Below are 122,418 nucleotides of genomic sequence, written 5' to 3'. Positions count from 1 at the left end.
CAACAGTGGTTCAAATCCCAGCATCCCATATGGTCCTCCATGCCAGCCAGGAGCGATTTCTGAGCAGAGAGCCAGGAGTAACCCCTGAGCGCTGCCGGGTGTGGCCTAAAAACCAAAAAAAAAAAAAAAAAAAAAGAACACTCCACCAGAGCTGGAGAGATAGCATAGCGGTAATGGAGGTGGGGAGAACATAGGTATTAGCCTGGAAAATATTCCACTTGAAATAATGCTAAAATGGAGCTATGTTACCACTATATAAATCAAGCCCATAGTTCTCAGGCTAGGGCTTCATACCTTGCACACTCCCTCCTGATCAGGGTTTGATCCATAGCACCACCAGGTTTCCTGAATATTACCAGATGTAGCCCTGGGTGCCCTTGAGTAGCAACAGTGCAGCCTTAGAAGTGCCTAAGCACCAGGGGGACCTGGGTAATCCTCAGTACTCAGATCCCTAGTAGCACCACATTGAATTGTCAACTTGGTCAGCTAAGAGGGCCAAGGGTCCCAAGTAGCATTTGGAGCTTCTTACCTCATCTCACCTTACCAGTTAAAAGATGTTCACGAACTCAGCAATGCAACACAGTGACCACTTTCACCCTCTTAAGATCTATTTCTGTTCCTAGGTTGGTATTGCCGCCAGTGGCTCCCACGCATTATTCTCCTAGGTGGTCACTACACAGCCTGGTGGCCCAGTAATCGATGACTGAAAAATTCCCATTGTCCTAAGGTGATTGTGACACCCCCCCCCAAAAAAAAAAAAGGTATTCCAGAAACAAGGGTTTTTACAATATGTTTGTCTTTTTACTTTTTCAATTGGATTTAGTGTCACACTTGGCAGTGGTCAGGGCTTGCTTGGCTTTGTGAGCAGGGGTCACTCCTGGCAATGCTTGGGACAGTGCCAGAGAACTGGAGTCAGCATATACAAGTCAAGTGCCTTAATCCTTGTACCACGGGGCCCAATCAAGTGCCCTTTCTTTTTTTTTTGGTTTTTGGGTCACACCCGGCAATGCTCAGGGGTTACTCCTGGCTGTCTGCTCAGAAATAGCTCCTGGCAGGCACGGAGGACCATATGGGACACCGGGATTCGAACCAACCACCTTTGGTCCTGGATCGGCTGCTTGCAAGGCAAACGCCGCTGTGCTATCTCTCCGGGCCCTCAAGTGCCCTTTCTAGCCCCCAAACTATATCATGAAGGGAAGACTGCAAAGGAAAGCTGTCAGTGGAGTAGATTTTTATGTCATTGTTGAGTTGTGAGTTCTAGGGTATTCTTAGAGAAGGAAGCTTTATTCAAAACAAGTGGCTATGTCAGTGAGAAAGCTGTAACCAGGGAACCAGCCAGCTTTCATGAGGGGGCCGACCATAGGAAGGGGCAGAATTCAGCCATCAGAAGGGTGATAGTGCTCAGTCACATCTTAGCTGCCAAATGAAGGTTCTTTGATAGAAGGAAAATGGGAATAGACCTAAAGTATAGGTAACAGAAATGTTCGTGACCACACCTGGAAGTGCTCAAGGCTTATTTCTGTCTCTGCTCAGGAATTACTCCTGGCAGGAGATCAAACCTGAGTGAGCTAGTTACATGCAAGGCAAATGCTCTATCTGCTGTGCTTTTTGCTCTGGCCCCAAGACTAACCTTAAAGCCCACCCTTTTCTCTGAATCTGGTCGAGAAGCACCCTAGAGTCTGGATTTTATTTCTATCTTTTTTTGGGGGGGGGGGGTCACACCCGGCAGTGCTCAGGGATTACTCCTGGCTGTCTGCTCAGAAATAGCACCTGGCAGGCACGGGGGACCATATGGGACACCGGGATTCGAACCAACCATCTTTGGTCCTGGATCGGCTGCTTGCAAGGCAAACACCGCTGTGCTATCTCTCCGGGCCCTGGATTTGATTTCTAGCCAAGTTTATGGTTCTTGGGTAGGAATCCTCTCCAGAGAGCAGTGCCATTGCTCTGCCAGAGGTGGGGTATATACAAGGTGCCTCACTGCTTTTGGATTACAGAATAACCACACATGTAAGCACTTGGCTAAACACACTCCCTGTCCCCAAGAGGATGACACTGAAGCCCCAAGGCCTATGGTTGGTACCAAAGGAGGGTATGTGAGTTTACTGATCAGTAAATTTGGAGGATGAAGTTTTTTTGTTTTGTTTTGTTTGTCTTTTGGGTCACACTCGGCAGGGCTCAGGGGTTACTCCTGGCTCTATGCTCAGAAATCGCCCCTGGCAGGCACAGGGGGACTATATGGGATGCCGGGATTCGAACCACTGTCCTTCTGCATGCAAGGCAAACGCCTTTCCTCCGTGCTATCTCTCCGGCCCCGAGGATGAAGTTCTAATGAGCATTGGTCTCACCCAAGTGTTAATACAAGTTCTGTCTTCACCCTTCATGTATAGGTCATTTTCTTCTGTCCTATTGCTGAGTATAGCTGTGTGGTTTTTCCAGTCTGCAGGGCTCTTTATAGTGTTTGATTAAGAAGTACTTGGAAGGGCCAGAGAGATAGCACAGCAGTAGGATGTTTGCCTTGCACACAGCCAACCCTTAAGCACTGCTCCTGTGACCCAAAAACCAAAAAAAAAAAAAAAACTACATTTGCTGGAGGCCCAGGTTTCTCCCCTGTCAGGATCAGCCCTGAGGGCCAGCCAGGTGTTAAGCCCTAAGGACAGCCTTCCGAATACTGACAGAATAGCTCAGACAGACAAGGTCTGTCTAGCAAGTTTGAACGTTTTCTGTTCAATCCCCAGTGCCTCTGCATGCACCAAGTGCATTCCTGGTAGGTCTGAGTGCCTAGAGCATTCCCTATTTGCACTGCCCCAGGCAAGGGTTCAACCTTCTGTGCCCAACTAAAAACACTTGAGCATAAGGCCAAGAAGTTCAACCTCGGGGCCGGAGAGATAGCATGGAGGTAAGGCATTTGCCTCTCATGCAGAAGGTCATCGGTTTGAATCCCGGCGTCCCATATGGTCCCCTGTGCTTGCTAAGAGCAACTTCTGAGCATGGAGCCAGGAGTAACTCCTGAGCAACTGCCGGGTGAGACCCAAAAACCAAAAAAAAAAAAAAAAAAAAGAAGTTCAACCTCTAGTAAGCATGTGTGTTAAGTACCTCATGGTCCCTTGAGCACATCAAAACAATTCCTGAGTGCAGAGCCAGGAGGAATAAGTCCTGAGCACCACCAGTTGTAGCCAAAAAACAAAAAGGCTGAGGCAGTACAAGGGATTAGGGCTCGTGCCTTGCACAACTCCAGTTGATTCCTGGAATCACTGTCAGCATCACATGGCCTCCTGAGACTCCAGGAATCGCCCCGAATGCCCCCAAGCATCATCACTTGGTATATAGCCTGGAGGCCATAATATCTGCTAGGATGGCCCTGTTGGTCCCCCAAATCTCAGGGCTGAAGAAGCACGGCAGCATCCTCAAGCTGTAACTTTTTGGGGGGAACATCAAAGTGATGCTCAGGGGTCACTTCTGGCTATGCGCTCACACCAGGGATCAAATTGGTCGTCCTAGGTTAGTGTGTGCAAGGCAAACGCTCTACTGCTTGTGCCACCGATCCGGCCCCTCAGGCTGTAACATTAAGCCATCCAGCCCCGATAGGGTGAGATTTGCCAGGAAAAGCCCCTGAGCTCTGCTGAGTACTGTTTGGAAGGCCTCTCTAAAAATGATAGCACGTGTAAACACCATAGCCAGGAAAGTGCTCAATCCCTATCATCAGAAGGAAAAAGAAGCCCAGAACAGTGGATTGGGTGATTGCCTTGCTTGCGGCTGCCCTGGGTTCGATTCCCAGTATCCCAGATGGTCCCCCAAAGCACCACCAGGAGTGGAGTGATTCATCTGTGCAGAGTCTGAAGTAAGTTATAAGCACTTCCAGGAGTGGCTCCCCTCCAAAGCAACAACAAAAAGCATAGTACATACACCAACGGTCCGTAGAATAATTTCTTTCTTTTTTTTTTTTTTTTTGGTTTTTGGTTTTTGGGCCACACCCAGCGGTGCTCAGGGGTTACTCCTGGCTGTCTGCTCAGAAATAGCTCCTGGCAGGCACGGGGGTCCCTATGGGACACCGGGATTCGAACCAACCACCTTAGGTCCTGGATTGGCTGCTTGCAAGGCAAACGCCGCTGTGCTAGCTCTCCGGGCCCCCGTAGAGTAATTTCTGAGCACAGAGCTAGGAGTAACCCATGAACACTTCACCTCGGTTGTGGCTCCAAAACAAAAAGTAATCAACAGTGCTGACCTTGTCTTTTTTTTTTTTTTTTTTTTTTTGGTTTTTGGGGCAACATCCGTTTGATGCTCAGGGGTTACTCCTGGCTATGTGCTCAGAAATCACCCCTGGCTTGGGGGGACCATATGAAACGCCGGGGGGATCAAACCACGGTCTGTCCTACGCTAGCGTTTGCAAGGCAGACACCTTACCTCTAGCGCCACCTTCCCAGCCCCTGACCTTGTCCTTTTCACTTTTTTTTCTTTTTTGTTTTTTGGGCCACACTGTGTGGCACTCGGGTTACTACCAGCTGTGCTATTGCTTTTATTTTGTCTTGTTTTGTTTTTTGTTGTTTTTTTGGCCACACCCGTTTGATGCTCAGGGGTTACTCCTGGCTAAGCGCTCAGAAATTGCCCCTGGGGGATCGAACCGCAGTCCTTCCTTGGCTAGCGCTTGCAAGGCAGACATCTTATCTCTAGTGCCACCTCTCTGGCCCCTGTGTTATTGCTTTGACTTTCTTTTTTTTTTTTTTTTTTTTTTTGGTTTTTGGTTTTTGGGCCACACCCAGCGGTGCTCAGTGGTTCCTCCTGGCTGTCTGCTCAGAAATAGCTCCTGGCAGGCACGGGGGACCATATGGGACACCGGGATTCGAACCAACCACCTTTGGTCCTGGATCGGCTGCTTGCAAGGCAAACGCCGCTGTGCTATCTCTCCGGGCCCTTGCTTTGACTTTCTATCCTACCTATGGACACCCACTCCATTCCCTCCAGCAATTACAAAACTACTCAGGGAACCAGATGAAATATTGAAGATGAAATCTGGGTGGGTTGGGTACACCAGGACTCTTAGTTAAGGAGTGGAAGTGGAGACGAATCAGGGTGCAAATGTGTATGAAGTTATTGTTGAGAGCTTTTCCCTCTAGAAGTCTCTGCTTCCTCTCCTAGGACCACTGTAGGGACCCCACTTCTCTGCACACTTCATGCAGCTTCTGGCTGTTGGAAAGGCACCCAGCTGGTAGTGCAAGGAGACCAGAACTCTCCCCTTTCAGAGCACAAAGAGTGAAAAGGAAGAATGCTGGACCTTATTTTCTACAAGATGGGCAAAGATTTCTCGGCTATCTCTTAGGCACAGTCAGATCTTACCGGAGATGAGAAAAGCACCCCTGAGCTCATAATCAAATAGAATTTATTCCCCGTCTCTTATTTGAGCTCTTTGTGGCCCTTCCATAAGAAGGAAAATTATTTGATGTCCTGGTGTCCTGAAGAAGGGCCCAAACACAGTAAACAGGCAGGCAGCTTTGGGTGAGCAGATTATTGTCCTTTTCTACCTGGCCAAGCACAGCACACAGAGCTGTTTACACCACAGTCTGACCCTTCTGTGCAGGTGCAGTTGGCATGTGTCCCTCAAAGATGGCTGCAGGTAAAGATGTCAAAGATTCTAGGGGCTCTGCTGGGGGTGTGGCAAAGTGACAGAGGGCATGCATCTCTCTGGGGGAGAGAAGCAAGAGAGTGAGAACGTTAGGACTTTGAGGCTGTTCTCTCCACCCAGACTGCATGAAAATCAGGAGACATGGCATGTCCAAAGTTGGGGGCTCTGAGGAGCAGAGAATAAGTACATCATGTTTCATACTCTCTTTCTGCTGACAGATGAGTTAGATAAGTCTTGTTGGGGGTCACTGGGGCTGTCCTCTGCACTGTAGGTGTTTAGCTGCATCGTCTCACCACTGGATGTTGGGGCACACAGCTCTCACTCCCAAACACAACAATCAGTTATCTGCAAACAATGCCACACAGCCTAGAGGAGACAAAGCCATCTCCTTGAGCTCCACTGGCCTGAAGGTGAAGTGGCTGTTCTTCCTCAATGTGGCCACCATTCTTCGCCTTCCAACATTGCCACAGCTGCAAAAGACTTCAGCTCCACACTATGTTGATAGAAGGGAATGGCCCAGATCCTCCTGGAAGCTGGACCACAGGCCCTCCAGAAAGGTACTTTGGTGGGTGTTGCCTCAGCAGTGGGATGGTGAGATGAGACAGAAATCACTAAGTTCACCCCTGTCTAACTGCCCAATGAGTCAATCCTTATCCAAGTTTGACCCAGAAAGATGGGGGCTGTGAACAGTCTTCTTTAAGGAACTAAGTCAATTCTCAGCTTCTCATAGTTAGGGTCCAGTCTTTTCTCCCAGATGCAGCAGGAGGAGGAAAGGACCATTGCCTGCTTAGTATTTAGACTTTTTCCTTGCCCAACCTTCCCAAATTTTCATACAATATTTCATTCAAAAAGGAAATCCAGGAGTCAGGAAGATAGTACAGGCGTTAAGAGTGAATGCAAGACAGGTACCCAGCCTGGGTTTGATCGCAGCACATGACCTCCCAAGCATGGCTGAGTTTGAACCTGAAGACCTTGAGCACTGCTAAGTGTACTGTTGAATGTGGCCCTGGTGGTTTCTGGTAGGCTGTGCTCATAGACCTTAGCACTGGACCACTGGCAAGGTAGCCACGCATTTCCAGGAGCACATGAGTACCACCTAAGAGGTCCATCAGCATTTAGTTAAAACGTTAACAGATTAGAAATAGGTAGGTGTGGGACCGGAGAGATAGCATGAAGATAAGGCATTTGCCTTGCATGCAGAAGGTTGGTGGTTCGAATTCCAGCATCCCATATGGTCCCCCGGGCCTGCCAGGAGCGATTCTGAGCATAGAGCCAGGAGTAACCCCTGAGCGCTGCCAGGATGTGACCCCCCAAAAAACAAAACAAAAACAGAAATAGGTAGATGTTACTGCATCGATGAATAGAGGCATAAAATGTTAGACTACACACCCAAAAAGCTCATATCTAAACTAAGAAGGTTCCATAGCAGGCTTGTCAATATTTCAGTGCCCCACATCTTTTTGTTTCTCTTTAAAGTAAAGAAATAGGCCGGAGTGATACCACATTGGCAAGGCTTTTATTTGCATGCAGCCGACACAGGAAGGGCCTCCGTTCGAATCCCCGCATCCCATATGGTCCCCCGACCCTGTCAGGAGTGACTTTTGAGCACAGAGCCAGGAGTAACTCCTGAGTGCTGCTGGGTGTGACTCCCTCCCCCCAAAAAAAGTAAAGAAATAATTTTAAATTCCCAAATCATTCCAAAGTGTCCAAAATTTTTGTGCATAAAGATGAGAAGCATAAGGCACCATGTTTGGGATAGGAAAGAAAATATTGTGATTTAAAAAAAAAGCATAAGAAGGATCCAGAGTGATGGTGCAACGGTAGGGCGTTTGCCTTGCATGCTGGCTGACCTAGGATGGACCACAATTTGATCCCCGGAGTCCCAAATGGTCCCCAAACCAGGAGTGATTTCTGGTGGCATAGCCAGGAGTAACCCCTGGGTGTCACCGGGTATGTCCCCCCCCAAAAAAAAGCATGAAAATGTCTGCATAAGAAAGAGAAAAGTGGGGGCCGGAGAGATAGCATGGAGGTAAGGCGTTTGCCTTTCATGCAGTAGGTCATTGGTTCGAATCCTGGCATCCCATATGGTCCCCTGAGCCTGCCAGGACCTGTTTCTGAGCTGGAGCCAGGAGTAACCCCTGAGCGCTGCCGGGTGTGACCCAAAAACCAAAAAAAAAAAAAAAGAGAGAGAGAGAGAAGTGGGGCTGGAGTGATACAGCACAGCGGTAAGATGTTTACCTTTCAGGCGGCTGGCCCAGGACGATTCGATCCCCAGCATCCCATATGGTTCTCGAAAGCCAGGGGTGATTTCTGAATGCATAGCCAGGAGTAACCCGAGTGTCACCGGGTGTGGCCAAAAAAAGAAAGAAAAGTAGGGCCAGACCGTAGTACAGTGGGCAGGGTGCTTGCCTTGCATGCTGCTGATTGGGTTTGATTCCTGGCATCCCAAACGGTCTGTCCCCCCAAGCACTGCCAAGAGTGATCCCTGAGTATAGAGCCAGGAGAAAGCAATGAGCACCATCATGATTGGCCAAAAAAATTTTTTTTTATCTTCTTGATTCCAGGATAGCAGAGTGTGCTGCTCCCAGGCTCCGAGGCAGAGGGCCAGAGCCAAGATTTCTTTTCCTGGATTTAGGCCTGAGAAGCGTCAGTCCTTAGCAGAGTCCACAGATGGTTTAGTTCTGAGTCAGCTCTCTGGAATCAGAGCATCCACATTGGTAAAGGTCCTTTTCTGTCCACAGAGGCTGGAGGGGTGTCCAAAAGGGCCATAAATCAGAAGTAAGAGTGTAGCCAGAATAACTCGGCTGACTGCAGCTGCTCACCACACTCTGCACCTCAGGATGGGGTTCTCACCACTGTTACTTGTTGAACTGGAAAGAATAGAGGCCAAGGTCTGTGGGGCCATCCAGAATGACTTGATGTTGCTGGGCACTGTGCTCCTGTAGCATAGCCAAGGGAGGACAGTCACCTGGTGCTTGCCTTTCCACACCTTTCACCAAAGCAGCCACCAAAACCCACCCAGAGAGAGTATAGCGCCTCCCAGCACACCCTCATGCTGGTGCTGCAAACCAGTGCACTTCCATGGTACACTTGCCAACACTGAGTGGCCTCTCTGCCTCCAGAGACACACTATCAGCACCAGCCAGCATCCTGGCACTAGCAGCAGGCGAGCCAATGTGAGAAAGGAACTCATTCAACAACACGGACTGTCACTCTGGCTTCATTTCTCACACACCTACCAGCTATTGTGAATACAGACTCAACAACATTGTGAGAGAAAGATGTTGATCAGGAAACTGGTCTCTGTTCATTCTCCTATTCTCACTCCAAAGAGACAATAAAGCTCTTACCTCAGCTGAAACACCAGAAAGCGGCACGGGGGTGTACTGGGAGAGGTAAGCTCCATGCACAGATGCAGCTGTTGGCATATACTAGAATGGAAAACATCAGTAGATTTAAAACAGTGGTTTGGGGACATTTAACGCAAATTTATATCTACATTTAAACATTAAATCTACATTTAAAGCTACACCCAGGGAGCTTTCATAAAAAGTGCTCATTCCTGGGGTCTATTCCTAGAGATTCTAATCTAACTGTGTTGAAAAAGAAACACTTCAGGGGCCGGAGGATAGCACAGCGGTGGCCCGGTTCGAGGCATCCCATGTGGGCCCCTGGCCTGCCAGGGGCAATTTCTGAGTGCAGATCAAGGAGTAAACCCTGAGTGCCACTGTCGGGTGTGGCCCATAAGTAAAATCAATAAGTAAATTAATAAAAAAAAAAAAGGGCCTGAGAGCACAGTGGTAGGTAGGGCATTTGCCTTTTACGCAGCTGATCCAGGACAGATGATGGCTCAATTCTCGGCATCCCATATAGTCCCCCGTGCCTGCCAGGAGCAGATTTCTGAGTGCAGAGCCAGGAGTAACCCTTGAGTGCTGCCGGGTATGACCCCACCCCACCCCCCCAAAAAAAAAGAAAAGAAAAAAGGAAAAAAAGAAACACTTTAAAGGCTAGAGAGAGATAGATAACACAGCGGTAGGAATTTGCCTTGCATGGCACCGAACCGGGACAAACCCAGGTTTGACCCTCAGCATCCCATCTGGTCCCCTGAATCTGCCAGGAGCTATTTTTGAGTGCAGAGCCATAAATAATCCCTGAGCACTGCCAGGTGTGGCCCCCAAACAAACAAAAACAAACACTTCAGGGGATAGAGATATAATGGAGGGTTAAGTCACTCGCATGTAGTCTACCTAGATTCAATCCCTGGTACCACATATTCCCTGAGAACTTACAGCAGTAACCCTTGAGCACAACCACCTGTGTCCTGCCTCCCCCCCCAAAAAAAATCTCCAAATAAATAAAAATAAAATAAAAGCATTTCAGATAGTTCTATTTGTGTGTGTGTGTGTGTGTGTGTGTGTGTGTGTGTGTGTGTGTGTGTGTGTGTGTGTGTGTGGTTTTTGGTCAGTCCTGGCAGTGCTCAGGTTTTTTTCCTGGCTCCGTGCTCAGAAATCGCTCCTGGCAGGCACGGGGGACCATATGGAACGCCGGGATTCGAACCGATGACCTTCTGCATGAAAGGTAAACGCCTTACCTCCATGCTACCTCTCCGGTCCCCAGATAGTTCTATTTTTAGGCCACACTAGAGGTATTCAGAGCTTACTCCTGGCTCTGTGCTAAGGGATAACTCCTGGCAGGGCTCAGAGGACCAAAAGTGATGTTGGTGAATGAACCTGGGGCAGTCACATGCAAGGCAAGAGCTTTTTCCACTGTACTATTGCTCCAGTCTGCTTGTTACTATGTCTGATAAAAAAAAAAAAAAAAAAAAACATATGGGGCCGGAGAGATAGCATGGAGGTAGGGTGTTTGCCTTGCATGCAGAAGGATGGAGGTTCAAATCCTGGCATCCCATATGGTCCCCCGAGCCTGCCAGGGCCGATTTCTGAGCTTAGAGCCAGGAGTAACCCCTGAGCATTGCCAGATGTGATTCAAAAACAAAAGCAAAACAAAAAAAATATCATAAAATGTAATTGCCTCGTAATCGCCTACTTGCATGTAGGCAGAAATACTGGCACATCATTAATTACTAGGAAGATCATTCAGAAGTGAGTTTCTTGAGGAAAAATCAGAGGAAAGAGCTAACGGGCAGAATGCTATATTCCTGACTTATGAATTAATGCTTTTTTATTCCAAGTCTGTCCACAATGATCCATTGAATCCGGAAGTGAGTCCCATCCTCCTAAGTATTAATACCAAAGGGTATTGTGCAGGGATTCCCTGTCAGTGGGAGCTTGTGAGCAACTATATCCTCCTTTACCATGGCGGAGCCGCTGAGGGACAGGTGACTCAGCTGCTGGGTGAGAGGTGCCATCACGGAGGCAGGCTGGAGAGGAATCGGGTGATCCATTCCTGGTGTCAGAATTGAACCCTAGAGGAGCAGCAAAGGACAGGATTAGCTGGTGCATCCTGTGAGGCCGCAGGAAGCAGTGATTCATGGCTATCAGGAAGCAGAGCTGAAGACAGATCATTTCAATCCTGGAAATGACAGATGAGTATCCAACCAACCAACCAATCCAACCAACATGACAGGGATAAGTGTCTGCATAAGCGTTTGGAAAATGCTTTGATCAAGAAAAACGAACTCACAAAATTTATGTTCATAAAACTAGGTTATACAGGCGACTGAGCCAGAATTCACACTTATATTTCCTATCAAGCGCTTGATTTAGGCCCAGTTCTCAACTCACTGAAGGCTGCATGAGGTGTGAATGGTGGTACATTCAAAATGAGTTAGAAGATATATCAGAAAAACTTTCTGAAGCCAGCAAAAATGAGCAACACTGGGGGCTGGAGAGATAGCATGGAGGTAAGGTGTTTACCTTTCATGCAGAAGGTCGGTGGTTCAATCTCATCATCTCATATGGTCCCCTGAGCCTGCCAGGAGCAATTTCTGAGCAGAGAGCCAGGAGTAACCCCTGAGTGCTGCCAGGTGTGACCCCCCCCAAAAAAAAAAGCAGCTATTGGGGTCAGAGAGATAGCACAGCATTTGGGTGTTTGCCTTGCATGCAGTGGATCCAGAATAGTTTGAAATCCTGGCATCCCATATGGTCTCCTGTGCCTGCCAAGAGCAATTTCTGAGTGCAGAGCCTGAGTAATCCCTGAGCACCGCCAGGTGAGACCCAAAAATAACAACAACAAAGAAGCAGCTGTTTAAAAAGTATTAGTAAGTCTTACACCTCAACAAACCAATCTAAAAAAGTGTATGCCAGAATCCAGAATCTTTAAATATAGGAACCTGATACCAACAACAGCTAAAGTGTGAAAAAGTTTCACCTGAACCATGGAGAATGACTTGGGTTGGACAGATTGCTATGCCTGCAGCCCAGAGTCAGTCTTATGCCAATAAACCTCGGGGGTGAAGCCTTCTTTAATCAGGCCAAGCATTTTTTTCTGTTTTCCCCATATTTTGGGGCCTATGCAAACAACGGTGATTGCCACTGTCACACCTTTACTATTTTTTCTTTAACCCTTATCCTTTAAGAAAAAAACAAGGGCCCGGAGAGATAGCACAGTGGCGTTTGCCTTGCAAGCAGCCAATCCAGGACCTAAGGTGGTTGGTTCGAATCCCGGTGTCCCGTATGGTCCCCCGTGCCTGCCAGGAGCTATTTCTGAGCAGACAGCCAGGAGTAACCCCTGAGCACCGCCGGGTGTGGCCCAAAAAACAAAACCAAAACCAAAAAAAACCAAAAAACAATTTACTGAACTTAAAAACAAATAACTCTTGAATGGGCCCAGAGAGATAGCACAGCGGTGTTTGCCTTGCAAGCAGCCGATCCAGAACCAAAGGTGGTTGGTTCGAATCCTGGTGTCCCATATGGTCCCCTGTGCCTGCCAGGAGCTATTTCTGAGCAAACAGCCAGGAGTAACCCCTGAGCACTGCCGGGTGTGACCCCAAAAAAACAAACAAACAAAAAAAAAAAACAAATAACTGTAGTAGAATGCCTGTCTTGAATACAGGCAGAGATTGGGAGGGGGGAATGTTACACTGGTGAAGGAGGTGATCTGTTTGTGACTGTAACCCAACTGTAATCATGTTACTTAAATAAAAAAATATTAATTTAAAAAAAGAGTGCATGCCGAGGGGTCAAGTGATAGCATAGTGGTAGGGTGTTTGCCTTGCATGCAGCCAACTCAAGACAGACCCGGGTTCGATCCCCAGCATCCCATATGGTCCCCTCAGTCTGCCAGGAATGATTTCTTAGCACAGAGCCTGAGCACCACTGGGTGTGGTCCAAAACAAACAAACAACCCAAATAATAATAATAATGAACAACAGTAATAAACTATAAATGTATGATAATAAACAAGTAAATCTGGTATGATGGGCAGGGGACTTCCAGGTGCCCAAGGTCACAACCAGCTGGTAGGTCAGTGTGAAGGCCTGATGATATAGTATTGGGTATTATCTTTGGGAACCCTGAGAGTCACATTTGGCAATACTAAAGGACAATGTGGTGCTAGGGGCCAAACTAGGGTCAGCTGCATGCAAAGCATGCCCCTCTTGCTCAGGCTTTTTTTTTTTTTTTTTGGCTTTTGGGTCACACCGGCAGCGCTCAAGGATTACTCCTGGCTCTACGGTCAGAAATCGCTCCTGGCAGGCTTGGGCAGACCATATGCCATGCTGGGATTCGAACCACTGTCCTTCTGCATGCAAGGCAAATGCCCTACCTCCATGCTATCTCTCCGGCCCTTGGCGACTTTTAAAATATTTCTCTTTGGTATATATTCCCCTGCCTGCTTTCCCACCTATGACCTTTCAGGTAGGGGGCACTGTTTAGATCTGAATAAATAGGAGTTAACCTGGGAGGATGGGGTCCTTTATGCTGCTGGCTAGAGAGCTCTAGAATCTTGGAGCAGCTGACGGGTTGGTAAAAGATTTTATGTCCGACCTTCTTGCCTCTTTTTACCTTCTTGTCTGTATGAATTATTTACTGCGGATCTGATCTATACAACCGGAATTGCTTCCCCTGTCTTGATTGCACAGGGTAATGGGAGTTGATTTCTCTTCCTGGGAGCTCTGTGGGAATCGAATCTCAACCAATCTCTGAGAACACGTGACACTACACTATCTCATAGTCTCTAAACAAGTAAAACTTATCCCAAGGGGCTGAAGAAATAGGTAGGGCATTTGCCTTGCATGTTGCCAACTCAGGTTCAATCCCTTGCATTCCATCTGGTCTCCAGAGCACTGCCAGAAATAATTCTTGAATGAGAGCCAGGACTAACCCTGGAGCATCGTTGGGTATAGTAAAAAAAAAAAAAAAAAAAAGAGGGGGCAGAATGTGGATCAAAAGACAGTACAGGAAGTAAGGTACTTTGCTTGCATGTAGCTGACTTCATGAATTCCCAGCACAGGCTCTTGAGCACAGAATCAGGAGTAAGGACTGAGCACTACCCAGTGTGACAGCCTTCCCCCCAAAAAGGGAGTGGGCAGTATGTAACAAAAGGTTATTATAGAAAGAACTCAGAGGACTGAGTATGTTCTCAAAGAACATACTTTGAACATACTAGAACAACTCTGGAGTTGTTCTGGAGTACAGGGCTGGGGTAGCTTCTAGCAACTCTGGCTGTGTCTTCTATCTTTTTGTTTGTTTGGTTTTTGGGTCACACCCGGCAGCGCTCAGGGCTTCCTCCTGTCTCTATGCTCAGAAATCGCTCCTAGCAGGCTCAGGGGACCATATAGGATGCCAGGATTCGAACCACCATTCTTCTGCATGTAAGGCAAATGCCCTACTTCCATACTATCTCTCTGATCCCTGGCTGTGTCTTCTAAACAAAAATCTTTAACAGGGGGCCGGAGAGATAGCATGGAGGTAAGGCATTTGCCTTGCATGCAGAGGGACAGTGGTTCAAATACCGGCATCCCATATGGTCCCCCAAGCCTGCCAGGAGTGATTTCTGAGCATAGAGCCAGGAGTAACTTCTGCTGGGTGTGACCAAAAAAATAAAACAAAATAATAATAATAATAATATTAATAATCTATAACAAAGATAACCTACAATGGATTAATACTTGTAGTTTTTAGAAGTTGATGGGAAAATACAAAATTTGTTAACTAAGCATGTGAAGAGCAATCAGAGAAAAACAAATCAAACTATGACCAACAAGAGGCCAGAGAGATAGCACAGCGGCGTTTGCCTTGCAAGCAGCAGATCCAGGACCTAAGGTGGTTGGTTCAAATCCAGGCCTCCCATATGGTCCCCTGTACCTTCCAGGAGCTATTTCTGAGCAGATAGCCAGGAGTAACCCCTGAGCACCTCCAGGTGTGGCCCCAAAACAAAAACAAAACAAAAAAAAATATGACCAACAAAACAAAACTTAAACTTAGCTGAAACCCTCTACCAAAAAAAATTTTGTTTTTGTTTTGTTTTTGTTTTTGGGTCACACCCAGCGACCCTCAGGGGTTACTCAGAAATGGCTCTGCACTCAGAAATAGCTCCTGGAAAGCTAGAGTGACCATATGGCATGACGGGATTTGAAGCACCATCCTTCCTGGGTTGGCTGTGTGCAAGGCAAATGCCCTATCACTGTGCTATCTCTCTGCCACCCCCCCCCCCCAATTGAGCCAGAAGTATGATCTGTTGAAAAAAAGTATATATGCTCAGAGGCCTAGGGCGTACACCCCCAAAAAACTGCATTTTGAATCAGTGAGTAGATTCTGGCTGTGGGGGTCGCCGTCCAATAGGCTGGGCTCTCTGGCCTGTGGAGGCTCCGCCCTGCTGTGCCTTTGTTCACTCTGAGGACTTCAAGGGAAACTTCTGCGCCTGTCTGCCTGTGTTTCTGAATCCCTGAAGGTCTCCTCAGAGGCCTAGGGAGCGCACCCCCAAGAAACTGTCAACTAGAGGCAGCAGAAGAGCAGCTTTGCTTCTTGGCTGCGCACTCTTTCTAACCAATGAACCCCACAACAACACGCAGGAAGAACCACACTACAAGCGTGACAATGGGGAAACCTCTCAGGCAAACACCATGCACAGAGAATGAAGATGAAAGCTCGGATGACATAATAAATTCCAACCACCTGATTAACCTCTCGGATAAGGAACTTAAAATAGCAATATGGAAGATGTTTGAAGAACTCAAAGAAAGCATAGATCGATCTGAACAGAACACAAAGACAGAAATCAGAAAACTCCAAACTGAAATAACAGATCTGAAAAACACGGTAGCTCAACTGAAAACCTCAATGGATGGCCTCGCCAGCAGGGTATCAGCAGTTGAGGAGAGAATCGGAGTACTGGAAGATGTGATGCAGAAAAACTCAACCAACAGAAGAAATTGGAAAAGAACCTTAAGACAAACGAACAGGCAATGGAAAAAGTACTCAAGGAATGCGAACAGATGAAAATAGAAGTCTTTGGGCCCGGAGAGATAGCATAGTGGCAAACGCCTTGCAAGCAGCCGATCCAGGACCAAAGGTGGTTGGTTCGAATCCCGGTGTCCCATATGGTCCCCCGTGCCTGCCAGGAGCTATTTCTGAGCAGACAGCCAGGAGTAACCCCTGAGCACCGCTGGGTGTGGCTCAAAAACCAAAAAAAAAAAAAAAAGTCTTTGATAAACTCAACAGAAACAACATAAGAATCATTGGAGTCCCAGAGACCCAGGTAGGAGATCTCCAGGAAGAATCAACTGTCAAAGACATCATCAAAGAGATACTCCCAGAGTTAAAGATTACATGCAATCAAATCCTGCATGCCCAAGAGTACCAGCTAAAAGAGACCCAAAGAAAAATACCCCAAGACACATCCTCGTTACAATGACAAATCCCTGGGGCCGATGAGGTGGCGCTAGAGGTAAGGTGTCTGCCTTGCAAGCGCTAGCCAAGGAAGGACCGCTGTTCGATCCCCCGGCATCCCATATGGTTCCCCCAAGCCAGGGGTAATTTCTGAGTGCTTAGCCAGGAGTAACCCCTGAGCATCAAATGGGTGTGGCCAAAAAACAAACAAACAAACAATGACAAATCCCACAGATAGAGATAGAATACTGAAAGCAGCAAGATCAAAAAGGGAAATTACATTCAAAGGAGCATCCCTAAGACTTACAGCAGACATGTCACAAGAAACTCTCAAGGCCAGAAGACAGTGGTGGAATATTGTGACAAGACTGAATAAAATGAATGCCTCACCAAGAATACTGCACTCAGCCCGACTCACGTTCAGGTTTGAAGGAAGAATACATAGCTTCATGGATAAACAACAGCTCAGAAACTTCACAGATGATAAACCAGCCTTAAAGGAAAACCTGACAGGTCTACTCTAAGACAAGAGAGACCAACACACACAGCAAACTTATCTACAAAGATGACATTAAATCCTATGACAATCATCTCCCTCAATGTCAATAGACTAAATTCATCAATTAAAAGACACAGAGTGGGGCCGGAGAGATAGCATGGAGGTAAGGCGTTTGCCTCTCATGCAGGAGGTCATCGGTTCGAATCCCGGCGTCCCATATATGGTCCTCCCGTGCCTGCCAGGAGCAATTTCTGAGCCTGGAGCCAGGAATAACCCCTGAGCACTGCCGGGTGTGACCCAAAAACCACAAAAAAAAAAAAAAAAAAAAAAAAAAAAAAGACACAGAGTGGCAAAATGAGTCAAAAAGATGAATCCAACTTTCTGCTGCCTACAAGAAACACATCTGAATAGTCAGAACAAACATAGACTCAAAATCAAAGGCTGGAGGAAAATCATCCAATCAAACAACACCCTCAAAAAAGCTGAGGTGGCCATATTAATATCTGATGACACCAACTTTATACTCAGAAAAGTGGTAAGGGACAAAGATGGACACTATGTACTTAATCAAGGGATATGTGCAACAGAAAGAAATAAGACTATTAAACATATATGCACCGAATGAGAAACCAGAAAATTATCTAATACAATTACTGACAAATCTGAAAGAAGACATCAATAATAACACAATAATTGTGGGAGACCTCAACACAGCCCTATCAACACTTGATAGGTCAACCAGACTGAAACTCAACAAAAAAAATACTAGCCTTGAAAAGAGTAATGGAAGAAAGAGGACTAGTAGGGCCGGGTAGGTGGCGCTGGAGGTAAGGTGTCTGCCTTGCAAGCGCTAGCCAAGGAAGGACCGCGGTTCAATCCCCTGGCGTCCCATATGGTCCCCCCAAGCCAGGGGCGATTTCTGAGCACATAGCCAGGAGTAACCCTTGAGCGTCAAATGGGTGTGGCCCAAAAACAAAAAAAAAAAAAAAAAAAAAAAGAGGACTAGTAGATATATATAGGACACTCCATCCTAAAAAACCTGGACACACATTCTTCTCCAATGTACATGGGTCATTCTCCAGGATAGACTACATACTGACACATAAAACATACCTCCATAAAATGAAGAGGATAGAAATCTTGCAGGCTAACTTTGCTGACCACAAGGCTCTGAAATTAGATGTGAACTACAAAGGCACACAGAAGAAAAACTTTAACAATTGGAAATTAAACACCCTGCTACTGAACAACCAGTGGGTCCGAGATGAAATCAAAAAGGAAATCAAAACTTTCCTGGAAACAAATGATAATGAAGACACAAACTGCCAGAATCTATGGGACACAGCAAAAGTGGTCCTGAGAGGAAAATGTATAGCTCTACAAGCACACATCAGGAAGGAAGAAGGGGCATACCTGAATAACTTAATGACGCAGCTCAAAAAATTAGAAAATGACCAACAAAAGGAACCAAAAGTAGGGAGACAGAAGGAAATAACAAAGTTGAAAGCAGAACTCAATGAAGTGGAAAACCAAAAAACAATCCGAAAGATCAACGAAAGCAGAAGTTGGTTCTTTGAAAAAATAAACAAGATTGATAGACCATTGGCAAAACTCACAAAGAAAGAGAGAGAGAGAAATCTGATAACCGGTATTAGAAATGAAAAGGGGGAGATCACGACAGATATTGCAGAGATCCAAAGGGTAGTCAGAGACTACTTTGAGAAACTTTATGCTACTAAACATGAGAACCTAGAAGAAATGGAAACATTTTTGGACACTTATAACCTTCCACATTTAAGTAAGGAGGATGTAGCATATCTAAACACCCCCATCACTACTGAGGAAATTGAAACTGTAATCAAACATCTGCCCAAAAAGAAAAGCCCAGGCCCAGATGGATTTCCTAATGAATTTTTTCAAATCTTTCAAGAGGAGCTACTACCAATCCTAGCCAGGCTCTTCCATGAAATTGAAAAAACGGGAACACTCCCAAACAGCTTTTATGAAGCAAACATCACCTTGATACCAAAACCAGACAGAGATGCTACCAAAAAAGAAAATTACAGACCAATATCCCTGATGAATGCTGATGCAAAGATCTTCAACAAAATCCTGGCAAATAGGATCCAATGCATCATCAAGAAGATCATACACTACGACCAAGTAGGTTTCATCCCAGGTATGCAAGGATGGTTTAACATCTGTAAATCTATCAACATCATACACAACATCAACAAGAAGAAAAATAAAAATCACATGATCATATCAATAGATGCAGAGAAAGCATTTGATAAGGTCAAATGTTCCATTAAATAATTAACGATGGGGGCTGGGCGGTGGCGCTAGAGGTAAGGTGCCTGCCTTGCCAGCGCTAGCCTAGGATGGACCGCGGTTCGATCCCCCGGTGTCCCATATGGTCCCCCAAGCCAGGAGCGACTTCTGAGCACATAGCCAGGAGTAACCCCTGAGCATCACCGGGTGTGGCCCAAAAACCAAAAAAAAAAAAAAAAATTAACGATGGGACCTGCCAGCTGAATGGGGGTTGCGGAGCCACGTGGTCTGGGATGGCAGAGAAAAATCCCTCCATCCATCCACCTCTATCCAGAACCATCGCTAATTATTTAATTCTACAGTCCAACACCCATTCTTGATCAAAACTCTCAGCAAGATGGGAATGGAAGGAACATTTCTCAATCTAGTTGAAGCCATCTACCACAAACCAATGGTTTTCTCAATGGAGAAAAACTAAAAGCTTTTCCTCTAAATTCTGGTACAATACAAGGCTGTCTGCTCTCACCACTCCTCTTCAACATAGTACTGGAAGTTCTTGCTTTAGCGATCAGGCAAGAAAAAGATATCAGGGGCCGGGTAGGTGGCGCTGGAGGTAAGGTGTCTGCCTTGCAAGCGCTAGCCAAGGAAGGACCGCGGTTCGATCCCCCGGCGTCCCATATGGTCCCCCCAAGCCAGGGGCGATTTCTGAGCACATAGCCAGGAGTAACCCCTGAGCGTCAAACGGGTGTGGCCCAAAAACCAAAAAAAAAAAAAAAAGAAAAAGATATCAAAGGAATTCATATAGGAAAGGAAGAAGTCAAGCTCTCATTGTTTGCAGACGACATGATACTCTACTTAGAAAACCCTAAAGACTCTACCAAAAAGCTTTTAGAAACAATAGACTCATATAGCAAGATGGCAGGCTACAAAATTAATACACAGAAATCAATGGCCTTTTTATACAACAATAATGATAGGGAAGAGAAGGAATTCAAGAAGGCAATCCCATTCACAATAACGCCACACAAACTCAAATATCTTGGAGTCAACTTGACCAAAGACGTGAAGGACCTATACAAAAAAAAACTATAAAGCCCTGCTCCAAGAAATAAGAGAGGACACACAGAAATGGAAACACATACCCTGCTCATGGATTGGCAGGATTAACATCATTAAAATGGCAATACTCCCCAAAGCATTATACAGATTTAATGCAATCCCCTTAAAAATACGCATGACATTCTTCAAAGAAGTGGATCAAACACTTATGAAGTTCATCTGGAACAATAAACACCCTCGAATAGCTAAAGCACTCCTAGGGAAAAGGACAATGGGAGGCATTACTTTCCCCAACTTTAAACTGTACTACAAAGCAATAGTTATCAAAACAGCATGGTATTGGAATAAAGACAGACCCTCAGATCAGTGGAATAGGCTTGAGTTCTCAGACATTGTCCCCCAGACATACAATTACCTAATTTTTGACAAAGGAGAAAGAAATCCTAAGTGGAGCAGGGAAAACCTTTTCAACAAGTGGTGCTGGCAGAACTGGTTAGCTACTTGCAAAAAAGTGAACATAGACCCCCAGTTAACATCATGTACAAAGGTAAAATCCAAATGGATTAAAGACCTTGATATCAGACCTGATACCATAAGGTATATAGAACAACACATTGGTAAAACACTCCATGACATTGAGACTAAAGGCATCTTCAAGAAGGAAACTGCACTTTCCAAACAAGTGGAAGCAGAGATCAACAGATGGGAATACATTAAACTGAGAAGCTTCTGCACCTCAAAAGAAATAGTGCCCAAGATACAAGAGCCACCCACTGAGTGGGAGAAACTATTTACCCAACACCCATAGGATAAGGGGCTAATATCCAAAATATACAGGGCACTGACAGAACTTTACAAGAAAAAAAATCTAATCCCATCAAAAAATGGGAAGAAGAAATGAACAGATGCTTCGATCAAAAAAAAAAAAATACAAATGGCCAAAAGGCACATGAAAAAATGTTCCTCATCACTAATCATCAGGGAGATGCAAATCAAAACAATGATGAGATACCACCTCACACCACAGAGATTGGCACACATCACAAAGAATGAGAACAATCAGTGCTGGCGGGGATGTGGAGAGAAAGGAACTCTTATCCACTGCTGGTGGGAATGCTGTCTAGTCCAACCTCTATAAAAAGTGATATGGAGATTCCTCCAAAATCTGGAAATTGAGCTCCCATTCGACCCAGCAATTCCACTCCTAGGGATATACCCTAAGAACACAAGAACACAATACAAAAACCCCTTCCTCACACCTATATTTATTGCATCACTATTCACAATAGCCAGGCTCTGGAAACAACCAAGATGCCCTTCAACAGACGAATGGCTAAAGAAACTGTGGTACATATACACAATGGAATATTATGCAGCTTTTAGGAGAGATGAAGTCATGAAATTTTCCTATACATGGATGTACATGGAATCTATCATGCTGAGTGAAATAAGTCAGAGGGAGAGAGAGACACACAGAATAGTCTCACTCATCTATGGGTTTTAAGAAAAATAAAAGTCATTTTTGCAACAATCCTCAGAGACAATGAGAGGAGGGCTGGAACTTCCAGCTCACTTCATGAAGCTCACCACAAAGAGTGATGAGTGCAGTTATAGAAATAACTACACAGAGAACTACCATAATCATGTGAATGAATAAGGGAACTGGAAAGCCTGTCTAGAGTACAGGTGGGGGTGGGGTGGGATGGAGGGAGATTTGGAACATTGGTGGTGGGAATGTTGCACTGGTGAAGGGGTGTTCTTTACATGACTGAAACCTAATCACAATCATATATGTAATCAAGATGTTTAAATAAAAAAAGTTTCAAATAAAATAAATAAATAAATAAAGTATATATATAGTTTTGTTTTGTATTTTTGGGGGCCATACCCAGTGGCACTCAGGGGTTACTCCTGGCTCTGTGCTCAGAAATCATCCCAGTAGGCTTGGGATGCTGGGAATTGAACCCAGGTTGGCTGCATGCAAGGCAAATGCCCTACTGCTATGCTATCTCTCCGGTCCCATCCAGGGACCATTCTTTGAGAATCTCTTATTAAGATAGTACTGAATGTGACTAAAATGCAAAAATTATATTTAATATAGTTAATTTGGGGGGGTTGGGTCATACCTGGTTACCTCTCAGGGGCTCAGGGGTTACTCCTGGCTCTGTGCCCAGAAATCACTCCTGGCAGTCTTGGGGGAACCATATGGGATGCCAGGAATGGAACCGGGGTCTGTCCTTTGTTGCCCACATGCAAGGCAAATGCCCTACCACTGTGCTATCTCTCCAGCCCCTAAATTCTCTTTTTTAAAGTAGTTGATTGATTGATTGATTGGTTTTTGGGGAACACTTGGTAATGCTCAGGGGTTTCTCCTGGCTCTGTACTCAGAAATTACTCCTGGCAAGCTTGTGGGACCATATGGAATGCCAGGAATCAAACCAGGTCCATTCCAGGTCAGCCACATGCAAGGCAAATGCCTTATCGCTGTGCTATCTCTTCAGCCCCAAATATGATCAAATTCTTGTAAAATAATCAATAATTTTAAAAGCCTTATTCATCTAAATTAGAGAAAAATAGAAAAAAGTACAATTTTAAAAGGCTGGAGAGATGGTACAGCTGGTAAGGCACTTGCTTTGCACATGGCCCAGCAGGTTTGGTTCATGGCATCCTACATGTTCCCTAAGCATTGCCAGGAGTGATTCCTGAGTTTCTGAGTGATTCCAGAGCCAAAAGTCACCTCTGAACATTGCCAGGTTTGTAGGCCCCACTCCCCACAAAAAGAAAGAAATTATATCAGTTTAGTTGTGTGAGTGGTAGAACAAAAGAATGCTACTAGGGCCGGAGAGATAGCACGGAGGTAAGGCGTTTGCCTTGCATGCAGAAGGTCAGTTGTTTAAATCCCAGCCTCCCCTATGGTCCCCTGAGCCTGCCAGGAGCGATTTTTGAGCATAGAGCCAGGAGTAACCCCTGAGTGCTGCCTGGTGTGACCCCCCCAAAAAAAAATGCTACTAGAACAGTCTATACATATGTAATATGATCACTTGCTTTTTTTCCTTTAATTTTCAGACAAAATCTGGAGGTACTAAGGGTTTACTCCTGGTTCTGCATTCATGGATCACTCCTGGTGGGGATTGGAAGACCATAGGTGGTGTTGGGAATTGAACCAGGATTGGTCAGGCACAAGACAATTTTTTTTTTTATTTTTGGGGTCACACCCGTTTGATGCTCAGGGGTTACTCCTGGCTAAGTACTCAGAAATTGCCCCTGGCTTGGGGGACCATATGAGCCGGGGGATCACCACGGTCCTTCCTTGGCTAGCGCTTGCAAGGCAGACTCCTTACCTCTAGCGCCACTTCACCAGCCCCAGGCACAAGACAATTCTACCCACTATAGTATTACTCTAGTCCCAGATCACATGTTATTTTATGTAAAATTATTTGTGTGTTATATCTATAAAGGAAAAACAACAATGAAACAAGTGGTTTTTGAGTTTATGTTCCTATACCTAAAACACCAATAGAGGGAAGACACCACAGCCTTTAGGGGCATGAACATACCTGATACGAAGGCACAGGAGATGGGAGATACGGGGAGAGTGCAGACTGAGCAAGCATCCTGTCGGCAGTGATGTTATAACGAGCTGGGTAAAACCTATAGGAAGGAATCTAATCAGTAAAAAGTCATAGGAAACCACAAGGTAAGGGTTCCACAGGTACACATTGCAATTTCCACTCTAAAAATCCTGCTGAAACATCCCAGTGCCAGATACATGTTATTTTATTGTTTGTTTTGGGTCACACCCAGTGCTGCACAGGGGTTACTCCTGTCTCTGTGTTCAGGAATGACTCCTGGCAGGCTTTAGGGACCATATGGGATGCCAGGGATCGAACCTGGATCAGCTAAGTGCAAGGCAAATGCCCTCTCCACTGCGCTATCGTTTCAGTCCAAGATGCATAGATTGGTGTAATTTTCTTGTGACAAGATTGTTTAAGCATTCTTACCCATTCTGAAGAGCAGCGGCAGGATCATAAGTAAAGGCCATACTACCCTATTAAGAACAAACAAACAAAAATAAAAGGGTTCATTTTGTGAGCCCTTTCATGAGAGTAAAAGCTTAAAAGGTCAAGAATGATGATATATTTGACCTAAATGACTAAAATGATGTGTGAACAAGTCCCACTATTTCAGAGATTTTTCTGGTTGTGCAAGCTACAAAATCCCACCCAAAATTCTCAGTGAAGTATATTATGTGTTCAGCATCTCCCAGTTACATTGGATAGTTCTCACGCGTTCATCTCAGTGCACAAGAAATTATACCATCTTGGGCCGGGCGGTGGCGCTGGAGGTAAGGTGCCTGCCTTACCTGCGCTAGCCTAGGAGACGGACCGCGGTTCGATCCCCCGGGGTCCCATATGGTCCCCCAAGCCAGGAGCGACTTCTGAGCGCATAGCCAGGAGTAACCCCTGAGCGTTACCGGGTGTGGCCCAAAAACCAAAAAAAAAAAAAAAAAAAAAAAAGAAATTATACCATCACATTTTTTTATCCTAGTTTAATATTAGTGTTGCTTTCTTTAGCTTTGGGGGGAGGATTGGGGCCATACCCAGTGGTGTTCAGGGCTTATTCCTGTCTCTGTAATCAGGGCTCACTCCTGGAGGGCTGTATACAATATGCCAGGGGTCAAAGTCAAGTCAGCCATGTACAAAGCAAACCTTATCTGCTGTATTATCACTCTAGATCCTATCTTTGTATTTCTGTTTTTTTTTTGGGGGGGGGGGCACATTAGGCAGTGCTCAGGGCTTACTCCTAGCTCTGTCATCAGGAATCACTGCTGGCAGGCTCAGAGAACCATATGGGTGCTGGGGATCAAACCCAGGTCAGCCACATGCAGGCAAACTCCCCTACCTGCTGTCCTATCACTCTGGCCCCAGTACTGGTATCTTCTCAGGGGTTCTTTTACCATGTCTCCACTCCTTGGCCAGGCTCGTCCATTTTGCACAAATTTTCCTTGATTCTGTCGCTTCTTTGGACCACCGTCAGCAAATTTGCAAAGCAAGGGATCCGATGGGGCTACCAAGAGAGACAGTAGATAGACAGCTGAGTCTTCTTCATTTGACTCACTCATACTTATGTAAAATTCTTTCAGAATCTTCACTGGAAGCAACAACCTGTGGCCTTTTCAGCCTGATCCCCAAATACCTTACCTGGTATTCCAGGGGGTGTCTTAATAAATTTTCCATTGAAGTGGGTGATGACAGCTTCACACTTTTCTGTGGACTCCATCCTATGGAGCACAAGAGAGGTTAGGCTCCAGTATCTGTTCTTTCATTCAAAGAGAAAGCCCTCAGTTCCAGTCCCATAAATGTTCCAAATATAACAATAGGAACCCCAAGTTTCCTTTGTACAAATTCAAGATTTGTTGATCAGGAGAGGCAATACCAGTTTTATTTATTTGTTAATTTATTGGTTTTTGAACCATCTTGTGATGCTTGATGGCTCGGTGCTCAGAAATTACACTTTATGGTGTTCAGAGAAAAACGTTGGATGCCAGAGATCATACCCAGGTTGATTGCATGCAAGGCAAGTGCTTTATCCATTGTCCAGCCCCAACAACACCAGTTTTAAATTAAGGTCATTTCAACTGACTCCTATTTTTTTTTTTTTTTGGGTTTTTGGGCCACACCCTGTGACGCTCAGGGGTTACTCCTGGCTATGCGCTCAGAAGTCGCTCCTGGCTTCTTGGGGGACCATATGGGGCGCCGGGGGATCGAACCGCGGTCCGTCCTAGGCTAGCGCAGGCAAGGCAGGCACCTTACCTCCAGCGCCACTGCCCGGCCCCCTCAACTGACTCCTATAGAAGTCCTCAACTTAATAATGGAGGCCTTCAAGCTATTAATATTCCCCCCCAAAATACTGAATAATGGATACAGTATTGTACCTGGTTCATAAATGATACAATAAAGTAGTCATTATAATTTGTCTGTTTTTTGGGGGGGTTCACATCTAGTGGTGCTTAGGGCTTACTCCTGGCTCTATGTTCAGGAATCACCCCTAGTATTGAGGCTGGGGGGACCATAGGCAGTGCCAGGGATCAAACGCAGGTCAGTCGTGTGCAAGGCAAGTAATTCCTGTACCATTATTTTTGTCATTATTTTAATTACAGAATCCTAATGAAATTTGTTCCTTCTCTCTAATAAAACAAAAAAAAAGTTGTGAATTTATCAATGTTTACTTTTTCTTTTGGTTATAATGATCAAAAACTATCTATTGACAACACTATTAAAATCATACAAATTTGGAGAAATGAAAAGTAATAAGAGGGGCCGGAGAGATAGCATGGAGGTAGGGCATTTTCCTTGCATGCAGAAGGACAGTGGTTTGAATCCTGGCATCCCAGATAGTCCCCCGTGCCTACCAGGAGCGATTTCTGGGCGTAAAGCTAGGAGTAACCCCTGAGCGTTGCTGGGTGTGACCCAAAAAACAAACAAACAAAAAAAGTAATAAGATAGGTGTATGTTCCAAGTGATAGAAGAGATAATGTGAGGAACTACTGGGTTAATTGCTTCTCGGCCTTTTGGCTAAGATCAAGTGTGAGGAACTACTGGGTTAAAGTATCTCACTGCAGAAAGAGAACTAAGTAGGAAACAGATCTAGATGCCAGTGCCAGTTCACCATCCAAAGCTCCATGAGTTAAGATATACACAAAAGTTCTTTGCATCAATTCTTCATGTATGCTTTAGAGATAAAATACATCTTCCTATCATACTATCTGCATAGATCAAACGAGAGAATGCATATGAAGATATTAAAAAAGATGTTAAAAAGGGGGCAGAGAGCATAGAGGTAGGGCATTTGCCTTGCATTCGGCTGACCCAGAATGGACCCGAGTTCGATCCCTGGCATTCCATATGGTCTCCCAAGCTGCCAGGAGTGATTTCTGAGTACAGGTCGGTGGTTCGAATCCTGGCACCCCATATGGTCCCCTGAACCTGCCAGGAGCGATTTTTGAGCATAGAGCCAGGAGTAACCCCTGAGTGCTGCCAGGTGTGACCCAAAAACCAAAATAAATAAATAAATAAATAAAACTGAAAAAGTTAAGGGTCTGAGGGTTAGATCAATAGCACAGTGGGGAGGGCATTTGTTGCACAAGGTCAACCCGTGTTTAATCCCTGGCATCCCATATGGTTCCCCAAGCTACCAGGAGTAATTTCTGAGAACAGAGCCAGGATTAACCCATGAGTGGTGCTGGATGTGGCTGCCCCAAAACAAATCAAATCAAAACAAACAAACAAAAGTATAAGAGTCTAGGAGGGACTTGTGCAATAGCACATCAGGGAAGGCATTTGCTGACCTGGGTTCAATACCTGGCATCCCATATGGTCCCAGGGGTAACCCCTGAGTACTGCTGGGTGTAGCCCCAAAACAAACAATAAATGTATATGGGTGTATGGGGCCAGAGAGGTAGTACAGGAGAAGCACTTGCCTTGCATGCAGCTGTGTTGGCTACACACCTAGTTTGAAATCTAAATATCGGGGCCGGAGAGATAGCATGGAGGTAAGGCGTTTGCCTTTCATGCAGGAGGTCATTGGTTTGAATCCCGGCGCCCCATATGGTCCCCTGTGCCTGCCAGGAGCAATTTCTGAGCCTGGAGCCAGGAATAACCCCTGAGCACTGCCGGGTGTGACCCAAAAACCAAAAAAAAAAAAAAAAAAAGAAATTTAAATATCTAGTTCCCTGAGCATAGCCAGGAATTTCTCCTGAGCACAAAACAAGAATTAGTTTTTGAGTACTGTCAAGTTTGACCTTCAAATGCCCAGCACCACGTATAGTACCATAAACATCATAAGTGACCCCTTAGCACAGAGTCAAGTCAGGAACTGCCCTTGAGCACTGAGGAGTGTAGCCCAATGCCCTAAATAATAAGAATCTGGGATCGGAGAGATAGCATGAAGATAAGGCGTTTGCCTTGCATGCAGAAGGTCAGTGTTCAAATCCTGGCATCCCATATGGTCCCCCGAGCCTGCCAGGAGCAATTTCTGAGCATTGAGCCAGGTGTAATCCCTGAGTGCTGCCAGGTGTAACTCAAAAACTAAAAAAAAAAAAAATTAAGGGGCCCGGAGAGATAGCATAGCGGCGTTTGCCTTGCAAGCAGCCGATCCAGGACCTAAGGTGGTTGGTTCAAATCCCGGTGTCCCATATGGTCCCCCGTGCTATCTCTCCGGGCCCTATAGCCCGTTTTTAAAATTTTTTTTTAAATTATTGGGGCTGGGGCCCGGAGAGATAGCACAGCGGCGTTTGCCTTGCAAACAGCCGATCCAGGACCAAAGGTGGTTGGTTCGAATCCCGGTGTCTCATATGGTCCCCTGTGCCTGCCAGGAGCTATTTCTGAGCAGACAGCCAGGAGTAACCCCTGAGCACCGCCGGGTGTGGCCCAAAAACCAAAAAAAAAAAAAATATTGGGGCTGGAGGGATAGCATGGAGGCAAGGCATTTGCCTTGCATGCAGAAAGACGGTGATTTGAATCCCGGCATCCCAATGGTCCCCCAAGCCTGCCAGGAGCGATTTTTGAGCATAGAGCCAGGAGTAAGCCCTGAGCGGTGCCGTATGTGACCCAAAAACAAAAAAACAAAAAGAAAAAAAAATTTTTTGATGTTTTGTTTTTGTTTTTATTTTTTGGGCCACACCTGTTTGATGTTCAGGAGTTACTCCTGGCTAAGCACTCAGAAATTGCCCCTGGCTTGGGAGGACCATATGGGACGCCAGGGGATCAAACAGCGGCTCTTCCTTGGCTAGCGCCAGCCCCCAAATTTTTTTAATTATAACACAATGATTGACAAAGTTGTTCATAATACATTCTTTATTTTTTGTTTTGTTTTGTTTTGTTTTTTGTTTGTTTTTGGGTCACGCCCGGCAGCGCTCAGGGGTTACTCCTGGCTCTATGCTCAGAAGTCACCCCTGGAAGGCACAGGGAACCATATGGGATGCCAGGATTTGAACCACCATCCTTCTGCATGAAAGGCAAAAGCCTTACCTCCATGCTATCTCTCAGGCCCCAATAATACATTCTTTTTTTTTTCTTTTTTTTTTTTTTTGTGGTTTTTGGGTCACACCTGGCAGTGCTCAGGGGTTATTCCTGGCTCCATGCTCAGAAATTGCTCCTGGCAGGCACGGGGGACCATATGGGACGCTGGGATTCGAACGGATGACCTCCTGCATGAAAGGCAAACGCCTTACCTCCATGCTATCTCTCCAGCCCCAATAATACATTCTTATATACAGTTCATAATACAGTTCAGGCATCCACTGTTCCAACAGACCTTCCCACTTAGCAGGCACATAATAATTTTATTTCATACCACTTGCTACAACAAAATAGGCAAATAAAATTACCCAAAATAGATAAATAAAAGTATGTGATGGTTGCTATATCTCACAATGGTGTACCTAAAGTTACTGAGAATTTAGTGAGCTGTTTGGTCCTGGTTGAACCTTCTGTATTGTTGTTTTCACTCACTGAGCTTGGTAGGTTACTATACAGCTTTTCTATCAAATTTGCTATGCTCCTACTGGGCTGTCAGTGCTATGAAATTTGGAGGAGGTGTCAGCTGCAGGCTTCGGAAGCTGGTTCTATTAAATGGCGGAGGAAGTAAGGTATGGTAGCTGTGAGGGGGGAGGGGAATCTGCCTGCTTTCATATCAAAAAGGCCCAAGTTTTCAACTTGGAGGTCAATCTACCTATCTACCTGGTGTCACTCTCAGGGGTTACTCTTTGCTCTGCACTCAGAAATTGTTTCTGGTAGGCTTGGGGGATCATATGGAATTCCGGGGATCAAACCCGGGTCTGTCCTGGGTTGGCTGCATGCACGGCAAATGATCAACGCTGTGCTATCTCTCCGGCCCCCATCCTTATTTTGTCTGTTTGTTTTTGGGTCACACCGATGGCGCTCAGGGGTTACTCCTGGCTATGCACTTAGAAATCGCTCCTGGCTCAGGGACCATATGGGACGCTGGGCGATTGAGTCCAGGTCTGTCTTGGGTCAGCTGCGTGCAAGGCAAACACCCTATTACTGTGCTATCCCTCCAACCTCTGGGTATATTTTTAAAAAGTAATGATGAGCTGGAGATGTGATTCAGTGATAGAGCATGCACCCATCACCTGTGTCATGTACCCATAACTAAATTATGTACCTATAACTAAATTATGTTACTGATATGTGCCCATAACTAAATATATAAATTTAGTCTCCAGGACCATAGAAAAGAAATAATGGGGCCGGAGAGATAGCATGGAGGGCATTTGCCTTGCATGCTGAAGGATGGTGGTTCGAATCCCGGCATCCAATATGGTCCCCCAAGCCTGCCAGGAGCTATTTCTGAGCATGGAGCCAGGAGTAACCCCTGAGCGCTGCCCGGTTTGACCACCCCCAAAAAAATTATAAAGAAAAACTAACTTGGGGCCAGGTTGGGTGCTTGTCTTGCATGCAGCTGACCTAGGTTCAATCCCCAACAGCCCAAATGGTTCCCCCAATACCCACCAAGAGTGATTTATGAGCACAGAGCCAGGGTAAGCCCTGAACAATGCTGAATATGTTCTCTTCAAACCCCATAACTAAAAATCATTAAAATCTATCTAGCTTCACTAAAAGAAAGAAAAAAGGGAGAAAAAAAGCCATATGTAACAGGAAATTAAGCTGAATGTATCTGATCTGATCCCAAAAAAGCAATGTCTAATAGATGAATATCCCATTAGTAAGAAATCATTTAAGAATAAATGAAACAGGGCCCAGAGAGATAGCACAGCAGCGTTTGCCTTGCAAGCAGCCGATCCAGCACCAAAGGTGGTTGGTTCAAATCCTGGTGTCCCATATGGTCCCCCGTGCCTGCCAGGAGCTATTCTGAGCAGACAGCCAGGAGTAACCCCTGAGCACCGCCGGGTGTGGCCCAAAAACCAAAATAAAATAAAATAAAATAAAAGAATAAATGAAACTATTTTCTCTAAAAGTATTTTTCAAATGGCTATAAAAATTTAAGATAAAATTAATTTTTGCCATGCTCAATGATGTTCTGGAGTTACTCCTGGTTCTGCACTCAGGAATTATTCCTGGCAGTGCTTGGGGGAGCATATGGGATACCAGGATGGAACTGTCGCTCCAGCTCTAATAAAATATTTTTTAGTTGTTCAGACTATTTACTTATTATTTTTGGGCCACATTTGGAGGTGCTCAGTACTTGCTCCTAGCTCCATGCTCAGGAACTGCTTCTGGAGGTGCATGGAGGACAATATAGGATGCCAAGAATCAAACCTGGGTTGGCCATGTGCAAGATAAGTGCCCTACCCGCTGTACTATTGCTCTGGCCCTATTTATACTATTGAATTACTTAAACTAGTTAATTATTTTGGATCAAGTATTTGGACAAAAATAAAACAATCTTGCATACCACAATGCTCAGTAATTCTTGTGATTGCCAGCAGGTGGGGCTACAAAGATTGACTAGACTTCGGACCTAGTTTTTATTCCCAAAGTAAGACGCATTCTGGATTACTTTAGAAGTATTCACAAATCAGACAAGATCTTATAGAAAAAACAGGGATCCTTCATTCATTCACTAAATCACTCATTTGCAACTTTCTAAAATAAAATCAGTAGGATCTTGTGCTACAGAGCCTGCACAAAGAGCTAGAGCACACGTCATGACCCAGGCTTGATCCCTGGCACTACATGGCTTCCTGAGTACTCCTGGGTATGACACTGGTGACCACCAGAACTGGTGGAAAGAACTTCTCTTCTCCCCCAAGAAAGTGGTTCGTAGAAGACCATGTTGTGTCAGGTTACTGGCATGCACTCTACAGGACGATTCACTGTCTTTCTCAGACCATTGTAGGGCTGGACTATAGTTAAAAAACAAACAAAAAAAAAAAAACTATGAGCAGGGCCGGAGAGATAGCACAGTGGTGGGGCGTTTGCCTTGCATGCAGAAGGATGGTGGTTGGAATCCTGACATCTCATATGGTCTCCCCAAGCCTGCTGAGGGTGATTCCTGAGTGTAGAGCCAGGAGTAGCTTCTGAGCCTGAACGCTTCTGGGTGTGATCCAAAAACCAAAAACCAAAAAACAAACAAACAAAAAAAAAATGAAAAAACAAAAAAACTATGAACAGGCTGCAGTTTGAGGACATCTGCCTGAGGCTAAGAAGAGGAGTCAAGAGACAGAGAAGAAGGGGAGTCAGAGAGTATGGTGCATATCCCGTATTGGCCCAGGATGAGTTGGCTGCTCAGGAAACAGCAGCAAAAATACCTAGCAGGCTGGATAAATGTCCTTGGTGGGCCACGTGTGGACTGCAGGTCATAGTTTGATAGCCCTGCCTTAGGGCCATCTCTTCAACTTTCAAAATATCGCTGATGCCCAAATTGTTACTTTTTTAGGCTACCCCCAGTGGTGCTCAGGAACTACTCTGGACTGAGGTCTCTCCAACTGGAACCTGGGCCTCCAGCAAGGAAAGCATGTACACTAGCCCTTGGAGTTATCTCCTAGGCCTCCCCACTAAATACTTTTCTTTGAGTAGAGGGTGGGCAGAGCTTAGGGTTTACTTCTTCTGTCTTTGTGCCCAGGGACCAAATGCAATGTTGGGGATCAAAGCAGAATCTGCCACCGACAAGGCAAGTGTCTAATCCCCTGAATTATGTCTCCAAACCCAGAACATCTTTGAAAAATCACTCGTTTTTCCCAGAGAGATAGCACAGCGGCGTTCGCCTTGCAAGCAGCCGATCTAGGACCTAAGGTGGTTGGTTCAAATCCCGATGTCCCATATGGTCCCCCATGCCTGGCAGGAGCTATTTCTGAGCAGACAGCCAGGAGTAACTCCTGAGCACTGGCGGGTGTGGCCCAAAAACCAAAAAAAAAAAAAAAGAAAGAAAAATCACTCGTTTAAATGAATCTCCACTTAATTGAATAAAGGTAGTTGGTGGCACAATTGGTTTAGAAAGTAAGTTTCTCAACAGATCTGAAAAGTCAGACCAAATAAATCTTCTATTTCTTTCTACTAATCTTGAAACCAAAATATCAAGACTTTGCCACCTGCTCCTGGGAAACCTTAGGTAAATCAGTTCATATTGGGGACTTAGGTTTCCTTATCTATAAAATGGAGAATGAATATTTGTTCTGTAAGCTAGTTGTAAAGATTAAGTAAAATAAAAGAATGAGAAAATGCTCAGTACACTATAAGAAGATATGAAATTTTTTTTTTTTTTTTGGTTTTTCGGCCACACCCGGCGGTGCTCAGGGGTTACTCCTGGCTGTCTGCTCAGAAATAGCTCCTGGCAGGCACAGGGGACCATATGGGACTCCGGGATTCGAACCAATCACCTTTGGTCCTGAATCGGCTGCTTGCAAGGCAAATGCCGCTGTGCTATCTCTCCAGCCCCAGAAGCTAAGAAATTATTTTATTCTTGTAGAGCCTGGATCAAAGGAACAAAGCTGAATATAATAGGAAGTAGTAGGGAATAAATTATTTAAAAAAATTTTTGCGGGGGCGGAGAGATAGCACAGCAGTAGGGCATTTGCCTTGCATGCAGCCAGTCCAGGTTGGACAGTGTGGTTCAAATCCCAGCATCCGATATGGTCTCCCAAGTCTACCAAGAGTGATTTCCGAGTGCAAAGCCAGGAGTAACCCCTGAGCACCACTGGATGTGACCCAAACCCCCCCAAAATTGGGGGGGGGCTATACCTAGCAGTGCTCAGGGTTTACTCCTGCCTCTGAGCTCAGAAATCACTCCAGGAGGGCTTGGGTCCACATGTTGTGCTGGAGATTGAACCCAAGATAGTTGTTTATTTGAAGGCAAATGCCCTACTCACAATACTATCACTCTGGCCCTTAAAGTGACTTTTTTTTTTTAGTCATTTCTGGCGGCACTCAGGAGTTACTCCTGGCTCTGTGCTCAGAGGTCGCTCCAGGTAGGCTCGGGGGACCATCTGGGATGCTGGGATACAAAATGGGGTCTTGTGTTAGCCACATGCAAGGCAAACACCCTACCGCTGTGCTATTGCTCCAGCCTCCTTTAAGTGACTTTTTAACTTCATCTCCCTCATTTTTTTTTATTGGAGGGGGGTTTTTTGTGTCACACCTGGCAGCATTCAGGGGTTACTCCTGGCTCTATGCTCAGAAATAGCTCCTAGCAGGCTCGGGGGACCATGTGAGATGCCAGGCAAATGTCCTATTTCCATGCTATCTCTCTGCCCCACCCCATCTCCCTCTTTTAACATTCAACATTTCTTCACCTTGCAAAGCCAACTCCTCTGCTGGTTCCACTGGTATCACGAAGGATTCTAGTAGAGATCACCTGGCCAAAAGGCTTCAATATCTCCTCCAATTCTTGCTCATCCATTGACAGTGGAAGGTTTGATATATATAAGTTTGTGAGGTCCTGCTCTTGTTGCTAAGGAAATAAAAGTGAGAGAATAAAATTTACATTCCTTATTCCTCAACAACAAAATGACATCTCAGAAAAGAGTTCATAGAAAGGTCCTACAAAACAAAGAAAACCTTAACTACTGTTTTTTAAACACCTAACCTCACTATTGTGGGCTATGTGCTGCTGTAGGTGAAAAGAAAAGAAAAAAAAGATTTGCTATTTATTTTTGGGTCACACCCGGCAGCACTCAGGGTTTACTCCTGGTTCTATGCTCAGAAATCGCTCCTGGCTCGGGGGACCATATGGGATGCCGGGATTCGAACCACCGTTCTTCTGTGTCTAAGGCAAAAGCCTTACCGTTGTGCTCTCTCTCCAGCCCCAAGATTTACTATTTTTAATACTATATGTCCCATAAAATACATTCTTTTGGTGTTTCAGATGTTTTAGTTATCTCTTTATTGTTTTGTTTTGTTTTATTTTGTTCTTAGGCCACACCTGGTGGTGCTCAGAGGTTATACCTGGCTCTGGGCTCAGAAATTGCCCCTGGCAGGCTTGGGGGATCATATGAGCTGCTGGGGATAGAACTGGTATCAGTCCTTGGTTGGCCGTGTGCAAGACAAACACCCTGCCGCTGTGCTATCACTCTGGTCCCTTATTATCTCTTTAATATCTGTCCCAGAAACTGAATTTTTTAGGACTGTCTTGCTCCCCTGAATTGTTTTGAATAATACCCACTTCTAGCTAGAGCAGACTCTTCTGAGTAGAAGGCCTGTAGAAGGCCTGATGGCGGAAAATCAGGAAAAGACAGGGGAACGAAAAGTAATGTGCTAGGGGCAAGAGTAAGGACTGGCCCAATGGAAGCCACAATGGGACTCACCAGGTAGTCCTGAACCCACTAATCTCAAGAACTTACCTTTGCCATCTGTGCCTGTATACCACTGGCTTTCAGTGCTGACACAGCTTTCTGTGCTGCTGATGGACTGTCGAAGTCCACAAAGCCATAGCCTGGAACAGAGAAACAGTATCACTGAGAGTGGGGGAAGGTGGTAGGAGACTCAAGCTTTTCAGGAGTCATAAGAAAAGAAATGATCCATGTACAAATGAGTTGTAGGGAAGAAGAAATAAAGAGGACTTGGGTGGTTATCTATGTATTCCCTAAACCTATGAGACTTTATCTACTTTGTAGCTAAAACATCAAAGACAGGCCAGAGAGATAGCATGGAGGTAAGGCTTTCATGCAGAAGGTCATCGATTCAAATTCTGGCGTCCCATATGGTCCCTCGTGCCTGCCAGGAGCAATTTCTGAGCATGGAGCCAGGAGTAACCCCTGAGCACTGCCGGGTGTGACCCAAAACCCACAAAAAACAAACAAACAAACAAAAAACATCAGAGACACTGAAGCCCTTCTTTGTATCACTGCCTTGAAGAAATCTGAGTTTTTTTCCCCCCAATAATCCAAACCCCCTCATCTACATTTTTAACAAGACTCCTTTTCTTGCAGCACCCCAGAAATGCTAGGCATGTGGTGAATACAGGTTCCCCCACTCTTCAAAAGTAGAACGGTCCTTTGTTTTACTGCTTGACTGCATTTTTGTGAGTTGCAATGGCATAAAGTGAAAAAGCAATTACCATTACATGGAAAAAATTCTGAGATGATCGGACCAAAAGATAACCTACCAAGTCATACCGAAGAACGTGTAAAACACATATGCTAAAATAACTCTAATGCAGAGCAAAAGTGGGAGTGATATGATAACTACATTCACTCTATAAAGAAGTGCCTGGGGGCAGGAACTTGGCAGTAACATTCTTCCTGCTGGAGGAACATACTGACTTTCTGATGGCTGGGGCAGAATAAATGCGAAATGCTGAAAATATTTAGTCCTTTATTTTTATTTATTTATTTATTTATTGTCACACTAAATAGGCTTTTATTTATTTTGGGGGAGGGGTCACACTGGCAGCACTCAGTGTTTCTCACCTTTGCATTTGTTTGTGGTCTTGTCCAATATAGCCTTAGTGGAGACAATCTTGCCATATCTATGGGAGAGGAAAAGGCAAAATGACAAAATGATAATATGGGGGCCAGAATCTTAGAATCAAAGAGAGAAATCTCTGGACACATCCATATCCTTTCTCTACCCCTGCAAAGAAAATCATTCCTGGGGCTGGAGAGATAGCATGGAGGTAAAGTGTTTGCCTTGCATGCTTAAGGTCAGTGGCTCGAATCCGGGTATCCCATATGGTCCCCTTGGTCCCCTGAGCCTGCCAGGAGCAATTTCTGAGCATAGAGCCAGGAGTAACCCCTGAGTGTTGCCAGGTATGACCCAAAAACAAAACAAAAAAAAAATCCTCTTCAATTGTGTGTGTGTGTTTGTGTTGAGGCCACACCCAACAATGCTCAGGGACTTACTCCTGGTTCTGGTTTCAGGGATCAGTTCTGGCAAGGATCAGGCGACCATTTGTGGTGGTGTCAGGGATCAATCAGGTAAGCTATGTGCAAAGCAAGCATCCTACCTGCTGTACTATTTTTCTGTCCCCACTACTCAATCTTAACAATAACAAAGAACTCAATGTAAAATGTCATTTTAATCATTATAAACATAAATCCCAAATATGTCTACAAGAAATAATGTTCCTGTAGACCTTACTATATCAATAAATTTCTCTCTCTTCTGCACCAACTAAAACATCTTTTTGTTGTTGTTGTTTTGTTTTTGGGTCACATTCGGCAGGGCTCAGGGGTTCATGCTCAGAAATCACTTCTGGCAGGCTCGGTGGACCATATGGGATGCCGGGATTCAAACCAATGACCTTCTACATGAAAGGCAAACGCCTTACCTCCATGCTATCTCTCTGGCCCCCCTAAAACATCTTTTTTGTTTTATTTTGAAGGGGTCATACCCAGTGGTACTCAGGACTTACTCCTGGATCTGGGCTCAGGGATGGGGTCTGGGAGACCATATGATATGCTTAGGATCAAACCCTGGTTGGCTTCATTCAAGGCAAGTATCCTACCCACTGTCCTCCCCCCCCCCAACTTCAATTAAAACCTAAATGCTACGTGGGAAAGATGAACAATGAGGGGCCGGGCGGTGGCGCTAAAGGTAAGGTGCCTGCCTTGCCAGCACTAGCCTAGGACGGACCGCGGTTCGATCCCCCGGTGTCCCATATGGTCCCCCAAGCCAGGAGCAACTTCTGAGCGCATAGCCAGGAGTAACCCCTGAGCGTCAAACGGGTGTGACCCAAAAACCAAAAAAAAAAAAAAAAAAAAAAAAAAAAAAAGAAAGATGAACAATGAGGACTGGCTATGTGGCTCTGCACACACACGCACATGCGCACACACACAGAGCCACATAACAGACTGGCAAAAATTCCTTGGGGATTAAAGATTATTCTTTTTGTTTGTTTGTTTTGTTTTTGTTTTGGGGTCACACCCCGAGGTGCTCAGGGGTTACTCCTGGCTCTGTGCTCAGAAATCGCTCCTGGCAGGCTCAAGAGACCATATGAGATGCCAGGACTTGAACCACCATCTATCCTGAATAGGCTGCATGCAAGGCAAACACCCTACTGCTGTGCTATCGCTCCAGCCCCATTATTTTTTTCTTTTAACAGACAATTTCTCCTGTGAAAAACTAAGGACATTCCTCTTCTTCGACATCTCGTAACCCACTTTCTTTTTTTTTGGGGGGGGGGGGTCATACCCGGCGGCGCTCAGGGGTTACTCTTGGCTCTGCACTCAGATGTCACTCCTGGCAGGATCGGGGGACCATATGGGATGCTGGGATTCGAACCAGGGTCTGTCCTGTATTGGCTGCATGCAAGGCAAATGCCTTACCGCTATGCTATCGCTCCAGCCCTCATTACCCACTCTTCTACTGACACCTGATTGAAAGTCAATCTGAGCTGAACATTTTTTGTTTTTGTTTTTGTTTTTGAGCCACAACCAGTGCACTCAGGTTACTCCTGGCTCTGTGCTCAGAAATTACTCCTGGCAGGCTCAGGGAACCATATGGGGTACTGGGTATCAAACGTGGGCTGGTCACATGCAAGGCAAAGGATTTACCTGATGTACTATCATTCAGGCCCAGAACAGCTTATATTTAAATCCTGTTTTGTCATTTTATAGCTTCATGTGGTTTTAGGTAACCATTTCACCTTTAATTTTTCTTGGTGCTTTTTATTTATTTTATTTTGGCTTTTGGGCCACACCCGGTGATGCTCAGGGAATACTCCTGACTCTGCACTCAGAAATTGCTCCTGGCTCAGGGGACCATATGGGATGCCGGAGGATCAAACCATGGTCCGTCCTGGGTCAGCTGCGTGCAACGCAAATACCCTACTGTTGCACCATTGCTCCGGCCCCTCTTGGTGCTTTTTAGTCTACAACAATAAAATAGAAACAGGATAACTGAGAATATAAAATGAGTTCATTAATATAAAGCAGTAACACCACAGGTACATACTGATTTTTGTTTGTTATTGGTCACATTCAAAGGTGCTCACGGATCAATCACTCCTGGTGAGGCTCAAGAGTGCTATGTATTGAACCTGGGTTGGTCACATGCAAAGTAATGTGACCAATTTTGACTCTTATTTGAAACAAATACTTTAAAAATATTGATACTGGCCTGGAGAGATAGCACAGTGGCGTTTGCCTTGCAAGCAGCCGATCCAGGACCAAAGGTGGTTGGTTCGAATCCCGGTGTCCCATCTGGTCCCCTGTGCCTGTCAGGAGCTATTTCTGAACAGACAGCCAGGAGTGACCCCTGAGCACCGCTGGGTGTGACCCAAAAACCAAATATATATATATATATATATTGATGTATATAAATGTATACATATACATATATACACAGGTTTAGTTTAGGACACACCTAGTGATGCACAGGAATTACTCCTGGCTCTGCACTTAGGGCTCACTCCTGGCAGATTCAGAGGAACATATGCTTGAAGATAGAAGCTGAGTTGGCCACATTCAAGGAAAGACAAATGCCTACTACTATTCCAGCTCACTTAAATTTTTTGTTTGCTTATTTTTGGGTCACATCTGGCAGTTCTCAGGGATTTCTCTTGGTTCTGCACTCAGAAATCACACTTGGTGGGCCTGGAGAACCATATAGGATGCTGGGATTGAATCTGGGTCAGCCACATCCAAGACAAATTTCTTACCTGCTATACTAACACTTTGGGTCCCTCATTTAAAATTTTTCAACTGCTATTATAATTGTCTTTTTTGTTTGTTTGTTTCGGGGCCACACCCAGCAGTGCTCAGGGGTCACTCCTGGCTGTCTGCTCAGAAATAGCTCCTGGCAGGCACAGGGGACCATGTGGGACACCGGGATTCGAACCAACCACCTTTGGTCCTGGATCGGCTGCTTGCAAGGCAAACGCTGCTGTGCTATCTCTCTGGGCCCTGGTTTTTTGTTTGTTTTTGGTTTTTGGTATTGCCACACCAAATGATGCTCAGGGATTACTCGTAGCTATGCACTCAGAAATGGCTCCTGGCTTGGGGGACCATGTATGGGACACTGGGGGATAGAACCACGGTCTGTCCTAGGCTAGTGCGGGCAAGGCAAGACGCCTTATGCCCTACACCACTGCTCCAACCCCTATTATAATTGTTATTTTATTCAAGGGACCTTTCAACTTTAATATACTGAAAATTGTTCTATTTGACTATATTCTAAAACATATATATATTTTTTTTTTTTGGTTTTTGGGCCACACCCGGTAACGCTCAGGGGTTACTCCTGGCTATGCGCTCAGAAGTTGCTCCTGGCTTGGGGGACCATATGGGACACCGGGGGATCGAACCGTGGTCCGTCCAAGGCTAGCGCAGGCAAGGCAGGCACCTTACCTCTAGCGCCACCGCCTGGCCCCAACTTATATTTTTTTATTCTCAAGATTTGAGTATATTCAGAGGTGAGTAGTCATGAGCAACAATAAAAAGTTATTCAAGGGGGCCGAGAGATAGCATGGAGGTAAGGTGTTTGCCTTTCATGCAGAAGGTCATAAGTTCGAATCCCGGGGTCCCATATGCTGAGGCTTTGGACTTCAGTCTTATCCACCGAATAAAGCTAATATTTCCACAAGCCTGACTTTCAGAGATGTTTACCCGCCACTTCACCTCAGAACCACCGGCTGAACAGAGTGGCAGACGAGTGCTCCAAGCTGGAGGGGAAAGACCTCATCCTCATCCTCCATCCCTCCATCAGTCATCCTCTTCAGAGGCTGACTTGCAACACCCCTGTGCCTGCCAGGAGCAATTTCTGAGCATGGAGCCAGGAGTAACCCCTGAGCATTGCCAAATGTGACTCCCCCCCCAAAAAAAAACACCAAAAAAAAAAAAAGTTATTCGGGCTCGGAGAGATAGCACAGCGGCGTTTGCCTTGCGATCAGCCGATCCAGGACCTAAGGTGGTTGGTTCGAATCCCGGTGTCCCATATGGTCCCCCATGCCTGCCAGGAGCTATTTCTGAGCAGACAGCCAGGAGTAACCCCTGAGCACCGCCGGGTGTGGCCCAAAAACCAAAAAAAAAAAGTTATTCAAAGGGGCCGGAGAGATAGCACAGTGGTGTTTGCCTTGCAAGCAGTCCATCCAAGACCTAAGGTGGTTGGTTCGAATCCCGGCATCCCATATGGTCCCCTGTGCCTGCCAGGAGCTATTTCTGAGCAGATAGCCAGGAGTAACCTCTGAGTACTGTCGGGTGTGGCCCAAAAACCAAAAAGAAAAGAAAGAAAAAAGTTATTCAAAATTCTTGGAATCCTATAACCTCCCAAGACTGATTCAGGAGGAAGCAAAACACCTGAATAGACTGATTCCTCAGGTAGAAATCAAAACATTAATTTACAAGTGAGTTCTTCCAAACCTTTAAACAAGACCTACTTCCTATTCTTCTCAAGGTTCTCCCAGAAAGTTGAAGACATACAAATTCTCCCAGTTTCTAGGTTAATATTATTCTGAGGGCCCAGAGAGATAGCACAGCGGTGTTTGCCCTGCAAGCAGCCGATTCAGGACCAAAGGTAGTTGGTTTGAATCCCAGTGTCCCATATGGTCTCCCGTGCCTGCCAGGAGCTATTTCTGAGCAGACAGCCAGGAGTAACTCCTGAGCACCGCCGGGTATGGCCCAAAAAACAAAAACAAAAAAATGTATTATTCTGATACCAGAAGTAGAACTGACATCATTAAAATACAAAATTATATAATATAATCCCTGATGAAATAGATGCAAAGATCCTCAACAAGGGGCCTGAGTGACAGTATTAGAGGTAAGGCACTTACCATGCACACAGAAGACCTGGATTTTATCCCAGACATCCAATATGGTTCCCAGAGCCTGCAAGGAATGATTCCTAAGCACAGAGTCAGGAGTAATCCCTGAGTACCACTAGATGTGCATAGCCCCCCCACACACACACACAAAAAAAAAACCTCACCTCAACAAAATGGGGGTTAAAAGAACTTTGCTCAATTTAGTAAAATTTATCACAAAATCACAGCTAACAGCATATTTGGTGGAGAAAAACAAAAGTGTTTCCTCTAAGCTCAACTTAAGAAAAGTTATCCACTTTCATCATTATTTTTCAACATAAAAGTATGTCAAGCAATTGGGCAAGAGAGAGTAAAGGGATTCAAATTTCAAAAGAAGTCAAACAGTCAAACTATTTCTATTGACAGACAGATATTATATACAGAAACCCTACACACTCCATTAAAAGAAACAACTAGAAATAGTAAAACTATCTAGTAAGGTTGTAGGCTGAAAAACTAATATATAGAAATATTTAGTAAAATAATATTGTTACTCATTAAAAATTGTGTTCATCCTCTATTAGTCTGAGAGTCATATTTGCAAAATATACTTAAGCAGCAAAGTCATGTGTTGTTCTCTAAACCTCAGCAGTGAAGTATCACAAGACAGGAATTATATTAGAGGTGTTCCACTAGAAAGAGGCTCCTGCAACCCATAGGAGAAGAGTGAAAATATTAAGGAAACAGACAGAGCTCATGAACAAAGACAGAGTATAAGATTCAACTGAAAACAATGGGCAGGGGTTGAATTTGAGAGATTGGGTGTGTTCAGGGTGGTATGGCCGTATACAGGGATTGAATTTGAGACAAAACCTCCAAACAAACCTTTTCTTATCTCTCCTCTCATCCCTAAAGAACATGAGATTTAGGAGTTGGAGTGCTAGCACAGTGATAGTGTTTTTGTCTTGCATGTGGCTGCCCAGGAGGAACTTCAGTTTGATCTCGGCCATTCCCTATGGTCCTGAGAGCCAGGAGCAATTCTGAGCACATAGTCAGGAGTAAGCTCTGAGCATCATTGGGTGTGACCCCCCCCCCCCAAAAAAAAATAAGAACATAAGATTTGTCTGTGTGTGTGTGTGTGTGTGTGTGTGTGAGAGAGAGAGAGAGAGAGAGAGAGAGAGAGAGAGAGAGAGAGAGAGAGAGAGAGAGAGAGAGAGAGAGAGAGACTTCTGTGATCCAATGGATTAGGCATAACAAACTAATAGTCTGGGAGAAAACAAAAAAAAGCACATTGATGGAGCAGCAGCATTTGCCTTACATGGGCTCACATAGATTTAAACCCCGACATCCCAGATGTTTCCCCAAAGACATCCAGGAGTGATTTCTGAGCACAAAGCCATGAATAACCCCTGAGCACTGCCAGGTGTGGCTCAAAAGCAAATAAACAAAAAACAAACACTAAAATGGCCATGGGGTGGATGTGAATCTAGTCCTGTAGGACTATATATCTGGACTCTTCCCCAAACACAAGCAGAAGAAAATGCAAGAGGCCAAAGGACATTCATGCTGCTTTCCCTTTCAAGGTCCCAGGCTGGGGCTGCCCCAGGCTGGAGCTTGCAGTGATCTGAGCTGCCTGAGAAGTTTCAACTCAGGATTTCCACTGCAGCTTGCAATAGCTGAGTTGCAGTTGCTTTCTCCTAGGAAAAGCCCTTGGGAGGAGTTCCAGTTCCAGGGTTTGGGATCAAGCTACATTTATTCCTTCTACAACCCAGAGGTAACAGGAACAAAAGCAGGAAGTATGGGGGTTGGTATTGTTGGTGGTCAACTTTGCAATGTTCAGAGGCTACTCCCAGTTCTGTGGCAGGAATTCATGTCAATCAATACTCAAAGACATAGTGTCCAGGATGGAATCTGAACTTCCCACATCTAAAGTATAGGCTCAATCCTTTGAACTATTTCTCCAGGCTAGGAAGCCCTATATATGGGCACATCATAGAAAAGGATGGGAAAAGAATAGTGGGAAAAGGACTTCCTTTGCATGAAGTTGATCAGGGTTTTATCCCCGGTACTACATATAGCCCCTCAAGCACAGCCAGGAGTAAATCATGAGCACCACTGGAAGTTTACAACGTATGTGAAGACTATCACTTGTTTTCCTAATTATTCATTTAGCACTATTTTTTCCCTTCTTCATTCCTGCCTCTTTCAAGTCCCCCTTGGCTGAGTTTGAAAGGATGAGGACAATTGGAATCAATGAGTGTTTGTGCAGTGTGGTGCCAGCAAAAAATTGATATGATCTTCATGGACCAAATCACTACTTCTAAGAGTGGGGGCTTTTTAAGATTACCTCTGATGGGGCCGGAGAGACAGCATGGAGTTGGGGTGTTTGACTTGCACACAGAAGGACTGAGGTTCGAATCCCGGTACCCCATATGGTCCCCCGAGCCTGCCAAGAGCGATTTCTAAGCATAGAGCCAGGAGTAACCCCTGAACACTGCCGGGTGTGACTCAAAAACCACCACCACAACAAAAAATTACCTCTTATACCTTATATAACTATACTTTGGGTCCTCTCTAGGATTTAGTGCAGCTGAAAATTATATATCCTCTTATGAGAGTTTGAATTAGTTTAACCACCTCAGAAAATTTTATTGTACCTAGCAAAACTAAACAAATATATATCATATGAATCAGCAATTTTACACCTATATATAAATCAAAATAATGCACACATATATGTATCATATACTATGTAAGTCTATAGAAGCACTATTCTTGTTCATAATAATCGCAAACTAGAAACAACCCAGATTTTTTTTGGGGGGGGGCCACACCCGGCGGTGCTCAGGGCTTACTCCTGGCTGTCTGCTCAGAAATAGCTCCTGGCAGGCACGGGGGACCATATGGGACACCTGGATTCAAACCAACCACCTTTGGAACTGGATCGGCTGTTTGCAAGGCAAACGCCGCTGCGCTATCTCTCCGACAACCCAGATTTTTAATAGAATTGGTAAATATTTGGGGCTGGAGTGATAGGAATTTTTCTACAAAGACCATCTCAGTAGATGCTAAAAACAAGTTCAGGTACTCTTTCATTTTTGGGAGGAGGGGTCACACCTGGCAGCTCTCAGGGGTTACTCCTGGCTCTATGCTCAGAAATCACTCCTGGCAGGCTCAGGGGACCATATGGAATGCTGGGATTCGAACCACTGACCTTCTGCATGAAAGGCAAATGCCTTACCTCCATGCTATCTCTCCGGCCCCCTATTCTTTCATTTCTGAAAATAGATTTTTTTTTTTTTTTTTTTTTGGTTTTTGGGTCACACCTGGCAGTGCTCCAGGGTTACTCCTGGCTCTGTGCTCAGAAATCGCTACTAGCAGGCTCAGGGACCATATGGAATGCCAGGAATCAAACCATAGTCCATCCTGTGTTGGCCATGTGCAAGGCAAACGCCCTACCACAGTGCTATTTCTCTGGCCCCAGAATTTTTCTATTTGATATGATTTGGAGGTTATTTTGGAGATTTAGAATGTTATAATCATTAACTTATATAGAAAAATATTTTTTTTGTTATTTTTTGGGTCATACCTAGCAGTGCTCTGGGGTTACTCTTGGCTCTGCACTTAGAAATCACTCCTGGCTGGCTTGGGGACCCATATGGATGCCGGGATTCGAATCACCGTCCATTCTGGGCCAGCTGCTTGCCAGGCAAACACCCTACCCCCTATGCTATTTCTCCAGTCCCTAGTAAAAAATTTTTGCATCCTCAGACACCAACAATAACCTACAGGATGAACTGGAGATGGAGCTCAGTGATAAGATATATGCTTCCCATATATGAGGCTCTGGGTTAGATTTCTGATAACAGAAAAAGTAGCCTACATATCTTACCAAATAGAAATGTTGTACTTTCCGATAGTAAAGATAACCTGTATATTACTTCAATGTCATAGCTTCAAAGATTGGTCCTATCCTGGCTTTTCTCAGAGAAACACATGAATGTATTATATAGCAGTATCAGGTATGATTTCTTTAAGAACTTTTCTGGAAAACCTTGTCACTATGTAGTAGAAGCACAATAATATATTTCTTGATCAGAGAGAAGGTAGCATGCACATGACTTATTTACCTTGCACACTCTGACCCAGGTCTGGTTCCCTGCATCACATACATTATGTATCCCAAGCCCCATCAGGAGAGATCCCTGAGCACAGAGCCATTAGTAAGCCCTGAGCCTCACCAGGTGTGGTCCAAAACCAAAACATTAAAAAAGTTCATAAGGGGCCGGGCGGTGGCGCTGGAGGTAAGGTGCCTGCCTTGCCTGCGCTAGCCTAGGACGGACCGCGGTTCGATCCCCCGGCGTCCCATATGGTCCCCCAAGAAGCCAGGAGCAACTTCTGAGCGCATAGCCAGGAGTAACCCCTGAGCGTCACAGGGTGTGGCCCAAAAACCAAAAAAAAAAAAAAAAAAAAAAAAAAAAAAAAAAAAAAAGTTCATAAAAGGGGCCGGGCGGTGGCGCTAGAAGTAAGGTGCCTGCCTTACCTGCGCTAGCCTTGGACGAACCGCGGTTCGATCCCCCGGCGACCCATATGGTCCCCCCAAGCCAGGAGCAACTTCTGAGCGCATAGCCAGGAGTAACCCCTGAGCATCACCGGGTGTGGCCCAAAAACCAAAAAAAAAAAAAAAAAAAAGTTCATAAAAATACATTTAGGGGCCGGGTAGGTGGCGCTGGAGGTAAGGTGTCTGCCTTGCAAGCGCTAGCCAAGGAAGGACCACGGTTCAATCCCCCGGCGTCCCATATGGTCCCCCCAAGCCAGGGGTGATTTCTGAGCACATAGCCAGGAGTAACCCCTGAGCGTCAAATTGGTGTGGCCCAAAAACCAAAAAAAAAAAAAAAAAATACATTTAGGGGTAAAAGCATTTGGCAATAAGCTAGTATCATTTAATTTGTACTGTTCCCCAAAGTCTTCCTACACGCACCCCAACTTACGACTGACACAGCTTGACAAGGTCCTGGTCAGTAGTATCTGGCTGCAATCCTCGTATGTAGAGGTTGGTTTTGCTCAGCTGGTCATTTCCTTTGCTCCCACTGCTGTTAGGAGTGCTGCTGCTGCTGGGACTAGGCGGTGCCATCTGCTGTGCCAGTGACACATGTGGCTGTAGGAAAACCTGAGGAACAGAGGTTCAGGAGGATTACACATATAGACACTGAAGAATGAAAAAGTTCCTGACCTCTTGGAAAGTATGATTCCAAACTTTAACAATAATAAACACAAAAAAAGAGAGTCTAAGGGCCGTTGTGATAGTACAACGGAAAAGGTGTTTATTTTGCATGCAACTGATCCCTAGCAGCCCATATGGCCCCCAAACCACCACCAGGATGACCCCTGAGGACCACTGAGTATTACATGAAAAAAAAAAAGTGTTTAAAAAGTCACCCAAAGGGCCCAGAGAGATAGCACAGCGGTGTTTGCCTTGCAAGCAGCCGATCTAGGACCTAAGGTGGTTGGTTCGAATCCCGGTGTCCCATATGGTCCCCCGTGCCTGCCAGGAGCTATTTCTGATTCTGAGCAGACAGCCAGGAGTAACCCCTGAGCATTGCCGGGTGTGACCCAACCCCCCCAAAAAAAAAGTCACCCAAAACTAAAGGAATTACACTCTGCTATAAAACAAAAAATTACTTAGGTGTTCTACCTATCTTTCAGGGATAACATGGGATCAATAAGCCTTGTAAGTCTCTTTTCTGCAAGGAGGCACACCAGGCAGTGCTCAGGGGTTACTCCTGGCTCTGCACTCAGAAATCTCTCCTGGCAGGACATATGGGATGCTGGAGATTGAACCTGGGTTTGCTGTGTGCAAGGCAAACGCCCTACCACTGTGCTATCTCTCTGGCCCCTTATTGCTCTAAATTTTGATTATTCCATTTGCCTTTGTGTTGCAATAAATGATTTGAAGTAAATTTGTAAACCTGGTAAATCAGGGTGTTATAAGTTTAAAATATTAGTTTAGGGGGTCAGAACAATAGCACAATGGTAGGGTGTTTGCCTTGCACACAGCCAACCCCAGTCAAACCCTAAATCGATACCTGGCATCCCATAAGGTCTCCAAGCCTGCCAGAAGCAATTTCTGAACACAGAGCCAGGAGTTACCTCTGCGGGCAGCTGGGTGTGGCCCCCCAAAAAAAGTTTAAAGGGACAAAGCAATAGTATAGCAGTAGTACAATAGTGTAGTCGTACAGTACAGTAGTACTTTAACCTTGTAAAAGATCAACCTGGGGTTGATCCAAGTTATCCCATATAGCCCAAGAAACCTCCAGGAGTGATTCCTTAGTGCAGAGCCAGGAGTAAACTCTGAGCATAGCCAGGTGTGAGTGGCTTGATTCTCTCCCCCATCAAAAAAAAAATGTTTGAATAACAGACACATGGTTAAAGATATTCAAGATTTGGGGTAGAATTTATTCATCTTTCACTACTTACACAAAACAGTCAGCCAGACTTTACTACTTGCTACTTTTGGTGGAGTGTAGAGTAGGCCAATACCCAGTGTTATTCCAGGGCAAATCCTGGCTCTATGTTCAGGGGTCACTCCTAGGTTGGTACTGAAGGGACCATGCAGTGCTAGGGATTGAGCTGGTATCCAGTCATATTCAAGACAAATACTAGACTGTCTGAAATATAAATTAATTCCTTATGGCATATATTTTTAAATTTTTTATTACATTTTATTTTAATCCCCCTCCCTTCCTTTTGCTGTTATTGTAATAATTGGGGGTCATATGCATGCTTGGTTGTAGTATTTGCATACTTTGGCTAGGGTGCTTGCTGGAGATCACATATGGTATCATGGTACTTGCACTCCTTGCCCTAGTACTTGCCAGGGTTGAACATTTGTACTTATGCTCACCTGGGGTCTCACTCTAGATGTGGCACTAAAGTACAGTCTGGCTGTCATATTTACTGGGGACTACGCATTTCAGCTGTGGTGATCACATCTGTGTGCTCCATAGTTATATACCTGGCCTGGTGCTCATGCAGTTTCAGTTACAATTCCTGCTGGAGATCAGACATTTTAGCTATGGCGCTCAAACTGGAAGCAGCATGTCGGAGACTACCCACTGTATGTGTATCCCAATCCCACAGTGAGCATATGTGTAAGCACCACAATGAAAGAATCGCTACACTTGTAAGCACCAAGGTGGAGTGTTGGCCTTGACATGCAATCCCCAGTGAGCACTGCAGATAAAAAAATGTTCAAGTACTGGGGCCGGCGTGGTGGCACTAGAGGTAAGGTGTCTGCTTTGCCAGCGCTAACCTAGTATGGACCGCGGTTCGATCCTCAGGCGTCCCTTATGGTCCCCCAAGACAGGAGTGACCCCTGAGTGTCACCGGGTGTGGCCCAAAAAACAAACAAACAAACAAAAAGTTCAAGTACCAATAGATAGGTATGTGTGTTATCCCTGGTCAATGCAGCAACAACAAAGAAAAGGGAACTGGCATGCACAGGTTGATCCTATCAGCCCCCAGCAGCACTGCAGCTCTGGGTCCAAGCACTGACACGACCACAATGTTGGCTAAGTATTGCTGGGAGTGGCCCCCAGGCTCCCTAAGAAATGCTTAGGAAACTCCTCTCCTAGAGAAAAGGAGTAAGGTGCTGATATATGCTACCACATAGATAAGTCTTGAAGACATTCGGCTAAACAAAAATAAAGTCCATCACAGAGAGCCATTTATTAGGTTATTCCATTTATATGAAATGTCCAGAATAGGCAGGTTTATAGACACGCAAGGTACAGATTAGTGATTGTCTATGGCTTGGGAAGGGAGCTATTGAGTAAACTGAGGTGATGCTAAATGAATAGGGTTACTTTTGAAGAACAATTAAAGGGTGCTAAAAGTGATTCTGAATGCCAATTCTATAAATACACTGTGCAAAGTAAATTTTAAATGGGTGAATTAGATGATATGTGAATTAAGAAGGCTGTTAACTAAAAGTTGATGGAGTGGCCAGAGTACAACAGAATAGAGTGCACGCCTTGCATGTGGCCAACCTGGATTCGATTTGATCTCTTATATCCTATACAGTCCCCAGATCCCACCAGAAATAAGTCTGGATTGCAGAGCCAGAATTAAAACCTGAGCACCACAGAGTGTGGCCCCAAAACCAAAACATAAAACAAATAAATATAATGATAGAAATATGCAAAAAAAGAGAATATTAGTCATTGAAACCATGCTAGAAAGGTAGGCTAACATGTGTCAGCATGAATAAATACAAACTTAAGTCTATTATTTTTTTTATTTATTTGTTTGTTTTGGACCACACTCAGCTCAGGGGTTACTCCCATATTGGATGCCGGGGATTGAACGAGGACGGCTACATGTAAGGCAAACACCCTACCCACTGTGCTATTACTCCAGTAGACTGATTTGAGAAAAAGTCTTTATTGAACAATATGAGCTATGGTGCAAATGGTGTTTTGTTTTGTTTTGTTGTTTTGGGGTCAGTGCTCAGGGGCTACTCCTGGTTCTTTGCTTGTGGCTTATTCTTGTCCTTAAGAGATTATGTGGTGCCAGGATCTACCCAAACCTCTAGTATGCATGTGTTCAGCCCATTAAACCATCTCTCTGGTCCCAAGCACAATATGTTTAGATAATACATGTCCATGCCTGCAATCTAAAGAATAATCAATTATGCTATCAGTTGTGGTACACATTAGGACTATAAGACTACATATAGACCAGAAATGTAATATTCAGCAAATTGTTTCCAGCAGTACCATGTCCTTGGGCCCAAGCACTGAAACTGTTTAAGAACAGTGGGAGTGGCTCCTGGGTCTTCTGACTTGGAACATTTCCACCCCAAAATAGACAAATAACTACATTAGGGATCTGTCATTATCAAGGCTCAAAGTCTCAGAGTCATAAAGGGATTCTATTACTTTGATGATTACAGAAATATTTTTTTTGTTTTTTTTTTTCTTTGTTTTTTGGGCCACACCCAAACAAATGCTCAGGGGTTACTTCTGGCTAAGCACTCAGAAATTGCCCCTGGCTTGGGGAAACCATATGGGACGCCAGGGATCGAACCGCGGTCCTTCCTTGGCTAGCGCTTGCAAGGCAGACACCTTACCTTTAGCGCCACCTCGCCGGCCCCGATTACAGAAATATTTTTTAGCTTTTTTTTTTTTTTTTTTTTTTGCAGAAAACCAACCCAAGAGGTGATCAGGAATTTGGGAAGCCCCACCAATTCTCAGCCAGTTGGTCATTAGTTCAGTGTAAGGGCTTGAAAAAAAAATTTTTTTTTTTTGGTATTTGGGTCACACCCAGCAGTACTCAGGGATTACTCCTGACTCCACGCTCAGAAATCGCCCCTGGCAGGCTCGGGGGACCATATGGGATGCCAGGATTCGAACCACAGTCCTTCTCCATGCAAGGCAAATGCCTTACCGCTGTGCTATCTCTCCGGCCCCTGAAAATATTTCTTTCACTTAGCTTTATAATAATGCTAACACTAATGTCTCAGGATACGATCCTGCTGCTCACACCAGCTAACGGATTATCCGCATTCTCCACCACTGTGTCTAGGTCCCCGCCCTCTAGCCCTCAACTTCGCATATTCATTTTTTTAGGTTCTGTTGTCATTGGCTAATCTTTCCTTCCACCTTTATATTTCACATATGAGAGACAACTTGGTATCTGTCCTTCTCCCACTGACTCAACTTTGTTCAGCATGATATTCTTTTTTTTTTTTTTGGTTTTTGGGCCACACCCGGCATTGCTCAGGGGTTACTCCTGGCTGTCTGTTCAGAAATAGCTCCTGGCACGGGGGACCTTATGGGACACCGGGATTCGAACCAACCACCTTTGGTCCTGGATCGGCTGCTTGCAAGGCACACGCCGCTGTGCTATCTCTCTGGGCCCCAGCATGATATTCTTCAGTTCCATTCAAGTTGAAGCAAACTACAGAATATCAAATTTTCTTTTTGGTTTGTTTTGGGGTCATACCTGGAGTCTGCAGGGCTTACTCCTGGCTCTGTACTCAGGGATCTCTTCTGGTGGTGCTTAAGGTATCATATATGGTAACAGAATTGAACCAGGGTCAGTTACATGCAATGCAAGTGCCTTAAGCCTTGAAATCACTCCACAACCCATCTTTCCTTATAGCTGAGTAGTATTCTATTTTTCATATATATATATATATATATATATATATATCAATTTCTTTTCTAATTTTCTAGTCTTTTTGTTATACCAAGTAGTGTTTAGCCTCTTGGCAGGCTTGGGGACCTTATGTAGTGCCAGGGATCAAACCTGGGTCAGCTATGATCAAGGTAAGCACCTTACCCAGTATACACATGGAACCTGAGTCCTGCCAGGCATAAGCCCCGAGTAAAGCTGGGTGTAGTTCCAAAATAAAACAAAAAATGTGTGAATATATGTATGCATATACATATTGCCCATCTGGGATAAAGTAAGTATCTAAGAAAGAAAAACAAAAAAATTTTTTTGCAAGATGAAGCAATAAAGATGTAGCTCAGCAACAAAACACTCATTTTGCATGTGCAAGCATTAGGTTCAATTTGCAGTACAGCAACAAAAAAATTACAGAGATAGTGTTTAAAACAATGTAAATGTATTTCACACTATCACATATTACTAATGTGCATAGTTAAAATAGATACAAATAAATTTTATTTAATACACATGACCAGCTTGGGTTTGATCTCTTGCACAGAAAATGGTCCTGAGTACCACCAGGGTGGCCCTTGACACAGCCAGAAGTTAAGTCCTGAACTCCACCAGGTGTGGCAAAAATAAATAAATAAATAAAAATAAAATAATCATCTACAAAAAAAAATAAGAATGGGAGGAAAGAAAATGAAGACTATAAAAGTTGCTCTTTTTTTTTTTTTTTTGGTTTATTGTTTGTTTTTGAAAATTGCTTGGGGCCGGAGATATAGCATGGAGGTAAGGTGTTTGCCTTTCATGCAAAAGGTCATTGGTTTGAATTCCGGAATCCTATATGGTCCCCAGAGCAATTTCTGAGCATAGAGCCAGAAGTAACCCCTGAGTGTTGCCAGGTGTGACCCAAAAACCAAAAAAAAAAAAAAAAAAAAAAAAAAAAGAAAAGAAAAGAAAAGAAAAGAAAAACACTTGATTGCTTCCTCCTCCAGTCACCTCTGATGCTCCACACTGAGCCCTCCTGACCCTCTCAGTGAACAATCTTCCTTCCTTTTCTCCTCCTTGTTCTGCAGAAAGATTCTCAACATTGGAGTAGGCCATTCTACATTACTTTCGTCAGCCCTCAGATCCATTTGGTCTAAGGTCTAGCAGAGGTCAGTTGTTGTTTTTTTTGTTATTTTTTTGGAGGGGGGGTCACACCTGGCAGCGCTCAGGGGTTCTTCCTGGCTCTACGCTCAGAAATCGCTCCTGGCAGGCTCGGGGGACCATATGGGATGCCGGGATTCGAACCACTGACCTTCTGCATGCAAGGCAAATGCTTTATCTCCATGTTATCTCTCTGAACCCCAGTTTATTTTATTTTTTTTTTCAGGTCACACCTGGCAGTGCTCAGAGGTGACTCCTGGTTCTCAGAAATCGCTCCTTGCAGGCATGGAGAACCATATGGGATGCCAGGATTCGAACCACTATTGATCCTGGGTTGGCTGTGTGCAAGGCAAACACCCTATCACTGTGCTATCTCTTTGTCCCCAGAAGTTGCATTTGTTGTTGCTGTTGTTTTTGGGTCACACCCAGCAGCGCTCAGGGGTTGCTCCTAGTTCTATGCTCCAAAATCACTCCTGGCAGGCTTGGGAGACCATATGGGATGCTGAGATTTGAACCACCATTAGTCCTGGGTTGGCTATGTGCAAGGCAAATGCCCTACCACTGTGTTATCTCTTCTTTCCCAGAAGTTGCTCTTTGTTGTTGTTGTTGTTGTTGTTGTTGGGCCACACCAGGCAGTGCTCAGGGGTTACTCCTGGCTCTACGGTCAGAAATCGCTCCTGGCAGGCTCGGGGGACCATATGGGATGTAGGGATTTGAACCACTGTCCTTCTGCATGCAAGGCAAACGCCCTACCTCATGCTATCTTTCAGCCCCAGAAGTTGCTCTTTTTTTAAGTGACAGAAGATAGTTTTTATTTTTTTGGGGGGGGGGGCTCACATATGGCAGTGCTCAGGGGTTACTCCTGGCTCTATGCTCAGAAATCGCTCCTGGCAGGTCGGGGGACCATATGGGATGCTGGGATTCAAACCACCGTCCTTCTGCATGCAAGGCAAAACCTCCATGCTATCTCTCCGGCCCCGATAGTTTTTATTGAATAAAACTGACTTAGAAAAAATTGGGAGTGATAGGTAGGGTAATAGCACAGTCAGTAGGACATTTTTGTCTTGCATGTAACCAGCCAGGGTTTAATCCCCCACAGGCGATATGGTTCCCAGAACACTACCAGGAGTAATTATTCAGTGCAGAGCAAGGAGCAACCATTGAGTGTCACTGGTGTGGCCCAAGAACAGAACAAAAAATGTGAAGGTGGGCCCGGAGAGATAGCACAGCGGCATTTGTCTGGCAGCAGCCAATCCAGGACCAAAGGTGGTTGGTTCGAGTCCCGGTGTCCCATATGGTCCCCCGTGCCTGCCAGGAGCTGTTTCTGAGCAGACAGCCAGGAGTAACCCCTGAGCAACGCTGGGTGTGGCCCAAAAACCAAAAAAAAAAAAAAAAAAGTGAAGGTGAGGGTTTAGGAAAGGAATATATATGTGTTCAAGAGGGGCCGGGCGGTGGCGCTGGAGGTAAGGTGCCTGCCTTACCTGCGCTAGCCTAGGAGACGGACCATGGTTCGATCCCCCGGCGTCCCATATGGTCCCCCAAGCCAGGAGCGACTTCTGAGCGCATAGCCAGGAGTAACCCCTGAGCGTTACCGGGTGTGGCCCAAAAACCAAAAAAAAAAAAAAAAATATATATATATATATGTGTTCAAGAGAAAACATAAACTAGAGAGAAAACATAAAATAATAAGCAAGCAAGTACAGAAAGGCATAGAAACAAACAAATAAAATACATATTCAAGGGAGAACATTGGCTGGAAGAACAAGTTGAAATCTTTTCTTTTAAGAAATTTGATTAGGGGCCCGGAGAGATAGCACAGCAGTGTTTGCCTTGCAAGCAGCCTATCCAGGACCAAAGGTGGTTGGTTCGAATCCCGGTGTCCCATATGGTTCTCCGTGCCTACCAGGAGCTATTTCTGAGCAGCCAGCCAGAAGTAGCCCCTGAGCACCGCTGGGTGTAGCCCCCCAAAAAAAAAAAAAAAAAAAAAAAAAAACAAAAAAAAGAAATTTGATTTTTGATTTGATAGTGGCCCGGAGAGATAGCACAGCGGGCGTTTGCCTTGCAAGCAGCCGACCCAGGACCAAAGGTGGTTGGTTCGAATCCCGGTGTCCCATATGGTCCCCAGTGCCTGCCAGGAGCTATTTCTGAGCAGACAGCCAGGAGTAACTCCTGAGCATCGCCGGGTGTGGCCCAAAAACCAAAAAAAAAAAAAAAAAAGAAAGAAATTTGATCAGGGGCCGGAGAGATAGCAGAGCAGTAAAGCATTTGCCTTGCATGCAGAAGGATGGTGGTTCGAATTCTGGCATCCCATATGGTCTCCCGAGCCTGCTGGGCCAATTTCTGAGTGTAGAGCCAGGAGGAATCCCTGAGCGCTGCTGGGTGAGACCCAAAAACCAAAAACCAAAAAAAAAAAAAAAAAAAAAAGAAATTTGATTAGGGGGGTGGAGCGGTGGTGCATCAGTAGAGTGTTTGCCTTGCATGCAGTTCAATTCCCCCAGCATCCCATACAGTCCCTCAAGCCAGAAGCGATTTCTGAGCACAGAACCAGGAGTAACCCCTGAGTGTCACTGGGTGTGGCCCAAAAAACAAAAAAAGAAAAAGAAAAAAGAAAAGAAAGTTGATTAGGGGGCCCGGAGAGATAGCACAGCAGCATTTGCCTTGCAAGCAGCCAATCCAGAACCTAAGATGGTTGGTTCGAATCCCGATGTCCCATATGGTACCCCGTGCCTGCCAGGAGCGATTTCTGAGCAGATAGTCAGGAGTAACCCCTGAGCACCTCCGGGAGTGGCCCAAAAACCAAAAAAAAAAAAAAAAAAAAAAGTTGATTAGGGATTAGAGATAGTACAGGGATTAAGGTCCATGCCTATCCACAGTTGACCATTGTTTGATCCCTGGTACCATAGGTCTCTGAACATCACTATGCCCTGCAGGTCCCTGAATATTGTCAGGCTTGATCCCATAGGGCTCCATCAGCCTGGTGGGATAAAATTGCTAGGAGAAATAAAGGAACACCTGAGAACTGCTTAAGAGTGTTTCCTCCACCAAAAAAAAAAAAAAAAAAAAAAAAAAAAAAAAAAACCTCCTGGCTATGCACTCAGAAATCATTCCTGGCTTGGAGAACCATATGAGATGCCAGGGGATCGAACCAAGGTCCATCCTAGGCTAGCGCAGGCAAGGCAGACACCTTGCCTTACTCCCTGCGCCATGGTTCTGGCCCCTCCACCAAAATATTTTATTATAAAAAGAACCAGTAAGGGGCCGGAGAGATAGCATGGAGGTAAGGCATTTGCCTTTCATGCAGGAGGTCATCAGTTCGAATCCCGGTGTCCCATATGGTCCCCCGTGCCTGCCAGGAGCAATTTCTGAGCATGGAGCCAGGAATAACCTCTGAGCAGTGCCGTGTGTGACCCAAAAGCCAAAAAAAAAAAAAAAAAAAAAAAAAAAGAACCAGTAAAATAGGGCAGTGACTGGTAGGTGACAGAAGCTCTTATAACAGGCAGAAAACTTAGCTGAAATGCAGGGCCTTGTGACAGGCACAGAACTTTGCTAAAAGCAGGCAGCATTGAGAAATAAATGTAAACATTTAAGATTTAAGGCTTGTAAGGCACAGAAGAGCAACAAGCAGAGAACTATGCTAAAAGCAGGCAGCCCTGAGAAATAAATATAAACATTTAAGATTTAAGACTTGTACAGAAACAAAGAAGGCACAGAATTTTGGTCCTGGGAAACTGAGTCTAAATTATGAGGTCCCTGTTATCTGTACATTCCGACCTGCCTGAGATGGATTCCATTATCAGTGCACCCAGGCCTGATGGAGATGGATCCCATTATCTGTACATTCCATTCCACTTGCTGATGGGTCCTGTTATCTGGACAATCTGGCCTGTTCAATGTATCTATTCCCTATCGACATATTTATGAACAGAACTGTGCCCACAAAAAGTATATAAGCTGGGCTTTAAGTTTCAATAAACGGAATTGGAATTGGATTTGGATCTGAAATCCTTTTCCCACCTTAATCTGTCTCCGTGTTTGTCTTCGTGTCTTTGTGTTTGCTCAATCTTCCTCCAAGAAAGAATAACCACATCTTAATTGGAATCCAATGTGGCAAGGAGCACCACCCACACTTTGGAAACATGGGATCAACACAGGTTTCTTTAGGGATTATTCCTGGTTCTGCATTCAAGACTAATTCCTGGTGGTACTTGAGGGTCAATATGGGATGCTGGTACTTAGGCAACTATATACAGTGCTAGGATATAAAAGAGTCACAGCTGCATGCTCTACTTACTTTGTACTATCTCCCTGGTCCTCTAATTTTTTTTGTTTTTTTGGGGGGGGCACACCCATTGATGCTCAGGGGTTACTACTGGCTAAGCACTCAGAAATTGCCCCTGGCTTGGGGGATGCCATATGGGATGCCAGGGGGTCAAACCGCAGTCCTTCCTTGGCTAGCGCTTGCAAGGCAGACACCTTACCTCTAGCACCACCTCACCGGCCCCTAATTTTTTTTTGTTTTTTGGGTCACACCCGGCAGCGCTCAGGGGTTCTTCCTGGCTCTATGCTCAGAAATAGCTCCTGGCAGGCTCGGGGACCATATGGGATGCCGGGATTCAAACCACTGCCCTTCTGCATGCAGGGCAAATGCCTTGCCTCCATGCTATCTCTCCGGCCCCTGGTCCTTTAATTTTTTTAATTTTTAAAATATTTTGGGTTTGGGTCATATCCAGCAATGGTGAGGGGATAACTCCAGGCTCTGCACTCAGGAATCACTCTTAGAGATACTCTGAGGACCATATGGGATGCCAGGGATTGAACCAAATTGGCCACATGCAAGGCAAGTGCATTACCTCTCCAGACCCCTGGCCTTTATTTTTCATTTTAGGTCACAGCTCAGGACAGTGCTCAGACTCTATTCCCAGAGTGTTGCTCAGGAACTGGATTCAGGATGCTAGGGATCAAACCTAGGACTACTATATGCACACTAAACCTTTGAGTTATCTCACCCAACCTTATTTATTTATTTATTTATTTATTTATTTATTTATTTATTTATTTTGGTTTTTGGGCCACACCCGGCAGTGCTCAGGGGTTACTCCTGGCTGTCTGCTCAGAAATAGCTCCTGGCAGGCACGGGGGACCATATGGGACACCGGGATTCGAACCAACCACCTTTGGTCCTGGATTGGCTGCTTGCAAAGCAAACGCCGCTGTGCTATCTCTCCGGGCCCCAACCTTATTTTTTATCACACTTTCACCTACTGCCAACCAATTTCTTGTATTTGTTGTTTGTTGTTTTTTTTTGTTTGTTTGTTTTGTATGGGCCACACCCAGAGGTGCTTAGCAGTTACTCCTGGTTTTGCATTTAGGAATTACTCCTGGCAGTCTTGGAGAACTATATGGTATGCCAGCGATTGAACTCAGGTCAGTCGCAGCAATACAAATGCCTTACCCGCTGTACTATCTCTCTGGCCCCTGCTATCTAATTTTAACTGAGTACTCTTCATAAAGTTCTTTTTAGTTTTGATTTTTGGATCACACCCAGCTGTGCTCAGGGCTTACTCCTGGTGGAGTTCAGGAAACTAATCAGATGCTAGAGATCAAACCTGGGCAGTCTGTGTTCAAGGCAAGCACCCTACCTGCTGTATTATTGCTTTAGCTCCAACACATAAAAATTCAATCTCCTGGATTATAGCATTGCTTCCCCTCTCTTAAATTCTCAAAATGTTCATAATGCAAGCTTTCCAAAGAATAAAATTCTGGCAATACCCATCTGTCACTTCGACTCTCATCACTGCCTTCTACCCCTCTTCGCTCTTCAATATGCTGACATCAAGAGGAAATAGAAATTTATGCAAACTAGACAGAAAATCATCCCTAGTTAAATGCAATCACTTTTCTGTTTTTCAAGAGGAAGTAGCTGTAGATACCCTGAGGAGTTAAATTATAAAAACACATGCCAGGAAGATGTTGTCACAGGAGGCGTGGTTACACTCTTTATAAGTCTGAAATTTCCCAAACTTTTCCTCTTTCATCTATATTCAGATCAATCTCTCCACTGAGACAACTCAAACAAACACTGACCAGTGTTGAAATCAAAAAACAATGCTTGCTTGGTGGGCCCAGAGCCCAGAGCAATAGCACAGCAGATAGGGTGTTTGACTTGCATGTGGTTGACCCAGGTTAGATTCTTGGTTCACTTCTCAGCATCCCATATGGTACCCTGAGCATGCCAGAAATGATCTCTTGAGGGCAGAGCCAAGGAGTAATCCCTGAGGGTCACAGGGTGTGGCCCTCCCAGAAAAACAAAACATCTTGTTTGAATTTTTGCCACATCTTTTAGTGATGATGTGATGGGGGAAAGAGGACCAAGGGCTATGGCTAGAGGTGCTCAGGCCCAGCAAGGCTCCAGGTTAAGGGATAAGGTAATGGGGTGGGGATGGGGCTAAGGGGTTATAGTGATGGAAACCAGGGCTATGCGTATGCAAATCATACTAAAGCCATAGTACAGTGAGTAGTATGCTAGCCTTGCACGAAGTCTATCTGGGTTTAATATCTGGCATCCCATATGGTTCCCAGAGCACAGCCTGGAGTGATCCCTGAGTTCAAAGCCAGGAGTAAGCCCTGAGCACTGCTCGTTATAGATGCCCCCCAAAAGGTATATGTACCCTACCACTTGATCCACATCTTCATCCCAAGAATTATGATCTCTGTGTTTTTTATTTTCTTGTCTTCCTTTTTTACTTTTTCTCTCTTTCATAAACCAAGAGTAATTGAAACTCATAAAATGTTTTCTTTTAGTGTACTTCATTATTTTGTGAACTCTCTGAAATATACATTTCCCCCCTCCTGTGACTATTTTTAGCCTGAAGGAAGAAATATTCAACACTATAACTTAAGACAGAATCTGCCTGGGCCGATTACTTACTTCGCACTTACTTTCACATAACTAACCTGGATTCAATCGCAAGCACCATATATGGTCTCCTGAGTCTGGCAGGAGTGATCCCTACTACAGAGCCAGGAGTAAGTCCTGAGCACCACTGGGTGTGGCTCAGAGAGGGAAATCTGTGTTATAAGACATTATATATTTATTGATTGTAGTTCTACACTTGCCACAATATAGAACTACCACCTATATAGGATTGAAAAAAGGATAAAAACATGAAAGTCATGAACTCCTCAAGAAATAAAATATAAAGATACTTATACAAAGTACCAAGTTCTTAATAGAGATAACCAATAAAATAATGCCCCAGAAGCTGGAGCAATAATACAGTGAGCAGTGCATTCACCTTGTACATGGCTGACCCTAGAAACCCATTTGGTCCCCTAAGTCTTACCATCCCTGAGCAAAGAACCAGGAGTAAGCCCCTAACACCACCCGATGTGGCACACACACACATGTCCAAATTAAAATATTACACTGTGAGCAGGAGAAAGTCTAGTAAAATATACATCAAATAGCTATAAAAAAAAAAAAAAAGACAACATGGGGCCGGAGAGATAGCACAGCGGTGTTTGCCTTGCAAGCAGCCGATCCAGGACCTAATTTGATTGGTTCAAATCCCTTCGTCCCATATGGTCCCCCGTGCCTGCCAGGAGCTATTTCTGAGCAGATAGTCAGGAGTAACCCCTGAGCACCGCCATGTGTGGACCAAAAACCAAAAGAAAAAAAAAGAGAGAACAGTTCTTTTTTTTTTTCTTTCTTTTTTTGTTTTTTTGGGCCACACCCAGCGTTGCTCAGGGGTTACTCCTGGCTGTCTGTTCAGAAATAGCTCCTGGCAGGCACGGGGGACCATACGGGACATCGGGATTCGAACCAACCACCTTTGGTCCTGGATCGGCTGCTTGCAAGGCAAACGCCGCTGTGCTATCTCTCCGGGCCCCAGTTCTTTTTCTTGATAAATGATATAATTTGGGTAGGAAAGTTCAGACAAAAAGGCAAGAACCACTGATGATTCAGTGGCCAATATGACTGAGCTTCAATTGCATGAATCATATTTCTAGTGACATGTACATGCACTGAAAACCACCCCTAGCACCATCGCCCATGACACTGTGTGAAATCTCTAGATGCAAGTAAAATGTGTGACCCCCTAGCAAAGACTATAATCAACACGTGTACAAAGCAACCAAAAAGGAAACAAGCCTTGAAGAATAAGTACAACTGAAGTATGTGACTGTTAGTGACATCAAATATAAGTGTTTATGCATGCTCATACAACAGCAAAAAAGAATGTGAGGGGTTGGAGTGATAGAATAGCAGTAGGACATTTGCCTTGCACGTGGCCAACCCAGGATAGACCTGATCTCCAACACCCCAAATGGTCCCCGAGCCTGTCAGGGGTGATTTCTTAGCGTAGAGCCAGAAGTAACTCCTGAGTGCTGTCGGATATGGCCACACCTCCCCCCCCCCAAAAAAAAAAAAAGAATATGAGGGGAGAAGACAAGACCTCTGTTGTTCTGTTTTGTTGGAGGAGGGCCATACCTTGCAGTGCTAAGGGCTAACTTCTGGCTCTGCACTCAGAGATCACTTCTGGTAGTGTTCAGGAGACTATATGAGATGCTAGGGATAGAATCTGGATTGGTCACATGCAAGGCAAGTGCCTTACCCACTCTCCATACACACAAGGATTCATAGTGACAAAATGGTGTAATCATAATATTGACCTGTAGGAACCCAAAGAATTTAGTTTTGTTTTGAATTTGGGTCACCACTGGTTGGTGCTCATGGGTCACTTCCTACATGGGACTTGGGAGACTATTTAGCGCCAGGGATTAGACCCAGGCCTCATGTGCAAAACATACACTCCAGGCCTCTGAGCTACCTTCCCAGTCCAGTATTCATTTTTATTTTGTTGTTTTTGTGCCACACCAAGTGGTCTTAAGGGTTGACTCCTGGCTATGTGCTCAGAGATCATTCCTAGAAAGTTTGGAGGACCATATAGGATGTCAGGGATCAAACCTGGGTTGGCCACATGCACCCTACTATCGCCTTGGTCCCTCAGCTCAGTGTTCTTGACAAATATATTCAAAATTACTTCCTAACTACTCTCAACACGTTCCATATTCCCAACTTCATCCTCCACAAATATTTCCTTAATTATTTCTCAAAGCTTACAAGTTAGCTAGTAAAATGGGCCTGGGAGATATTTCAAAGGTCTAAAGGAGCCCCACCTTTAAACCTAGCATCAATCCCTGGCACCGCTGAGGGTGAGCCCTTTTCAAACTGCTAGATGCACAAAGCTGATCCAGGACAGTTGGTGGTTCCAATCCCGGCATCCCATATGGTCCCCTGTGCCTGCCAGGAGCGATTTCTGAGCACAGAGCCAGGAGTAACCCCTGAGCACCAAAACAAACAAACAAACAAAAAACTCAAAACAGGGGCCGGAGAGATAGCATGGAGGTAAGGTGTTTGCCTTTCATGCAGAAGGTCCGTGGTTCAAATCCCGGCGTCCCATATGGTCCCCCGTGCCTGCCAGGAACGATTTCTGAGCATAGAGCCAGGAGTAACCCCTGAGCACTGCCGGGTGTGACCCAAAAACCAAAAAAAAAAAAAAATAAATAAAAATAAAAACTCAAAACAATAATGGGTCTTTTTTTTGGGGGGGGCCACACCAAGCAGTATTCAGGGGTTACTCCTGGCTCTGCACTCAGAGGTCATTCCTGACAGTGCTTGGGGGATAATATGAGATGCCAGCATTTGAAGCCAGGTCAGCATATACAAGGCACCAACCCACTGTACTATCACTCTGGCCCCTCAAGATACATTCATATGTCTTATCTCCTACAATATTCTCAATTTAGGAGATGGCTAAATATTTTCTAAACTACAGGGATGAAAGAAAGACCTAAGAAGAGTAGTTGAGTTTGTGTTTTTTTGCTATTGATTTTATTTTGGGTAGTACTCAGGGCTTATTCTTGATTCTGAATTCAGGGATCAATCCTGGAGGGCTTGGGATCATACGAGGTGCAGGAGAGCAAACCTGAGTCAGCTGTATGCAAGGCAAGAGCCTGCCTGTTTTACTATTGCTACAGCTGCAGAAGAGTAAATTTTAGATGGCTTCAAATATCTAAAATCCCTGATCCAGAAAATAATATGGGGTTAAGATGCCTTTTTGTTTTCATACCTGGCAGCGCTCAGGGGTTACTCCTAGCTCTATGCTCAGAAATCGCTCCTGGTAGGCATTGGAGGACCATATGGGATGCCAGGATTCGAACCACTGTCCTTCTGCATGCAAGGCAAATGCCCTACCTCCATGTTATCTCTCCAGCCCAAGATGCCTTTTTTTATTATTAATTAAATAATTTTTATTTTGACCAAAGTGGATTACAAATCTTTCACAGTAATATTTTAGGTATATAGTGACATTGAATCAGGGGTCTTTTTTTTATATGCAGGTGACCTTAATTCAATATCCAGGATCAGATATGGTCCCCATGAGCACCATCAGAGCATAACCCATGAGGATAGAGCAGTGTTACCTAAAACTCCCCTCCCTCAAGACCTGAAAAATAATTTCTAGAGGGGTCGAAGAGATAGCATAGTGGTATGGCTTTTGCCTTGCAAGCGGCCAACCCAGAACCAATGGTGGTTCGAATCCTGGCATCCCATATGGTCCCCCGTGCCTGCCAGGAGCAGTGAGCCAAGAGTAACCCCTTTGGGTGTGGCCCAAAAACCAAAAACCAAAAAAAAATTTCTAGAATTGTACTTTTGTTTTTGTTTTGTTTTTTTTTTTTGGGGGGGGGGGCCACACCTGGTGATGCTCAGGGGTTACTCCTGGCTATGTGCTCAGAAATCCTTCCTGACTTAGGGGACCATATGGAACGCCGGGGAATGGAACCGCGGTCTGTCTTAGGCTAGCATCAGCAAGACAGATGCCTTACTGCTCCGCACCACCACTCCAGCCCTAGAATTATACTTTTTTTTATTGGGGGGGGCACACCCGGTGATGCTCAGGGGCTATTCCTGGCTATGTACTCAGAAATCACTCCTGACTTGGGGAACCATATGGGAAATCGGGGGATTGAATCATGGTCCGTCCTAGGTTAGCGTGTACAAGACAAATGGCTTGTGCCACTGTTCCAGCCCCATAGAATTGTACTTTTTTGTTTGTTTGTTTGTTTTTTGGGTCACACTCGGCAATGCTCAGGGGTTACTCCTAATTCTATGCTCAGAAATCGCTCCTGGCAGGCTTGGGGGACCATATGGGATGCTGGGATTCGAACCACCGACCTTCTGCATGCAAGGCAAATGCCTTGCCTCTATGCTATTTCTCCAGCCCCAGAATTGTACTTTTTTTGACAGAGGGATCCAAGCAATCATTTGAGGACCCTGGGCCACTCCTGCTGATGCCCAGTAGAGCAAGCCAGTATGATGACAGGATGGCTTTGGGGAGCCATGTGGTGCTGGGAATCAAACAAGGGTCAGAAGCAAACCCATGTACTATTCTCTTGTCCCAACGTACTTTATAATTTATGTTTGCTTTTATTTTTGGGCCAATCCAGCAATACTCAGTGCTTACTTCTGGCTCTGCACTCAGGAATCACTCCTACTGGTTCTCAGGGGACCATATATGGATACTGGGGATTGAATCTGGATTGGTCACATTCAAGACAAGTACCATACCCATTATACTATCTCTTCAGCCCCAACACTTTATAATTTTTATCTCTTTTAATTAATTAATTAATTGTTTCTATTAGTGCTTAGAGGTCCATGAGGTACTGGGGACTGACCTTAGATTCCCATATGCAAAGCATGCACTCAATCCTTTGTACTATCTCTCCAGTCCTAACTTTATTTATTTTTTTTTTTTTTGGTTTTTGGGCCACACCCAGCGGTGCTCAGGGGTCACTCCTGGCTGTCTGCTCAGAAATAGCTCCTGGCAGGCACGGGGGACCATATGGGACACCGGGATTCGAACCAACCACCTTTGGTCCTGGATCGGCTGCTTGCAAGGCAAACGCCGCTGTGCTATCTCTCCGGGCCCCTAACTTTATTTTTATAAGTTTGAGTAACCTGAGAGATGGAAAGAGAAATATAACAAATAAAACCTTCATAAAAGAGGGGCCTGGAGAGATAGCACTGCGGCATTAGCCTTGCAAGCAGCCGATCCAGGACCAAAGGTGGTTGGTTCGAATCCCGGTGTCCCATATGGTCCCCCTTGCCTGCCAGGAGCTATTTCTGAGCAGCCAGCCAGGAGTAACCCCTGAGCACTGCAGGGTGTGACCCAAAAAAAAAAACTTTCATAAAAGAGGGTCAGAGTCATAACACAACAGGTAAGACATTATTTGCCTTGTAAGTAGCCAATTCGAGTTTGATCCCCAGCATCCCATATGGTCCCCCATATGGTAATCTCTGAGCACAGTCAGGTATGATCCAAAACCAAAACAACAACAAAAAAGTTTTATAAAAGAATAAAGAGGTGGGCCGGGCGGTGGCGCTGGAGGTAAGGTGCCTGCCTTGCCTGCGCTAGCCTAGGACGGACTGCGGTTCGATCCCCCGGTGTCCCATATGGTCCCCCAAGAAGCCAGGAGCAACTTCTGAGCGCATAGCCAGGAGTAACCCCTGAGCGGCACAGGGTGTGGCCCAAAAACCAAAAAAAAAAAAAAAAAAAAAAAAAAAAAAAAAAAAGAATAAAGAGGTATAAAAATCCCACTATAAAAACTTTACATTCATACAATATATGCATGTATTACTAATAACCAACAAACATGTCTCATATTTCTTGGACTCATATTTCATGGACTCACATTTCTTAAGGATATGAACAGAGTGAGTGCCATATAAACTAATACCCATAAGCTAAGTATTTTGGTTCTAAATATATACCCATTGCCTTGATCACTGTTTAAATCTATTTATAATAGTCTCTAGGCATATAATAATACAATAGAGAAAAAAAAAGAATGCAATAGGAATCCTTTCCCACTGTCTAATACTATATCAGATTAGTGAAAAATCCCTATATTGTCTTTGACACCTTTATTTACTAAAAAGCATCTACAATACTCAAAAAATTAAAATGTTATAATAAGAGTGAGTGATTCTTCTACTACAGTATGAAGTTTCTCATAATCAGTACTATCTGCCATGGAATGCAAGGAAAATGCCAAAGTGAATGTACAACACTCTCTAAGAAGATCCACATGCCCAACCAAAGCACAGCTCTCTGGTAGGTAAGGGTTAATCAGGACTTCCAGGATCCCTGCAGAGACTGGCTATCTACAGAGCTCAGAATTCCAGCTGGACCACAGAATCCAGAGTCACAGAATTTTTGGCCTTAATAAGGTATATCTTCTTCAGATTCTTTCTCTGTGGACTGGGAAATATAAGGTTTCCATAGTGTAGAAATACACACCCAGTTCTCAATGAAGCTGTTCCTATTTCACTGACCACATTCCAGTTACTGATAATGCTGGAGGAATGGGTCTGAAGGAGAGTGGGGTGGGGAGAATAAGAACAAGTGATCAAAAAGATCAAATAACACTGGAGTAGGTGGGGTGAGTGCCAGGGTCTGAGATGACACATTATCCCTGTGGAGATTGTATATATCAGCAGGAAGTTAAACTAACTTTCATTTCACAAAGATAAAACATGCGAGCTTGACTTGTTTTTAATTCCCCAGTTTTCTCGGCCTCACATACAGGTTTTTTAAGTTCCTGGAAATTCGGACCCAAGTGAAAGAAGGTGCTTAAAGGAGTGGTGAAAAAGTCAAAAGAGAAATCAAGAAGAGTCCAAAGAGGAATCTACCCTCTTAAGTAGAAGGTTCTAATCAAGGGTACTCCTAGAGTCTCCAGAAAAGGAAGTATCCAGATTCCACAAGAACTCCTTTCCCTACCTTCTTGTTGTTCTTGTTATAGCCAAAAGATGAAATTCCAGGCCTGGAAGTCACTGATAGCAGCATTTTTTTTTTTTTTTTTTTTTTTTTTTTTGTCTTTAATGTAGAGTTCAGAGAGGGAAAAGGCGTTGGGTAGGGGAGAGGAGCATGAGACAGAGTGTATGTGAGAGAAAAGAGCGTGAGTGAGTGAGAGAGGAGTGGTAAAGGAGAAGAGGAATGGGGAAGGAAGAAGGGGGGAAGAGAAAGGAGTAAGGGGGGGGGGGCGTGTTAGAGAATGAGCTGGGCTGCCAGTTTCGTCACGGAGAGAAGTTAACCCAGAGTCTGCCTGAGGAACTTCCACTGGGTCCTAATGCCCAAGAAGTTACCCCACATCTCCCTTTCCTACAACCCTGCCCCACCCCATCCGAAGTTTAGTAGTTAAAGCTAGGTGGGGAAAGCTCCTTACGTCTACTCTACCCCTTTTAAACCCCATGCACCTATCATCTGCTGACAAGTTCTGGTTCTCATGAAAAGATAAAGACAGTTTTCCTCTTTTGTATCTCAGGATACAACAAGGCTTGATTTTTTTGGGTTGGTTTGTTTTGGGGTCCCACCTGGCTGTGCTCTGTGCTCTTTCTCCTGGGTTTATGCTCAGGGATCATTCCTGGTGGGTAAGTTTGATTTTAAAGAAAGCACTGAAACACTGCCTGGGAGAACATATGGTAAAAAGGAGAAAACAACATACTGAAAAAGATGATGTGAGATGAGCTTGAGACACCCCCGTTTATTACAGTGATCAGAATGCACACAGAAAGAACAGACAAACTTACCAAAGAAGAAGACAAGCAAAGCAGAGTGTGGGAAATGACTAGTTTCAGATTCTTGCATAGCTCTGTTTCTCTTGGGAACAGCAGCTGATGTCTCACTTCTTTCCGATTCCCCCAGGTATGACTTCATTCTTCAGGAATTATTGAACTGAACCATGTGCTAAAACTTGAGGTTTCTTCTACACCCTCTTCCACCAGCTTTACTGAGCTGTATTCGTCTAATGGTTTCTTCAACAAGTATAAACTTTTACATTATTTTTTAACAACCTACCTGCCATACTCTCTTCAGCCCCTTCTTTGTTTTTTTTTTTTTTGGGGGGGGGGTCACACCCGGCGGTGCTCAGGGGTTACTCCTGGCTGTCTGCTCAGAAATAGCTCCTGGCAGCCACGGGGGACCATATGGGACACCGGGATTCGAACCAACCACCTTTGGTCCTGGATCGGCTGTTTGCAAGGCAAACGCCGCTGTGCTATCTCTCCGGGCCCTCTTCAGCCCCTTCTTAATGATTCTTTATTGTATGCTTTTCTTATCTCCAAAGCTCATGAAGGTGAAACCATTATTTACTCACCAAACTTGAAGTTTATCCCCAAACTGAAGCTCACTTAGTTGAGATTTGGTTTCAAGTTCTTGCTAAGCTATAGGGGGAAAGGAAGAGTTCACTAAGAAGAAAATTCAATATTCTTGGGGGAAAATATTATAAATGTTGAGTCAAATGTCTAACATAACAATAATCAGTTTTAATAGCAGAATACATACTCTAGATTGAGCCTAGACTCACGTTCACAGATGTGTATGTGTGCGCGCACGCATGCACACACACACACACACACACACACACACACATCACACTCTACACAAAAGAAATTTGTAGAGAAACATTTCAAGAATGATACCCACTAACTCCTATGAATCCAAGCAGAACAGGGATGTAGAATCCTTCAAATTCCTTCTTCAGGCCGCCTTGATGACATCACGGATATTTCCTTCAGGCATAAATTAACTCTGTGCTTTCCCAACATCAAACATGAAGCCCAAAACCTCCCATAAAAGAAGTCCTGATCGAGTTATCCTGCCAACTTTTTTGGTATGATCCTGGGACAGACAGTATTAATATTCTGCGAGTAAAAACACATACATACCACACCCCCGATATCTAACTTTCATTTCCAATAAAACAGGAAGTGCCTGTTCGGCTCAAGGGACACAGGAAGGGTGGGAACAGCCTCAATGTGGGAATTGCAACTGAGATTGCAAGTACAGCAGCCAAACAAAGTAAATTAATAAAAGGATTGCTCACTAATACACACATTTGTTTACAGTTCTAGGGATTTAATCCAGGGTCTCTCTCACACATGCAAAGCAAGTATCCTACTGCTGAGCAAAATCCATGGTTTGATATATAAAAAAATTAAGTTCCTTTTCTGCCCTCAAAAATTCTCATTCGGGGCCAGAGAGATAGCACAGCGGTGTTTGCCTTGCAAGCAGCCGATCAGGGACCTAAGGTGCTAAGGTGGTTGATTCGAATCCCAGTGTCCCATATGGTCCCCCCCCCCCCACTCCCCAGCGGGTGTGGCCCAAAAACCAAAAAAAAAAAAAATCTCATTCATTGAATGCTGAATATTCCTGTCACTTAGACCCTTATTGGATGTCATCTTTCTCAGCCAAGCAACATGGCACAGACATCTTAATCTTTGTTTTCTGTTTCCAAATGTTTATTTTGTCAGATTTTAATTTATTAAAAAAATATTTTTTGCTTTGTGCCATATACTTGGGGATGCTCAGAACTCTCTCTTGGCTCTGCACTCAAGCATTACTCCTGTAGGGGTGAGGTGAGGAGAGGGGAACAAGACCATATGTGGTGCCAGGAATATAACCCAGGTCAGCATATGTAAGACAAACACTGTACCCTCTGTACTATCACTCTGATCCTGATTTTGTCATATCTTAAAATAAAGTTTATCTTTACTTATAATTCAAAAGTCACCTCAGTATGTATGTATATGTGTGTACCAGGAGAGAACTTGTTTTGTTTTGTTCCGATATGAGGGTAGTTTGGACCACACCTGGTGGTGCTCTGGGGAACCATATGCTATATCAGAGATCAAACCAGGGTTGGCCACTTGCAAGACAAGCATCTTATCCCCATACTGTCTTTCCAGTTCAGATAACATGTCTTATGTTCTGCAATTCTGAGCATTTTTGAGTATCTGAGTTTCACTGAGTTGAGGCTTTTCTTTTTTGTTTTAAAGGTTGCATTCCTATCATTGGCCTTTCCTTTCTTCTTCTTGTAATGATCAGCAGCCAAATATACACAGCTGTGGTGGCTTGTGTTGTGTATGTAAATATTTTGGGGGATTACTATGTTACCCTAAACTGATTGGTGATTGTGCCCTACCCTAGGGTGTGACCTGGCATTCTGCCCCCACCGTAGGGTAGGACCTGATTCTGCTTTCACCATTGGTTGGTATCTGATCCCACCATTGGGTGGGACCTGACTCTGGAGTATAAGAGCAAGGGTCTGTGGAAGGCGGGGGTTTTTGGCTGGCTGGAACTGAATCTGAGTCTTTGGACTTCAGTTTTGTCCATCCGAATAAAGCAAATATTTCCACGAGCCTGATTGTCTGCGAGCTGTTTACCCGCCGTTTCACCTCAGAACCGGGGGCTAGACAGGGTGGCAGACGCGTGCTCCGAGCTGGAAGAAAAGGGCCTCATTCTCCATCCCACCATCAGTCAACCTCTTCAGGGGCTGACTTGCTACAGCTTGCATATTTAGTTTTGGTACTCTCCAGGAGTTGTACATCAGGTTTCAGTGTATATATACTCGGTCACAGTGCTTCAGTTGTGGTGCTCATGCTCATTCTTACTGTAGTACTTGCTGAAGCTCACTGTGGTACAGTAATTACACTCCTGCCGCAGTACTTGTAGTTATTTTTTTCACAGCAGTATCACTAGGAGTTGAGCCCTTTAGATATGATGTGCGCACACATCTATCTATGTATGGTATGGCTGAAAGTCATCTGTGGTCCTGGGGAAACACAGATAACAGAGTTGCCAGCAGATGTAGTGACCCTTGAGATCAGACTCAGTAACTTAGGTTTGTAGAGCAATATTTTAGCCAGTGAGCTATCTCAGTGTCTTAAGTTTTTACTTGTAATAACTGTATGAAAAACCTTAATATTTTGTTTTTGTTTTGGCCCATTCCTGGTAGTACTCAGGGGTTACTCCTAGATCTGCATCCAGGAATTACTCTTGATGGGACTTAGGGGATCAAATAGGATACTGGGATCCAACCTGGGTTAGCCGCATGCAAGGCAAAATATCTACTCACTAGATATGTACTACTGCTCTGGCCTCAAAACCCTTACTTTGTAATTGGTGAGGGGGTATGACCTAGTGGTGCTCAAGGGTTACTCCTGGCTCTGTGCTCAGGAATCACTCCTGACAACGATCAGAGAACCATGCCAGGGATCAAACCTGGGTTGGCCACTTGCTTGCAAGGCAAGTTCCCTCCCTACCTGATGTATTATATCTCTGGCCACACATACACAAACCAAAAACAAAAAAGAAAGAAAGAAAAGAAAAACAAATATGCCTTAATCTTGGGCCAAGGAGATAGCTCAAAGGGTTGGAGTACATGCCTTGAGTGATGAAACCCTGGTTTCCATTTCCAGCAGCATATGGTTTTCTGAGCACCATGGGAAACACTATCCAAACACCAAACCAAGAGTACTCCCATATACCATTCGATGTGGAAAGAAAAGAAACAAAAAGAAAAAAAGAAAAAAGAAAAGAAGAGGCCCATTGGAGTGATAGTATAGTGAGTAAGGCACATATTTTGCATGTGGCCAACCTGAGTTTGAATACCTGCTCCCATACGGTCCTCCAAGCCCACAAAGAGGAATTTCTAAGTGTAGAGAGCCAAGAGAAATCTCTGAGTATTTCCAGGTGTGACCCAAAAAACAAAATAAAAGAAATAAAATAAAATAAGAGGGGTGTACAAGTGCCCAAGAACAGATGAATGGGTAAAGAGACTATGATACATCTATATAGTAGAATACTATACAGCCATAAGGAAAAAAAATTAAGTCATAAAATTTACTTATTATGGGGCCGGGCGGTGGCGCTGGAGGTAAGGTGCCTGCCTTACCTGCGCTAGCCTAGGGCGGACCGCGGTTCGATCCCCCGGCGTCCCATATGGTCCCCCAAGAAGCCAGGAGCAACTTCTGAGCGCATAGCCAGGAGTAACCCCTGAGCTTCACAGGGTGTGGCCCAAAAAACCAAAAAAAAAAAAAAAAAAATTTACTTATTATGGAATGTCATGATGAGTAAAATAGGTCAGAAGTGAGAGGGACAAACATTGATTGACTACACTAATTTGTGGGACATAAAAACATAGTCTGAGAATAATACCAAAGACAATAGAAACAAGGACCAAGAGGACTGGTCCACGGGCTTGTCACAAAGTGGGTGAGGCAAGTTCAGTTAAGATAGAGAAGGGACCACTATGACAATGACAGTTGGAAATGATCACTCTAGACAAGACCTTGGTGCTGAAAGGAGGTAAAATACTATGCATGTGTAGCTGAAGTGATAGTACAGTGAGTAGGATGTTTGCCTTACATGAAGCTGACCCTTATTGGATGTCCAGCATCACAGCATCCCATATGGCCCCCTGAGCACCACCAGTAGTAATTCTTGAGTGCAGAGTCAGGAGTAATCACTGAGTATTGCCAAGTGTGGCCCCAAAATAAACAAAAAAAGTGATATGCATGATACTCTTTCAGTAACAGTATTGCAAATTACAGTACCTAAAAGGAAAACATGTTAAAAAGAGAGCAGAGGGCCGGGAGAGATAGCACAGTGGCATTTGCCTTGCAAGCAGCTGATCCAGGACCAAAGGTGGTTGGTTCGAATCCCGGTGTCCCATATAGTCCCCCGTGCCTGCCAGGAGCTATTTCTGAGCAGACAGCCAGGAGTAACCCCTGAGCACTGCCTGGTGTGGCCCAAAAACCAAAAAAAAAAAAAAAAGAGAGAGAGAGAGAGAGAGAGAGAGAGAGCAGAGAGGGGCTGGAGAGTTAGTACAGCAGTAGGGCATTTGCCTTGCATGCAGAAGTACGGTGGTTCAAATCCCGGCATCCTATATGGTTCTCCGAGCCTGCCAGGAGTGATTTCTGAGCAGAGAGCCAGGAGTAGCCCCTCAGTGCTGCCGGATGTGACCCCCCAAAAATAAAACAAAAAAAATTAAAAAGAGAGCAGAGAGAAAAGAAAAGAGTCTGCCATAGAGGCAGCCAGGCGAGGGGATGTGAGGAGAGAGGGTTGGGGCTGGAGAGATAGCATGGAGGTAGGGTGTTTGCCTTGCATGCAGGATAGTGGTTTGAATCCCAGCATCCCATATGGTCCCCGGAGCCTGCCAGGAGAGCCAGGAGTAACCCTTGAGTGTTGCTGGGTGAGACCCAAAACCCCCTCTCCCCCCAAAAAGAGGGGAGGGTTGGAAACTGGGGACAGGTTGGTGGGAAATCTGACTGGGTGAAGAACAGGTGGTAGAACATTGTATGACTGAAACTCAGCCATGAATAACTTTGTAGCTGTGTATTTCCTGGTGATTGAATTTTAAAAAGAAGGGAGGAGACTGGAGAGATAGCACAGCAGTAGGGCATTTGCCTTGCACACAGCAGGCCCAGAACGAATGGTGGTTCAAATCATGGCATCCCATATGGTCCCCTGATCCTGCCAGGAGCGATTTCTGAGCACAGAGTCAGGAGAAATTCCTGAGCGCCACCGGATGTGATGCACCCCCCAAAAAAAAGAAGTGGGGGACTAGTACAGTCAGCAAGATACTTGGATAACACACTGCTGATCTAGGTTCTATAACTAGCACCACATATGGTTGTCTCAGCTTTGCCAAGAGTGATAGGAGTAAACTCTGAGCACTCCTCCCAGAAAACAAACAAACAAAGAAGGAAGAAAGGAAGGTGGAATGATGGAAGAAGGGATAGAAGGAGGGAGAAAAGAAAGAAGAAAAAAAGAGAAGAGAAAAGAAAAAGGGGGCTTGGGCAGGAGGACCACACCTGGCAATGCTCAGTTAAGAGCTTACTCAACTCTGCACTCAAACCCTGGCAGGTTCCAGGGACCACATGGGTTGCCGAAGATCAAACCCAGCTTGGCTGCTTGCAAAACAAATGTCCTCCTCACTGAACTATTTATCTGGCCTCCATATATGCTAAGTTTTAATTATAATTCCTTCCATCAAAATAGTATCAAATAGAAGGGAGATAAAAAAAAATCCAATTAGGGCCGGGAGAGGTGGCGCTAGAGATAAGGAGTCCGCCTTGCAAGCACTAGCCAAGGAAAGGACCACAGTTCGATCCCCCGGTGTCCCATATGGTCCCCCCAAGCCAGGGGCAATTTCTGAGCGTGTAGCCAGGAATAACCCCTGAGCATCAAACGGGTGTGGCCTGAAAAACCAAAAAAAAAAAAATCCAATTAGGGCCAGAGTGGTGGCGCAAGTGGTAGGGCATTTTCCTTGCACGCGCTAACCTTAGACAGACCATAATTCGATTCCCAGCATCCCATACAGTCCCCCAAGCCTGGAGAGATTTCTGAGTGCATAGCCAGGAGTAACCCCTGAGTGTCACCAGGTGTGGCCCAAAAACTAAAAACAAAAAAATTTCAATTAAATATATTGGGCGGATATTTGAACCACATCCAGTAGTGCTCAGGATTTATTCCTGATTCTGTGCTTAAAAATCATGCCTGGGGCCCAGAGAGATAGCACAGCGGCTTTGCCTTGCAAGCAGCCAATCCAGGACCAAAGGTGCTTGGTTCGAATCCCGGTGTCCCATGAATCCCGGTGTCCCATATGGTCCTCCGTGCCTGCCAGGAGCTATTTCTGAGCAGACAGCCAGAAGTAATCCCTGAGCACCGCCGGGTGCGGCCCAAAAAAAAAAAAGAATCATGCCATGCCTGGGGCCCGGAGAGATAGCACAGCGGCATTTGCCTTGCAAGCAGCCGATCCAGGACCAAAGGTGTCCCATATGGTCCCCCGTGCCTGGATAGCACAGCGGCATTTGCCTTGCAAGCAGCTGATCCAGGACCAAAGGTGTCCTATATGGTCCCCCGTGCCTGGCAGGAGCTATTTCTGAGCAGACAGCCAGGAGTAATCCCTGAGCACCGCCGGGTGTGGCCCAAAAAAAAAAAAAAAAGAATCATGCCTGATGGGTCTGAGGGACTATATTTGTGCTGGGAATTGAATCTGGGTAAGTTGTGTGCAAAGCAAGCAATCTGACTGCTATACTATTTCTCCAGCCCCAATAATTTTTTTTGGTTTTTGAGCTACACCAAGTGACACTCAGGGATTACTCCTGGCTCTGTGCTCAGAAATAGCTCCTGGCTTGGGAGACCATATGGGATGCTGGGGGATCAAAATGTGGTCCTTCCTAGGTCAGCCGCGTGCAAGGCAAATGCCCTACTGCTGCACCACTGTTCCAGCCCCAATAAATTTTATTTTTAATGACAACAACCCTAGATTTTTCAGTCTACCTAATAAGTTTAGGGCATTAGAAGTAAAATGACCCAGATTTATAAACTGATTCCAAAAGTGAATTACATTAAAGAACACCCAAATAGAAACTATATGACATATAGTATATATTGATCATTATGCATATATTAGTACACATTAGTATACAGTATATACATTATACTGTACATGTATATGCATTATACTATATATGTATATGTTTTATATATAGTGTATGTTCATTGCTAGGAATGATAGTCTCACATATTTGTGTAACCCTGAGTTTTCATTTTGTTTTGTTATTTTGGTTTTTGGGTCACACCCGGCAGGCTCAGGGGCCACTCCTGGCTCTATGTTCAGAAATCCCTCCTGGCAGGCTTGGGGGACCACATGGGATGCTGGGATTCGAACCACCGTCCTTCTGCATGCAAGGCAAATGCCATCTCTCCAGCCCCAAAACCCTGAGTTTTTTACTAGTGGTATTCAGGGGACCATATGCAGTGCCAAGGAATAAATTAGGATTGGCTGAAAACAAGTACGTACCTTAATCTCTGTACTATCGCTTTGGTCTTGAGGTTATAAAATTTGTTTTGTTTTGTTTTGGGCCACACACAGAGGCACTCCTGCCTCTTTGCTCAGAAATCACTCTTGGCAGTCTCAGGGGGCCCATATGGGTTGCCGGGGATTGAACCCAGGTTAACAGCATACAAGGCAAATGCTCTACCACTGTGCTATTACTTCGGCCCCATTAAGGCTATCAAATTTTACAGAAGAAATGAAGAAGGTAACAGAGCTCTGTGGTTAGATTCAGAAAATATATTAGAAGGAGAAGGATTCAATTTTTTCCACGGTGTCCTATTTTTCACAAATGATTTAGACTTAGACAATCCCTTCAAAATTCTATTTTTTATTGGGGGTGGAGGGCTTGGGATACACCTTGTGATACTTAGAGCTTATTTCTGGCACTGTGATTAGGTGTTAAGTCTTGGCAAAGTACTCAGGAGACTATATGTAGTACAAGGATCTAACTGGGGTCAGTCATTTGCCAGGCAAGTTCCTTAATTCCTGTACTATCTCTCCAGCCTCAAATTCTTGGATCTTATGGGCCTAGTACCCAAATTACTATGTGCTCCGATTCTATATACCTTGAATTGTGATTTCTTTTTTTTGGGGGGTGGTGTTGGGTCACACCAGTGACGCTCAGGTGTTACTCTGGCTCTGAGCTCAGAAATCACTCCTGGCAGATTCAGGGGACCATATGGGATGCCAGGAATTGAATCTGGGTCTCTCCCAGGTTTGGCTGCATGCAAGGCAAATGCCCTACAGCTGTGCTATTGCTCTGGTCCCCAGTGAATTGTGATTTCTTCTAAAAGACAAGTCTCAGTGTCTTTTTTTTGTTTGTTTTTGGGCAACCCCCAGCGGTGGTCAGGGATTGCTCCTGGCTCTGAGCTCAGAAATCGCTCCTGGTAGGCTTGGGGAACCATGGGATGCTGGGAATTGAATCCAGGTGTGTCCAGGGTTGGCCGTGTGCAAGGTAAACATCCTACCACTATGCTATCTCTCTGGGCCCCTCAATTTTATTTTATTTTATTTTTATTTTATTTTATTTTATTTTTGGTTTTTGGGCCACACCTGGCAGTGCTCAGGGGTTACTCCTGGCTGTCTGCTCAGAAATAGCTCCTGGCAGGCCCAGGGGACCATATGGGACACCGGGGTTCGAACCAACCACCTTTGGTCCTGGATCGGCTGCTTACAAGGCAAACGCTGCTGTGCTATCTCTCCGGACCCCCCTCAATATTTTTTAATGGTTCTAGTTCAACCGTGATATTATAAGTTTGCATACTACTATTGGCCCCTCACACTAGGGTGGAGAACTAAAAAAATTATTTCCTGCATATGTACTAGATTCTAGCTAGAAATTTAGTTGGAACCAGGTTACACATCACAGAGGTTTGAAAGAAAGATTGGTCAGTTTGCTAATGGAATTCTCAAGTCAAATATCTGTACAAGGTGTATATTAGGGCCACATATACTTTACTTTCACCAGCTATTAATATTCTTTATGGATTATATTTCATGCTGCTGAAGAATTTTTGTGTCCAAAGGACTAGATAATGTAAGTATATACTTTAAAATGTATAGTAAAGGGTCGAAGTGGTAGTACAATGGGGTAGGTTGCTTGCCTTGCACACCACTGACCTGAGTTCAATCCTGGGACCTCATATGCCTCCACCCCAAGTCCTGCCAGGAGTGATCCCTGAATTTAGAATCAGGAGTAAGCCCTAAGCACCGCCGGCTATGGAACCCCCCAAAGTCAAATTTTTTTTTCTTTCTTGGTTTCTGGGTCATACCTGGTGATGCTCAAGGGTTACTCCTTGCTCTGACTCAGAAACTAGTTCTGGCAGTGCTCAGGAATGTGGGAGCTCGAATCTGGATTGGCCACGTGCAAGGCAAGTGTCTTACCTACTGTACTATTGCTCCAACCCCAAAATTCAATTTATTAAACAGTAAAGAGATAGAAAATATCATAGGGAGAAGTTCTTTTTGTTTACTAAATAATTTAACTGAATTACCATGAGATACATGAGTTACAAAGTTGTTCATGATTTTTATTCATACAATGTACAACACCCTTGACCAGTGTACATTTCCCATCACCAATGTTCCAAGTTTCCCTCTCATTATCCCTTCTGCCTTTCCCCTAGCCTGCCTCTCTGGCAGATATATTCTCTCTCTCTTTTCTCTCTCTTTCTCTCTCTCACTCTCTCTCTCTCTCTCTCACTCTCTCTCACTCATTCACTCATGGGCATAAACATGCACTTGCTCTTGGTTTTTTTGTTTTGTTTTGTTTTTTGGGCCACAACCCGGCAGTGCTCAGGGGTTACTCCTGGCTGTCTGCTCAGAAATAGCTCCTGGCAGCCACGGGGGACCATATGGGACACAGGGATTCAAACCAACCACCTTTGGTCCTGGATCGGCTGCTTGCAAGGCAAACGCCGCTGTGCTATCTCTCTGGGCCCACACTTGCTCTTTAGGAGAAAGTCTGGACCACAGCTGGTGACATTCAAGGGTTACTCCTGGCTATGCGCTCAAAAATCGCTACTGGCTTGGGGGACCATATGAGATACCAGGGAGCTTCGTGCAAAGCAAACGCCTTACTGCTGGGCCATCGCTCCAGCCCCTAGGAGGAAGTTTTTCAAAGTAAATTTAGGATATCAGCTTCCTCAGGCAAGACAATTTAAGATAATGCATCAGAGAGTGGAGGGGTTAAGGCTCTTGCCTGGTATGAAGCTGACCCTGAGTCAATCCACAGCCACACATTGGTCCTTCCTAATTCCAGAAGTGACTCCTGAGCACAGCTAGGTATATCTCAAAACAAAATAAAAAAGGATGCATCAGGACTAGAGAGATAGCACAGCAATAGGGTGTTTGCCTTGCAAGCGGCTGACCCAGGACCAACAGTGGTTCAAGTCCTGGCATCCCATATGGTCCCCTGTGCCTGCCAGAAGCAATTTCTGAGCAGAGAACCAGGAGTAATCCCTGAGAGCTGTCGGGTGTGGCCCAAAAAACAAAAGCAAACAAAAAAAGAATGCATAGATTAGATGGTCCATCTAAAATAAAGAAAAACTTAAAACTGCCCTCTTTTGCTATAGGATAGAATAAACAAATTGGTCTAAAAATAATTGAAAAAGTTTGGCCTCTAAAGTCTTTATTTTAACTCACTGGAAAGCTGAGAGTAAAAACAGATAGTGCCCTGAAGATATATCCCACTCCTTGGATAATTGCACGTTCTTCCCGACTCCAACAACAGATACTTCAGGCCAAATAGGAAATATCCAAACAAAAGTGTCAGTAGACTTTTTCTTTGCCAAACACTAAAGAGAGGAATTGAATCATCTAGATATATGAGATATAAAAATTCATAACATAAAAAGAAAGATTAGGGCCGGGCGGTGGCGCAAGAGGTAAGGTGCCTGCCTTGCCTGCGCTAGCCTTGGACGGACCGCGGTTCGATCCCCCGGCGTCCCATATGGTCCCCCAAGCCAGGAGCGACTTCTGAGCGCATAGCCAGGAGTAACCCCTGAGCGTTACCGGGTGTGGCCCAAAAACCAAAAAAAAAAAAAAAAAAAAAAAAAAAAAGAAAGAAAGATTAGACTAATTTCTATGTATGTAGCTGTATTGGTTATATATTTTTTGTTATATATTTTCTAAATTCATATTTCCTTCACATCTCAGACATCAATTTTTTTGTCTAAGTTCTCCCTAAAATAACTAACTCAGACTATCCAAACAGGGTCCACAACTAAATTAAACAATCAAGTGAATCAAATAAAATTGCTGTTTCTGAGATTTGAGATATAGTACAGCATGCTTTGTTGTATACATCTAAAGGTCTTAGGTTATATGTCTGGCACTCCTCTGAAAAAATAATTGCTGGTCAGGGAGACAGCTCAATGGGTTGGAAATATGCTGTGCCTGTAGGAAACCCAGATTCTATTCCTAGCACCCAACACCATATGTTCCTTTAAGCACGGAGCCAGTAGTAGCCTAAGAGAACTGCTGGAGTGACAAAACAAAAACAAATATGCTGCTTATATTGGTCAAATAGGGGCCGGAGAGATAGCATGGAGGTAAGGCATTTGCCTTACATGCAGAAGGTTGGTGGTTCGAATCCCGACATCCCTATGGTCCCAGAGCCAGGAGTAACCCCTGAGCAATGCAGGGTGTGACCCAAAAACAAAAAACAAACAAAAAAATATTGGTCAAATAGTAACTTTTTCAAATAGCTAAATATTGAAAAATTGTATAGTAAAATCTAACATTGCAAAAAGTGTGATATTTGGGGATGATAAGTCAGAATACTGACTAATAACCATTGTTTTCTAATTTTCTTCTTGGGAAATAAAACAAGTGCCCTGGGTCCCTGCACCTATCCTCCTCTGAGGATGAAAGTGATGAGAGCTACTCATGAACTAACCTCTTTGCGGGAGGAGTTGGAATAGGAGTCCTCTAGATCTTCTACTGTCTCTTGCAGGACCAGCTGAGAATATCTCTGGGCCAGAAATAGTGCCCAGCCGGACTATATTCTGCAGGTCATGTGTAAGGGTTTGCTGCAATGAATAAAGTGCATCAGAGGTGCTGGAGCATTCATACAGCATGTAGGACATTTTCCTTGCACCTTGCATGTGTGTACATGACTGATTCAAGCTCGATCCCTGGCATACCATATGTCCCCTGAGCATTACCTGGAGTAATTCTTCGAGCCAGAAGTAACTCTTCAGCATCCCTGGATGTGACCCAAAAACAAACAAAAGGAATGCAACAGAAAAATTGAAGACATGTTGGAGCAGCACATAAAGAACTTTAGAAGCTGCAGGAGCAGAGAGATTATCTCCTGGCTGACAGTCTAGCCACTTTCTCAACCATTCCAGTCAAAAAGTACCAGAAGGGGTCGGAACTTTTGCCTTTCACATGGCAAACCCAGGTTTGATTCCCTGCATCCCATCCCATCCCATCCTGATCGCCCGAACCCACCAGAAGTAATTTCTGAGTGCAGAGCTAAGGTAACCCCTAGGTGCTGCCAGTTATGCCCCCCCCCCCAAAGAGAGAGAGAGTAGTAGAAGAAAAACAACAACAATAACAACAACCAGGAGGAGATGGAGCCAATGATGGTGCCAATGGTCCCACGTAAGCAGCTTCAACTCAAATACCAAAGCCCTGAGGTGATGGTGATAGTACTTACGAAGGATCTGCACGGGATGCAAGGGGAGCTAGAAGTGCTATCAGTGCAGTGCTCACAGAAGTGCCTGGAGGAGAAGCAGCAATGTTAGTGACTCTGTGCCCACAGCCAGAAGTTGAACAGCCACCTGTCTGCAAAGATTACAGTTACAGACACTCCAATTAGCAAATTGGAGACACCACTGGGGAGGTTGCTGACTCTCTTCACAAAGGACAAATATATCCATGAATTAGAGGTATGACTATGTGTCAAAGAATCAAAGAATCAGAAATTCAGTACTTAAAGTAGCTAGTCTGCTCTCTCAAGGTGAGTTATGGATAGGAATGTAGAATAGGGGGCCGGAAAGATAGCATGAAGGTAAGGTGTTTGCCTTGCATGCAGAAGGACGGTGGTTCGAATCCCAGCATCCCATATGGTCCCCCAAGCCTTCCAGGAGCGATATCTGAGCATAGAGCCAGGAGTGGTCCCTGAGCGCTGCAGGGAGTGACCCAAAAACAAAAACAAAAACAAACAAACAAAGAAAAGAATGTAGAACATTGTTCTACTGGGGGCCTTGGGAAGGTGGCTCATTGGTAGAGTCCCTATCACTACCTTATGCAAGCATGAAGTCATAGGTGCAATTTCTGTGGCATTGCAACTAAGTGTACAAAGACCACAACCAATATGAAACCCTCAAAAATTTAGCAACGAAATGGGTAGAAAAAAACTCTGGATAAATATAAATACAATAATTGTGACAAATACAAAGGTATACATTTGCAAATCAACATCATAAATATAAAAAAACATGAATCTAGGGGCCGGAGAGATAACAGAGAGGTAAGGCGTTTGCCTTGAATGCAGCAGGATGGTGGTTCGAATCCTGACATCCCATATGGTCCCCTGAGCCTGCCAGGGGCGATTCCTGAGCATAGAGCCAGGAGTAATCCCTGAGCACTGCCGGGTGTGGCCCCAAAACAAACAAACAAAAAAAACTAAACAAAAAACATGGGACTGGTGAGGTGGCGCTAGAGGTAAGGTGTCTGCCTTGCAAGCGCTAGCCAAGGAAGAACTGTGGTTTGATCCCCCGGGGTCCCATATGGTACCCCCAAGCCAGGGGCAATTTCTGAGCGCTTAGCCAGGAGTAACCCCTGAGTATCAAACGGGTGTGGCCGAAAACACAAAAAACATGAATCTAAAAAACAAAATCACTGCAATATCTTTTTTTTTTTTTTTTTTTTTTTTTGGTTTTTGGGCCACACCCAGCGTTGCTCAGGGGTTACTCCTGGCTGTCTGCTCAGAAATAGCTCCTGGCAGGCACGGGGGACCATATGGGACACCGGGATTCGAACCAACCACCTTTAGTCCTGGATCAGCTGCTTGCAAGGCAAACACCGCTGTGCTATCTCTCCGGACCCACTGCAATATCTTAAAAGAGCTACTGAAAGAAGACATAGAATCATAGGTAAACCTCACCTGAAAATACTTTGTATTAGAAATGATATAATAAGTGGTAAGGCGTTTGCCTTGCATGAGGCCAACCCAGGAAGACCCTGTTTTGATTCCCAGCATCCCATACGGTCCCTCGAGCCTGCCAGGAGTGAATTCTGAGTGCTGCCAGGTGTGACCAAAAAAACAAACCAAAACAAAAAAAGATATAATAAGTGCTCACTTCAGCAGCACATAAACTAAAATTGGAACCATACAGAGAAGATTATCATGGCTCCTGTGCAAGAAAGAAAATGATAAAATAAAATCTAAAATAAATACTAACTTCCTGAAGAAAGATTCTGTATCAGTTGGCAACAGGCCCAAGAACCTGAAGGAAGATTGATGTAGGAATTCTGCTCTTTGAATTCATGTATCTGAAGAAAGACTAGCAATATAGCAAATGCTATATCTTTATTTATTTATTTATTTATTTATTTATTTGGTTTTTGGGTCACACCCGGCGGTGCTCAGGGGTTACTCCTGGCTGTCTGCTCAAAAATAGCTCCTGGCAGGCACGGGGGACCATATGGGACACCGGGATTCGAACCAACCACCTTAGGTTCTGGATAGGCTGCTTGCAAGGCAAGCACCGCTGTGCTATCTCTCCGGGCCCTATATCTTTATTTTTATTGTTGTTATTATTGTCATCATTAACTGTTTCCCTGCCCCTCTCCCCCTCCCCCTTCCATTCTTTCATTTTTCATTTCCTTTTAAGCATTTCCAATAGGAAAGTGAATACCCAATGTACATTAGGCCACTGCCACCTTCTGGGTAAAATGTGTAATGTCTCCTTTAGTCAATACAAAAAAAATTTAATGAACAACAGCAAAGCATGTATACATAAGATCTGAAGATTAAAAAAAAAAAGACCTGAAGGTTTTGTTTGAAGGGCAGTGCTAAGAGTTATTAGAGGCTACTTCTTAGCTTGTGCTGGGAGTTGGGAAGTAGAGGTTGCTTCAGGTGGTGCTGAGGAATAAATCTGAGTGTACTGTATTCAAAGCATTTAGCCTGTCGAGTTATTCCATCACCCACTAAAATTTACTTTTAGTTGTGGGTGGGCAGGGATTGCACCCAGCAGACTCAGGGCTTACTCCTTTGAGAGCTTAGGAGACCATCTGGGGAGCCAGTGATCAAACTTGGATTAGATGCATTCAAGGCAAACACTCAACCTGACGTACTCTTTCCAAGCCCAGGTTGTCATTTCTTTTGTGACAAATTTAAGTTTCTTAATTTTTTTGTTTGTTTGTTTTGTTTTGTGTTTTGTTTTTGGGTCACACTAGGCAGCGCTCAGTAGTTACTCTGGCTCTGTGCTCAGAAGTCACTCCTGGCATGCTCGGAAGACCATATGGGATGCTGGGATTCAAACCGGGGTCAGTCCAGGGTTGATCGTGTGCAAGGCAAATGCCTTACCACTGTGCTTTTTGCTCAGCCCCCAAGGTTTTTTTTGTTTTTTGTTTTTTTTTTTTTTTTGGTTTTTGGGCCACACCCGGCATTGCTCAGGGGTTACTCCTGGCTGTCTGCTCAGAAATAACTCCTGGCAGGCACGGGGGACCATATGGGACACTGGGATTCGAACCAACCACCTTTGGTCCTGGATCGGCTGCTTGCAAGGCAAACGCCATTGTGCTATCTCTCTGGGCCCAGCCCCCAAGTTTCTTAATTTGATGTAGTCCCAGTTGTTAAACTTAGCTTGGTTAATGGTATTGAATCATTGAAGATGCTTCCAATGTCTGGATTTAATATTCAATATAATTTATTAATTCAGATCTGATAGAGATCTTTAATCCATTTTGTTTTGTTTTCGGGCCACACCCAGCAATGCTCAGGGTTACTCCCGGCTGTACCTAAGCAATCATCCTGGGGAGGACTGGCTGGGATCAAACCCAGGTTGGCCACAAAGCAAGGTAATAGCCATACCCACCATACTATCCCTCCAGCCCATCTTTAATCTACTTTTGACCTTTTTTTTTTTTTTTTTTTTTTGGTTTTTGGGCCACACCCGGGTACGCTCAGGGGTTACTCCTGGCTATGCGCTCAGAAATCGCCCCTGGTTTGGGGGGACCATATGGGACACCGGGGAATCGAACCAACAGTCTGTCCTAGGCTAGCGCTGGCAAGGTAGGCACCTTACCTCTAGTGCCAACGCACTGGCCCCTTTGTTTGACTTTTGTGCATGGTGAAAGGGGTATGAATTTTTTTTTATTTAAGTAACCTTATTCTACTTCTATTTTTTTGCATTTTTGCATTTATTTTACTGACCATATATACCTAAAGATCTGTATCTAAACTCTTGATTATTTTCTATTGGTCTGAGTCTGTCCTTATTCCAGTACCATGCTAATTTGATTATTACAGTTTTGTAGTATAGTTTGAAATTGGGTAAAGAGAACCTTCCCCTCTTTTTTCTAGAATTCCTTTGGCTACTCAGGAGGTTTTAGTACTACACATTAATTTCAATAATGTTTTATCTATCTTTAAAAATATAAATAAAATAAAAATATAAATATAAATTTATATATGAATTGCATTGAATATGTATAATGTTTTGGGCCAGACTCATTGAGCTGTGAGCTTATGGTAAATGGCTTTAATTATGTTTGAGGACAATTCCTTCAAACACTATCTTTGCCTTTTTTTTTGGTTTTGTTTTTGGGCCACACTGGCGGTGCTCAGGGGTTGCTCCTGGCTCTAAGTTCAGAAATCACTCCTGGCAGGCTTGGAAGACCATATGGGATGCCGGGATTCAAACTACCATCCTTCCTGGATCGGCTGCTATATTTGCCATTCTTTTTTTGTTTGTTTTTGTTTTTGTTTTTGAATCACATCCAGCAGCGCTCAGGGGTTCCTCCTGACTCTGCACTCAGAAGTCACCCCTGGCAGGCGCAGGGGACCATATGGAATGCCAGGATTCGAACCACCATCCTTCTGCATGCAAGGCAAATGCCTTACCTCCATGGTATCTCTCCGGCCCCTATTTTGCCATTCTTTTTTTTGGGGGGGACACACCCATTTGACGCTCAGGGGTTACTCCTGGCTATGCGCTCAGAAATCGCCCCTGGCTTGGGGGGACCATATGGGACACCGGGGAATCAAACTGCAGTCCATCCTACGCTAGCGCTTGCAAGGCAGACACCTTACCTCTAGTGCCACCTTCCCAGTCCCTATTTTGCCATTCTTTTTTTTTTTTTTTTTTTTTTTTTTTTTGGTTTTTGGGCCACACCCGGTAACGCTCAGGGGTTACTCCTGGCTATGCGCTCAGAAGTCGCTCCTGGCTTGGGGGACCATATGGGACGCCGGGGGATCGAACCGCGGTCCGTCTCCTAGGCTAGCGCAGGTAAGGCAGGCACCTTACCTCCAGCGCCACCGCCCGGCCCCTATTTTGCCATTCTTAAGCTTTCTACTTCACCATTTCCCCTTGTATATTTAGCTTATAATATGAATATTTTGGAGTTTGGGAGGCTACACCCGGCAGTGCTCAAGGACTACTCCTGGCTCTGTACCAGGAGTAACCCCTGAGGATCAAATGGTGTGGCCCAAAAAATTAAAAACTGGGCCCGGAGAGATAGCACAGCGGTGCTTGCCTTGCAAGCAGCCGATCCAGGACCAAAGATGGTTGGTTCGAATCCCGGTGTCCCATATGGTCCCCCGTGCCTGCCAGGAGCTATTTCTGAGCAGACAGCCAGGAGTAGCCCCTGAGCACCGCCGGGTGTGCCCAAAAACAAAACAAAACAAAACAAATCAAAAACTGGGGCTGGTAAGATAGTATGGAGGTAAGGCGTTTGCCTTGCATACAGAAGGTCGGTGGTTCAAACCCCGGCATCCCATATGGTCCCTTGTGCCTGCCAGGGGTGATTTCTGAGCACAGAGCCAAAAGTAACCCCTGAGCGCGGCCGGGTGTGACCCAAAAACCAAAAAAAAATACCAACAAAACAAAACAAAATCCACGAAAAACCACTGGATGTTGCTCAAAAACTATAAAACATGCACAAAATTATTTAAATATCTAAATATGTAAATAGACGTTTGCCACCATTCATAATTCTTTTTGTTTTTTGTTTTTGTGTCACACCTGGTGGTGCTCAGGGATTACTCCTAGCTCTGTGCTCAGAAATCGCTCCTGGCTGGTTCAGCAAACCATATGGGATGCCGGGATTTGAATCACCGTCAGTCCTGCGTTGGCTGCGTGCAAGGCAAATGCCCTACTGCTGTGCTATCTCTCTGGCCCCCATAATTAAATTTTTTTTTTTTTTTTGGTTTTTGGGTCACACCTGGCGGTGCTCAGGGGTTACTCCTGGCTGTCTGCTCAGAAATAGCTCCTGGCAGGCACAGGGGACCATATGGGACACCGGGATTCGAACCAACCATCTTTGGTCCTGGATCGGCTGCTTGCAAGGCAAACGCCACTGTGCTATCTCTCCGGGCCCATAATTAAATTTTTTAATTAATTAATTTTTGTTTTTTGGGTCACACTCGGCAGCGCTCAGGGGTTACTCCTAGCTCTACACTCAGAAATCGCTCCTGGCAGGCTTGGGGGACCATATGGGATGCCTGGATTCAAACCACCATCCTTCTGTATGCAAGACAAATGCCCTCCATGCTATCTCTCTGGCCCCAAGGATCACTTCTGAACAGAGCCAGGAATAGCCTCTGAGCACTGGATATAGGTCCCCCCAAAGAAACTGGGTCCTCAAATTTCAGTTGGCCTACTGCCCTCCCTTTTCAATAAGAACAAAGTGTCACCTCACCCCCGCTCCTACATTGTACCCTAAGATATTACCATCCACTTGGATCATTTTCAGCAGTTCCTGGTAGCCTGTATTATCTACTTTGGCAAACATTGGTCTAGATCAATGTTTCTCTACATTTTTCTTGCAGTCTGGCCTTGTCTCCTTCCTGTGTTCCCCACACCACTCTCCTGTCCTTTGGATTCAAAGGACTGTGATTTTTATCATCCTAAAGCCAATAGGAGGCCAGATAGTTCCCAGTTGAGAAATACTGGTCTAGACAGTAAAACAAATGAGCATTTAGATCAGTATTCACTGAACATAAATATCAAGTTTCAAAATTTGTACCACTGAGGATTCAGCTTTTCTGATTTAAAAAACTTCTTTTTGTTTGTTTTTGTTTTTGTGTTACACCAGTTAGCGCTCAGGGGTTCCTCCTGGCTCTACGCTCAGAAATTACTCCTGGCAGGCTCGGGGGACCATATGGGAGGCCGGGATTCGAACCACCTTCTTTCTGCATGCAAGGCAAATGCCCTACCTCCATGCTATATCTCCGGCCCCCTGACTTAAAAATTTTAAATTAGTGGGGCCAGAGAGATAGCACAGCTGCGTTTGCCTTGCAAGCAGCCGACCCAGGACCTAAGGTGGTTGGTTCGAATCCCGGCGTCTCATATGGGCCCCCATGCCTGTCAGGAGCTATTTCTGAGCAGATAGCCAGGAGTAACCCCTGAGCACCACCAAGTATGGCCCAAAAACAAACAAACAAAAGAAACCACACACACACACAAAATTTTTTTTAAATTAGTAAGATCTCACTCTACAAAACTTTAGTACAGGGATTGACCTAAAACTCCACCATAAGAGACAAAGAGTTTTCTTTCATTTAGGAAAAGTCTCTTTTTCTTTTTTTTTTCTTTTTTTTTGTGGTTTTTGGGTCACACCCGGCAGTGCTCAGGGGTTATTCCTGGCTCCAAGCTCAGAAATTGCTCCTGGCAGGCACGGGGGATCATATGGGACGCCGGGATTCGAACTGATGACCTCCTGCATGAAAGGCAAACACCTTACCTCCATGCTATCTCTCTGGCCCCTTCTTTTTTTTTTTTTAAGTCTCTTTTTTTACTGGTTACACCACCATTGGCTTATAGTTTTAAACCAATTTAATTAGATTTAACTTTTAAAATCAGAAATCAAAAACATACTCAACCCTGTCAAGTTTTAACTATACCAGACAAGTTCATTCTTCTTGAATAATTTATACTTTACTTAATGTGTAAGGCCTCCCAAATGACTGATTCATGCTCCACTGTCTTGCATAGGCAGCAGTATTGAAGTGAAAGAATTGATTCACAGTTCAAAGTGCATCTGGGGGTTAGTTCTTTTTGCCAAGAATTTTTCTTCTACATGTAATTTTCTTCATTACTCATCTGTTCCTGAATCAAAAAGTACAGAAATAGTATGAGAAAAGAATTACTGATTATAATCAAAGTTAATTTAATAAAACAAGGATAGAAAGGTTTAGGAATGGCTCAGTGGCTAAAAAAAAAATAAGAAGGAAAAAAGAGAAAATCTGCCTAACAAGTGTAAGGTTCTGAGTTGAGTCCTAGTGCCTTCCATTATGTACCTAGCAGTATCTCAGTAGTTGTTTGGGACCCCAAGTACAACAAAATATGACATCTCCAATCAACAGCATCTATATCCCACTTATACAAGGATCCTAAACTAAAGGATACAAATCCCCTAAGACCTTATCATTCCATGCAAATGTGTGTAATTCCTGGTATCATATCATCAATAGAGAAAAAGAAAGAAAGTGCGTATATGGAGGAGCTTAATGAAAAAAGTAATTATTTTATAATGGAATCTGCCTCCAGACAACTCAGTGTTTTATTATATTGTTTCCACACAAAATATGCCCTTTTAGGGATGAGTCATTTCTTTCTTTTGTTTTGTTTTTGGTTTTTTGTTTGTTTGTTTTTTGGGTCACACCCGGCAGCACTCAGGGGTTACTCCTGGCTCTATGCTCAGAAATCGCTCCTGGCAGGCTCAGGGGACCATATGGGATGCCGGGATTCGAACTACCAACCTCCATGCTACCTCTCCGGCCCCCTAGGCATGAGTCATTTCTTGCAATTATTTAATTCAATGGTTAACCGAGAAAGAAAAGGATGATGGACAGAGCCTGTGGTATAGGGCTTGATTCCTGACTGTGGTACTTATTATTAGTCTGGTTATTCAAAGAATTTGTAGTTTCCTCCTCTTCAAAACGGAAATTAAGGATTAAGGACATAGCACAGCAGCAAAACACTTGCATATGTGAGGCCCTAGATTTGATCCTGGCACTGGAAAATAAAATATAATAATAACCAATTTATAAGTTTTTAGAAAGACAAAGTAATATATATGTACATGTATATATATGTTTATGGTTTACACACCATATACACTAGGTAATTACTACTATCTACAGAATTTCTCACTAAAGATGCTATTTAGGAATTGTGAAGATATAGGTGACTGTGCTAGTTACAGTGTTAGTAACAGTTTTGGAACGTGCTAACTCTTCAAATTACTTTCTGTATTTCTTTCCTTTCATCTTAAAACCTTTTTAAAAAATATTTGGGCTGCTCCCGAGAATGCTCAGGGAACCATACAGAGCTGTAAATCCAACCAAGGCCTTCTGCATATAAACAATGTGCCCCAACCCTTTTGTATATAACTTTTGTCCATGAGAAATTGGGGGCAAGCAATTAAGATAGCATAACATTTGAGAGCACTTAATGATTTATACGATGCTAAAAAAAAAAAGAAAAACAAAAAACAAAAAAAAACCTGGGGGCCCGAGAGATAGCATGAAGGTAAGGTGTTTGCCTTTCGTGTAGAAGGATGATGGTTCGAATCCCAGCATCCCATATGGCCCCCCGAGAATGCCAGGGGCAATTTCTGAGCATAGAGCTAGGAGTGATCCCTGAGCACTGCCGGGTGTGACCCAAAAACCAAAAAATAACTAAATAAATAAATAAAAATAAAAACCTGGGGCTGGAGCAGTACAGCAGGGAGGGTGTTTGCCTTGCACATGGTCAACTCTAATTCAATCCCCTGTATACTACATGGATCCCAGGAGTGATTTCCACCTCCAGCAGTGATTCCTGAGTGCAGAGCCATGGGGTCACCCCTGGGCGGGGTCAGATGAGGCCATAAACAAAACAAAAAAATTAAAATGGGAAGGGGCGAGGAGTGAAGGAATGACAAGTTAAATTGGAGGTAATTTAAGGACCTTGATGGAGAATTTTAAGGCACTGTGGTGGTGATGGTGAGAACATGATTTGAGCCATAAATGTTAACACTAGTGTAAACATGTTACCTGAATTACAATTTAAAACTAAAAAGATAGATGGTATACCTGATTGCCATACCCAACTCCCAATACCAAAAAATTATATAAATATATGTGTGTGTATATATAAAAAACATATTATATAATATATGTTAAATTCCTGTGGTGAAGGGATAGTAAAGCGGGTAGGGCGCTTGCTTTCCTTTGCAAACAGCTGACAGAGGTTTGATCCCTAGCATCACATAGGGTTCCCCACCAGGAGAAATCTTAAGGAGTGAGTTCCCCATCTTTCTCCACCACCCCCCAAAAAAATCCCCGTATTAAAAAGAAATATCATCTAAGTCCTACAACCACCAAATAAATATAAAACAAGAATCAAAGCACTGTAAAGGCGCTGCCTCAAGATTCTAAACTAAAGCATCCAGGGGCTCTTTGAGGAATGTGGGCTTCAAGGATTTTTGGGGTGTTTAGGGTCACTCAGCCCCCCAGGCCAGGCTCTGACATGCTTTGGGCCGCCATGGTGTCAGGCAAGGTTCCTCTGGTCACCAAGCGGCCTCCTGAACAGGGTTCACCCTGATCAGAGTGTGGAGAGGTTCCGCTCTCCTCTCTCCTCGGGGTTCCATCGTTACGAAGCTGCCGCGTGCTGCACTTCCACGAGGTCCGTGGTCTTCGAGTTCCACCGCCATGCCTCAGCTTTCCCGCCTTCAGCACTGGCCAGCCGCTGGGGAGGCGGGGTCAGCGCGCAAAGGAGACTCCGCAGGGCCGGGAGATGACCCGCCCCCTTGCTCTCTCATTGGTTAATCTCATTATTTGCTCCGCTCATTTTGTTGGTTTTCCCTCGTGATTGGACGCGAGCATTGTCCATCTTAATATCTAGTCACTGCCCCGTCTCCAGAGCCTCTCGCCACGCCCCCTCAGCCTCTGGACCGTTCCCTCAACTAAATTCTGAGGAAACGGGGTTAACCCAGCCGGCGACTCGCCCCTTTGCTCTCTCATTGGTTAATCTTATTCTTTGCTCCGCCCCTTTTCGTTGGCTTCCCCTCATGATTGGAAGCGAGCGTTGTCCATCTTGATGAATAGTCACACGCCCCCCACTCAGCCTCTGTGCCGTTCCGTCCCCCGAGTTCTAAGAGAACTAACCTAGCCGGAGACCCGCCCCCTTGCCCTCTCATTGGCTAATCTCATTATTTGCTCCGCCCCTTTTGTTGGCTTCCCCTCATGATTGGACGCGAGCGTTGTCATCTTGATATCTACTCACCGCCCTCTTCTCTACCGCCTCTAGCTACGCCCCCCACTTAGCCTCTGGGCCGTGCCCTCACCCGGGTTCTAGGAGAATGAACCCAGCCGGCGACCCGCCCCCTTGCTCTCTCATTGGGCAATCTCATTCTTCGCTCCGCCCCTTTTAGTTGGCTCCCAATGCGATTGGACGCGAGACTTGTCCATCCTGATGCCCAGTCACCGCTCCTCCCCCGCAGCCTCTAGCCACGCCCCCACTCAACCTCTGGGCCATTCCCTCACCTGAGTTCTGAGGGCGAGGGGCTCAAGCAGCCCGACCCCCGAGCACCGCCGGCCCCGCCTCCCGCCCCGCCGCCCCGCCGCCCCGCTCCTCCTTCCCGGCGGCCGGCTCAGTCGGTCCGCGCTTTCCCCGTCCTCGCCTCCGCCGCGGCTCCTCCGCCCCCCTCGGATCCACCGCTGCCCGACTGACGGACGGACGGACGGACTCCGGGTTCCCGGCCCCGCGCGCCCGCGGGGATGCGTTGCATGCGGGCGCTGCTGCAGGCGCTGAGCGGGGCCCGCGGGGCCCCGAGCCGGAGCCCCCTGGTGCTGCTGCGGGGCGGGGGCGGCCGGCATCCCCTCCATGAGGCGGCGGCGCGGGGCCGGGAGACGCCGCGCAGCCACCAGCCGCAGCTGCAGGACCCGTAAGGCTCGCGGGGGGCACGCTCTCTCTCTCTCTCGCTCTCGCTCTCGCTCCGCGCCGCTCGCTCCCTGCTCGCCTCTCGCTCGCCCGCGATGCCTCTGCCCGTCGACCTGGGGCTGTGGGTCCGCCGCGCTCGGGCGGTCAAGTGCCGGCCGCCCGGGAGGGCCTTTGGGCAGGTCGGTCCTCGGGATGGCGCCTGGCCCAGGTGCGTACCGGCCTCGGGGGTGCGTGCGTGCGTGTGCCTCTCGGACCCGAGTCCCGGGGTCGTTGGGACCCTGTAGTTGGGCATTGACTGTGCGATGGGATGATGCGCCTGGATGGATCATGGGTGCGCAGGTCCCGGTGCGGCGTTTGCATGCATGCATCCATCTCTTTAGCAATCTATCCATCTATCTGCCTTGGGTGTTGTGTAGCATTTGCATCCATCCATCCATCATCTATCTATCTATCTATCTATCTATCTATCTATCTATCTATCTATCTATCTATCTATCTATCCATTCATCCATCCATCTATCATCTATCATCTATCTATCCATCCATCCATCTATCTATCATCTATCTATCCATCCATCCATCTATCTATCATCTATTTATCCATCCACCTATCATCTATCTTTATCTATCTATCTATCTTATCTATCTATCTCCATCTGTCTGCCTCGGGTGTTGTGTGTACGTTATCCACGGCCGCAGAATTAAGGTCCATTTTCCAATTGGTCGCTTGGAGGAGGAAGAAGTCAATGGTTAGGGGTTGAAAAAATATATAAACATACGCAGATTTCTGCCCCCCCTCCAAACCCAGCGTCAGTCCAAGCCGTTATTCGCGCTGCTCCGGCTCCCTGATTTCAAAAGGATGTCATGGGGCTGCTGCACCTCTTAGATCATCACCCCCCCCAGAATCTTAAGGGATAGCCTCTTTTGTTTGAGAGGGATTTGGAGCTGTACTGGAAATTCTGTTCTCCCCTGAAGTCAATATAGATAAATACCCAAATAGCACCCCGCTTCATTATAGCAGGAAATGGAACAGGAAATGGACCATTAGCCTGTCATTGACATCTGCTGAGGACATTCAGAAAGATACCGTAGTCCAATAGTCAAGTAGCCAAATAGCATTACCTCTCCACCACTAGAATGATAGCTAAAGGGCCAGTGAGGGATTACTGATGAATATTATTGCGCTGTAATTTTCCATTAAACCTCTTCTCCAGGAGACACAGAGCATAAACTTTCAAGAACAAGCCCTATTCTCTCCTACCCTAGATAATCACCACGGGAGAAATGGTGGTAGAATAGATAACGAAGATTTAATCTCTCTCATGCTCCTAACCTTCGTTGGATGGGGGAACAAGATTCTCTCTCTCTCTCTCTCTCTCTCTCTCTCTCTCTCTCTCTCTCTCTCTCTCTCTCTCTCTCACTCTCTCCTCTCTCTCACTCTCTCACTCCTCTCTCTCTCTCTCTCTCTCTCTCACACACACACACACACACACACACACACACACTTTTGCCTAATGGAGTCAGGTGATGGAATGTTTTTAGAAACCTTGCTCCAGCCTTTATGGAAAACAATATGTAGAGTCCTCAAAAAAATAGAAATTGAACTCCCATATGATCCAACAATACCACTCAGAGAGATATACCCTAGGAACACAAAAACACAATACAAAAATGCCCTTTGCATGCCTATATTCATTGCAGTGCTATTCACAATAGTCAGAATCTAGAAACAGCCCAGATGCCTGACAACAAATGAGTGGCTAAAGAAACTGGTACATAAACACAATGGAATACTTTGCAGCCACCAGGAAAAATGAAGTAATGAAATTTTCCTATACATGGGTGGAAATGGAAATTATTGTGCTGAGTGAAATAAATCAGAGGGAGAGAGATAGACACAGAATAATCTCACTCATCTATGGATTTTAAGAATAATAAAAGACATTGTTGTAATACCCAGAGAAAATAGAGATGAGGGCTGGAAGGACTGGCCACAGTATGAAGCTTACCACAAAGAGTTGTGAGTTCAGTTAGAGAAATAACTACACTGACATCTATCATGACAATGGTAGTGAGTGAGAGAAATAGAATACAGGCAAAGGGAGGAGGGAAATGGGAGGCACTGGTAGTGGGAATGTTACACTGGTGAAGGGGTTGTTCTTCTTTATAGCTAAAACCCAACTACAAACATGTTTGGAATCTTGGTGCTTAAATAAATATTAAAAAAAATAACTTTGCTCTTCCAACTAGCTGTACTCCAGGACCCTTGGCTAATTATTGAGGAGTAGGGGTCTGCGTATGTGAGGTGCAAGGTACCAAAGAGAATGCCCTGAGTTTCAGTCTGTTGTGTTTTTCCCCCCACTCTTAAATTTTCTTAGAGTATCAAGAAAAATAAAAAGCATTAAAGTTTATTAATATTATAATATGAAACTATATAAGCAAAAATAGGAATATAGTATTCATAATTTCTGTGACTTCACTTGTTCATTTGTGAATAGCTTTCAAGATTATTGAATATATGAGGTTTTGTTGTTTTGGTTTATTTTGGAGTGCCACACCTGGTGGCACTCAGGAGTTACTTTTGGCTCTGTGCTCAAACATAAATCCTGGTGGGATCAGGCAAATGTTCAACCAGCTGTGCTATCACTCCAGTCCCAAGGTATTGTTATTTTAATGGCTTCCATTTTGCCATTTGATTCCATTGAGGTACCATAATTTATTTAACCAGACTTCAGTTTGTGTATTTGTTCAATAATAATTCAAGGAGCTGGAGTGATAGCACAGCACATGCAGTCAATCCAGGACAGATGGTAGTTCAAATCCCAGCATCCCATATAGTCCCCTGTGCCAGCCAGGAGCTATTTTTCTTTTTTTTTTAGCCAGAAGCTATGTCTGAGCACAGAGCTAGGAGTAACCCCTGAGCACCTCTGGGTGTGACCCCAAAACAAAACAAAACAAAAATTATTCAATTGCTTAATTTTCCCCAGAGAGATGTCATCAATACCTTGTATATAGTCTTCTTAGTGATAGTTTTTGAATAGAAGAGCAAAGACATGCTAGTATTTTCTCTATTTTTAAACAGATGTAATCATACCATATAATTGCTTTGCACTTTGCTTTCCCCCTTTGAAACTTTATTGTAGATTAATGCATATCTGGGTTCATGCAGTGTTTTTAGGCTATGATACATTATACATTCAGTAATGTATTAGTTTCTCTCTTTGCTTCCAGAGACCAGTTCCTTCCAGTTTCCATGTATTTTCCTTCTTGAGTTATTTCTGAGATAACTTTTTCCCCCTCCTGTTTTCTGCCTTCAGAGATCCTCTTCTCTGTAGACACCTGTCTCATGACGACTGGATTTTCTTTTCTTTTTTTTCTTTTTTTTTTTTTGGTTTTTGGTTTTTGGGTCACACCTGGCAGCACTCAGGGGTTACTCCTGGCTCCACGCTCAGAAATCGCTCCTGGCAGGTTCAGGGGACCATATGGGATGCCAGGATTCGAATCATCGACCTTCTGCATGCAAGGGAAACACCTTACCTCCATGCTATCTCTCTGGCCCCACGACTGGGTTTTTTAGAAACAGGAAAACTCCCTTTCTCCTAGTGCTCCTCCTGGTCTGAACATACACATGACCTGGTTTATGCAAAACTGCTTCAATCTCTCTCTCTCTCTCTCTCTCTCTCTCTCTCTCTCTCTCTCTCTCTCTCTCTCTCTCTCTCTCTCTCTCTCTTTCTGTCTCTGTCTCTGTCTGTCTGTCTGTCTGTCTGTCTGTCTCTCTCTCTCTCTCTCTCTCTCTCTCTCTCTCTCTCTCTCTCTCTCTCTCTCTCGTCTTCAGCTGGAAGACATATGCTCTACCTCAGAGCCACATCCCCAGCAGTTCTAGAATATTTTGTTGTTGTTGTTTTCTTTTGTTGTTGGGTTGAAGGATGGTTATGCCACATGTGACCGTGCTCAGGGCTTACTCCTGGCTCTTTTGGGGGACTAGATGTTATACTTGCAAAGCAAGTACCTTAACCCTGTACTTCTCTATTACCCCATTAATGCTTCTTTTTTGGGAGGGGGCACACCTGACGGCACTTAGGGGTTACTCCTGGCTCTGCTCTCAGAAATCGCTCCTGGCAGGCTTGGGGACCATATGGGATGCTGGGGATTAAACTCGGTCTGTCTCAGGTTGGTAGCACGCAAGGCAAATAACCTACCGCTATGTTATCACCCCTGCTTTTTATTTTTTTTATTTTTTATTTATTTTTATTTTTTTTAGTTTTTGGGCCACAGCTGGCATTGCTCAGGGGTTACTCCTGGCTGTCTGCTCAGAAATAGCTCCTGGCAGGCACGGGGGACCATATGGGACACCGGGATTCGAACCAACCACCTTTGGTCCTGGATCGGCTGCTTGCAAGGCAAACGCCCCTGTGCTATCTCTCCGGGCCCCTATTTTTAAAGCATTATTTCAATAGAGAAAGTACTCTCATATACTAAACTCAATAGATAATATTTTATTTATACATATGATTTAAAACTTAAAATATACCCGAAAAATACTGCAGAAAGTATCCTTTCTGCTTCTTTTGCCCAGTACCTATTTCATCTCCACAGAAGGAGAAAGTCAGTTCCTTATATATCCTTCCAGAAATACCTTATGCTTGAGCAAACATGTTTTCCTTTTGCGGGCCCGGAGAGATAGCACAGGGGCGTTTGCCTTGCAAGCAGCCGATCCCGGACCTAAGGTGGTTGGTTCGAATCCTGGTGTCCCATATGGTCCCCTGTGCCTGCCAGGAGCTATTTTTGAGCAGACAGCCAGGATTAACCCCTGAGCACTGCCAGGTGTGGCCCAAAAAAACAAAAAAAAATAAAGAATTCTTCATTGTGATCTCCTCCTCCTCCTCCTCTCCCTTCTCCTTCCCTCTTTCCCCCTCCTTTCCTCTCTTAACATTCTCCTCCTCACCCTCCTCCCCTTCTTCCTCCGCCTCCTCCCCCTTCCTCACCCACCGAAGCTCCAGACCTCCCTCCCTTCCTGACCCTTCCTGACTCCCTCCCTAAAAAGGAAGAAAAAAAAAAAAAGAATTCTTCATTTTATGAAGACCCACAGTATGCCCAGAACTTAGCTGAATTCTAGGCGAGCGAGAGAGAGAGAGAGAGAGAGAGAGAGAGAGAGAGAGAGAGAGAGAGAGAGAGAGAGAGAGAGAGACCTAAACGAAGCAAGAGAGATTCTTTTATCAATGAGATGGTGTATTGTGCCATACCAGCATATAAGCAATATCTAAGGGTTAGAGATGGTTTTAGAGTTTTTGACATTTGATTTTCACAATCAAGGATAAACAGTACAATGCCAAGTGAAAGAGGAGAAAGAGGTCATTCCATGCAGAAATTACAACTTAAGCAACTGCCAGAAGCCTGACCCATTTAAAGAGCTACTTATGACCAACTGTAACTGGACTTAAGTATGTGCATATGTTTGCACACATGTGCAGAGGTGGAACATAATGGAAGAAAAGAAAGAAATCTTAGCAAGTTAGATTTTTGGGGGGAGTGGGGCTGAGGGTTCTACCCAGTGATGCTCAGAGCTCATTTTTTTGGCCCTTCATTCAGGAATCACTCCTGGCAGTTCTTGAGGGGACCATAGGATGCTAGGTATCAAACTTGGGTAGGATATATGCAGTCACCCTGACCACTGTATTATCTCTCCAGCCCCAAATCTTAGCAAGTTTTATAGGTGTTAAATATCCTATCAAGAAATAAAACTCAAGGGGCCAGAGAGATAGCATAGTAGTAAGGCATTTGCCTTGCACACAGCCAACCTTGGACAGACCTGGGTTTGATTCCCGGCATCCCATATGGTCTCCTGAGCCTGCAAGGAGTGATTTCTGAGCACAGAGCCAGGAGTAATCCCTGAGTACCGCCAGGTGTGGCCAAAAAAACAAAAACAACAATAACAACAACAACAACAAAAATAATAATACTTGAGCCAGAGAGATAGTATGGCTGTAGAGCACATGTCTTGCATTTGTCCAACCCAGCTTCAATTCCCAGCACCAGAGAGGAATGATCCCCTACATCACCAGGAATGATCCTGAGTGTAGAGCCAGGACTAAGCCCTGAGCATCTTTGGATGTAGCCAAAAAATCACAGAGGGAAGGAGAGAAGGAAGGAGGGAAAAAAGGGAGGGAGGGAAGGAAAGAGAAAGAGAGAAAGAAAGGAAGAAGTTGAATACCAATGAATACCAATCGAATACCTTCTTTGTTTCAATTTTCTTGGGACATTTCTTGTTTCTTTATATCTTGTATATTAGAGAAATCATTATGTGTCAGTAATTCTTCCTCTAACTTCACTCAGCATGATACTCTGCAAATCACTCCATGGAGCAGCAAATTGTACTGCATTACGTATAACTGAGTAATATCCCATTATGTGTATTACCATATTTTCTTTATCAAGCATTTATTCTTGGATACTTGTGTTGTGTAACCAAATGCTATTTTAATTAAGCTCACATCACTATGTGAAGAAAGACATTAACTGCCTCATAATTTACAGATGAGGAAGCAGGTTCAGCAATATTGAATAATCTGACTTCTATACATATAAAGGGGAAATATTTGTTCTTTTTACTGTATTATATTAGCATAGGCCTCAAACTATGGCCCGCGGGCCACATATTGTATTTATTCCCATTTTGTTTCTTTACTTCTAAATAAGATATATGCAGTGTGCATAGAAATTTGTTCATAATTTTTGTTTTTACTATAATCTGGCCCTCCAACAGTCTGAAGGACAGTGAACTGGCGCCCTGTTTAAAAAGTTTGAGGACCCCTGGCATAGGGGAAAGGGAAACTAGAGGATGAATTTGAGATATGTTATAGAGGTGGATTTATTCGGTATTGGTTGTCTAACAGCCCATAATTAAGGCATGGGAATTATCCAAATGGTTCTACATTTCCAGCGGGGCACCAGGTGAGAGCTAATGCTATTAACTTCAATGGAAGTTAAAGGAAAAGAGGTAAATTGACCTGGGGTTTGGATGTGTTGAGTTTGCAGTTCCTGTGGAACATCTAGAAATTGAATTGTGTAGTGAGCAACCAGAAATAAAGATCTGAACTTTGGTTAGAGAGTAAGATTTAGGACTTTTGGGGACTGGGTCAGTAGCCAAGTACTTAGTTGCCTTGTATGTGTGAATCCCTGGGTTATATCCCAGCACACCACACACATAAGTACAAAAATAATTTTCAAGATAGATGTGAAGAGTTAGAATTACAGGAATAGAGCAGATAGTTCAGAGCAGAGGCATGGAATGAGAATGTCTACCTACTTGGCAAGCCCATGTTCCAAGAGGAGGAACAGGGAGCAGTACTCAAGTTCTTGCCCTCCTCCCCATCTCTGCCCCCAAACAGTGAATCATCAGAGAGTGGCATGCTGTCTCGCCTGGGTGACCTGCTCTTCTACACTATTGCTGAGGGACAGGAACGAATCCCTATCCACAAGTTCACTACTGTAAGTTGCTTCCTTCCTATTCAGAGCATCAATTATTCAGTACCTTGGAAAAGTGGGAAAGGCGGCAAATGGGCACTATGTGAGGATGAAGGATATAGATGATAGCAAATGTCTAGGCTGAGGAGTCAGGCCCACCCCATGAAACCTAACTCAACCCATCTTCCTGGTTTCAGACTTTTACAAAAGGGGTTCAGAAACAAGTTGCTTTTATGAAAAAAAAAGGGGGGGGAGGGAAGAATGCCAGGCTTCACCCTCAAAAGTGCTCTATTACCTCCGGTCTCAGTCTCCAAATCCACTATTCAACATATTATAATAACTGAGGTCAAGCTAATTTTTGTTCATTAGGGAAGATTATTAGGACATGTTACTGTCCTTGCAGCACACTTCACCTGGCTTTTTCATCCCTCTAAAGGCATTGAAGGCCACAGGACTGCAGACGTCAGATCCCCGGCTCCGGGACTGCCTGAGCCAGATGCGCCACATGGTTCGAGAGTCCAGCAGTGGTGGCCTCTTGGACCGAGAACTCTTCCAAAAGTGAGGGCCCTAGAATCAAGGGCACTACTCTCAAATCTGTGCCATGAATGCAGACTCTTAACAGTGGGGAGTGATCTTAGGGATTGGCTAATTCATCCTTTTTTTTTTTTCATTTTATTGTTTGTCCTACAAGTTGAATACATATTCATTATAAAAAATTCAAATAAGGGGCCGGAGAGATAACATGGAGGTAAGGCGTTTGCCTTTCATGCAGGAGGTCATCGGTTCGAATCCCGGCATCCCATATGGTCCCCCGTGCCTGCCAGGAGCAATTTCTGAGCCTGGAGCCAGGAATAACCCCTGAGCACTGCCGGGTGTGACCCAAAAACCACACACACACACACACACACAAAAATTAAATAATATAGAAATACATGTTCTCCATTCCTTCTCTCCTCAACCCACTTCCTTTTTCTAGAAGTAAACACTTATCAGATTAATGGGAATCTTCAAAATAATGTCCTATGCATATCATACCTATAAGGTTATATGCAAATTACATGAGTTTGGATTTCTAAAATATAAAGGTGACCTACTATAAAAATATTTTATTTGGGTATTATTTTTCTCATATCCCCAAACACTTTTTTTTAGGATCTCTTTTCATATCATTCCAGCCCCTCATGTTATAGGCAAAGAAGCCTAATACCCAGAAAGAGAATGTGACATACCAATGGTCACACAACTAATGATCCCAAGCCCTGATGACCACTGACCACTCACACCTTTATTCCTAAAATCCATGGCTCCAGAGTGAGTCACAGCTGCATCTCTCCAGTCCCCTAATCCAATCGTATCTGGGATCCAGGTGTGTGAGCAGCAACATTGTGCTCCTGACCCAGGCATTCCGAAAGAAGTTTGTCATTCCTGATTTTGAGGAGTTCACGGGCCATGTGGATCGCATCTTTGAGGATGCCAGAGAGCTCACTGGAGGCAAAGTGAGGGCCAGGGGACTAAGGGAGGGGCAAGGGATCTGGGCCAGATAAACCTTGCTTCTTGGCGATTTCCTGGGGCTGGGAATCCAATGAATGAGCAAAACCTCTAAAAATTGGGATTTTATGTATTTCTATAACATGTAATTTCTAGAGCAGGCAAGGGAACTAGGTTTGTTTGTTTTTTAATGGGGACAATTACATAAGGATTCAATGGAACTTTTCTAAAGGAAACCTATACATGTAATGGAGCCAAAGAACTAAAAGGCAAAATTACCCCAAAATTACCTTCCCCCCCCCCCTTTGTTTATCTTCCATGGGCTTTAATGTCATCCCTACAGATGTGAGGCTATGGAAAGATAAGACCTTATAACTTAAGGCTTTGGTACCAGGGGTCCTCAAACTTTTTAAACAGGGGGCCAGTTCACTGTCCCTCAGATCATTGGAGGGTCTGACTATAGTAAAAACAAAACTTATGAACGAATTCTTTTTTTTTTTTTTTTTTTTTTTCGGTTTTTGGGCCACACCCTGTGACGCTCAGGGGTTACTCCTGGCTATGCGCTCAGAAGTTGCTCCTGGCTTGGGGGACCATACGGGACGCCGGGGGATCGAACCGCGGTCCGTCCAAGGCCAGCGCAGGCAAGGCAGGCACCTTACCTCTTGCGCCACCGCCCGGCCCCGTGAACGAATTCTTATGCACACTGCATATATCTTATTTTGCAATGAAGAAACAAAACAGATACAAATACAATATGTGGTCCGCGGGCCATAGTTTGAGGACCACTGGATCATACTGAGAAAGACAGGCAGAAAAGAACCACATTTCCCTGCAGAAGACAGACTCTGAGCTTTTTATCTAAAAGATTCTCATGATTCTGAGACCTAGCTCTGTTTTTTTCTCCACGTTCACATCTCTGTTCTGTTTTCTATATCCACTATACTCAGGTAGCTGCCTATATCCCGCAGCTGGCGAAGGCAAATCCAGAGTTATGGGGCGTCTCTCTGTGCACTGTGGATGGTCAGCGGTGAGATGCAGGGTGAGAAGAAGGGGAGGTTTGACACAGGGACAGAACAAAGGCTGACCCCTGTCATGACTCCTGTCCACCTCCAGGCACTCTGTGGGCCACACAAAGATTCCCTTCTGCCTGCAGTCCTGCGTGAAGCCCCTCACCTATGCCATTTCCATAAGTACCCTAGGCACGGACTATGTGCACAGATTTGTGGGCAAAGAACCCAGTGGACTTCGCTACAACAAGCTCTCCCTCAATGAGGAAGGTGAGCCACTCTGGGGTTCAGGCAAGATTCTAAACTGCCCCTTCTCTTTATTTCCCACTCTTCCACTCTACTTCCTGATCATCCCTGTCATCCCCTCATTTCCAGCAAAGAGATCTTTCTTGTGTAGTCTGCCAAGTGGGTAGGCTATAAAGGAAGTTCTGCTCAGTGGCTAATAAGACTGCACGATTTATATTTCCCCAGGCATCCCTCATAACCCCATGGTCAATGCTGGTGCCATTGTTGTGAGCTCCTTGATCAAGGTCAGTGTTACCCTAGTCTTTTGGAAGGTACTGTTCTCTAAACCCCTGATTCCCATATTCCATATTCCGTATATCTACCCAGCTCTTCAGGAACACCCTTGATTTCTTTGAGAGACCCCAAAGGCACCTGAGAACACTGTTGGAAGTGCTTATAGTGAAGATGTTAGTGAAAGGAATATGGGGCTGGAGAACTCAGTGGATTGGAGTTTGGGTTTCAGATGAAACTCCTAAGCACCAAGCCAGCAATAGCCCCTGAGCACCTCCAGGTGTGAAACAAAAGCAAATACAAAAAAGTAACTTCCCTCCATCATGAGTCTGAGGCCTAGAGTTGCCTGGACCTTAGAGAAGTGAGCTGTTCCTGACCCCTGCCTAGGATCAAGGATCAGATACGACATATAGGGGGAGGACAGTGCTATTAGACACTGATTGGCTGCCTCTGGGTGTGGGACGCAAGGAAGGGTGAATGGCCAGACTAGGGCAGCTATTCACGTCACCTGAACTGCAAGGTGGCCTTGAGCAAAGGTGTCAGGCTGGCCCATCAGCTGTAGGTCTCCCAGCTCTTGAGCAAGAGCCTGAGAGCAGTAAGGGCAGAAACACTCTGGAGCCAATCACAGCCCCTCCTGAGGAAGGTGGTGTTAGGAACCCTTCCCCCAAGAACTCAGGTGTCAGAGTCCCTGTGATGTTGACTCTAGTTGACACAAGCAGGAAGCAATGAGTGGGGGTGGATGGGAAGACCAGGCTCAGTCTCTCCCCTTATTCTAGGGTGGTTTTAGCTGCAAGCCTATAACCTAAAACCCATTTTATCCTATTCCCAGCTAGGCTATTGACCTTTATATAATCATTTAGTAATTGGTATGATCAGTACAAATTGATGTAATTGAATATCATGCATAGCAGACACTTGTCACTCTTTGTTGTTTTTGGAGGCCATGTCCAGCAGTGCTCAGGACTTACTCCTGGCTCTGTGCTCAGGGATAACTCCTGGTGAGACTTGGGGGCTCATATGGAGTGCTGGAGATCAAACAGGTCAGGTCAGCTCTGTGCAAGGCAAATACTCTAACTACTATACTATTCCTCAGGCCTCCCAACTTGTCACTCTTGGAGAGAGTAATAGGAGTCATGGATAAGAGTAAGATTCCGGGGCCGGAGAGATAGCATGGAGGGTAAGGAGGGTAAGGCATTTGCCTTTCATGCAGAAGGTCATCGGTTTGAATCCCGGCATTCCATATGGTCCCCCGAGCCTGCCAGGAGCGATTTCTGAGCATAGAGCCAGGTGTAACCCCTGAGTGATGCCAGGAGTGACCCAAAAAAAAAAAAAAAAAAAAAAAAAAAGAGTAAGATTCCACGGCCAGAGAGATAGCATGGAGGTAAGGCATTTATTTGCCTTGCATGCAGAAAGTTGGTGGTTCAAATCCTGGCATCCCATATGGTCCCCTGAACCTGCCAGGAGCAAAATCTGAGCATAGAGCCAGGAGTAACCCCTGAGCACTGCTGGGTGTGACCCAAAAACAAACAAACAAAAAAAAGAGTAAGATTCCAGCCTGGGGTATAATGAGTGGGGATGGAGATTAGCAGAAGCAATGGGGATGGGTTTGGTGACAAGATTGGAATTAGAAAAGAAAAAAAAAAAAAAAAAAACAAGTGAGAGTCAGGGATGAGAGCTGGAATTGAGAATGGGACTGGAGTGAGACTTAGGATGGGTGAGGCTCTTAAGATGAGGTGCAAAAAAAAAAAAAAAAAAAAAAGATGAGGTGCACAGGGGCCGAAGAGTAGCATAGAGGCAGGGTGTTTGCCTTGCATGCAGAAGGACGGTGGTATCCCATATGGTCTCCCGAGCCTGCCAGGAGCGATTTCTAAGTGTAGAGCCAGGGTAAATCCTAGGCACTGCCAGGTATGACCCAAAATCCAAAAACAAACAAACAAACAAACAAAAAAGATGAGGTGCACAATACAAAGGTTCCCATTGTTTTAAGAAAAAAGGTTGGGCTGGGAAAGATAGCACAGTGGCGTTTGCCTTTCAAGCAGCCGATCCAGGACCAAAGGTGGTTGGTTCGAATCCCGGTGTCCCATATGGTCCCCCGTGCCTGCCAGGAGCTATTTCTGAGCACCGCCGGGTGTGACCCAAAAACAAAAAACAAAAAAAAAAGAAAAAAGGTCAACTGTAAAATATAACATATTCCATGTTCCCAGTAACACTTTAACTCAACTAGGTTCTCCTGACACTCTTTTCATTCTTATATAAGACTAGTGAGGAGGGGAAAAATAAAAACTAACGTAGGTCTTATTATCTCTCTGCAGATGGACTGTAACAAAGCCGAGAAGTTTGACTTTGTAAGTTCTCTTGCTACTCAGCCCTGGACAGCTTTTCTCCATGGCATGTTTCTCTTCAGATGGCATGCATATGGGTTAAGGTCATAAGCTTTCACACAGTTAAACCTAGCGTTAATCCCCTTCAGTCCACATGGGACCTTATCACTGCTAGGAGTGATAAGTGAACAGAGCCAGGAGTAAGCCCTGAGCACTGCTGGATGTGGCCAACACCCCTCTCCCAAGGCAACTCCAAGGACGGGGACCCTGTCCCCAAACGTGGCGTGCCCTGACAATGCTAGGCCTGGGGATGAGTTCAGAGTGGGGGTTCAGGTGGCCTGCATAGCTCTATCTTACTTTAGTAAATGTCTTAGTCTTCTTCCAGACATCTCCCAGTGGTGGGGATCAGCTGGCTTCTAGAGGGAAGCCTCCTAAAGTCCTGTGTGTAAGGAATGAAGAGTTCAAAAGGGCTAATCAACCTACTATGTGGTTAGTGTGGCTCTTCTCTTATATGCCCTCCCACATTCCTTCTCTTTCAGGTGTTGCAATTTCTGAACAAAATGGCTGGGAATGAATACATGGGTTTCAGCAATGCCACGTAAGGACTTGTTCAGAAAATTGGCTAAATGTCCTGTGGTGTGTTCATGTGATGGAGGGAGATGATAGACTTAGGAAAATTCTGAGTGGAACTTTGGCTGCTGAATTTTCTCTGAGCTTCTTCAGTGACATTTATTTTGTAAAAAGAAGTTATTCTATTTCTACTAGTTATATGAGCCTCACAAATGAGGCTCTGTGAGATTTGTGCTTAGGCCCTTCCTTGCAGCCCTTTCAAAACCAAACAGAATTTCACCAGGTTTTCTAGAGATGACTAGACAAGCTTAGGTATTTGATTTTTTGCACTTTACAATAAATTTTCCTTGTGTTTACTCAGGCTCCTAAATTTTTTGTAGTAAAACTGTAAGAATTTATAATGGGGGCCAGAGAGATAGCACAGTGGTAGGGCATTTGCCTTGCAAGCAGCTGATCCTGGATAAACAGTGGTTCGAATCCCGGCATCCCATATGGTCCCCATGCCTGCCAGGAACGATTTCTGAGTGCAGAGCCAGAAGTAACCCAAAAACAAAACAAAACAAAAAAAAGATTATAAAGGAATTGATTTAATTTGGCATGTATGATATAGTTGTCTCTCTCAGAAAAAGTATTCACCCTATCCTTCTCCAGTTTCTCATATTTACCCCTTAAGTGTCAAGTACTAAATTGGTATTTTCTTCAGATTTCAGTCAGAGAAGGAAACAGGGGATCGAAATTATGCCATCGGCTATTATCTAAAAGAGAAGAAGGTACTGTAAAGCCTCATCAAGTACTGGGGACTTTTGTAGCTGGTGAAGGGCAATCTGTATTGGGGCCTTTGACTGGGAACCTGATTATGATGGGGAACTGCTATGGCCTCAAAAAGCCAAGCTTTTCCCTCTTCTTCCTGGCAGTGCTTTCCAAAGGGGGTGGACATGATGGCTGCACTTGACCTCTACTTCCAGGTAAGCAAACACTATCCAGCTCAGGGTTGAAGGCACACAGCACAAAGCTCAACTGGCTCCAACCCAGAAGAGACATTCCTGGTACTCTTTAGAAACATAGGGGGCTAACTATGTCCAACCCAGTCATCACAATATTATCAACAACAGTGAAGGGAGGAACCAGAGATACAAAAATATAAATAACTGGAGGAAAGGAGGCTGAGACAGCAGATAGGGCACTTTCTTGCCTGCAGCTGACGGGTTTGATCTTAAGCATTTTATTATGGTCCCATGAGCCCTCCAGGAATATAGCCAGGAGTAACTCTCAAGCACTGCTAGGTGTGGCCATAAAAGCAAAACAAAAAGCCTGAGGTAAGATAAAAAAGGAAACAGCACCAGAACTGAAGTTCGGATGTTCAAATGAAGATGCCAGGAAAGTGTCATGTCCAGATCCACATCACACCCTCACCTCTGCCATGTCTCCACAGCTATGCTCCGTGGAAGTCACCTGTGAATCAGGCAGTGTCATGGCAGCCACACTGGCCAATGGTGGGATCTGCCCCATCACAGGCGAGACTGTGTTGAGCGCTGAAGCAGTGCGTAGCACCCTCAGCCTCATGCACTCCTGCGGCATGTACGACTTCTCAGGCCAATTCGCCTTCCATGTGAGTGCTGTGGGCCTGCTCTCCACTTGCCACAAGCCCAGTGCCCAAAAGATGACATAGACATTCTGAAGGCAGACAGGGGGAAGCTTATTCCCACAGCTCACCCACACATTCAGCTTCCAACCAGGCAATTAGGCAAAGAATCATCAGACACATCAAGTCCCTCAAACTTATAAACATGCTGCTGTACTGTTCTGTTCTCCTTTGTCTTGCTCTTTCTCCGCCTCAGCTTAAAGCTCTCTTCCAGAGGCTTTTCTGTCCCTCTATCTCGTGGGCCCTCTTTCTCTCTATATTATCACCAGCTACATCTTTTCCTCTGTTTTACAACAGCTATAATGATGCTTTTGCTATGATTTTTGTCTGCTTCTTTGCTGACCTAGTTCACGCTTTTCTTCTACCAGAAAAATGTAAGTTAGGTGAGACACTCTGGCCTAACTCAAGCACAGCATCAGGCAGAGTAAAATCTCAGGAAATATTTTCTTCCTGAAGTCTTTCATTCAAGTGGGGGAGGGAGGTAAGAAGAGGCTGAGGAACAAGTGAACAAGGAACAAGTGAGGTTGTGTTTGTCCATGCTGTTGTTTGGGCCACTCACCCAGTGGCTCTAGTCTGTCGTGTGTACACTGGTGGTAGTCTGTGGGTATAGGTGGTGACCACTGGACTCATTACCTCTTAATTCAGATTGGGAGCACTTCTAGCCCATGTTGTTTGAACTTCATCCCCTAGGTGGGCCTACCAGCTAAGTCAGCTGTGTCTGGAGCCATCCTGCTAGTGGTACCCAATGTCATGGGAATGATGTGTCTGTCACCTCCGCTGGACAAGCTAGGGAACAGCCATAGGGGCATCAATTTCTGCCAGGTAAGTGACTCTGAATGTTTTGAATTCAACAAAGCAATTTGATCTAAGTACAAAGTAAATCATTAAATCATCACTCTAATTTATAATTGTAGAAGTTGGTGTCTCACTTCAATTTCCACAACTATGACAACTTGAGGCACTGTGCTCGGAAATTAGACCCACGGCGTGAAGGGGGAGAAGTTCGAGTAAGAAAAACCCCAGGTGGCTTCGGGAAATGCTTCCAAATAGACTTAGCACCGACCCCTCTGCAGTCTCCTTGCCTAATAGGGCAAAGCTGGAAACGGGTGGGTTCAAAGTCACAGTTAATCTCAGGTGTGTATGATTTGTTTTCCAGAACAAGTCCGTGGTGAATCTTTTGTTTGCTGCCTATAGTGGAGATGTCTCAGCTCTTCGAAGGTACTTTCATTATGAGTGTCTGCAATGTACTAGAACTTAATTATAGGAACCAGTTTTAACCTGAGCATTAACAGTTCTAAGATGGGTAAGGACCTGGTCAATTGAATTAACTAACATAATATATATGCTGGGCGCCCACCACAGTTAGGTAGTGGTATTGCTAGGAATATTATACTCCAATCTTGGTTGAAGGCATAAATCCTCTCTGGGCACACAAAGGGATTAACTACAGGCCCAATCAATCTGAAGATTTCTTTCGGGAACCCATCCAGTGTGACCAGTTTCAGAAACGACACTAGTGACTCCAGGGTGATCTGGGTAATGCCAGATGCTTTCCACCATCCTCAGGTTTGCTTTGTCAGCCATGGACATGGAACAGAAAGACTATGACTCCCGCACAGCCCTGCATGTTGCTGCAGCTGAAGGTATCTGATGACTAGAAGGGGAGCAGATCCTAAGACACCCTCCACCCCGATCTCTTCTATCAAGAGAACTCTATTGTAAATGTCCCTGGCAGCTACTAGTTTTGTCCATATAGATGCCTTTTGGTTCCCTGCTTTCAATGGGTACTAATGGGAACAAAGTGGGAAACAGCTGCCTCATCTTCCCTCCAATCCCTTTCTGGTTCAAGACTCCAGCTGCCAAGGTTCTATACCCTTCTTTTCCTTCTCCCCCTATCTCTAGGTCACATGGAGGTTGTTAAATTCCTGATTGAGGCTTGCAAAGTGAATCCTTTTGTCAAAGACAGGTGAGTCGGATCAGGCTCTGAGGATGCAGCGTCTTCACTGCCGTGCAGCCACCACAGTGATATAGACAACCATGACATTCTCCATGTCTTCTCTGCCTGATCACGGCCATTGTCTTTTAGGTGGGGCAACATTCCTCTGGACGACGCTATGCAGTTCAATCACACGGAGGTGGTAAAGCTGCTTCAAAACTACCAAGACTCCTACACACCCTCAGAGTCTCATGCTGAGGCAGCAGCTGAGGTCCTATCCAAAGAGAACTTAGAGAGCATGGTGTGAGCCTGGGGCCCATGCAATCCCTGCTCAAAAAGCATGAGCTGGCCACATACTTAACCTATTACCACCAAACATGCTATGGAGCATCACACTGCTTCAGTGAGGGCAAAACTTAGGCCAGTGCTTTGAGAGTAAAACTACCCGCATTCCCTTGGCAAAAGTATAGAGAAGTGCCTCAATGGACACCTGTAATAGAACTACTGTGGAGCCTGTGGGCTGCTTGGAACTATAGCCTATGGCTTGGCCCACTCACACCACCCCAGGTCTTTCCCCAGATCTCTTTTCCCTGAAGAAACCATCTAGATCAGGGGTCTCAAACTTGTTTGCGGCCCTCCGTACAACATTTTGTGGCCCTGCCCTAGAGGAATCTTTTTTTGTTTTGTTTTAGTTGTTTGGGTCACACCCCCCAATGTTCAAGGCTTACTACTGACTTTGCACTCAAGGATCACCCCAACGTTGCCTCCTGCGGCCCGCAGGTAAATTGAGTTTGAGACCCCTGATCTAGAAGGGAGATGGACACGTTGGTGAATAGTTTCTCACCACGTAGGAAGGAAAAGATGTAGCATTGTGCCTGGTTTTAGTCATCTGAAGAGATCTGCTCCCCTTCCCCTTGGCCAGAAAGTGCTACTGCTAATAGCAATTTTATAGACAGAGAAAGTATTTTGTGTTCAAATAAACTTTAATTACACAAATCATTTTTGCTAAACTCATTTTTTCTAAGTACCATCTAGCTGTGTCACCTCAGAAAGGTGTAGAATAAAATAGAACCATAGGATCAGCGTTTAAACAATACATATTTCATGCTCACTCACCCACCAGATCCTCCTTAACCTCAAATACTGCCTTAGGCTAAATGTGTTCTGCTGCCAATAGGGACAAGGGTTTGGGTCTGGGCAGGCCTAGGAATGGTTTATGTAAGACCTCAGGCCTTCCTCCTCCCTCGGGAAGTTCTAACTGTAGCAGAAACGAAGATGGAACTCCTCAAGAATTAAGGTTCTGAGACCCCTCACTATCCCTCGTGTCTCTTCTCCCTTGGTCATGGTTGTAACTGGCCCAATGAATCTAACAGACTGACCAGGTGTCAGAGGTGTTAAGGCGAAGGGATAGCTATAAGGACAATTGCAACTTGTGGGGCTAAAAGTGTGGCACTGAGGTACCGGGGAAGGACAGCTCTGTTCTTCCTCTGATAAAGTAAAGCACTTCTGAGTAGCCAGACCCCAAACTGTGATAGAGAATGGGCCAACCCTTGGGCTATACTGCTCATCTAGCCGGAGGTAGAAAAGATTTGCTCTGGAGAGATTTGGTAGAGCTCCAAAAACAAGTTATATATGAACAAAGAGGGAGAAGTATAGTGATGGATTAAACTCAAACCAAGCTGAAAGGTCTGATCCTAGACTGGAGAATACAGACTGAGAAAGGTCTGGGCACAGAGATAGAGAGGCAGAGGAAGCAAGTCAAGAAAAAAAAAAAAAAAAACACTCATGGTAGTTAAGAAACTGGCCATTTGCGGGAGGGGACAGGATTGTTGTGCCCAGCCATAGGATAGGTGAAAGGAAAATGACTAAGATATTGCACGCTGAATTGAGGAAACTATAGATTGCTTGAGATAATATTAAAAGGTTTCTGATGCAGCAGGAGACTGGCCAAGAATGAATTATGGGCTCCAGTGCTACAGAACCTAGAGGCCCTCGGGCACCTCTAATCCTGAGTGGGTCAGGAGCTCTCCATCCCAAAGGGCAAACGCAGGCACCACAGGACCCCGGAAATCTGTCTTTAGCGTGTGGACCACAACAACCCGGTTCACGTCCACGAGGCTGAGTTTCTGGGCCTCAAATTCCAGCAACAGTCCCACCTTCTCCGGCTGCCCGATGCCCTCAACAGGGGCCTTCTCGTTGGCCAACATGGTGTGCCACTTGCGCTGGGCATAGGTGAACACCCAGGAACGATCGTCAACTCCGATGCAGCTGTCTCGGGACACGTCCACATCTGCCACTCCTATCCGGAACTGCTGGGAGCGCTTCACCGTCACCTCCCAGTAGTGCCTGCCACCGCTGACCGCTGTGTCGGCCAGCACAACCGCCCACTCACGGAAACGTTCCAGGTTCTGGGCCAACTTGCTGGGTTCCAAGCCCACCAGGCCGTATTTGACGCCTGTGTCGTTTTTGAAGAGCGCCAGGCTGCTGTGGGCGGTTTTTTCTTCCAGCTTAAAACTGACTCCTGTGGGCAGAAGAAGCAAAAAAAAAAAAAAGAGAGAGAGAGAGGGCATGATGACGGGAGGAAAAGTGGGGGCGTGGGAACCCCTAAATTCCTGAACGAGAGTGACAGGACACATTGGCCCTCTGAAACATGCACACGGGGTCATCCAGAAAGAGGGACGCAGGAGACCATCAGGTGCGTGCACACAAAATGACGGGGTGTCAGGAGGGCAGGCGTCTCACTGGGGGATTTAAAGAGAACCCCGAAAAATCGTGTTTGCAAGGTGCAAGGCAGATGGGGGCAGGGGAAGAGCCTTTAGGGGTCGGGGCTGGGTCCGACAGGCGGGAACCTCCTGGAGATGGAAGAGAAGGGACGAGGGGGCATTCCTACCTCTGCGGGCTTCCGAGGCGGTGACCCCCAGTCGTTTGGCTCCCGAGCGGCACAGGCACAGCGACCGAGCAAAGGGCAGCGCCATCTTGCTACGCTCAACTAGGGGCACGCCCCCGTCCCCAAGGCCGCCACCTGCCTGCCTGCCTGCCTGCCGGCCGGCTCCTCCCGCACGTGGGGCGGCGGCGCAGCCGGATGACGTCAGGGGCTCCCCATTTTGCTACATTCTGTTCTGGGTCTCCCTTCAACGAGTAGTTAGATTGCTTTTTGGGGCCACACCCCGGTGACGCTCAGGGGTTCCTCCTGGCTCTGCGCTCAGAAGTCGCTCCTGGCTGGGGGGACCATATGGGAGACCGGGTCTCGAACCTACGTCAGTCCTGGATCATCCTAGTGCAAGGCCAACGCCCTACCGTTGCACCTTCGCTCCAGCCCCTTTGGTTTGTTGGTTTGTTTGTTTGTTTGTTTTTGGGGGCCACACCCGGGCGGGTTAAGCCTGACTCTTCGCTCAGGCTTACTCCTGGCTGACTCGGCCATATGGGATGCGTGAAATCGAATCCGGGCCCGAAGCATGCAAGAGAAGTAAGCCCCCACCCCTCGCAGAACTATTCCTCCGGCCCCGAACCGTTGTTTTTCTTTTAATTGATTTAAGGCCACACTTGGCTGTTCTAGGAACTGGACCAGACGGTGCCAAGGGACTTAACCCTGCACTTCTATATGCAGAGGAAGTGCTCCAGCCTTTTGAACTGTCTTCCCCGTCGCTAATGGGTTCTTTATTGAGAGGAGCATCATGATGACTAGAAGCACAGGTTTTATGCCCAATCATTCCATAAGGATTTTTTTTAATACTTGATTTGGGGCCAGAGAGATAGTGCAGAGTGCAGCGGGGAAGTTGCTTGCCTCTGCCTGTGGCCAGGGTTCCACCACCCAGCACCCAATATGGTCCCCTGAACACCGTCAGGTGTAATTCCAGAGTGAAGAGCCAATCAATCTCTGAGACCCCAAAACAAAACTTGATTCGGTCATTTCAAGTGGTGAAAAAAAATTAGGTACGGCTTATTTGTGGACAGAATTCTTACTCCAGTGGCAATATGAATTTTATATAGAAGATTTTTGGGGGGTCACACCCGATGACGCTCAGGGGTTACTCCTGGCTATGGGCTCAGAAATCGCTCCTGGCTTGGGGGACCATATTGGACGCCGGAGGATCGAACCGCCTTACAGATTGTGCCACCACTCCGGCCCCTCCTATAGAAGATACTTTATACTGTGTAATGATAGAAGGAAAATAATCACTCCCTCCTTTTTTCCCCCTTCTAGTTAAAATTTGAGTGTAGGGACCAGGAGACAGTGCAGCGGTATTCTCAGCCAGGAAGGGCAGAAGCAGCCTGCCATTCTAGGGACCTTGCATTTGAAGCATCCAAGAACTGATGGTAGAGCCCCACCCACTTGAGCACCTCTTGGGAGGCTAACACCCAAATACATAATAGCAGTGAACAGATTGCTTATTAAAGTACGTTTTGTGGCCACAGAGATTGGCGCCGCACATCTCAAAGAATGAGAACAAGCAGTGCCGCAGTGCCGGGAGGGATGTGGAGAGAAAGGAACTGTTATTCACTGCTGGTGGGAATGCCTTCTAGCCCAACCTTTGTGGAAAGCAATACGGAGATTCCTCCAAAAACTGGAAATCGAGCTCCCATACAACCCAGCTATCCCACTCGTAGGGATATACCCTAGGAACACAAAAATACAATACAAAAACCCCTTCCTCACACCTATATTCATTGCAGCATTGTTTACAATAGCCAGACTCTGGAAACAGCCTAGATGCCCCTCAATATGGATAAAGAAACTGATACATATATACAAGGAATATTATGCAGCCGTCAGAAGAGACGAAGTCATGAAATTTTCCTATACATGGATGTATATGGAATTTATTATGCTGAGTGAAATAAGTCAGAGGGAGAGAGATAAACACAGAATGGTCTCACTCATCTATGGGTTTTGAGAAAAATGAAAGACATTTGTGTAATGATTCTCAGAGACAAAATAGAGGAGCACTGGAGGGTCCAGTTTCCGACATGAAGCTCACCACAGAGATTGTTGGGTGCAGTCACAGAAATAATTACACTGAGAACCATCATAACAAAATGTGACTGAATGAGGGAAGTAGAAAGCCTGTCTAGAGTATAGGCCAGTGTGGGGCGGGGAGGAGAAATACTTGGAACATTGGTGATGGGAATGTTGCACCGGTGAAGGTTTTTTATATAGATATATATAAAATGCTAAAAAATTAAATTAGGGGCCGGGAAGGTGGCACTAGAGGTAAGGTGTCTGCCTTGCAAGCGCTAGCATAGGACGAACCGCGGTTCGATCCCCCGGTGTCCCATATGGTCCCCCCAAGCCAGGGGCGATTTCTGAGCGCATAGCCAGGAGTAACCCCTGAGCGTCAAACGGGTGTGGCCCCCCCAAAAAAAAACAAAAAAAATAAATTAAAAATTAAAAAAATAAAGTACACTATAACATTTTTATCTTGATAAATAGAGGGGAGAAAGTATAAATCTTACAATTACATATTAATTGGAGTTGAACACTACTGCACTGTGTGACTTTGGGCAAGTTATTTCATCTCTCTATAAACGTTGTTAAATTATCATTTGAAAGCAGAAAAACATCTCTGTTGGTCTTCATATGTTACTGGGAAAGGACCATGGAGCTCAAAGGACCAAAGGGCTCAAGTGCATGCTTTGCACAAAGGAGTCTTGGGTTTGATCCCAGTCAATGTATAATCCTTCAACAAGATCCCAAGAGTTAAAATGCTTAAGGCATAGGACCAAAGAGATAGCATGGAGGTAAGGCGCTTGCTTTTCATGCAGAAGGACAGTGGTTCAAATCCCATCATCCCATATGGTCCCCCGAGGCTGCCAGGAGTGATTTCTGAGTGTAGAACCAGGCGATTTCTGAGCGTAGAGCCAGGAGTAACCCCTGAGCGCTGCCGGGTGTGACCCAAACCCCCCCCCAAAAAAATAAAAAAAAATTAAATTAAATTAAAATGCTTAAGGCTCTGCATCTTTAACATGGTTGTTTTGTTAAGTCCAGGAGAATGATGCGTTCAAAGACACCAAGACCACAGTCTCATGCAAAAGCAGGGGGTTTATTTTCTTACAAGCATATGCAGGGGCTGTGCTAGAATCCAGCATAAGCCAGAAACTGCCAGCCTCAAGCCATGAGCTTACAACTGTATATAGTATTTCAAACAATAGAAAGTTACAGTAGATTGATTTGCTTTAAGAAGTATCTGGCATTTGCTCAATCACATTTTTGTAAGGTTTAGGTGCAAGCTTACAGGGTTAACATGACCAGGTTAGAACCATGTCAGAACAGAAAGGAAGTTAAACTGTAACTGGGTCTACAAGTTCCCACAATTGTGAAGGGGGGTAGGTGATCAGGGCAATCAGGGAACTCAGGGGAAATTTTTCCTTTACAGTTTTAGCATCTGGGGACACACTGTGATTCTCAGGGCTTCTAGCTCTGTGCTCAGAAATCACTTCTGCCACCAGAAGTGGTGGTGCTGGGATTGAACTGGAGTCTGGCAAGTGCTGGCTTAAGTTTTTTTGTTTTGTTTTTTGGGCCACACCCGGCAGTGCTCAGGGGTTACTCCTGGCTCTACGCACAGAAATCACTCCTGCCAGGCTTGGGGGGCCATTTGGGATGCCGGGATTTGAACCACTGTCCTTCTGCATGCCAGGCAAATGCTCTACCTCCATGTTATCTCTCCGGCCCCAACTTTTCTAATTAGTTCAGTTCTCAAGACTGCTTACTTCCCCAATATCAATTTCTTCCTTCCTTCCTTCCTTCCTTCCTTCCTTCCTTCCTTCCTTCCTTCCTTCCTTCCTTCCTTCCTTCCTTCCTTCCTTCCTTCCTTCCTTCCTTTCTTTCTTTCTTTCTTTCTCACTTTCTCTCTCTCTCTTTCTCTCTCTTTCTTTCTTTCTTTCTTTCTTTCTTTCTTTCTTTCTTTCTTTCTCTCTCTCTTTCTCTCTTTCTTTCTCTTTCTTTCTCTCTTTCTTTCTCTTTCTTTCTCTCTTTCTTTCTCTTTCTTTCTTTATTTCTTTCTTTATTTATATCACTCTCTTTCTCTCTATCTATCTCTCTTTCTCTCTTTCTCTCTTTCTCTCTTTCTCTCTTTCTCTCTTTCTTTCTTTCTTTCTTTCTTTCCTTCTTTCCTTCTTTCTTTCTTTCTTTCTTTCCTTCTTTCCTTCTTTCCTTCTTTCCTTCTTTCTTTCTTTCTTTCTTTCTGTCTTTCTTTCTTTCTTTCTTTCTTTCTTTCTTTCTTTCTTTCTTTCTTTCTTTCTTTCTTTCTTTCTTTCTTTCTTTCTTTCTTTCTTTCTTTCTTTCTTTCTTTCTTTCTTTCTTTCTTTCTTTCTTTCTTTCTTTCTTTCTTTCTTTCTTTCTTTCTTTCTTTCTTTCTTTCTTTCTTTCTTTCTTTCTTTCTTTCTTTCTTTCTTTCTTTCTTTCTTTCTTTCTTTCTTTCTTTCTTTCTTTCTTTCTTTCTTTCTTTCTTTCTTTCTCTTTCTTACCACACCCGTTTGATGTTCAGGAGTTACTCCTGGCTAAGCCCTCAGAAATTGCCCCTGGCTTGGTCCTTCCTTGGCTAGCGCTTGCAAGGCAGACACCTTACCTCTAGCGCCACCTCACCGGCCCCCCCAATATCAATTTCTAATCACCCCCTTCTTACCTCTCTGAAATGGATTTTAGATCTTTCATTACTTTTTTTTGTTTGTTTGTTTGTTTGTTTTTTTGTTTTGTTTTTGGGCCACACCTGGCAATGCTCAGGGGTTACTCTTGGCTGTCTGCTCAGAAATAGCTCCTGGCAGGCATGGGGGACCATATGGGACACCGGGATTCGAACCAACCACCTTTGGTCCTGGATCGGCTGCTTGCAAGGCAAACGCCGCTGTGCTATCTCTCCGGGCCCTCATTACTTTTTTTTTTTTAATTAAGCAAACATTTCCCATATACTCCACTGTTTCAAACCACCATTCCTGTGAATATTGCCCTATTTCAGGTCCATGTCATCCTCAGTCAAATTGGAATATTATCTGCTTATTTTTGGATTGAGGGAATACTCCTAGGGAGTCTTGGGTCACTCTTGATGCTAGGGGACATTTGAGTCACAGGGGGTCAAGCCAAGGCACCTAACCCCTATAAATCTCTTGGGCCCTGGGACTTTTATTTTTTTTAACGTAGTGACTGAGGGGTCTCCAATCTTTCATCTGCTTTAATTTCTTTAAAAATGGGAAATGAGGGGGCCAGAGAGATAGCACAGCTGTAGGACATTTGCCTTGCACGCAGCTGACCCAGAACAGGAGGTGGTTCGAATCCTGGCATTCCATATGGTTCTCCAAGCCAGCCAGGAGGGATTTCTAAGGCAGAGCCCCTGAGCACTGCTGGGTGTAACCCTCCCCCCCCCAAAGAAAATAAAAACAAGATGGGAAATGAGAAAGCTTGGACCACACCCAGAGGTATGTGAGTTTGATTACTCCTGGAGGTGTTCAGGGAACCATGAATGAAATCTAAGCAGGATCAACAATATGCATGGCAAACAAACACCTTAATCTGCTTTAATTTTTTTTTTTTGGTTTGTTTTATGGGTCAGATTGAGCAGTTCTCGGGTTTACTCTTGGCTCTGTGGTCAAGGATCACTTCTGGTGGGTTCAGGGAACCATATGGGGTAGCAGGTATCGTACCCAGGCCTGCCAGGTGCAAGGCAAGAACTCTACCCGCAAAAATAAAAAATAAAAAAAGAACTCTACCCACTGTACCTCTCTCTACCCTCCCACTCTGCACTGTCTGCTTTAATTTCAATCCATTGTCTACACTATAGTCAGAATACTTCCAAGTAATAATTTGTTCTTGCCACTCTCCTATCTAAATCTTTTCAAGTACCTATATCAAATACCTGTGCATGGTCATGTTAGAGTTGACATCATACCTACCTTTACTGTTGCCTCCATTTTATTTCCTTCTCACAGAACAATTTTTTCAAAGTCTACAGTAGGAGTGAGGTGGGGCAGATAATACAGTGGGTAGGACATGTATGTTGCATGCTGTTGACCTGTGTTCAATCCCTGGCTACTGTTGGCCTGTGTTCAGTCTCTGGCATCTCATATGGTCCTTTGAGCACTGCTAGGAGTAACCACTGAGAATCGCTGGGTTCTCAAACTGCTCAAAAACAAAAAACAACTCACAGAAGGTGCTTGCCTTGCACATATGCAGCCAACTCTGGTTCGCTCCCCAACATCCCATCCTTCAAGCTCACCAGGAATGATTTCTGAGCACAGAGCCAGCAGTAGCAACTGAGCATCATCAGGTATGGCACAAAAACAAAAAAGGAATACACTTGGGCCCGGAGAGATAGCACAGCGGGGCGTTTGCCTTGCAAGCAGCCGATCCAGGACCAAAGGTGGCTGGTTCGAATCCCGGTGTCCCATATGGTCCCCCGTGCCTGCCAGGAGATATTTCTGAGCAGATAGCCAGGATTACCCCTGAGCACTTCCGGGTGTGGCCCAAAAACAAAAACAAAAACAAAAACAGGAATACACTTGAGTGATACCACTTTAGAAATACATAGGATACACTTGAGGCCTGTATATTAGGAATGCAATGGCTTGTTCTCCCCACAAGGGGTCAGGTTGGCTTAACCTTTTCATCCCACTTCATAAGGAGTGAGCATAAATTGGCTTAATATATTGAGATACAAGGGAGCAATATTACTGAGCTACATCCCTGGCTCCTCTCTTTAAGTCTAGGAGCAAAGGCATGGAGAATATATTTTCTTCAGAAAAGTACTTCTCTGTTAATACTTTGTATTTTCACAATAATGAAAGTTCCAGATTGTGTATTCATGGGATTTCTCCCTGGATTCCATCCTGATCTTGAAGACTAAAGGAATCATTGCACATTCTTCACACTGTCACTTAGATACATCTATGATATTGTATTCCCTGCTCAGGTGATGTGTGTGTGTGTGTGTGTGTGTGTGTGTGTGTGTGTGTGTGTGTGTGTGTGTGTGTGTGTGTCTTGATTTGGAGCTATAACCATTGGTGCTCAGGGAATATTCCTGATTCTGTGCTCCGGCATCACTCCTTTTGATGCTGAGGGGACCAGTTTCAGAAAATTCAGAAATTGAGATATCAGGCCAGAGAGACAGCATAGCAGTAGGGCGTTTGCCTTTTGCCTTGCATGCAGCCGACCTAGGACGGATGGTAGTTCGAATCCCGACATCCCATATGGTCCCCCCGAGCCTGCCAGGAGCTATTTCTGAGCAAGCCCAGAGCCAGGAGTAACTCCTGAGCACACCGATGTAATCCAAAAACAAACAAAAAATTGGAGATAATGGGGCCAGGAAGGTGGCGCTAGAGGTAAGGTGTTTGCCTTGCAAGCGCTAGTGTAGGAAGGACCGTGGTTCGATCCCCCAGCATCCCATATGGTCCCCCCAAGCCAGGAGCAACTTCTGAGTGCATAGCCAGGAGTAACCCCTGAGTATCAAACAGGTGTGGCCCAAAAACAAAAAAAAATTTTTTGAGATAACATGTTTGTCATAATAAGAATGTCTTTCACCAGTATTTAGACCTAAATTGTTGTTTGTGTTTTGGGCCACAGCCAGTGTTCTCAGGTTACTTCTGAGTTTGTGCTTTGGGTCATTCCTAAGGGTACTTGGAGGACCTTATGAGATGCCAGGAATTAACTCAAGTTGATTCAAACCAAGTCACGTCCAAGGCTGACCCCAGTTCCATCCTGGTACCACACATGACTTGCTGAGTGCAGAGCTAGGAGTCACCCTAAGCACCCAGTATGTGTGACCCACCCAGCAAAACTCTTTTTTTTGGGGGGGGGGGGCGGTTTGGGCCACACCCAGCGGTGCTCAGGGGTTACTCCTGGCTTATCTGCTTAGAAATAGCTCCTGGCAGGCACAGGGGACCATATGGGACGTGTCCTGGATCTGCTGCTAACAAGGCAAACACCACTGTGCTATCTCTCCGGCCCCACCCAACAAAACTCTTAATTTCTCCTTGAAACGGACACTCAAAGAGGATGACTGATTGCAGGACGCCCCACTTTCCTCCCATTCCCAACTAAAATCTGACTTCCCTTTTTCTTTTCGGGGCCACCCCCCCCCCCGTCATGGGTGGGGGGAGACAAGGGAGCCACTTTGGGAATAATTAGCAGCTGCTTAGGAGCTGGGGGTGCAAAGATGCGGTGGAGCTGTGACCAAGCGATGCCAGATCCGGAGAATTCAAGGAGACACCAGAAGGCCTTGCTGGGGCTGGAGCCAAACTAGGGTTAGCAAATGTCTGCAAGTCTTCAAGAGAATCGATTTCTCCAACTAGATTTTGGAAGGACCCACATTACCCTAGAAGGGAAAGAATGCAAAATCGGACTTGGATGCAATGATCTCCAGAAAGCAGCAAAAATAAATAAATAAATAAACAAATACATAAATAAATAAAAATCCTGGGTGCATATTTGTGTATTTCCACGTCTTGTTATTATATATTTTTTTGGTTTTTGGGTCACACCCGAAGGGGCTCAGAGTTTACTCCTGGCTCTGCGCTCAGAAGTCGCTCCTGACAGGCTCGGGGGGCCCATCTGGGATGCCGGGATTCGAACCACCGTCCTTCAGCACGCAAGGCAAACGCACTTCCGCAGCGCCAGCTCTCCGGCCACGCCCCTTGCGTGATTGCGTCACCGCCACCCCTTTCGCGCAGCGTCCCTTGGGCCCGGCCGGCTGGGCCCGCCCCTGCGCTCAGCGGGGCCTGACGCGTGCAGCCGGTGGCGGGAAAGCCGGGGCCGGGGGCAGCTGGGAGGTCTGTGCGCCCGCGGGGCTCCTGAGGAGAGCGAAGGGGAGTGGGTGAGTGTGTGGGCAAGCAAACCTGCTTGCCCAAGGGTCGCGAGCCCCGCAAAGCCCTGAGACGGAGCAGACCCTCTTTTCCCGCCACTTTGTTAAAGGCCGGGGGCGGGGCTTCCGGCGCGCATGCGCAGTCGTCGATTTAGTGTCTCCAGTGCCCGGGTGGGTCTTTGCCCTGGGCTGGGCTTGGCTGGGTTTGGCTGGGTCTGGGAATGCTGCGTTGTTTGCGACCTTTCACCCTGTAGGGACTGGAGAGATAGCCTGGAGGTAGAGTGTTTGTCTTGCATGTAGAAAGACAGTGGTTCAAATCCTAACATCCCATTTGGTCTCCTAAACCTGCCAGGAGAGATTTCTAAGCATAGAGCCAGGAGGAACCCCTGAGTAATGCCAGGTGTGACTCAAAACAAACAAACAAAAATTTAGAAAAATATAAAAAAAATCCTGCAACCAGGTTTTCTGGGTCCATTTCCACGCCAGAACTAGAGTATAGAGTGGTGAGCAGGAGTCAATTCACTGGTCGCTTGACTTAGATCTTGGTCTTTTCTTTTTTTATCTTTTTTGGTTTTGGGGCCACAACCTGTGACGCTCTGGGGTTACTCCTGGCTCTGCACTCAGAAATTGCTCCTGGCTTGGGGGACCATATGGGACACTGGGATTCGAACCACCGTTTGTCTTGGATTGGCTGCATGCAAGGCAAACGCCCTACCACTGTGCTATCGCGCCTGCCCCATAAGATCTTGGTCTTTTCAAGTTTGATTTCTCATTCTCTTTCCTCCTTTCTCTGGGTCCGAGCCTTGAGGGAAGTGCAGATGCTGCTTGGGTTTCTTTAGTGGAACCTTCTGCTAGTTTTTTATCTCCTTGCCTAGAGTATTTCCAAGTCTGGAACATTGCCCTCTGCGCACACCCATTTACACCACACCCATCAGGTGATATAAAATTAATTTCGCCACTCACAGGCTTTGGATGATCACCCTTGCATGTCTTTTAAGTACGGCCCTGACTTTCCCAGCCTCATTTTCCAAAGCTACCTGGCAGCATTGGCTATTCAAAGGGCCTGAGCAACAGTAGGGTGAGTAGGGCACTGACTTGCCTTGTA

At 45.1% G+C, this 122,418-nt stretch overlaps 3 protein-coding genes and 1 non-coding gene across 5 annotated transcripts; 2 read left to right on the top strand and 2 right to left on the bottom strand.

The window, feature by feature from the left end:
• Positions 1 to 8,179: 8,179 nt before the first annotated feature.
• Positions 8,180 to 91,354, bottom strand: RBMS2 (RNA binding motif single stranded interacting protein 2). Its single transcript, XM_049783005.1, has 12 exons — positions 91,298 to 91,354; positions 46,891 to 47,069; positions 36,627 to 36,685; positions 35,559 to 35,650; positions 34,512 to 34,669; positions 25,441 to 25,520; positions 25,197 to 25,306; positions 24,241 to 24,287; positions 23,797 to 23,890; positions 10,935 to 11,045; positions 8,971 to 9,051; positions 8,180 to 8,559 (listed from the first exon to the last, which is right to left on the bottom strand). Exons 1-12 carry the CDS (start codon positions 91,352 to 91,354, stop codon positions 8,479 to 8,481), a joined length of 1,149 nt encoding a protein of 382 aa, XP_049638962.1. The 3' UTR covers positions 8,180 to 8,478.
• Positions 82,784 to 82,890, top strand: LOC126023704 (U6 spliceosomal RNA). Its single transcript, XR_007500794.1, has one exon. It is a non-coding gene; the product is annotated as a U6 spliceosomal RNA (small nuclear RNA).
• Positions 91,355 to 92,380: 1,026 nt separating the features above from the next.
• GLS2 (glutaminase 2) lies at positions 92,381 to 110,129 on the top strand. 2 transcript variants are annotated; one of them, XM_049783996.1, is made up of 18 exons: positions 92,381 to 92,587; positions 99,972 to 100,071; positions 100,484 to 100,605; positions 101,414 to 101,543; positions 102,483 to 102,562; positions 102,649 to 102,812; positions 103,014 to 103,072; positions 105,371 to 105,403; positions 105,919 to 105,977; positions 106,653 to 106,719; positions 106,864 to 106,914; positions 107,382 to 107,558; positions 108,282 to 108,413; positions 108,506 to 108,598; positions 108,748 to 108,809; positions 109,158 to 109,234; positions 109,494 to 109,557; positions 109,678 to 110,129. In XM_049783996.1, the coding sequence occupies exons 1-18, from the start codon at positions 92,421 to 92,423 to the stop codon at positions 109,832 to 109,834; spliced, it is 1,794 nt and encodes a 597-aa protein (XP_049639953.1). In that variant the 5' UTR covers positions 92,381 to 92,420; the 3' UTR covers positions 109,835 to 110,129. The 2 variants fall into 2 exon arrangements, with proteins under 2 accessions (XP_049639953.1, XP_049639955.1); XM_049783998.1 differs by lacking the exon at positions 92,381 to 92,587 and adding an exon at positions 92,643 to 92,791.
• Positions 110,130 to 110,491: 362 nt separating this feature from the next.
• On the bottom strand, positions 110,492 to 112,526 carry SPRYD4 (SPRY domain containing 4). Its single transcript, XM_049784083.1, has 2 exons — positions 112,418 to 112,526; positions 110,492 to 112,048 (listed from the first exon to the last, which is right to left on the bottom strand). Exons 1-2 carry the CDS (start codon positions 112,500 to 112,502, stop codon positions 111,510 to 111,512), a joined length of 624 nt encoding a protein of 207 aa, XP_049640040.1. The 5' UTR covers positions 112,503 to 112,526; the 3' UTR covers positions 110,492 to 111,509.
• Positions 112,527 to 122,418: the final 9,892 nt, after the last annotated feature.

Source organism: Suncus etruscus, chromosome 11, assembly GCF_024139225.1.
Source record: "Suncus etruscus isolate mSunEtr1 chromosome 11, mSunEtr1.pri.cur, whole genome shotgun sequence".
In the NCBI taxonomy this organism is placed as follows: domain Eukaryota; kingdom Metazoa; phylum Chordata; class Mammalia; order Eulipotyphla; family Soricidae; genus Suncus; species Suncus etruscus.
Note: the sequence above shows the minus strand (reverse complement) of the source record. Positions and strands in the feature narration are given on the sequence as shown.

What these genes read in the sequence shown, in the direction of transcription:
- RBMS2 (XM_049783005.1), bottom strand. Translation starts at nt 91,354, where the DNA reads ATGGCGGTGGAACTCGAAGACCACGGACCTCGTGGAAGTGCAGCACGC. An exon ending in TACAGGCACAGATGGCAAAG is followed by an intron (nt 34,670 to 35,558) that starts GTAAGTTCTTGA and finishes TTATTTCCTTAG; the next exon opens with CAACAAGAGCAGGACCTCAC. An exon ending in GCCGCTGCTCTTCAGAATGG is followed by an intron (nt 23,891 to 24,240) that starts GTAAGAATGCTT and finishes TCCTTCCTATAG; the next exon opens with GTTTTACCCAGCTCGTTATA.
- GLS2 (XM_049783996.1), top strand. Translation starts at nt 92,421, where the DNA reads ATGCGTTGCATGCGGGCGCTGCTGCAGGCGCTGAGCGGGGCCCGCGGG. An exon ending in CTATCCACAAGTTCACTACT is followed by an intron (nt 100,072 to 100,483) that starts GTAAGTTGCTTC and finishes ATCCCTCTAAAG; the next exon opens with GCATTGAAGGCCACAGGACT. An exon ending in GGGGCATCAATTTCTGCCAG is followed by an intron (nt 108,414 to 108,505) that starts GTAAGTGACTCT and finishes TTATAATTGTAG; the next exon opens with AAGTTGGTGTCTCACTTCAA.
- SPRYD4 (XM_049784083.1), bottom strand. Translation starts at nt 112,502, where the DNA reads ATGGCGCTGCCCTTTGCTCGGTCGCTGTGCCTGTGCCGCTCGGGAGCC. An exon ending in CGCCTCGGAAGCCCGCAGAG is followed by an intron (nt 112,049 to 112,417) that starts GTAGGAATGCCC and finishes TTCTGCCCACAG; the next exon opens with GAGTCAGTTTTAAGCTGGAA.